The following is a 144,179-nucleotide window of genomic DNA, read 5'->3' as shown; positions in this document are numbered from 1 at the left end:
TACTATCCTTCATTTATAGACTCATGACAAGATGCAATATGAGAAATACTCCACTAAGCTTATTCTTAGCCATCAAAGCTTTTTCACCGTTCCATTTGTATGTCTGTTATCAGCCACCACATAATCCTTCAATGAACATAATCCTTCATTGATAGACTCATGACAAGTTATTCAGATGCAATATGAGAAGTACTCCACTAAGCTTATTCTTAGCCATCAAAGCTTTTTCACCGTTCCAGTTGTATGTATGTTATCAGCCAAAACAGCAAAGAACCATACTGAACTTATATTTTCCTAAGTCGACCTAAGTTTAAGCTTCGGCAATTCGAAACAATATTCCGCAAATTGCATTTAAATGTGATTATTCTTTATCTGGTCTTAAATTGTATAAAAAAATAATAAACTAAAATATTTAAAAGAAAGTTATCGATAGAAATGTGCCATAAAATTGAGAAAATCGATGTCGAATTGAATTTTGAATCTTTGAACATTGATCTTGCTGGGGAAAGTGTCAGTTGTTGTTTAAAAATTTTTCATACTAATGATTTTTATAGTGATGTAGTTCCATTGAAGTGATTAGTGCTGCAATTGGAGATTCCCAGCCGCAGTAGAATAGAAGAAAATGGAAATAACAGAAATCGAAAAATTTCGAGTAGCGTGACGCTTTTGTATAACACCATGTCACCAACTTAATATGACCTCAAAGATTTAAAATATAATGAACCTTTTTATACCATTCTTCATCAGAAGAACGGAATTAAATCAGCAATTGTAGTTTCCTTGAAACTTTCTTGCTTATTCATTAACAAAAGTTTCTTTCCCCAGCATAAAACTGTGGATAATAGGCAAGATTTTAATAGGAAGGAGTGCTCCGATTTTAATTTTCAGAGTCCGGCCAATGAGTATGTTGTGGACATTTTCATAGTTTATTGAAGTAAATTATGGAATTTGTGTATTTTTTATGTACCGATTAATCTAAATTTGAAACAGAACTACAATTAAAGCTATGAAATCACATATAAAATTTAATTTATTTTGGTCACTGCGTCTTTCAGTTATCGCGTTTATATGTCAATGACGGAGACAGACAGACAGATGTTCAACCTCTTATCGGATTTTATTTAAAATTTAACACGGTTCTGTAATTAAGGTGCTAAACTTATGCACAAACTTTATCCATATAGCCTTTTAAGTGTTTAGAGCTATCGAATTCAACTGTATACTGCTAGACTTGTTTTGAATGTATTTCTTTCAAACTTTCCTAGAAATCTTTAAATTTTGAGTAAAAGCCAAATATTATAATTCATCTGTATAGGTCAATTCACTCAATTATATTCACGGATAGTTATATTTACAGAAATGTGTTTTTCTAACACAAAACACAGACCAAAACGTGGGAATTTCTCAAAATGCCTCAGTCGGACTTTTTGGCAATTATAATTTCTTCTTTTTGTATGCTTCGTATACGAGAAAATAAAAATGCGTTTCTATTCATAACGAATTTTACAGAATTTTATTCGTTTTTGTATTCTTAACATTACGATACGACTTAATTTGAAAACACATGTAGAAAGAACAGCAAAATAAATCGACGAATAAATGAATATAAAGCAAATGTAAATCGAAGATAAAATCTATGAAGAAAGAGAGAGAGAGAGAGAGAGAGAGAGAGAGAGAGAGAAGATCGCTAAATAAGCATGAACAAAAACGCTTTGTATGAAATGAATGACTCGTGTTTGAAAGAACATTGATTCAACAACTACCCTCAAGGGGCAGATCCAGTCTCCGTCTTGCTTCGTAAATACGATTTTAAAATTCATAAGAAAATGATGAATAAATTGGAACTACCCTCTTTCATTAAGATTCTGCAATATTTATTTACGTCTGATTCGTCAGCGATATTAGTTCGCTAGCTAAGCAGAAAATCTCTTTCTCTGATCTTCAGTTTATTTTTTTTTCTTTTCGAAATAACAGCATACATCGTTTTTTTATAGCAACGAAATGATGATTCTTATTTTACAAATCTGTTTGGCAAATATTGAAACTACAGCTCCATTATTTATTGTTTATTTTTTTCGTGTTTTTTTGAAACTTGGAGAGAAAAATCTTTCAAAAATCATATGTTTATCTTACCTTAGGTCATGCAAGAGGCTAATTTAATTCTTTCTAATTTTATTCGAGTTTTTTCTTTTAATCGTCTTTCTGAAATATGTAAAAATGTTCATATGGAACAGAAAAGAATATTGCAACAGTAAAATTTTTAGCTATTTTTATTTGCAAAATAAAAATATTTATATCAAATTAGGAAACAAAATTTCCTCATTTTCTTTGATATGAGAATAGCTCAAGGAAAATTTGAAATGATTCTACTTTTGAAAAAAGGAAATATTGTTTTATATTTTATCACAAAAGATAAGTTGATAATTTTATTAGGTGATGAATCGCCTTTGGCGACTAACTTATTTGATAAGAATATTCGTTATACGGATTATGTTTATTTAAATTTTTACCTTGGATGTTTGATAAAAATGAAAAATAATGGAATTTAACCAGTTAACTATTTTAACCTGTTTTTCTGAAATCGCCTATCTAAATTGTGTCGCAAAAATTTAGCGATGACGAGTCTACTCGTCAAACACAGAGTAATATGAAAATATATTGTAATGAAATGACTTTTATTTTCTATTTCAATAATCACAGTTAGTTATTTATTTAAACTAATAAACATTTTTTGTATAAGAAGGAAAAGAAACATAAAAAGCTAATTTATTATTTTAATTTGCTGTTAGAGAATGTTATTGAGCAGAGTATGGTAAAACGCATAATAATCTTTTATTTGATTCTTTGATTTCGACTTGGCCTTAAAATATTTTAAATGTCTTGAAATTTAAGAATATGTTTGAGTGGTAATAATATGCGATTATATGGTTATCAAGGAACGAGAAAATTAATTTGAATTTCATGATAATAACAAAAATATTGTTAAAAGTTCTATATCAAATCAAATTTAAAAAATATAAAGATGTAAAAACTATGTACGAGCATGAAACTGATATTAATAAAAAGGCAACGTTTTGACTTTTACAGTAATGTAAAAAGTATTTTTTTGAAATAATATTTATATTTTCTGGAAATATAGCTGAAAAACATGATTATTTTTTAATTAACGCATTTTTCTTAACCTTCGGACTTAGCAAAGTTAACAATGATTTTCTTCTTGCCTTTAAAATACGGGATACATATGAAACAAAAACTGTAAATTTGTATAAATGATTCATTTTCATCTTCACTCTGTTTTTCATACTTTTTATGTATTCATATTCATATTTTTTCGTATTTCCTTTAGAAATACTGCGGTGAAAGACTCGTTGAACAATTCTTTCACTTTACTTTTGAGTGATAATACAGAAATCACATAAAGTTATTAAACGGAAGAAATCAGAAAATAATAATGCATATATTGGCTCTTATTAAATTTCAAAAACGGTAAAATAATTCATTAATTGAAATTTTTACAAAATTTGTTTGAAATTAGGACTTTTGACATCTTCCTGGACTTCCATTCTTCTAACAATATTTGTATGTACAATGCTGTATTACATTTACATACAGCATAAATTAGTATCATTTCAAAACCATTTCCTTATTGAAATATATCATTTTCATGAAGGTTAAAAGGTTTTTTTCCTTACAACTGTCGACCAATCAAAGTGAACACCAATATGTTCTATTACAAAATTTCTTTCAAGTTGTGATGTCTTGAGTTTAAATGATATAATACTTTACAAATATTTGCATATGACAATTTTCCTCTATTGAATAAATCTGCATTTCTAAAATAAATATTTTCATCAAAATTTGTAATAAGTATAATTCATTTATACTTTTACAATGTAGCAGCCGTGAAGGATTAATTTTTTAACATCTTAATTTCAATCTCAAGATGCTAAAGCGTTTTCATAAAATTGTCTATTTGATTTAATGAAACTATGGGATGCTAGCTTCGTTACATTGTGGTTCTGGTGTTACATTGTTTGTGGAAAATAAACACTTTATTACTTTTTTGAAATACCTTCAGCTTTAAGATGGTTTGTTTGAACATCCTTTTATGCAAATTTACTTTGTTTTTCTATCCAATCTTCATAAAACTAGGCACATGCGCTTTTTAATTTCAGAGGAAGACCATTGTTCTAAATATAATAAAAAATATCTTAATTAAAAATGAAATGAGGTGTGGGAGGGGGGTCTCGGTTAAATCTTCTAAAAGTATTATCTAAAAGAAGTTTTTTACACCAACTTAAAAACTATAAAAAAAAGGACATTTTTAGTGATATAATTTCCATGCATTTTTTTCGAATTTTGATAAATATAATTCGATGCCTGATTTGTATTAATGCTATTCTTGTTGAAATTAAGTTCCATTATTCCATCAAACCATACATTCATGTGCTTTTCCCATTGTTAAAATTAAGAAAATAATTGTTCCAATCAAATAAAAAGTTCAAATTTTAATTAAATTCCTTCTATCTTACTAATTTAACAGCCAGGAAAAAACAATAATTCAGACGAATAATTTTGTCCCCGAAGATAGCCAGTCAAGAAATAAATGAGAAAATGGAGAATTAATTATAGTTAGTCAACATTCCAGAAGCGAATTATATTAAAAAAGGAAATGCATGCCTTCTCCACTTTTTGAAGCTATCTAAGACTAAAATAGCTCATACAGATGTAGTTTGCCGCAAAGGATATTTCTCATACAGACTTTCAGGTAATGCAGAACGTTGCACAATATTCTACAGTATTCATCATTTAATACTCCGCCGTATTATAAAATATTGTGAATATTTATTAATATCATACATTATCATACAATATTATATAATACTATATGTGTGCTATTGGGGTCACAGAATAATCTTATTGTTTGCAAATGCTGTTATATCTATGTTAGTTTTTTTCCTTCGAAAATTGGTAAGTTTGTATAATTTAATTAAGGAAAGTTTCTCTTTTACTCTTCATCAGTCCCTCGGGGGTGCACCTCGAAATGAGGATGAGATGCTTCCGGCATGGTGGTTGGATCTCGCCACCCTGGAGGGTACACTAATAGGTGGGGGATCTGGCTCCTCCCATCGATGACGAGACGTACTTCCTTCGGGGAGGGTTGTACCATGGCCGGTGATGGCCCTTAGGACTCAACCACAGTTCCCGCCAATTGCTGTTGCGGCGGTCCGGTCATTCAGTTTTATGGTTTAAATCCGTGTGCCTTAGGGCGGGTCGGAGAGTTAGATGGTTGACTTTACTTTTCATCATCCCCTCTTGGGCCACTTCAAAAAGGAGAATGAGAACTTCCCGTTATGGTGTCTGGTTCCCGCCGCCTTGGTGGGTACAGAAATGGTGTTGAGTAAGCAACCTCCTATCGATTATGGGACGTGCCGTCTACTTAGAGACTTGTACCGTGGCCATTAATAGTCCTTATAACTCAGACGTATATCTTGCTAATGTTGTTGCGGTGATTCGGTCATTCAGATTTATTTTAATGCATTCGGGCAAGACGGAGTAGCCTCTTGTAGTTACATGTAGTTCATCAAATAAATATTGTTCAAATTCTATTCTTATTAATAAATCTTCAGGTGAGTGTACGGTAATAAATCTATTTTCGATACAGGTAACGGCGCTTTATTCCGCAAGAAAAAGAGGCACACACAAAATTCATGTAGCAAAGCGCAATAAAGTACATAAAGACAGTTTACTCAAAAATGAAAACAAAATATCTTTACAAAACAAAAGCTTGTTTCACAATCGAATTCCGAAGTGAGAGTTTCACAAGATTATTTCGTTGTAACCCTTATACATTTAATAAGTTTTCTGACAGGTCATACAATTTTCTTGAAGTTTCTTTATATCTCATGTTCTAATAGAGATATCCTCGAATTCTTTTATTTTCCAGAACATTAATTTTCGTCGTCAAGTAAGTCCCAAGACTAAGAATAATTTACTTGGAATTCATTCAACATCCATTAAAAATATCTGTAAGGCCATCTTCCTTATTATGAAACTAATTGTGCCAGGAAGCAATATTACAAATTCGATATATTTTGGAGTTTTCGTTAATATTAATTATTCTTTAATTTAAATATTTCTTCACAAGTGATACTGTTTTTGCTCATTCTGAATAAGTGGCCATTCATCAAACATGTTTTCACCATTTATAATGCTTATACATGTCTTTTTATCGAATAAATATTACTTATTCGTGTTTATTTACTCTTAGCCTTAAACAATAAAAAAAGTGATGGATTTTATTAGAAAACTTTTAATGAAAAAGTTGTAATAAGCGTTAAAAAAATTGATTCCTAAGTGGTCTCTATTCCCTCCGACTTTAATTTTTGTTGGTTTGCATAAAATATTCAAAAATAAAGTGATGGTATAATACTCCCTTTTTCTACTTAATATTACTTGTAAAACTAGTTGAAGATTAAAAACAAAAGAAATTCAAATCTTCTCGGTAAAACTAAATTGGAATTTTAAATTTCGAACTTCAAAAGAGAAGCGCCATTTTAAGTTGTTTTTGGTAATGCCCTTTCATTAAAGAAAGGTACGAATTATTAAAACCATTTTATAACTCAATGAAAATTTTATAGGATTACAAATAGCAACAAAAATTAATCACTAGTAAAAAAAAAGAACTTTTTTAGCACAACTTTATGCAAAAATATTTTATTTTAATATTCGTGCGATACTAATGATTATTTTATAAAAATAGCTTTTAGAAATGTTTCTTTTTATCTTAGAAGCTGAACTTTTACATGGTTCTTTATCCCCTTTTTTATGGTTATGTTTAGTTAGATTACTTCTCTATTCATACTATATTGAAGCATAATAGTTGAATATACTAACAGTGCACTTGGCCCGGCTTCACAAACTCCTAATTTTCACTCCACACAAATGTGAGAGCATATCATCTTCAATAGTAGATTTAATATTTATCAATTTTACATACACTGCTGATCTATACCGAATTAGATTTGGGACTCTAAGTTCTCTGATCTTCACTTTATGACCTTATAAAATCAAGACGACCTTCCATTTTTTTTTTTTTGAGATTTCAAAAAGAAAAAGAACAGTAATAACCCGCCTTTAATTTTGCTCTCGATTTCATTCAGTATATACAAAAATACCAATAATTTATTGTAGTTCCTTTTTATGTCCTGGAGCCAGTTTATGGGCGAGAATTATAAAGACTCTTCATTTTCGTCCCTTTTTAACAGTGTAATTACAATGTCATCCTAGAAAAATTCGCCAATTTTTAATGAAAATACATGAAATGGAACAGCATGCTCAAATGAACATTTGATTAAAGATAAAAATGTTTAATTAATTTTATACATTAACAAAATTAATTAATCGATTTTAAGTTCTCTATCAGTTGATTGTCTACAATAGGATGTAATTTTTAATGTTAAATTAATTCAAAAGAATTCAGCTTTGTGAAATTTATTGATTTCTTTTAAAGCAAATAATGCGATTGCTTTGTTGACAATTTTTTTTATTAGTTCGATGCATAATTCAAGATATTTTATCCGAATTCACATAAAGCTTTTTTGATTTCTTACATGAAAAACAGAGCAATTTATTTCTTAAATAACTCTGCATTTCTTTTTATTTGATCGATATTATTTCTTCGCTTTGTGATAAATTTTCTTCTAACGTAAACATCTATTTCATTGAAATCTCCACCTACGAAAGCAATTTCTGAGAAAGCAGTTTCTTTTGAATTATTCGTCTCTAAAATATAAAAAAGATAAAAAAATACACACATTTAAAAATAAGATCCAAATCGTTCTAAAAAATGAATTAAACTTTATTTGCGATTCTCTGCAAACTTTCTGTAAAATGTTTTTAAAAATAAAACTTCAAAAAATATCCATTAACAAAATTGCTTTGGAATTTAAGTTTTTGTTAAGCAAAAGTAAGAATTTATTCAACTATCAATTTCCCCCTTCAAATATTTAATAAATTTCCATGGATAAAAAAATCGTTGAAATAATACTTCTCTTTGTCTTATTTCTATTGCTTGTAAATTAATTAAACGTTAAAAATTGTGCCTACATGGAAAAATGAAATGGAAATTTTAATCTTTCGAGAATGAGAAATTAATTAATTGTTTTTAATGTTTCTATCATCCAATAAAATTAATTAATTTTTTAAGTCTCTTAAATTAATAAATTTAAATTTAATCCCAAGATATTAAAAGTGTATGGCGATTATAATACGAACTTACAGAGAAATTAAAGTTTTGTAAAATTAAAAAATGGCAGGGAAAATTTAATAGCAAGTTTGATAGTTCAATTTATGGATAATATGGATAAATATTTGGAAAAACTCTTAGCTTATCAGCTAAAATTTTTTAATAACATGACTGTTTCATCAGTAAGAGTTATAATTTATTGTTACAAAAAAATAAACAAAAAAAACGTCCGATTAATGTGAATCCAACAAACTTCGAAATAGATAAAAGAGTTTTATTTCAAAATAAAATATGAGGTAAGATTAGCAAATATGCAACCGAGAATTCCACAAAGATGAGCCTTTGTAGAAATTGACAACATATTGTCATTGACAAAAAAATAACAATAACGATAAAACGCGCAGAGTTCAGTTCGAGAGAGAGCTGCTCCCCAAAAAAGAGAATTTCTACTGGTATGAACATCTTAGCTTATATTGTTTCCCAGATAGAGCATTGGATTTTTTTAAAAGGGGATCTTCTGATCTAGAGACATAGCCATAATTCTTGTATTTTCTAGAACCTTCATTATTGCCGCCAATTCATAATCAAGTCTTCCTATGCTCACCAAGTTTATCTCCAAGGTCGAAAATCCTTGATCTTTTCTGTGCAGATATTTTTAATAGATCCATTCAGCATCTATTAAAAATATCTGCAAACTTCTCACTTTTACAACGAGACTAAATTCGCAGAGAAATTATGCCACATATTTTTAAGAGCTTTTTTGTTTACTGTCTAGAATTATATATATATATTCTATAAAATTACACTCTTTTTTTCAAATATAGATTTTTATTTCACAGTATATCAATATATTGTATTTGCAACTTAATTGTATTCAGATATATTATTTCTAACTATTTTAGGGTTCCAAGTAGGACTGTTTATTTCATATTATGCAGTTTTCCTATTTTCTACTATTAATGTTTTCCACCAGGGAGCATCTCAGACTTGAGGATGGAAATCTTCCGGTATGGTGGTTGGTACTCGCCACCCGGGAGAGTACAGAAATGTTGTGGGATTGGCTACCCCTTACAGATGATGAGATGCAGCTCCCACGGGAAAGGCTTTACCATGGATGGTAATGGCCCTTAAGACTCAACTTCAGTTCCAGCCAAAAATGTTGCGACGGTTCCATCATTTATTTGAACATTCTGATTGACTCAAATGCCTCAGGTTTGGAGTTATCAACTAGTGATTACTGTTAACTTGGATTCTTATTGCCTTAGGACGTAAACGTTCCAATTATATGAAATTATTAGAATAGGACTTTTGCTGACAAGAATTTTTTAACTGAGAATAAAAATGTTTGATAATTTTTTTCCATTTCGAGATGCGATTATGGTTGCAAACTTTTCGCATTTTTCTGCTTGTCTGTATTATTTGTCTGAATTGGTTGACGAACAGATGCTCAATCAACCACAGGATTGAATAATTTATTAAAGGAAAACTAATATAATAGTTTTTGTTTGAAGCAGAATGCAGGTTTGAAGACATAGAAGACGCTTTGTATTTTTTAATTCTCTTTAATATTCACCCCAGAAAGCCTAATTATTTATAAGCAGAGACGCGGACAAGGCACGTCCGCCAAAGCGCGGCACAAAAGCAGAAGGGACGAAACAAATAATCACTAGCCTTATATAACATGGGATTTCTGGCCACTCACCAATTCAATACACGTGTTGACCTTGAGAAGGGCAACGGAAGTATCACTTTCATTTGATACGTAGAAGTGATTGCGCAGTAATTTTTACGCAGCTTCAGTTGAATTGTGTCAGGAACTAAAATTACTATGGTCTAAATTAAGATAAAGCTTTGGAAATTAATTTGGTTGAAATAAACAGTTTAAAATATCATTACATATATATAAAATGTTAGATAAATGGTTGTTGCACTACCAAAAGCCATTACTCTGTCTATAGTTAAGATTAAGATTAAAGATGAAACTTAATTAGAATCTTCATGTTACCTTATCAATGATTAAATGATGAATGGTAAAAAAAAAGGCGAGGCAACTTTGCCTCTAAGAATATGAAAACATTTAGAGAATAAAAGAGCAAGTTCATGACGTATGAACGTTTCATAACGGGGATACCCCATTTTCAGAAGTGAAGTGGAAACCGAAACTAAAGAATTATTTGGGAAGCAATTTAAGAGAGTATTACAGTTATCACATTCTGAGAGGCACAGGAAATACGGTAATTAAGAAGTTAAAATGTCTTATAAGGTTAAATATAAGTTGGTAGAAAATTATTAATCTTATAAACGTGGTTAAAATGAAATTATTATATGTATATTTAATGAATTCAATTAAAAAACTCATTTTAGAATATGTAAAAAAAAATTACAGCCTTTCAACAGTTTTGAAATGGGCTTGCAAGATAATTTAATTTGCCCTTCTCCCCTTCTAAAAAGTTTTTTCAGTCAATTCTTTCAAATAATTATTTAGTTCTCTAATATTTCAATTATAAACATCAATTATCAACATAATTAAAGTAATAAGCATTTGAATAAAAATATTTTAATATATTTTTTTATAAATTCAACTAGGTCATAGTTATCAGTAGTAAATTTTTCTTTCTAATTCTTAATTATTTTAGCTTTTTAAACTAATTGCGCCAATATTTTATAAAAATTTTCAACGAATCCTAGAGCAAATATTCGAAAGAATGATAAATTTGAAACTGAATTTGTAATTGGATGTGGTTATGTGATCGAAACCTACTTTTGTAATAAATTACTTGAAATACTTAAAGTAAATAAAAGAAAAATTTTCAAAGCGTAACGTTAGAATCCTTCTTTTTGTGAAAAGAGTTATTTTTCAAAATGTTTATTTTGGAGTGGATTCCCGGTTTTATAATTGCTTCCAATTAAAAACAGAAAAATATTTATTTAGTAGGAAAACTCAGTTCTTCAATTTTTGTTTTTAATCTTTCATGAATTCAAAGCAAAATATTTAAATTTTACTTAGCTTTTGCATCTATAATTCCATTTTAACAGAAAGACAAGATTTAAGGTTTATTTAATATTTAACTATCATTTATCAATTACTAATTAATATTTATTATAAAACATACGGAAAAAAATTGAACAACGTAAATGCATCAATATTCACAATTTCTCAATATTAAGTAAACTGGTGTAGGTCCAACTTAAAAAATAAGCAAAATTTGAGTTGTAAATAAACAAGAAAAGCTGAATGCATGTCCCAAAATTTTTAGTCATCAGTAAAAAAGTCGGATGGTACCTGAAATTTAAATCGAATTTACATCAAGTATAACGCGAATAGATAGAATATGATGTTTCATGTGAGAAATAGAATAAAAAAAAGTGTATCGACTTATATTTAATAGGGAATTGAATATATGCTGAGATTCGACAATTTTCAAATACGTAATCTAAGATCAATATTTAAAAAAAATAGTAAATCAATTTAAAATCATCCAAAAAATGAAGTTATATGGGAACAAGAGCCAAATAATAATTATGAGCTTATTTTCATTTTAATAGATTTAAAATAAAAATTAAAAAAAAATATTGAATATTTTATTAGTTTTAAGTTTAAAATTATATGCAGATTAAATTTATACTTAGGTTTACTATTCTTTTTATTATAAAATAAAAAAAAATCACTTTAAAATTTTAATTTAATTAAATTAAATTTTAATTAAAATATTTCTTTATAAATATCTTTTACAGCTTGAAAACAGATAAAAATAAATTTAATAGATGCATTTAAGGCTGATTAATGTTGTATAATACATGTAGTATAAAGATTTTTGCATATACTGATAACAATATTTTTTTTTGTCGAAGTATCTCTTTTTTAATCAAAATTTTAAAAGAGTGATTTATGAAATTGTCGCATTTCAAAAATTTACTTATTATGCAGTTACAGAAATGATAAAATATTATCCATTTTATGATATCAAAATTGAAAAACAGTTTTTTTTAATGCTTAAAATGTTCAAGTTTGCTTAATGCATTTTAAATATTTTCAGTACAAATATAATTTTTTCCTTTTTCCATCACTTTTCATGAAAATATAGTCGTTCATCTGATGCTTATCGCAAAGAAAAATTTCTTTCATATTTACGCCCACGAAAACACTTTGAAAGATAAAAGTTTGAGCTCATTACTCGGTTTAGCAAAGAAACTTCCAAAAAATGAATTTCGTGTAGGCTTTTCTAGAAAGTAATGAAAGTTTTATAAAACATGCAAAAAAATATCTTAAAGGCGATTTCTTCAAGAAGAATTGCTTTGAAGTTTTTTTTTTGTTGTTAAAAATAAATAATTTAAAAAGCGGGGCAATAATGCTTATTTTTTCCATCTTAATATTGCTTTTAAAACAAATTGAGAATTTTTTATAATCTTCTCAGTAAAAGTTAATTCCTTTTATTCCAAGTAATAAATAAAAAGCCTGATTTTATTTTTATGGCATAATACTCTTTTAACAAAATAAGACTTGGGTTAATAAACCGTTTTAAGGCGTAATGAACGATTTATAAAAATAAAAATAATGGCAGCATGTAATCAATAAGATTAAAAGATTAATCTATGGAACCACCTCGCGTTTTACTTGATTACACGAAAAAAAATGTAAGAAATAATTTTATTAAAGAATATAAAAAAATTTGATAAAAAGCAAAATTTAATTATTTTTGTATCAATTTTTTTTCGAAGTGTCCGTTTCTTTAACGGACACTTCGTTATCAATCCGTAACTTCTGGATTGATAATGTAGATCTACGGTAAATATTAAATTACATCGAAAAATTATCAAACAAATATAAAACATAAATTAGAAATAACCTTTTGATAAATTAATTAAAAAAAATTAAGCTGGCGTCCAGGCATAGGAGTATCGCGTCTTCCCTGTGATCTGGGCGTCCTGGGTTCGCGTCCCGGTTCGGGCATAGTTTCTCTTCTGTGTTCTATCTTTGAGGTGTGTGAATGTGTCCCCCTGTAAAAAGGGGTTGTGCAAGCAAATGTGATGCATAAAGTAGCTAAGTTATACTCTTGGGTCTAGTTGGCGCTACTGAAAAAACAAGAGATGCTTACTCGGTTTAAATCGCTGACAGATAACTGTTAGCGGACTTGTAAAGTGTCATAAGTCACAACACACAAAAAAAAATTTATTCAAAGTAATCAAATGAAATTTTAAAAATGTATCACAATTTTAAACGGTTTAAAAGTTTTATTAGATTTTGTTATTTGTTAATTGTTTATTTTTTGCTCTTAAAAATTGCCTTTAAAACAAAAAACAAAAACAAAAAAACTTTTCAGTCTTCTCAAAAAAAAAAAAATCTAAATTAGATTCCTTTTTTTCTTTTTAGAAAATAAATAAAAAACGTAATTTTATTTTTTATTGTATAAACATTCCTTTTTACTAAAATAGCATAAGAAACCCTTTTACAGCACAATGAACAATTTAAAGAACAAAAATAGTGACAACAAAATAGTTATTATAAATATGTACCACAAATTCTAAATATGTACCATCTATTCTATATATGTACACATACCATAAATGAAATCATTTAGGATATGTGGAAATCTTAATTGCATATTTTTTACAAAACCATTTATTCAGTTTTTGCTTCTTATGTTTGTAGTACGCTTTTATTTAAATAGGCTTGTATAATGCTTTTTAAGATAGATTTTCAATCAATTTGTTATTTACTTCCGAATATTTTATGGTTCTTAAATTCTGTACAATTGTGTTTTCTCAATGAAAATACATTTGTTTTAATAATTTTTACTGACTATCAATTGTGACGAATAATTGCAAAAGCACCAATATCCTAAAAAAATTAATTTCTTAATTAAGTGGATTTTTTTCTTATTCAAACCATATTATTACGAATCTGTAATAATGTATTTTTTACTATACGAGTCGCATCGCTATACAGATGAATTTACAGATATTTTTTAATATCTGTAAACTGGCAGATTCTAAATTGATGGCAAATCATTGATCAATATTGGTGGCGAATATTGTTATCAAAATGAAATTTCAAGAAAATACAAGAAATTTGGTGATACCTCTATTACTATTCGAGGTTATATATATATATATATACAGGTCGAATTCGACCAACAAATTTAAAGGGGTGATAATAGGCATCAAGAGGATAAAGAATCGCCATACAACCCTTATTTGCAAATGCATTAAAACTTGAAGAAAAATAAAAGCTTGAAAATGTCAGGAATTTTATACTCTTCAAATTGATATAAACGTGTAGCGTGAAAACTGGGGAGTTATAAAGGTTTTCAAGAAAATCTAAGTAGGCACCAGAAAATATCGATGCAACATTTGTACTGATGCTCGGAGAGGTCGTTTTCAAATTCGAAAGATAAATTCAGAGCAAGGATGACAGGCAATAAGGAGATGAAAAATTATCAGAAAACATAGGTCGCAGGTAACATTTATTAAGTGAAAATTCGCAAAACAGAAGTCGAAGAGAATGACCCTGTGGATGCACGGATTAGGAGCAAGATAATCGAGTAGAAGCCGAAATCGACCGAATATCTCGTATGTAAATTTTCTATACATTTGAGGAAATTAAAAGCTTTGAGTAAGTATTCATTAATGAGCATTGCAGAATTGTTGGTCACTAGCATTCATTTGCAAACAACATGTCAGATTTCAAGAATGCAACTGAAATGCGCTGGTGCTCCATCATGCATTAACCGAATGTTCTGGCGTACAGTTGTCGGTGTTCCCTACAGTAAATTTGGTGGAATTGCGGCAAGAAAACAAGTGGTCAGCGGCACACAAACTTTGTGCCGCTGAGGCGTTCGGGCAGAATATACTGTCTCAACAGATGGCCCTGGAAAGATGTTAATATCAAACTTGTGTTGTACATTCGGCGAGATAGTAATGTCGGGATTTTCGAATGTATAAATATGCTCAATGTGGTTGTTGAAAACACTTTCTGTCGTAAAGCAGGCATCATCTGAGAATAAAACTCTAGCTAAAAAGTGTGCACCTTCCTGCGAGGCATCAAGCATCCAGTGTGCGAACTTCAACCGATTTGCACTGAAGAATGTTAACTGCGACCCTATGTTTTATGATTATTTTTCATCTCCTTAACACCTACTATCCCTGCTCTAGATATTTCTTTCAAATTTGACAACATCCTTCGCAAACATTGGTACCGCTGTTGCAATGATGCTTTCTGGTGCTCATTTTAGTTTTTCTTGAATATCTCTAAAACTCCCCAGTTTTCACACAACATGATTATATCAAATTATAGAATAAAAAATTCCTTACATTTTCAGACTTTTAATTTCCCTCAAGTTTTAATATTTTAGCAAATAAGGGTTCTAAACTACTTTTTCATTTTCTGTAATTTACGATCCAATAGATCATCAAATCGACACCTAAAATGAAAAAAAAATTTCTTTTAAGAATGTGCTTTTATTTAAAAAAAACTCATTGCTGAAATATCATTTGTTATTCTTTTTATTAGTTCACTTACTAAATGTCGTTTGGGACCCTATGTTGTATGGTGATTCTTTATCCTCCTGATGTCTGCTATCCCTCCTTTGAATTTGTCGGTCGAATTCGGCAACACCTTGTATATTTTAATACGAAACATTTCGGCAGATTGTTTTAGTATACAATTTATGTTCGCAAGGCATGAGATGGAATTTTAAGAAGCAGAGTCGAAGTGATAGTTTATTTCCTTATTAAATTATCAATTGGAAATTTTGCATGTTTCGAGCAATCCATGGCTCATTATTATTCGCTTCGTTTAGTCTCTTTAGTTGCACTATAGGAACATTATTGTTAGTTGTTTTATACTTGGTTTTTTTTTGACATGTACTGCCATCTACTAGATGAATATACTAATCTGTGGAATTACGTAGTTAGAATCATATTTGCCCTTTTATTTGAGTGCTCAATATCCAAGGTGTCTACTTCTATCATGGCCTAATAATTAATTTCTAAAGTACTGGAGCTAGGCATATTGCTTCAATTGGAAAAATACTTTAAATGATGTCAGAGAACATATGTTTTTTGGGTCACAAATATCACTTTCGGAAAGTTACGAACTCTAACTTTTTATACACTTCCCCGGTTCTATCAATCATATTTACTAAAATACTCTTGACACTGTAACGTTAAAAAATCCATTCGTCTGCGATCGAAATGGATCGACTCATGAAATGTTGAAAATCACTATTTTAGACAATTTTACAGATTTATTTGGGGTCTCAAGAGAGAGCGTAAGGGATTGCTATCAAATTGAATCTTCAATTTTTTATTTTCCGAATTGTTTTTTTAAATCAGATTGGTATAAGACCCTTATTTAGGTCAAGCAGACACAATTCAGTCAATTTTAATCATAAAATGATGGGAGGTTTTGTAGAATGTCAAGAATATTTTATTATAAGAAGTTAGAATTCTCAATTTTTCAGAATTGTATTTAATGATTCAAGCAATTCCAGACATAATTTTTTCTGACATTAAAATCTTATTGGATGTATTAGTAAAAAGTAAGCTATTGGGCTACGATTAGAATGTACTATCTGTGTAAGTTGATTTCAATTTTAATAACGATGGTCCCAATTTCCTTTTATCGAGCTTTTATCTTGTTGCCAGCGTTAAATATAAACTTTTCCGAATGACAAAAATTTCTTCCAGACTGTTGGTTATTATGTTAATTACAATAACGGCATTTCCCATATAAAATTGTTCATTGATCTCCATTTAATTCTCTGACTTCTTAAGGAACAATAATTTGATTATTGTTGTATTTATTACAAATCAATAATTATAAAATTTTTTAAATGAAAGTTTCCGTTTAAAATTGCGAAACAAAGTGCGATTAATCTTTAGGCTTTGGCTTTTACTAATAATAGAAAATAAATTTAGGTGCAAACGAAGCATGTTCTTATAGTCAAGATTTTTTTTCTTATAATTTCTCTTTTTTATTGCCGCGTAAAGTTACTACAAAAATAAACAAAAACGCTTCATTGTTTCTTTATAACGGTTGCAATATTTTAAGAAGATTATTAACTTTCTACAATACCGCAGGAAGAAGAATTTGTCACCCCGGGCATGTGAAACAATTGTTGTTCTTTTTCTGCGTTGTAAAAACCTAAAATTGATGAAAAGAGTGTTTTGATTCGCCCTCGAACATTTACTTCATCCAAAGTTTCTTTTTTTAGCTAGTTAATTTATTTCTTAGAAAGTTTTCATAAAAATTAAAATCTACTTGCATTAATTTTTTTTCTCTTTAGTTTTAGTAACTTACTGGAATACGTAAAGCTGATCCTTACATATTTGCTTTCCATGAAATACTGATTAGTTTTATGTTTTATACATTAACATGATGCAAAGATAACGCAATGTGATTAATGATTAACAAATCAAACTAATGTTCGAAAGTCCTCTCACCAACTTGATTCCAGGATGACTGGAACTATAGTCACAAAAGTAGTGTATGGATATATATAAATATTACAGTGGTTATGCGATGAAAATACTTACAGTGCCACCTATCTGAAAAATTTGGAATTAAGTATCATCTTTCAGTAACAGTAAGAGATACCGAAGCTAGGTAAATTGCAAAGCAGTGGAGAATCATAGATTTAGTATGAAAATATATATTGCAAAGAAATTGCATAAAATGTTAATATGATTGGTCATGTTTTACAGTGTTACATGACAGAATCTTGTATCTGTGTTTAATAGAAAGCATTTTCATGAAGTTAAATGAGTATAAGAATACGTAAGAATTCTTTTTCCTGCACTTCATGATATCACAGTTTTGGAATACACAATCAAACAAATGTGAGTTAAGGCATTCTTTTTTTTTTGGATTAAGATGCACAAAGCATCTTTTGCTCGACGCTTTATTGATTTGTGATTACATTATTTAAGTTTTTAATTATCATTAGTACATGATACTATTGTTTGTATATGTATTCGTTAATTTCACCTGCAAAATATGTTTTGCAATATCATCTGGTTGTAAATTGTGATTCTGTGGAATCTGTTAACAAATTTCTGCATTGACAATGTAAAGATTAAAATGTGTATCTTATAAACAAAATGGTATTTAAATTTAACAAACAAAGGGATAGTTCACATGATAGATAGAATTCCAGAAGCCCGATTGAAAAGAGACAAACTTTTAAAATTTGTATATGGAGTTTGTTTATAGTTTTAAAAGCTGGCAAATCTGACATGAAATATTAATTAAAAGAGTATGCTGTTAAAATTGATACGAAAAGCATGGTGGAGAATAGCTGTACTAACTGTACACTCTCAGGAAGGATTGAAATGAAGTTGCATCAATAATTAAACGTTATATGGAAGAGTAAAGAATGGTTCCTTTACAATATTGACTGATCCATGCTATGAAAGAAAATATTTTGTCCAGTAGAGGGCGTTCACGACTTGCGTTCCATATTAGCACAAAATGTACTATAATATTGGTAAACTGGTAAATCTGACATGAAATATTAATTAAAAAAGTATGCTGTTAAAATTGATACGAAAAGCATGGTGGAGAATAGCTGTACTAACTGTACACTCTCAAGAAGGATTGAAATGTAGTTGAATCAATAATTAAACGTTATATGGAAGAGTAAAGAATGGTTCCTTTACAATATTGACTGATCCATGCTATGAAAGAAAATATTTTGTCCAGTAGAGGGCGTTCACGACTTGCGTTCCATATTAGCACAAAATGTACTATAATATTGGTAAGCTGGTAAATCTGACATGAAATATTAATTAAAAAAGTATGCTGTTAAAATTGATACCAAAAGCATGGTGGAGAATAGCTGTACTAACTGTACACTCTCAGGAAGGATTGAAATGATGTTGCATCAATAATTAAACGTTATATGGAAGAGTAAAGAATGGTTCCTTTACAATATTGACTGATCCATGCTATGAAAGAAAATATTTTGTCCAGTAGAGGGCGTTCACGACTTGCGTTCCATATTAGCACAAAATGTACTATAATATTGGTAAGCTGGTAAATCTGACATGAAATATTAATTAAAAAAGTATGCTGTTAAAATTGATACCAAAAGCATGGTGGAGAATAGCTGTACTAACTGTACACTCTCAGGAAGGATTGAAATGTAGTTGAATCAATAATTAAACGTTATATGGAAGAGTAAAGAATGGTTCCTTTACAATATTGACTGATCCATGCTATGAAAGAAAATATTTTGTCCACTAGAGGGCGTTCATGACTTGCGTTCCATATTAGCACAAAATGTACTATAATATTGTTACGATATCTTCACAATATTGGCTGGCAATCAGAATATAGCGCAATATTGTGGAGATATCGTACAATTTCCTATGCTAATAGGGTTACCACGAGTTATTATTCAGTCTACTAATTAATATAATTGATTCAAAAAGAGAATTGTATTTTGGAGAAATTTACACTATCTCAGAAGCAACAATGCAACAATTCACAATATCCAAAGTGGCAAGTTTAAACATACATATAAAAATAATGATTAAAGTCATGCAAAAAAAACAAGGTTGGAATTAATTTAAATATATTAGCGCAATCTATTTACTAAAAGGATTTATTCTAGTGGAATTTACCATTTTTTTATATGGAATAGATTGAAAGATTAAAATAACATACATTTCAAAGCATTTAAAAAGTAATTCAGCAGAATTCACTGAAAGAAAGAAAAATGTAATTATACTTACTGATAATTTTTCTAACTGTTTTACTTTTAAAAATGACACTAGAATTTTTTTTAGCAGAGTTTCACTTTAAATAGGGTATATTCAGCAATAAGGGAAGCACGTTTTTTTAAAAAGTTTTAAAAAGCGGGAAACGCAGCTGGAGAGTAAATCTTTTTTATTATATCAACTTTGTGAAAATGTATTCGTTTTGATTTTTTTTTATCCTGATCTCCAGACATTCGATATCCATGTTTCCGCTCAAAATTATTGAAGTAGTTATTCGATGTTTATAAATATTCTTATAGCTAAGTTTAGTTTGTTATATTAATGTTCTGTTTTAAAACAACACTAGGGTTATATTTGGGACGGACTTCGTAATTTTGAACCACGGTCAGATGACGAGGACGAATCTGAGCTGCCACCTCCCTCTCCAAACTTCCACATGACACATGGACCCGACGGATTCCTCTAGCACGACGATTCTTAGGTGGAATAGGGTCCCTTAAGACGAGACCTTACCACCAGGCCATGGCGACCCATTCTAATCGCTAACTGAAAATAATGAGAAACGCAAGTGTGCAACCAATTATATTTGATAAAATTTTAGTTTTATTCTAAAGATTTAAAATTCATAGAATTTGTATTTTTTAAAAATTTATTATTTGATAATTAGAAAATAGACTTCTTTAAATGAATTGCTTACTGTTGTCCAGACAGCTTAATTCAGGAATCCACCTTTCAAATAAAACACATTAGTTAGAACTATCTTAGTTGTTGCCATCTCAAGAAGTAGAATCAGCCCATCAGTGTTCAAATAAAGAAGTCGCATATATACAAGGGAAACATTTAAAGATATATACTGAATGGATATCTCACCAGTAATTTGAATGTAATGCTGCTTTTTAAAGAGTTTTATGCAGCAAGCCGATTTAATGAGACAAGTTCCTTTCGAGTGTGTTGTGTTGTACACGAAATTGCGTTGGTAAAGAAAACTGTTTAATGCGTCCCACTGGGTCCTTAACAGACAGAAAGAACTAGTGTCTCTAAGTTTTACGAAAAGAACTTTTAGTGATGCTATGTATTATCAGATTTAGTATTTCAGGTTGGAAAAAAATAGGTACAAAAAATAAAAGAATCAGACGGAGAAATTTGCAATTTAAATGCATCAGTTTAATGCAGCAATTTTTCAAAGGTATATAAAACAAATTATTCATTGGTTTGAATTTACTTTTCTTTGACAGTAAATAGATAAGAAATGAACAATTATTTTTAAAATTTTCTATTTTCTTATCACTTTTTAAGAATTGAAGATAGAAAAATTATTCAAAATAGGATAATAATTACTTTATCTTAATTAATGAATCCTTTAAACCTACAAGTCATTAATTTGACACATAGATATGAAGATAGAAAAATTATTCAAAATAGGAGAATACCTATTTTATCTTAATTAATAAATCCTTAAAAGCTATGAGTCATTAAGTTGAATCATAGATATGAAGATCGCAGAACATAATTACATTTATTTCTCTTCGTTCTCTGAAAATGGAGAAAAATTCAAAATGCTCGTGATAAAGTCTCAGTAATAAGACCAAAAGTTATGGGTTTGAGGGTGATTTATTGCATATCATGTAACGGATGATTTATTACATATACGAGCCTATACAATTACGTTAAAAAAAGATAGAAAAGAATGAATTTTCGCTTTAAAAGCTTGATTCATTAATTTTCTATTATTTTAAAACTGATTTTAATGGTTCAGGCATTAAAGTAACACTCCTATAGGTATTATTTCTACGAAAACATATCAGAATAGAATATCATTCTAAGAATACCAATGAAACAAAATAAATTATTGCTTCGGCTTTTCAGATACAGAAACTTCATTTGCATCGCAAAAAAATACTTCATACGCCTGTGATATTATTTTTAAATCTGAATCAAAGCAATTTTTCAACTGATACAGATCCGGTAGAAAGTTTGTATAACTAAAACGCAATTATTTTATTTGCTATGAGATAATTTAGTTGCAAAGGTTTAGACAAAATGAAATATTTCTTTGAATATTTGTGTAAATATGTAAATGAAAATGAATGTCGCAACAGATTTCGTGCATTTAAGCAGCCTCCCTGTACGATAATGCTTTGCAATCGCATATAATTTGTCTTGAACTAAAAAATTTAATAAGAAAGGATTATAAGAATTTGGAAGCTAAAAGCTAAGGGTAAGTACATTTCAGAAATTGCAGGAATTATAAATCTTTCAAACTAATCAATTCATTGAATTTTTGTCAAGTGGGAATAAGTGCGTAGATATAATGATATCTGGGAGCCCATGTGTGATTTAAATAAGATGCTTTTCTGCTAATTCCCCTATATGATTGTCTGGTACAGCCGTATAGAAATATTATTAATAATTTAAATAAAATATTCTGAAGTTCTCCCTGCATTGCGTTGTTTTTATTTTTTTTCATTGTTTATAAAGAAGTTAAGTCTTTTGTAATCCGAGAATATATTTTGAATCTTTATTTTCATCAAATTTTATTAAAAATAGCAATTAGATGTTCACTTACCATTTCCTGATAATTGGTGATTTTTTTCGTCGTTAAGGATCAAATCTCTGTAGATAGTTTCAGCTGCATGACATGCGCCGTTGCATAGCACAGAGCATTGTATTGCTTCATATAGGCCATTAGTTAATGCTATTCTATGTCAAAAATAATTTTCATTTAACAATTTAATAGACAAATATGTTTTATTTCGGAATTATTAACCGAAAATTCTATTAAAAAACATATAGAAATCTTCATTTTGATTTCCGTCTGAAATATGGAATGATAAGCTTTTAGTGTTATAATTGATTCTCTCTTGGTGTGTAAGAGCATTAAGGCAGTGGGATCGAGTAACTTCTATTTCCATGACGGGGCATATCTGCTTCTGGAAAGGTCAAAACTTCGGCCGATTATTACCATTAAGATTCAACCTTAGTTCATGGATCCGTGTTAACGTTGCGAAGATCATTCAGCTTATTTCATATGCTACTGGAGGTCGTGGTAACCTTTCATGTGACAATAATCAGACGTCATCCCACTAAAGAACAAATAACTCATATAAGGAAATGAGTAGCTTCTTGGATGGAAGGTAGTTCTTGCTCCCTTTATGCGTACACTAATGGTGTTGGGTGAGCTATGTCCACTCCGATGCTGAATTGTATCTTTACATGAAAGATGGAGTATGGAGTCAAAAGAGGGGATGAGGCCGTAATGCTTTCACTACAATGGCGGTTTTAATTTTCGTCATGATTGAGATTATCTGGAATGCAAAAGTAGGACGGGAGTAATTCTTTATGGTTCAAAATGACGTTATACTTGGGTAATAAGATGATCTCCCCATAAAGCACGGAAATGACAGTTACCGACAAGTAATTAAATTCTTGGTCTCGCAAGCAGCCCGGTGATGAAACTGAACAACGATTGTATCTCTTTTGAAGACTCTGCATACGTGATCAGAGTAATATGGAACATTCTTCGTAGCTCACAATATTCTTATTATTTGTATCCAACCGGTCATTCAAATTTTAATATTATTGTGCAAATTAGAAAAAATTTAATTTGAATTATTGGAAAAAAAATATTTGAAATGAAATAATGATCCGAAAATCCCCTGAAATTGAGACCCTAGAGATAAATCAATTTCAGCAGATTTTCGGGTCATGAGGGGTCAATATTGTTAGACGAAAGTCAGACTCCTCCCAGAAAAAATCCCTTGCTTGAATCCTTGCCTGAGGATGACCCTTGAGAAAATCCTCAGGCCGAATTCTCAATTTCTTTTTTGATTCTATTTTTTATTCTTATTGCTTGTATTGACTTGGTATTTTTACTAATTTGGTTAAGTTCATCTATATTTTAGTAGTAGCAGCATTAGCGCTCTCTAAATACAGTGGTATCTTTTTTAGTTTGATTCAGAAATAATTTTAAGCTTTTTAGTTTGTGTCGGAAATAAAATTTATTTGAAATTTCATAATGTTTATTTTTTATTTATATATATAAATAATCAGTTAACTTTTGTATTAAATACAAAAATATCAGGTGCATCAAGTATCAGTGTTGTTCAAGTAACGTTTCATTAGGAAAGAAAATAATCGGTTAACTTTTGTATTTCATATGGAAATGTTAGATACAATCAAGTATCAGTATTGCTCAAGTATTGATATTTCATTAGGACGAAAAATAATCGATTTACGTTTGTATTAAATACAGAAATATCAGGTACAGTCAAATATTTGTATTGCTCAAGTACTGATGTTTCAATATAAGGGGAAGTAATTGGTTAATTTTTGTTTAGATTCAAAAATATCAGGTTCAGTCAAGTGTCACTATTGTTGAAGTATTAATATTTAATTACGACGGAAAAATAATTGGTTAACTTTAGTATTAGATATCAAAATATCAGGTCAGTCAAATATCATTATCAATCTGAACCTATATAGGAAAACCGGATATCAAGCCAACTCTAGTTAGTGGGATTTAGTCCTGCCAACTCTTATCAACCCTTCGCATACAACGACCTGTCTGACACGTGCATCGAAATAGAATTTTGGTTTTAAACTTGCAATTAACCGAACAGAATTAAGTATTTAAAAATGTAAAAATCACTTAGAAAACGGTTCAATATCTCAAATGCTCCTTATATTATTGTAACAATAAATGTCCAAAATAGGATGTGTCATCTAATTTGGAAGTTCAATAAATTCGGTTGTCAAGAAATCAAAATTTATGTAACTGAAATAATCTAGTTATCATAAAAAATAAGTAGAATGGGATATGCTTCTAGTTTGAATTTAGTGAATTCTATCAAATAAATGCCGTATAATTGGCCAGTTATATATTGAATGTGTATTTATCGAAGTCCTTCTGCAGTTGCAGTACAGAAATTTGGAGAGAGTTTTATCTGCTTATGTTTCCATGATTCAAAATTATGACTCGACCTTTAATTTGTAACTTAAAATCAATCATCATTTAAAAAATTAATGCCATGACTTTTCCTTCACATCTATAATGAATTGTAATTATACTTTTCTTAAAAATTTCATTAAAACAATACCAGAAAGCTTTTCAGCATTCTATATTTAAACCCACTTAATTTTAATTCATATTATAGAATATTATCACAGGGACGCGATATCTTTCAAACTGTTTTTCCATCTATGATAATGATTACAAAAATATACATGTAACAGGTTACTTACGCTCAAAACAGTTAATCAAGAAAAAAAAAACCTTGATTATATTTAATCAGCGTAAAATACTTTTGGAACTAAAATAAAAATTTTTAAAAAAAGACGAGGTTATTTCGTAACGCTATCATAAATAAAAGAAATTTTTAACTATATCAGTATCAATCTCGATCAATTATTATATAAAACTTTCAACAAACAAAAGAATCAATTAAAATTTTTCAAACAATTAAAAAAAGAACATAACAAGTCTTTTACTTTAATTAAAGTTTAAAGAGAAAAGAAGTTTCCCCTATCTACATCACTTTTACTCGGAGATACATTTTAAGAACTTTTCCCTTAAGTGTCACTTTTTTCCAACCTATAAATCATCTACGCCTACGAGCAATAGATGGCGCTGTCTTCGCCGGCCACCAGTAGCATTCGCTTCATCAACAGAAGCACGCGCAAAAGATTCTGTCACGTCTTTACGGGGGTTGCTTGCTGCCTCCTTATTTATTGCACATCCCAAAAGGAGGAGGATGGAGTCACAGGTGACCTCACGGCATCTCAACTCGGGACGATTTTAGTCACCGGAGGAGGAAAAGATGCGGTCGGATAATTCTCGATCAACCGTCGATCACGGATAATCGGAGTTTCGAGTTTTCGCTTTATAGGATTAATTATAGCCATAGGTTTATTATAGCTGTTACTTGGTAAGAGAAAATTCAGAGTCGGAATTTTTTCGATTAATAAGTTTTTGTACTATGAACAACAAAATTATGGTGACATTTTACAAAATGGCAAAAATTTAAGAAAACTAGTTTTTTTATGGTAGAAATGTAAGGCTTTAATTTAGATTAAACTTTATATGAAGGTTATACGTATATTTGTTATGTTCTTACAAAAAAGTAATAATATTAGTTTCTTTAATTATTAAGACAAACAATAAATTATATTCCTTTTTGATTTCGAATTAGACATACAATCAAGATATCAATTTAAATCTTTTGAATCAAAATAAAAACCGATTTGATTTTACTCAACCATGTGTAATTATATTTCTAAACTTCTTTCGATTTATAAATATATTTTAATACAAAGAAAAACTATGTAAAATCAAAGCGTCTAAAAAAAAAAAACAATGGAGAATATATTTTACGCTTTCACTATTCCAGTAAATTTTTATTAATTTATTCTACTAACTTTAGCTTCCTTTTGAATAAAAATTTTGAGACGCGACAGAAAAAGGTGGGATCTCAATGAATTCTTTTTTGAGAATTATGGAGAATTAATAAAAAAAAAGGTCAAGTAAGTACAGTGTTTCTCTACAAGTTTTATTGCTTTTGAATCAAAAAAGATTAAAAATTGTCTTATAAGATGCTGTTTATTCAAAAATGAAGAACTATCATGAAATGTCTAACATAAAAAAAATATTATAGCTACAGGAAAATTATTTTTTGTAATAGTGAATGACGTGTAAAATGAAACGTTTTTATTTTGAAAATTATATTTTCGGACACCAGTTATTAAAAAGAAAAAAATATTTTTATAAATATTTTGGTTTCTGCTGATGTAACCAAAAAAAAAAAAAAAAAAAAAAAAAAAAAAAAAAAAAACGAAACCAAGCATTTAAAACAGAAAGAAAATTTCTAATTCTGGTCTAAATTCGTGATTTATTTGTACAAAAAGAAATACTATTTAAAATCTTATATAATTTTGTTATAAATTGAAATTTTAAGTAAAAATTATAAGCTAAACTATCCTCTCCGAACAATAAGATTAATGATTTGTTTAATTCATACTGTCATTTAAAAAACAATATCCTACACATTTATTTGTCTTTGCTTTTAAATAATTTTTTCTTTATGCTTTTATTTTATTTAATTGCATTTTTTCAATTGAGATTTTAACAGATTACTTCTATACCTCATTCCATTTATGATACAAAGCAAACTATAAATATATATATATCATATAAAATTGGTACATTGTATATTTAATACTTTTTTTAATCTAGTATTTTTTTTATAGGGGAGGAATTGCCTATTTACTATTTTGCTGGATAAACGCTCGCCTAAGCAGCAATTACTGCTTTTGACTACATTGCTCGTCAGAATTTTTTCCACTGAAACGCATCGCTACACTTGTTACCTGATGTATATTATTGCTCAGTTATTAAGAATTAGGGATTATTTCCTCGTATAAATAGTTTAGTTGAACAAACTGATTACTTAGAAATCTGATTACCTATTATTGCTCATTAATATCTTTATGAGCTGCATCCAGAGTAATTACATTGTGTTATAACGTTGGACATTGAACTGAAAATTTACTGACTGTCTAACAATTCCAGATTATTCCATTCCTTTTGAATTCATGTAAGTCAAAGTTTTTGTGTACTTGAAGACCTCAAATATATGTTGCAATTTTTAATTCCTTTTATAATCCATTTATGACAACCTTAAATCAAAATCTAGTAAAAGATTGTCAAAATTACATCTATGGAAGAAGCTAATCCTAACAAATGAACTAGGATCGTTGTGTCAGAAGAAATGTTATTGAAAATTAAGAATTTTTTTCAAACTAAAAAATTGACACTGAGAATTATTAATTATTGACGAACGTGGAACGAATTATTTCGACTTCGACTGACTTTATTTTAAATCCCAGGAAAAAGAATTTTCTGAATATCCCAATTACAGGAGATATTTAATACTTTTAAGGAAAAACTAAACTCCAAAATCTTCGTACCATCCAATTTTTTCTCATTGATCTAAATCCTATACTAATATAAATTTAAAAAAAAATTAAAAATCTCATCATTTGAATTTGAAAGTTCATCACTGGTAACTACCATTGACGATTACATGAATTATCGATGACTTTAAAGCAAATTATTTGAAATTTACAAATTGTTCTTTGACACAAGTGACATTTCAATTCAATAAAATTTTACCTGAAAGAAATTTTCAAACCCCTGCCAACAAATTTCAGTCAATAATTATTTTTATTATGGACTACTGTGAAACGAATTATTTCGAATGTGCATAATATTATTTTGAATCAAACAAGTGAAAATATCTTTGTGATTCAAAAGATTATCCTCAAGAAAATTTAAATCAAAATTATTATCCTAGTGTGGTGTATCCAATATTGAACCATATTAACATTATATGAAGCTTTTGCGAGTATATTTTATCTGATTTGAAGCAAGATTTGATCTCCCATCATCTTTATAACGTCAGGTGAAATACATTTCTATATAATTGCAAGTGAAATTTGTAGATTTACTTGCGTGCTACGTAGGGTTTAACATTTGTCGAATTCTAGGACTTTAGAACTGTTGATTCATTTTTGATCAATACAATATGACACCGGACAAGACGTCCACGTCACGTGTCTGAGGAGATTCAACAGCTTCTGAATCTTCGCTTTGCCACTAGTTCTGTATTCTCCAAACATTCGGTTCGACAAAGCAACCTCGAACTTTCGCGCTCAACCCCACAGGAGAGTCGTGGCTCTGATCAGTGAGTACCGGCAGAAACGTTACCGGAGCGTGTGGTTTAGAGAATACGAAGAGTATGGGGCCGAGGCAGCTAACAACAACAAAGTTAAGCCTCCCAATCCCTCCTCCCTCCAGAACCACGTCGACAAAAATGGCACCCCCACCACTCCTCCATCCAACGAAGCACATTTAGCAGCCAGAGAAGCTCTACAAGAGAGAGAAAACGATTCTTGCAAGACGGCTGCTATACCGCTCGAGCTCAGCCGGATTGAGTCCGGCGAGCGTCGGCAAAGTTCCGGCTACCCTCCGGCACAGTTGTCCCGGACCAGTCTGCTGGGAAAACCTCTCAAATCCGGCAGACATCGTGGACCACGATACCGAAAGTCACAAGCCCTGGTGTACAATTTCTTGGAACGGCCGAGAGGCTATAAATCTGCCTGGTACCACATCTTACTGTGAGTACCTTTTAACAGTTCCAATAGGCTATCTGTAATAGAAAATGATTTCTAAAAATACTAGTTAACCCAAATGTCATTGCTTGCTTTTGCTTAAGCATATATTTTAAGTGTACAAAATATCTGTTAAGTAAACATTTTAAGTGTACAAAAATATACACAAGTAAGCTTTCCCAAGTCTCTATGCTTTGCTACTTCGATAGGTTAAAATTTTTTTTGATGTTATTACAACTTATTCTGAGTACTTTTTTATTGTTTTTCTGTCAGTTATCTGTCCATTAATATCTACCAATTACTATATGTTTATGCAACAAGAAATCTTTCTAAAACCTATAGATAGTCCAAATATTAGTTAATTATATGCTACCATGACTAAGAAAATTATTGAAAGCATTAAAAATATGGTATAAGAAATTTTTTCCACTCTTTTTGACATGTTGTTTAGATAGGTTAAAATTCAGCTTGATGTTACATCTTTCTGTTAATTTTTTGAAACTTTCTGTCAGTTAATAGTAATTATTTATTTGTATCTAAAATTCTTTTTTAACTGCTAGATAATCTAAATGTCTTTTAACAGTACGATGATATGGTTAAATTAATTACGTGTACTAAAAATAGGATTTGAGAAAATTTTCTCACAGCCACTATAATTTCTTGTTACAAGAAATTAAAAATCTATTTGCTACCATATATGCCATAAATGCTCTTTCTGTATTACCTATGAATTGACTAGAAATCAAATATCCGTATTAAGAAATTCTTTTTTAATGTATTATATAATTCGATTTTTATATGGTGTTATAGCTTATCGTCTGATTCCAGTGCCTTAATATACAGGTATAAATATTTTATTTTTATTGCATAAAAACATGTGTTTTTGCATATGACAGTTACAGTCCATATTTATATCCAGAAAAAATTCGGCATTCCAAAGGCAGATTTTCTAGAAGAATAGAAAACGTTTTTTAAATGAAATCGATCATATATGCATGAAAAAGTGTCGAAGGTTTTGATTATTTTATACCAATTATAACTGAAGCAATTGTAAGAATTTTACACAAGAAACTTCACGAATAAATGCTAATGAAATTATGGTGAATATGTTAATATTTTATAAGCAGTTTTATAATTAAAAATTTAGGAGGTTATACTTCAGTATTTTACTTTTAAAAGATATATAATGGAATTAAAAATTCCTTTGTTTTGCTGATTGTGATTTAATGCTATGAAAAACTTGTCGCCACTTTTAATAGTTTTTGCCAGAAAATGTATATGTATAAAGATGCAACGATATATGCAGAAGATAAATCTTCTTATATTTAAAGGCAGCACGATGAGAATCTATGGCAGCTTATTTGTACAGAATTGAAACAAACGAATTTTTATTATAATTTATTTATACGTTATTTTCAAAATAATTAAAAATATTGGGAAAATACGTCATTTTCAAAATAATTAAGAATATTGGGAAAATATATTAATTTCAAAATAATTATTAGGAAAATAAGTTAATTTAAAAATAATTAAGAATATTGAAAAAATATGTTAATTTCAAAATAATTAAGAATATTGGGAAAATATGTTAATTTCAAAATAATTAAGAATATTGGGAAAATATGTTAATTTCAAAATAATTAAGAATATTGGGATAACACGTTACTTTCAAAATAAAAATCAAATGAATACATTTATCATTATGCCTTGATGTTTCAAAACTGTACTTCCGAAAACTATCTCAAATTCCTTCAGCTTCATATTATTAAACCTTAAGTGTACAATATGCTTAAGTAATCGATAATATCAGTTAGTTTCTTACTACAATTTTTACTAAAAAATATTTAATGAAAACCGAATTATATATATAATGAAATGAATTATATAACAAAATTAAAAATTTCCTCGAAAGTGTGAAATAAATGACACTTGGTAAATGCTAATGTTTGTTGCAAATATGTTAGCATGTTGAATTCACGACACAGTTATTTTAGTTAGATGAGTTACCTTTACTTAAATGTACTTTTATATTACATTTAAGAAATGGCAAAAAAAAAAAGATTGTTCCAATCGCAGGCTTGAGTTATAAAAGCGAACCTATTAAAAAATTGCATCTAAAAGAAAGAAACTCTTTTAAAAAGATCAAATAAATACTCTCATCACTATGCCTTGTCTTATTTAAGAAATCCATGCAAATCTTCAACCGAAAATTCACCTCGAGTTCACTCTACTCGAGATTCTTAACCCAAAAGTGAAGAAAACGGTTTAAGTACCAAAAATCCCAGTCCTTTTTCTGATTTATACTCTTGTTTGTGGTGATAACGTAGGGGTTTCTGGCTGTGCCAGAAATAGAACGGGAGAGTCGAGCCGAGTCATAGTCATGGAACAAACCGTGTGGGAATTTTTAAACCTCCCCACAACGCGAGAGACAAGAGTTTTGTTTCTGATCCCTTGATGAGGCCTTAGGGTTTTCTTTTCTTCTTGTCGCCTTCTTAAGGGGAGAGATGATTTGTAACGGGAGTCAACAATGGTAAAATATAGAGTGATCTGTTTCTTTGGTGCTATAACTTAGCTTTTTCCTTTCGGTTTTTTCCGTGCAGTGAAAGGAAAAATGCTTTTGAGACCAATGTGAATTTATAATATTAAAGATAAATTTACTTTATGAACAATTTCTTATGATCCTTTATTTGTAATAAAAGTAAAATAAATTTCACAAAATAACACTCATTTTTTTAAATTTACGACTTTATGTGAGTGAATTACTTGGAAATTGTTAATATATTGTCGTACATTATTCACAAATATGTTTTGAGCTTTTTTTTTAATAAAAGGGTTAATAAATGCTCACTTTTCAGAAATATGAATGTATTGTAGCTTTTATCAGTTTTTCGTTTAAGTTGAATAATTTATTTCTTAACTTAGAATTTTTGAGGAAATGTCAGATTGCTTTGAATTATTTTGTATGTCAAGCTTCAATTGTCGTTTGCAAGTATCTGATGGCTCATAAAATTCATAATAAACACAAACTTGATATGTTTATTATCGTTTGAAAGTATATAAAATCAAAGTTAATCAAAGATTTTCAATAAACATTAAAAAAGGATTTTAAATGTAAAATAAAATAACAAATAACTACAAAGAATCGAGTTGATTTTAATTTGTAAATTACAGCAACAAATATTTTTCAAATGCATATTGAAAAATTAAATTTGATAAACCTATCAATATTTTGATACTTTTGAGATATTTAAAACTATTCCAAAATTATTGGAACTTCTAATTCATGATTAAAAAATTAAAATCTCACAAAGTTAAAATAAAAGAAAAGACATTTAAAATGGAAAAAAAAAGAAGAGAAATTATTTCCAACTCTTCGTAATTCCTAGAAGTCAGTAAGAATTCTAATTAATATGAAAAAAAAAAACTTTGAAAAATTATTAGTTAAGATATGAAAAATAACTTGAATCCCATAGTCTTAAGGCAGAAATAGAATTACCATACATAACATATGTATTTTCAGAGCTTTATATACGTCAGATTTTTTTGAAGTTTGCTCGATCGAATTAAAAAAGAAATGAAAGAAACTTGTTTTATTTTCGTTTGCTAATTTGAACTGAGTTTTAATCCATTTCTAATAACATAAACGAATAAATCAGAAAGAAATAAGAATTATTTATGCTTTGAAATTGGACTATTGAAACTGATAAATATATATTTCGGGTATTCAGTATATTTTATATATTCAATATTCAGTATATTTTATATATTCAATATTCAGTATATTTTATATATTCAATATTCAGTATATTTTCAATATTCAGTATTCAGTATATTTTATATATCCAATATTCAGCATATTTCTTACCATTTCAATATATTTGCTAATGTCTAAAAATTATTATATATCTCTATAAGGGCGTATAAAGAAAGGGATTAAAGTAATTTTCAATTATTTTTTAGTAAAATTTTCATGCTAAATTTTGTTTCAAGTTTTAAATGCAGTAAGTAATTAATTTTATTAATGGATTAGAAAATTTAAGATAAATCGATAAAATTCAAGAAGTTTAGTGCTTAAAACGTGAACCAAAAAACTGCATAAGAATATTAACTCTTAGAAGTTTGAAGAAGAAAAGTTTTTACCATAGAGATTTCACAGACAAAATTTATTTTTAATTATTCAATTTTGATTAAAAGTTAAGATTAATAAATTAAATCAACTTGTCTTCTCTTTGAATATTTATACAAAAAAAAAAAAAAAAATGAAAACAGTTACCACTTTAATGTGTATGCTTAAAAAATTAAACTCTTAAAAATAAGCTCTATTTTCTTTTGGTTCCCAATCTTTATCTGACGCCAGGGGTCAGATTGCAGTAATAAGAATAATTTAAATACCAACTATTACTACAATTTAAAATAACTAAAACAAATGTTTTTTTTTGTTCAAATGGCAAAGTTCAGTTGGAAAAATGTTTCTTTGGGCAAGGAATATAATTATGTATTGATTTAGTTCAGAGATTTATCTATTATCGTGAGCATATTTCCCAGACACATTTATTAAACTGCATAGTTTATTAAATCATGCTGTTCCAAATGGCCTGAAGTTACAAATAAATTAATATAAATATAAATCAATCAAGATAATGAATTATCTTGATTCATTGTTATTTTAATTCGCTATTATTCAATTACCAGATATTCTTGGCTTATTATACATGTTTTTAAAGAAATTATTGAATATTTTAATTTACGCTGTAATTGTATTAGATAATTCTCTTCTAATTACAATTCAAACCTCTGAGAAATTTTATATCAAATATATGACGAAATGTCTGGTGTAAATTTATTGATATTTATAAAGTATCATAATTTTATCAACGTGATATTTAGCTATGACAAACGCCTACAAATATTTTATTAACATTTGGTTTAAGAGAAATAAACTAATGTTGATAAAATATTGTTGTATAATTCAAACCAGTAAAGTTAATGCTCCAGTTGCTTATCCCGCGATTTCTATAGGTTGGAAATCTGCCCATTTTCTGTTGCATCCAGCCTTTTTAGCAGTTTATAGAGCATTAATTTTTACGATTTTACAGATTTTTATTATATCCTATTATTATCGTGTAACATTATGGTATCAGTTCACTTTGCTTTAAAAACATTAGAACTTATTTGCAAACATCGCATCCAAATAGAGATTTTAAAAAATTACACAGTCAGAGGGTTAAAGAAATTTTACAGAAATCGTTTGATAGATTTCATAAACGGAATGATGATTTTCCTTAGAATGTTTACAATTTTTTCATTTAATATACTTATGGAAACAATTTCATTGTTTTAGAAGGAATTGTATAAAACTGAAATCAGACAGTTGTCAAATTTATAAAAACCATTTTTTATTAATAATTGATTGCAATTGTTGGACTGCATCTTCGAAGAACAACTGATACTTTTATGAATTTATTCAAATGAAATATTTTTACTATTTCTTGATATTTTAATAATGTTACGAGAAATTTTTGACATTGCCTTATTAGCATATTTAATTTGTATATTTATTATTATTATTACTATTCCAATTTTGGAAAAAAATTTGTTCTCCAGGAATGCATTATTTTCAATTAAGTTTCTTATACATAACTTAAAGTTCATGATTGGTTCAAAAAATATTTTTAGGCATCAAATTGTGACGGTTATTATAGCCGCATTATTTTGAAAAGCTTATATCTGTTCCACTCACTGTTCACATAAACCCACGTAATATAGTCACGACAAGGAGTGAGTAGACTTTTCCGGGTTACGGGGTACTTCTATTTTTTTGCAATACACCTAGTGGCGTAGGTGTGGTGATCTAAAAATAGGTCTACTATATTTGTTATAATTTAATTACAAATGCGGAATATGTACTTACCTACATAGTGATACGAGTATAATAATAAAAACGAAATACAAACATAATAATAATAGCAACAAATATAATAACATCAAATGATGCATATAATATCAAACAATTACAAATACATTAAAAAATAAATCACTTTATATAAAGTTAGTTTCCGTAGTTCTAGTTGGTTGTAGACTTAGTCTACATACTGTCTGCCAGACTTGAATATCTCGGTATATAATTACTAACTGCTAATCTTGCACTGGATTCTAAGTAAACGTTCATCGTTGAAAAGGTAGATTCACACAGGTAGATAAAGCCAAAGAATAATTTTAAACGGTATGCAGCTTTTTTTAAAATCAGAATACTTTACTTCGTTTATTAATTTCAAAATTTATTCTTGGTTCTGAACTACGCGCTTTTAAAACTATGCCATTTTGTAGGAGAAAAAAATTAGGTCTTAGTAAAATAGGTCACCTTAAAATATCATGGTGCTCCACCTGTCGATAGCGATCAATTTAATGCCCACCCCTGGTCAAGACCCTTATCATAGTGTCGTAACTTTCAGGATAACATCGATTCTAAATTTTACGATATTGTAACTTCACTTTCTTACTTTTCATTTAAACTACACGTATATTTAGTAGAATATTTTTTTTCGTTAACCTACGACAATGGAAGAAAATTGAATGACTTTCAGAAATTATTTATATACAATTGAAAAGTGATTTATTTATCCTATAAAAAGATGCATAGTTCTACTATACAACTTTGATACTTAGTATTAGGGAATCCAAGGCCCAATGTTCTGAAAGCGAAAATGAATTCATGCAAATATAAGAATTCTATCACTTTCCAATCAAATTTCTCAAACAGTTGTAGTAAAAATAAATTTACGCTTATATTTAATCCGTTTAGTTGGAGTGCTTTAAGCCTTTTTACAATAGATTTAATGGTTTCCATTGATTTTGTGTTCAAAACTTGTGCACTAAGTACTGTTGCAGAAGTTTAAATAAGTTATTATCTGGTTCCAAGGACGCATTAATTCGTATTGAATTATTGGGGAAAATATCGGGGCGCCAAAATTTTTCGGAGCGATTAAGGCTCGTCATTTGAAGTTTAATTGCAAAATGAAATTCGGATTATTTTCTATTTTGAATCAGTTTTCTGTTTGTAGAAAACTGGTATTTTTTAACATTATAGAGTAGCATGCTATTTTTAAATTGCACCATGGGGGAAAAAAATCATCAAAAACACTTTCCAAAAAATCGCACAAAAATGATCGACAGTGCAGTCTGTTGGATCTACAGCTTTTAAATTCGACACAAAATTACATCTTCAATAATAACAATGAAAAAGAATTTCAAAATATTTTTTTTCTGTTATACCTTTGAACCATATTGCTCACAAAACCATTTTTGCGACATATATTAATTTCAAAAATAAGCTTTCCAAAGATACCAATTTTCTTTTCATCAAATGTTTTTCTTAATTTTAATATTTTCTTTAAAAACATTTTAAGTATATTTTGCAGCTGGGTCTTGTTTTGGTACAGGTTTTATATTTATGTGTGGGACTACAATATTATAAACATTTTTTATGCGTGTGTTATGGATGCTGTATAATTAAGAATAAAATTTAAAAATAAAATAAAAAAATCGAATAATAAAATATTATCAGTCAACAATATTTCGGAATAAAAGTCCGAATGTTTTAATTTAAAAATAATATCGTTACAAACGATTCATTCTAACAACTTTTTTCGTTTTTTCAATTAGTGGAATTTTATGACTTCAAAATACATCTACACTTTTTACTATTATTTTTACTTTAAAACCAACAGAATTCCTAGTTCTTCTTTGCAACCATTTGATACAATTATAACTTTGATAAAATGCAAATTTAATTATAAGTGTGATAAACAAATGGTTCTTGCAACAGTAAGAAAATTAACAAACCATTTACAAACATTTTTATTTGCTTCCACTTCAATCATATCTTATTCGTAAGATCTTTTTTTATATTTTTCAATTTAATTATTCTTCTGTCTTCATTAGTAGCTTGGTATTCATTCCTTCTATGTTTACGGAAACATAAATGAAAAAAATAAAATAAAAATAGGAACCGCATAAAAAGAAGAATATTGATGTTGAAAAGGTATAGGCAGGGGAATTATTTATTTATTTTATGGTATCAGAAGTTTAGGGATTCTTGTGTTACAGTTGCGAAAATTATAAGAAATCAGCGGGAGTTGTCTCTCCAAACTTTCTCGCATACGCTCTAATAAACTTGCCAGAGAACGCTTTACATGGTATTGGCATACAATTGTTACGCAATATTAATTTTTGGCTAGAATTAAGCACTTTTACTAAATCTATCGTATCCTTGGCTAATTATTTGGCGATTAATCCCTGCCAAGCGTTAACAATATCCGAAAATCGCATTTGTGTTTCAGACACGTTTTTTTTCAGCCGAATAAAAGCAAAAAAATTGACACAAAACTGCACTTGTAGTCACAAATTCTCATACCAAATTTGATATTGCGTTTTTGAACTATCGCATTTACATGTTTTTGAAAGTGCAAACCGACAGACAGTTAAAGTTAAGTTCTATTCGGCTTACGGTTTGTCAGGTGTGTATATTACAGATATTAAATCTGTGCACCGAATCTTATCTGTCTAGCTCTCTTCGTTTTGTAATAATCGTGTTAACATATATTTTGACAGCCGGACTTTTTCTGAACAGATTTTACACAAAATTTGATAGAAATATGCAAATTTAGTGTTAGTATACCGAATTTCAACCATATAGTTCAAAATGTTTTTGTATTATCATTGTCACAGACAGACGGGCATTTCCCAAAAATGTGTTTTTCGAACTCGAAATTATTGTCGCATTGTATTTCGAATTATTGTCCTTTCTCTATATTACGTGTACGAAAAAGTAAAGTCAAAATGTTGCTCAATTTTTAATCAAAATTTTGATGGAAAAAAAATCGCCAAACGGTGTCTATTTTCACCGTACAAAATAAATATGGTTACTCTTGGTTAAACGATGTTCTTATAAGAGCAATAACAGTCACAAATTAGCTTTTATTATTATTAGAGATAAAGGTCCATAGCTAAGCTATTATTTCACTACGCTTCTCAAATAGTACATTAACACAAGAAGATAGTATCCGTCTTGTCGAGTAAAGGTCTGAGCTGCAACCGAGCAACCAGGTCAAGTGACAAAACAAGCGTGACGTCATAATGCTACTACATCCATCAAAAACCGGCAGAAAAAACGGTAACCGTGTCCTCTGTACTTACTATAAAGCAAATATCAATCTAAAGAAGGAGCTAAACGAAAGCGTACAAATGACAGAAACCCAGGAGAATAGTTTGGCGCCTCGTTCTTTTCTTGTTAAGTTAGGATGTCTTTCGTGACGAATGGAGATAGACAGAATAAACACACTTTTACTTCTATTGAGGCAGGAAAAGGTTTAACGTTTTGTTACTTTAGTAACCTTAAAGGTCTAATAATAAAAGTATAGGGGCACGATCTTCCGAAATGATGAAATATATTGGACAAGAGCAGTCTGTTAAAACTTACTTTTTATTAATGTCGTCATTTTTTTAAAAGTTGTAATCATTTTCACCTTCTACTTTTAGTTTTTAACAATTTAAAAAATAAATTTTTCTAGTCATGCTATGTTAAAATATTTTTAGGACTAGGATTGGCTTAAGAAAAGTGATTTATTTAATTTATTAGATAAGTTAAGCTGATTAATTAATTTGATTAATTAATAATTAACAAATCGAGATACACCATTTTGTATCAGATAAGTAACTGAAACATGTAAGTTTCTCTCTTATCAAAAATACTGTCAAAACATATGTCTACCTACATAACTTCATATAAAGATTAAATAATTTGGTGGGAATCCCATGGCCTTAGAAAGGGTTAACTCATTATTATAAACTAGCCGCCTTTGATGACTAGCTTGCTGCTTCAGATTAGTGGCTTTTTAGGCTGTTAAACGATTAATATGAAATGCAATTTTTTAATCAACATGTTATTTGATAGGTTTGGAAACATGATTTTAATTAAAGCAATTTACAGCAAATTATTGCAAGAATGCTTGCAAATTAAAAAGTGTACATGCTATGAAATAAAAGCAGAAGTGAAAATCTTAATTTGGAGTTAATGCTGAAAGAAAACAATTTTTGTAGTCTTGATTTTAACATTAGCAAAGACACGCGATTGATTGGTATGATGGATGAGTTTTGATATTCGTTATGATATTTAAAACAATGTAACAGATTTTATATAAGATTCAATTTCGAAAGTTACTAAAATAAAGAAAAAAGATTATACTGAAATGAAAATGTTATAATTGAAAAGAATTTTTATAAAAAAAGTTTTAATGTAATGTAAAAAATATTTTTATAAGATAAGAGTTTTTGAAGATATGAGCATCGATTTCTACAGGCAAGTTATATCGATCTGGTGTCTACACAAGTATAGAATCAAAATGTAATTAAATTAATCGATTTACTGATAAATATTGGTTGAGGATCAAAATTTTTTTTGTCGAATTTATACTTAGCATTTATTATTTTCGATAAGAATTTTATTTCTACCTACGGTAGACGACTATTTATTTCTATATCGTTATAGATATGCATATAATTTCAGCTGGAAGAATGCTTAAGTGGTAGAAATAATGATATTTTATGTGTCTTTCAGTCAATAAATATATTTCTCATAAAGCAAAGAAAATCTTTTATACAGTCCTGCGGTCCTATCAATCTTTTTAGTAAAATATTCTTTACACTGTAACATTTTAAACAAAAAGAAAATTCTTTTGTGACTAAAACATATAGATTTATAAAAATCACTGTTTTAGGCGAATTTTACAGATAAATTTGAGTCCCAAGAGGAAATAAATTGAACTTGTACCATTGTTATTTTTTCAAACTGTTCGTCAAAATAAATTTGTATACGACCCCTATTGAAGAAAAACTGTTTAGACATAAAATGATGGATTTTTTTCTTATTCGTATGGATTAAGTGCCAATAATTTTTCAGTAAATAAGACTGGTCTGGCGTATAAAAAGTCAGTATTCGTAACTTATTCAGAAATGCATCTTTTGACTCAAGGTGTATGAGTCAAAAGCTCATACACCTTGAGCTCATACACCTCATACACCATCATTTTTTATGCATCTTTTGACTCAAGGTGTATTTCATCTACGCTCGAGATGAAATTTCTGAAAAACTTTCAAAATAGTTATATTTTGGAATTTTTGCATAAAAAATATTGACCCCCCCCTTTTTTTTTGCCTGTTAGGTGGCAAAATTTTGAAAATAGGAAAAGAGAGATAAAATATTTCTACATGAATAGATAACTTATTCACTAGTTCAGAAACTGTAGAACTATTGAGAAATTACTATACCGAATTTGAACAAAAAAATACACATTAATAAAATTAATTAAAATTCTTTAAAATTCATTCATTTATTCATAAAATTCCTTAAATTCATTAAAAAAATGTACATTAGATTTTAATTTGTGATATTTTTCTATGAAGAATACCAGATACCATTTTTCTTTGAAGATACTATAGAATTTTCCCGTAGAAAATTCTATGGGAGATTAAAATGTGAGAAAATAGCATCTAAAAAAATAGCATTAACACTTTCGCTGCCACGACTCATACCCAATATTCGGGTCCTCTATCTAGTTAGATGACCCCTTCTTTGCTATCTCCTGACTGTAGTAGAGAAGGGTTCATCTAATAACATAGATGGTTTGGTACAATTACATATTATCTGTAACGCACTGGCGCGTCATACGGCAGTCAATGTGTTAAAATGTATGCAAATGTTAATATAAAAACTGTGTAATTTCCCGAAAAATTGTCTTAGAAGCAAAATTTTGGAGGTTTTATAAAGAAACTTGTTCAAAAATTAAGAATATTAAATTAAAAAAAATCGTAATTTCGCAAAAAATTGAATTTTTAATATAAAATAACACAAAATACAATTTTTTGTCATCAATTATAGTATTTTTCCAATTTATAACTACGTGTCTCTTTCTAGGGATTTAGAAATTAGCCATTGAGCGAGAGCGATTTTTAGGAGGTAGATTTGCATTCTACGAATCGTGATTAATGAAAATCTCCCAAATTTTTCCCTAAATTGTGTTTTGAAAGTCATTGCAATAGGTAACATTTCTAAAACGGCAATTTAAAATGTTGTTTCCTATTGGAATACTGCTGGACAAATAAGAAGTATCGAAAATAACCTGGAAATACTATAGACTGCTAACATCCTTTTTTTCCTACACGTATCTTGCTCAATAATTACTATCTTTTGATTATATTCTTCTACAATTAACGGTTCATTCAATTCCGATTAACGGAAAAACTGTATGAGTCTCTAGGGAAAAGTCTTTTTCGTTAGTACCTGCTTTAATGACTAAACAGAAGTTTTTTACATCCACAATTGTGCCTTTTAAGCAGTGTTAGAAGCGACGGACATTATTAAGGTGTTTTCTCTTCTTAGTGTTAATTGAATTCTCACTGAATGGTTAAATATATTTCGAAAAGAATTTCGATCTTAAATGACTGTCTAATAATGGTGTTTGCAGTAAGAAGAAGTAATGATTCATTGGGATAGACGTTGATTATTCCATATAAAAGAAAGATTTTTAGGTAATAAAGTAATAAAAATAGCTCGAAAATTTTATAAAAAATACTAGAGCAAATCAAACCACTCTTCGATTTCTTATACGGATGATTAAAGGACTTTTTATACATAAATTTTTAAAAATAAGTAGGATAGAGGAAATACAGAATAGCTATAAAGAATAAGTCCATCTTGATAGATAACTCTAGAAATTTTGATATAGCCTGGATTTGGGATAGCCTGGTTGGTAGAGCGGCGGATTCGCGTCCCTTAGGTTGCGAGTTCGAACCCCGCCGGCCGAATATTCCCCGCGTGCTTGGTGGCTGACGCGCGTTAAATCTGTCGTGGTCACAAAGTCCTCCATGTCGAGAGTAATACCACTGGGGGTACTGGATCAGGGGTGATCGTTCTCTGATTCAGGTCTAAATTACGATCTGTGGTTGAGTGAATGAAATGCGTGAATAAAGTCCGCCCCGTAAAAAGGGTTGTGACGTGTGTGTAGCTAAGTCGGTCTCTTGGCCCTTGATGGCGCTACTATAGAAACAAGAGGCACTCCCCTTCAAGCTTAAATCGGCTGTCTTCGAACAGCGGGCTTGCCCATGGCAAGTGCCATAAGAAATAACAACAACAGAAATTTTGAAAACCTAGATTGCCATCGTTTAGTTTAGGAGTTAAAAATGCTTTTTCAAAATTCAAAATTCTTGTCTGAAAGCTTGATAATTATATAATTTAAAGAAATTTATACAGTCATTGAAATTGGAAGCCTAGTTATATAGTGCTCTAAGATATAAAGATTTGAAACGTCAAAATATGAGATCCATCATAATACCACAATCTAATATCACGTTTACATTCTGTATACAATTAGTGAAATTTTTCCATATGGAGTGATTTCATTCTTGAATTTTACAAAAACTAGATGAGAAACTGTTTCAAAATATGATTTTGAATTTCCCAGACTCAGGCAAAAACGACCCTTCCATTATTACGACTTTCAATGCAATGTAATCAGTATTGTAGAATTGCAGCAATTTTCTCGTTTCATTAACGTATAATTTTCTTTTTTTAATTTAAGTTCATTATAGCAAAATTTTTTCTGTATTTATACTTCAGCTTTGGAAATATAAATGAGATATTAAGTATTAACCCTTTCGCCGTCCCGTATTACCCTCTAAAATTTCTGTTTTTTTACGCATTAGAACAAACAAAAACAAAAACTCAAACAAAAATCTATAATAATAATCTTCTGAATATGAAATATGAAACAGAAAATAATCTTCTGAATATAGATGGTAATTCATAGATTTTATACGAGTTATCGATATGAAATAATTAAAATTTTGAAATGACAACTGATACTGGAAATAAATTATTTTTCAACAAAGCTGTGGTATTCCACTAGAAGAACATTTGAATAGAAATAAATCATGCTTCAACGAAGCATAAAATTCGTTACTTTTCTCCCAAGCGAAAATTGTAAATTAAACTACTTCCTAAATATGAGATCGAGTAGAGCATTTGGAAACAAATTAATTTTTGTTTGTAATATTGTACCATCGATGAACTGTTAAATTAAAATTATTCATCCTTGAGTTTGTGTTTCTTTCTATGGTTATGTGAATTGAATTTAGAAAATATTCTACAGTTCAATTCGTGTGGTACTGGGAAAAACAATTACAGTTAATCTAGGATTTGGAACGGATTTAATTTCGTAACACTGTACATCTTCATTACATTATTTATCATTCTATTTTCTTCTATACTGCCTCTTTCATTTTTAATTTACTGTTTTTTCCGTTAATATTCGAAATTGTTGTTCCATTAAATTGAAAGCATTATTATTTATCTAAAAATCCAACTCAATATTGTTTTTAACAGAAACTACAATACAATACTTTTTTTTCAGTATTAATGCGAATAAAAATATAAATTGGTTTTAAGTAAAAAGCAATTTAATTTAAAACTGAGAGAATTAGTTTTTTATAAGAATGTGTGTGAAATACCGGAGTCTATACCGGAAACACCGGAGGGGTGATAGTACACATCAAGACGAGTAATAGTAAATAGGAAAGCAAGTGTCCCAAACGTCTTCCGAAGGAGATAGGCGCCATCAAAGTTTAAGGCCCTAAATTTCAAATGATGATAAAAAACGGAAAAATGGATCGATTCATTTGCGGTTTTCGCTAAAATCATTCTTTAAATTAGCATTTTCTTAAAAAAAAGTTTGAAAGACAAAGTTTAAAAAATGCCGATAGAGGGTGCTCTAGACTTTGGAGTACCGAACAACTACTTTTTACCAGTATTTTTTTTAAAAAATTTTGTTAAATGTTTACTAAAGCGTAGACTTTAACTGAAATTTTGAGCACAACATTGAAACCATCGGGAGCGGTTAAGTGGCGCAAATTTAACCGCGTTCAGGGGGTTAAATTTTCAACGCTTGTATCTAATGAGCAAAATAATAAATGATGAAGCAAACTTTAATAGGTGATAGTAAAACACCAAAACAGACAACATTCATCAAAGAAATCATAGTCGCAATTTTAACCCGAAAGTGATAGAGGGCGCTGAAAGAGATTTTGTTTTAACAGACAAAAAAGAAAACAAAGAACATTTACGTTATAAAAAAAGTTTAATTATAAAGGATTACAATAGTTGTTCGAAACACTGACCATTAGAGGCGATGCATGCGGTACAACGGCGAAGAAGGGATTCACGAACCCTCTGAAACATGCCAGGAGTATCGCGCACCTCCCCTGCAGCGGCCGAAAGTCTGGCGACGAGTTCTTCTGCAGATTCGATAGTAGTCTCATACATATGACTCTTCAGGTGCCCCCACAAAAAGAAATCGAGGCATGAAAGATCGGGCGATCACGCTGGCCAAGGGACAGGACCACCTCGCCCAATCCATTGATTTGGAAAGGTTGAGTTTAGATAATTTCGCGCTTCTGGTGCATAATGAGCTGGAGCTCCATCCTGCTGGAACCACATTACTCGCCGGATACGAGGGGGAACATCTGTCATCATTTCTGGCAGCAACTATTGCAGAAAGGTAAGATATTTTTTTCCATCCAGGCGTTCAGGCAGAAGATAAGGTCCAAGTAGATGATCACCAATTATTCCTGCCCAAACATTTATGGAAAATCGTCGCTGATATGCATGTAGATTTACATCTGCCCATTGGTGGGTGTTAAATGTACCCTCACGTGTAAATGTACATTCATCTGTAAAAAGCACAGTTGCACCAAAATCGGGATTTAGGGTGTTATTCTGCAGATACCAGCGAGCAATATCCATTCGACGAGGAAAATCCTTTTGAGTCAGTTCCTGAACTTGTTGGACATGAAAAGGATGCATACTTTCATCCTTTAGTACTTGCTATGTCGTGGAGGGTCATACTTCAATTTGACTAGCCACTGCTCGCGTGCTTGTATTTGGATGATCAGCCACCATATCCAGAATTTTTTCTTCCACATCAACCGTTCTGTTAGACTTCACACAGCCTGCATTTGAAAGTGCACCAAAAAAGGATCCTGTCTCACACAACTGTCTGTGTAAGCGCACAAATGTTTTATCATTGGGCGACTGCCTGTTGGGAAACTTTTCTCCGTACAATTGTCGCGCCTCTGCACTATTCCCATTTGCAGTTCCGTAGATGAAGTGCATATCAGCCTTTCCTTGATTAGTGAAGGGCAACATCTTTCTTTACGTTTCTACCGTGATTTACACTTGCACACTCGGGCCAGTGGCTTTTATCTTAATAACAATTTGCATATGCGTTCTTCTTCTTCCAGAAACTTGCAGCTATAACGCTTGCATGGATAAAATTTGAAGATGTTCTAACACGTTTGCGTTTGATTTCAAATCATGCATTTTCTAATGAAAGTTGATTGTTTTGTTGTTTTACTATCACCTATTAAAGTTTGCATCATCATTTATTATTTTGCTCATTAGATACAAGCGTTTAAAATTTAACCCCCTGAACGCGGTTAAATTTGCGCCACTTAACAGCTCTCGATGATTTCAATTTGCGCTCAAAATTTAAGTTAAAGTTTAAGCTTTAGTAAAAATTTAACAAAATTAAAAAAAAATACTGGTAAAAAGTAGTTGTTCGGTACTCCAAAGTATAGAGCACCCTCTATCGGCATTTTTTAAACTTTGTCTTTAAAACTTTTTTAAGAAAATGCTAATTTAAAGAATGATTTTAGCGAAAACCGCAAATGAATCGATCCATTTTTCCGTTTTTTATCATCATTTGAAATTTAGGGCCTTAAACTTTGATGGCGCCTATCTCCTTCGGAAGACGTTTGGGACACTTGGTTTCCTATTTACTAATACTCGTCTTGATGTGTACTATCACCCCTTTAAGTTACTCCCATCATTTATGAAACACCCTGTATAATCAATTGCGAAACATAATCTTTTAATGAAATTGGAGTTTGTTTTTAGTGGTACTACTTCAATTTAAAGACTTACTATGTTTTTTTTTATTTTGCTATCCATCTTTTACTATAAATACGAAAATACCAATCTTAAAATACTACCATAAAAATTTTCGTGATTTCAAAATTTGTATGTTAAAAACGTTTCTTTACATTGAAATTTACAATGAAATCACCAAAAAATTCAATATAATTTTAAATAGCAATAATATATAGCCTTTCCATATATTTATTATAAAACAATTTCATCATTAAAAAACCAAAAAAATATTACTAAGCATCATTTTTGTTAAAAAAATTAAAACGTACGCTTGAAATGCCACGTGATGAATGATGTATACATTTTACAAAAGCGGAATATTGTATTAGATTAAGTAATCAGAGCATGAAGAATGATTTTGTGCCATGCTCTTGACTTAACCGCTATTTGTTTTAGTTGTGAAAAAAAAATGTCATTTCCTTTATGCTATTTCAGAACCTTTTGTTCAAAAGAAAACTGGAATAAAGAATTGACTGTGATCTTTTAACCTTCAAGAATTTTATGCCCAAGTATGAAGATAGAACAGTTCATGGCCTACAACTTTGGTTTCAAGACCATTGATCGAATTCCATTTATTTGGCTGTTCCGTATATAAGTTATTGTATTTAAAAATATGCGAATAGAAAGAGCGTCATTCAGTCAATTCTGCGGTGGATTTGGTACAAAAACTGATACAGATCCATAAATGTGGCAATGAAATCGTATACCTAATTACCTTTCATGTAATTTGCTTTGCTTTTCAACTATTATATTCGTGCTCATGTATAGGGAGACAGACAGACAGACGTCTCATGGGGGATTTTATCAAATGTATGATACATAACTTTAAATTTATCTTAAATTCTAAATTTAATACATCTAGGAAATTTTAATTACATTCACAGATGCAAAAATATATACATAATTCAAATGGGTTTTTTTTTCTTCCGAAATTTGAAAAATAAAACGTGTTCGACGTTTTATGTACTTCATACAATACAGTTCACACACACACGCACGCACGCACGCGCACACACAACGACATAGTGGTCGTTTCTATTTAACGGAATGATTATAGACTTTTTTTCAAAAGAAATACATATTAAATGAGATGAAACAGGAGTTTAAAAAGAACAATATATTCGCAAGAAATATTTAATGTAATAAGTGTTGCCAAAAAAAAAAGATTTCAAATGAAAATATTTTAGAGAATCGGCTAGCTTGATGTTAGAGTTAAGCAGTGGAATTTAGTTCAATTGAGAACCATTACTGACATGTATATGGTTTTTGTGGGTTTCGAAGAATCAGATATTTGCCTAATGGTTTTGTTTTCAAGGTTGATTCCCAAGAAATAAGATCAATAGTGCTTTTTTTTCTTCTCTTTCTTACATCAGTAAAAGTTCTGTGCTTTAAGAATATTTTATTGAAAATATTCAACGTTTAGTAGCAAAACAAATTCATGAAGCTTCGAAACCTTCATTGTATTTATTAAAGAGAATTGAGCAGCTATTTATTGAAGGGATTTAATTCTATGTTGAGCTCAGGAAACCTTTAGAGAGTTTCAGTATCTTTGGCTATATTGGAAATTAGATTACATTTAACAGTCCTTAATCTATTCTAAAAGACATTGAAGAAATAGTGATGAACCAAGTTTCTGCTTCAATGGCTCATCATAAAAGTATCAGAATCGCCTTTCAGTTCTTCCGGATTACCCTATTTAATGATGCAATATTTCGCCCCTTTCTATTTATTACTTTTAATTTACGTACTTTAAGTTATGCATTATTATAACTGTTTAGAATAAAATGAATTTAGCTTGATAAGTATATTTTTTTGTCAAGATTAATATTAGTATTTATTTTCTAGTTTCATGGTTGCTTCTAAAAATACAATCTTAGTGATAAGAAAGATTTGGAAGAAATCTTAGGAATGTATTTTTAACATTTTGGAATTGATCCAGTTTGATTTTCAATGCATTACGTATAAAGAAAACTAGGGAGATTTGTACCTAGAGGGTCTTTGGTCATATACTGGACGAGTTTCCATGTCAGTCTGAAAAGTCGTATAATGATGTGCAGGTGTATGTAAGTCAGGTGATAAAATTTTCTACGTTTCATTCTTTAAAGAATTAAATCTTTATTCTTAAGATGTATGTACACACTTGAAACTTCTAAAATCGTTCAAAATATCGAATATTTTTTTATTGCTTAATAATGTTCTCTGATCCTTTAGCTTTCAAACGATACCAAGATGTTGTCAATATTCGAAATATTTTTCGAGTTATAATTATTTTTCTTGAGGTGCTTTCATTAAAAACTCAAGTTACGGATTTTTTAAAACTCATTTTATGAAGAATGATATTTTTCCACTATGTTGCTTCATTCAAACAATCATAACTCAACAAGAAATGAACCAAATACAGTTATTTATATATCAAAATAATCTTTATGAAATAGCGGATGTTTTGTGCCTCAATCAAAGTTATATTTACATAAAAAAATTTTAATAGCTATTTAAAAGTTAAAATTACAGAAAAAATCTTGCTTTTTGTATTCATCGTTGATGAAAAAATCGTTAAAAAAAACTATATATTTTTATAACTTGCTTGAGGCAGACAACATGGAGACTAATATTAGGCATCATTTCAAACTAGAATTGTGTGTCTGTACAAATTAGAATTTAAGATATGTTTCAAAAAATATGCTAATTAGCTCATTAAATATTATGTAATTAATTAATAATTAGTGTAATATGGTTTTTTTTCTCAATGAAATGAGTTTAAACATATATTAATGACCTACTGTAAAAAAACTGGATTTTTAAAGTTAAAATTAAAAAAAAATCTTTTAATGTGTACGTACACCTTAAATGTATGATGAATTAAATGTTATTAGCATAAGTTAAGCTTATCCATAATAGTATGGAATATTTTAATTTTAAATAATTTACTTTTTAGATAACATGAAAAAGTTAACTATGGTGATTTAATCTTAGTCTTTGTGGAGGACCTGATTTTTTTCAAAATACTTAACAAAATAAGAACTAGGATAGGTACTTTCTTTTTTTTACTATAATTTCTATGCTTGTAATTTAATGAAGTGCATTGTAGGATTGGGATAAATTTCCCAGTGTAGAAGAGTTTAGTACCAATATGATAACTTAAAGAATAGAGATTGATGTTTTAGCTAGCAATCCTTTACCTTGATTTTTTGACGGAATTGATAATGCCAATACTTTGCAAGCTAAGTTTTATAAGCGATTATTTATTTGAAAATTGTTTTCAAAATTTATCTTTAAGAGTTTGATTTTTCAATAATAATTTAGATTGAGTTTTTCTAAGAAAGGCTTCATGTTTTTCTATATCACAAAATATAACTACATTGTGTTTCAATGATGCATCAGTTTTCACGAGTACATATCTTAGTCTTAAGTAAAGTCTTTTATAATGATAATATTCATAATATTCTAGAAATAGTAGAGAACGTTCTCGAATACAAAATTGTATTTCTACATTACTTTAAAAAAAACAATATTCGTTGGCAAAGCTTGGAGGTATAATAATTGGTCACGTGATATGGTCACTCTATTTCACTAAAATTATTTTGAAGTTTACGCAATTGCACCTTCCTGCAAGTTTTCATTTTTCCATTGACGTTTTAAGAACTGGGTAATCATAACTTGATCATTACTAGCATTTTTTTCTTAATTTTATAATGGGTTGATATTCAACTAAAAGAAAACATTGATTTTAATCAGCAGATTGAAAAATGAATTAGAAAAATAATCATAATTCATAATAATTAGGATAAACTGAAAAGTAAAAAATGGGTCAAAGCGAAAGGCAGATGTCACAGAAGAGTGATTTTGATTAATGGTTTCTCAATTTTACGTCACAATATAATTTATAATTGTACTTGCCAATAATTTCGTTTAAGTATTCACTTGCAAGTATTATAGAAAACATGGTATACAGTTATAGAAGTATATGATTACAAATGACCATATATGTTGTTTAGAACTATAGAACACAATAAAAGAATCGATTACATATTTTGGAATTATCCTCTTTGGTCGTTTGAATCTGATACTGATGTACAATGTTAGTGTCATAGTCATATTCATAAATCTATACTCTAAACTGTTGTAACGAGTTTTACACGTGAACAAATAAATGAACATCACGATGTATGTAATTTAGAATTGTATTATAATTATTTTGATATTATTTATTATGCTCCATTACGGATTTAAATTATTGTGCTCGAAAGCATATGGTCAGTTTTCGATTAGTTGCATCTAGTCTAAAATTCGACATATATAAACTCTACCATACACCAACTATTGCTCATATAGTCTGTTATGAATTTCAGTTGTCTTGTTTACAGATAATCCCATAAAATTACAAAAAGGCCATTTTTTATATTCTATAAGATCTTAAATGTAAAGGTTTTCTAATACTTCCGATGTAGAACTTTAAAGATTATTACAGTCCGATTATTATTAAAGTTTCCCTTTGGAAACTTTATTTGAGAAATACAAAATTACAAACTTGCTATCGTTCCTAAACCATAGAGTCTTTCGTGTCATGATATAAATTTATAATCCAACAATTCCAGAGCCAAAATTGTTTATCTCGCATATTATTTCGTATCCAAGGTAACAAGGAATTTTACCATATGGCTCTGACATTCCATTTTTTCGACGTTTGAGTCTTCGAAACGGGGAAATGCAAACAACTCGTCTTTTATTTTATGGATTCATTACTACAGAGCACACTCAATCGTAAACTGACTCTGGAAAACGAAGTGTATGTGCCTCTTTCATTTATTCCTCGTTTTCTCCCAAACAATTCGACACATATCATTCCGACATCCGACAATCCAATCATTCCTAATCCCCTCAAATTAGGACCTCGGGCAAAATTTGCCGGAAGGAGAGAGAGGTCGAGGCTGCAAAAATAAAAATATTTCATCCGCCCCTCCCACTATATATTCGCGAATGCAAGTTTGATATCGGAGCGATTTAAGACCCTTCTAGTTGTCATGGCGACGGTTTAGTAATGCGAAGACGAAATTTTCTACTTCTGTTCTGCCCCTTCACCCCTCCCCCCTCCGAGTGTGATAGTGATGGGAGCTTCTGCTGAGGTATTGCCCAAAACATTAGATGTCCTGGGAAAATACTTTGGGAAAGAAGTTATGTGGTTTGGGAGTGTATCGCTTCGCCAGCTTTCCACCCCTTCCCTCTCCCCTAAGCTTTCTGTCATCGAATGAATCGATTCATCGATAAAACTTTAGGATGACTTTAGCGCAGACAAATATTGCAGAATAAGATATTTTTCTTATATCAATTGTTAATTGTCTGTATTATCATTTACTTATTCGAAGCCCTTTTGGTTCGTAGGACGCAGCAATGATGCTATGTAGTGCTCACTGATACATATCAAAAGTTCTGCATTAATTTAATTTCGGAATCTGGAGGGGGGGGGAATAGCAATTGGAGGTCCCTTGTTACAATCTTCATTTGGTATTAAAGAATTTATTGGATAAAATATTTTTAGTTCATCAATCGTTAATTATTTTCTTCATTATTTCCCAATTTTAGTAATTCTGGTTTGTAAGGCATGTCACTAACACCAATTCATATTCACTGATTCAGTGACTGTTTTCAACACTTGATATGAATCTTAAGTGTTGAAAATCTGTTTAATTTTGAAATGTTCCAGGAGAAAAAAAAGGACATGATGTCCAAGTAAAATATGATACAACGATAATTTAGCATTAAGCTATTTATTTAGTATGATATTTGTAATTCCTCATTTTTTTAAGTGTTTACATTTTTAGTTTCCTTTTAAAAGCATTTCTGTTTTGTAGGAAATAGCAAATATGTCAATTACTACTCACTGATACAAGCCAAACGCTCGACATCAATTTAATTTTCGAAATTGACTGGACAAATAAAGGAAGTAACATCCTTATACGATGTGTTACAACCTTAATTTAGCGTTAAATTATATACTTAATACAGTATTTTTATTTTATCAAGTATCAACGTCAGTTCCCCATTTGTACTGTCAGTTATCCATTTAATGTATTTTTGGTTCATGGAACATAAATATTGTAAACTTATACATTTTTGCTGATTGTTACATATCGAACTTTCGTCATCAGTTTTATTTTTTGAATCTAGCCGGAAGGAGCGATAATTTTTATTGGCATTATATTATATGCATTATATTATTTTTATTTTATAACTATGAAATAACATAAAATTGACCTTCTCTCTCCTTTCATTTAATGAATATCTATTGAATAAAATATTAATAACAAATTGTTCTTTAACTATTGTGCTTGAGTGGTACAAGTCAAACACAACGCCCCAATTTAACCAAGGCAAAATGGATGATTTGAAATGACTTGACATCCCAAAATAGGATAAGACTATATGCAGTCAATATTAAATTTGACTCACAATCCTTTTTGTTTTGTGATTGTTCCGCTTCTTGAAATTACTCAGTCTTTTACCTAATAAACCTTTTTTTGAGTTAGTTTTTGATTGTTTGTATCACTTGTTAGATTTTTGAGACTTTTCTGATATTACAATGAAGATTATTATTTCTTCAATAAAACAAATGAAATAAACCAAATCAATTTAAACATGAAATATATTGCGAATCTATAAATATTCTTGGATGTTCCGATATGCGAAACTGTAAAAAAAGATGTTCAGCATAACGTAATAGATGTGCAGGTAGTATTTAATAGGATCCATAGTTATTTTTAGTTTTCTTCTACGATGTCACTTGAAGTAACTTCCTTTATATATATTGAATATATATACAGGATAATATAGTTTTATTGAAGCGTTCGTCCTTATTGGTATGGCTTTATTTCCAAAATTCTCTTGTTTCATATGAAATGTTAAATGACTTGCCTCATTGTAAAAAGTCTTATAACATTTGCTTAGGTGAGAATAATGGCCTTTTCTGACTCCATGTTTACTTTAACCAAGAAAAAAGTATGATAACACATTATTTAGTAAAATGTGTGCTGTATAATTATATTAAGTACTTGGAAGCTACGCTTTGCCCGGAAGTTAGCATGAAATCGTAAATAAAACCCTATCTTACAGCTCGTTAAAGTTATAAGTGAAATATAATTGAATTGAAAATATGGGATCGAACATGAGAAAAATGCAAGGGAATTCGAAATCCTAACCACTACTCTACGTTTAATACGCTTATACACCTTATGCATAACTACTTGTCAATATTTAGTTATAATTTTTGTGTGTGTGTAAAATAGCGTTTTTTTCTGGAAAAATACCTGTACATAGGTAAACTTAAAAACAAAAACATATTTAAGTATAAAATTTCATCGAATTTGTTACAACACTCTCCGAAATACATGATATATATATATATATATATATATATATATATATATATATATATATATATATATATATATATATATATATATATATATATATATATATATACAAGAATTGCTCGTTTAAAGTAATAAGATTCAATAGTATTGTTTCATATATAATATCTGATAATTCTAAACAATTTAAAGGAGAAAATATTAAATTATTAGGATTGCAATCATATGATGATACCAAAGGTGGATATATATGCAATCTAAATATCTTATAGAAAACGATAAAGGAAATTTTGCACTGCAAATGAAATTGTTCAAAGTAAACTTATTTCCTTACGCCATGAATTCAACAAAACTATGAAAAGGTAAGAATAAATCTTTAAAACGAAACAGAAACATTGTTTTCTGTTCTAGTTTTTCCAATTAACCGAAATTTCTATACATCGTGGACTTTAGGAGAGTCCTCAAGAGGGCGTTTAGTGTCAAAAGCAGGCTAGCAATAAATATCATGTAGCTAATCAGTAGAATGATGTATTAAATAAAAACCTTTTGTATTTTGGCTTCGTTTCCAACGAATAGAATAAATGGTATTAAATAGATCTTTTGTGAATAGACTATCATGGTAAAATGTATCAGTCTGGCTTTTGAGTTTTGAAAAACTTTTTGCAGATAATTTATGTTCTCACCGAAATTGATTCTTGTATCCAAAGATTTTTATTGGTCTCTTGATACCATGAGTTTTAGGTGGTAGAAACATGAGTATGCTTAACTTATGAGATGAAGTTGTTACAAAATTGTATTATGTAGTCTAAGGAAGGAAATAATGTTGTGTGCTTTTTCTGTTATAAAAATTTCTAATGAATAATTAGATTTTTTTGTAAAACTATCACGTTGAAGATAAAAAGAATATATCAATTTAATGAAAAATGTTTTTGGAAGTACATGTTTAGGAGTGTATTACAAAGGGAAAATATAATTCTTATTAGTCTAAAATTTGGAGTTCAAATCAAAATTGTAAAAAAAAAAGTGAAGTAAATAATGCTTTGATGTATTAAGCCGCCATGAATATCCATGAAAGGACACCTCAAAAATCAGCGGGTGTGGTCTCCTTAAAACTTTCTTACATACTCTCTAATAAACGTGTCATGCTAGAGAACGCCTTACACGACAATGGCGTACAATAGTTACGCAATATTAACTTTTTTCATGAAATAAGCATTTTTACTGAATCTATTGAGTCATCTTTGGCGAGTTATTTGGCGATTAATTCCTGATATCTGTTAATAGTATTCAAAAATAGAACTTGTGTTTTAGACACGTTTTTCTCAACCAACTGAAACAAAAATTTGTTACAAATCTGCAGTTGTAGTTACAAATTCCTACACCAAATTTTATATATTGAAATCATTGGATTTTTGAATCATTGCGTTTACTTATTTCTAGAAGTACAGGCCGGCAGTCAGTGAACCCGTAGTTGGATTTGTCTCAAAATTTAACAGATGTCTACAGTATTGCTGTTAAATATGTGTACCGATTCTTAACTATCTAACTCTCTACGTTTTGTAATTATCGAATTAATTTATATTCAAAAAGCCGGACAGACGGACTCCCTGTGAACAGATTTTATTCAAAATTTGATAGAAAGCTTGGGATTTGGTGCAAAGAACACATACTAAATTTCAAGGTGTTGTTCAAAGCCTTTATGAGTTATCGTTTCCGCATACACAGACAGGTATACTCACATTTTTTAAAAATACGTTTTTCGAACTCGGTGAGATCTAAAACGCTGTGATTCATCAAAATCTCAAATTTGAATTTTTAGACGATTTCTATACTTTTGGGGTGAAAACTTATAAGCCAGTTAACAGCTACGCTACACGAGCAATTGCTTTTGTATTGTGGTCATGTTACTGAACTGCGAACCACAAGGTCTCAGGTTCTATCCTCGCTCATACCAATCCGCTATAGAAAGTGTACGAGAAAGTAACAAAAATGAAAGACATTATGCTTTTATGATTTAATTTTTAATTTATCTATAAAAGTATGTTTGAAAGCTGTTTTTAATTTAATTAATTTACTTTTTTAATATATTGCAATATTCATGAGTATAAATATTAAGAGAATCTTATAATTAACATGCGAAACGACATCTAGCAAATTTTTCGAAATTAATTGCTAGATGATGCTTCTCATATAGAATGAAATACAGTTATATAAATAAAATAAATTTATAAAAAAAATTAATATAATAACTTTTAACATAATCCAGAAGACATCACTATACAAAATTTCATAATTCCCAAACATCATTAAGTGAATTAATATACCGATGATAAAATCACAGTTTTATAAACAAGAAAAAATATAAATGAAAGTGTTTATATAAAATGCTCTACATTAAAGATGTTTATTAATTTAAAGTAAATGAACTACTTTCCGCCATTGATTTCGAAGATTTGCTTCATAAACATTTTTCAGGGTAAATTTTATTTTGCATGGAGAGCGAAAGATAATTAAGCTGAGAGTAGCTCAAGAAGATAAGCAATGCAGAAAGGCCGTGGGAGTGTAAGAAAAATTACTAGCCTCTTTCCCCCTTCAAGATTTAATTAAAAAACTGCTTAAATGCATTGAAATATATTCAAGCGACATCTTTATTACAAAAGAAAAAGAAAGTAAACTGCAGAACAAAGGGGATATTTCGTTTTTTTTTATTTGGATTATTATTTATATGAGAGGCTCTATAAAAATACTTTTAATAGAGCCACCGGAAATGAAAATATTACAGCTTGGGATTAATTCACAATGGACATGAATTAACTACTGTGTACAAATTACGATACCAAAAATAGGATCAAATTATCGTGCTCCTGAAAATTTTTGTCAGGAAAACAAAGTTAAATCTGGAAGAAAAAGTTGAAATATGTGGGTAATTTTTTATGAAGTTAATCCTAACTATTTTTTATGGAATTATCATTAAAAAAATTAAGCCCCTGGAATCAATAAAATGTTAATTTGCAAAATGTATATTTTATCTTTCGAAGGCGAAATTTTACTTGGGGGGGGGAGGTTAGAGTTTTGGAAATAGTATATAGATATAATTAAGTAATTATGCCTTTTCATCTTTAATTAATTGTGAAGCCCATATTGAGAAATCATTATTATAGATTTTATTTCTAGGATCATGACGACAAAAATGAGAAAAAAATAACAAACGCGCTTTTATTAATACTCCGAAAACTGGAATTTAAAAAATTACTTATATTCTTTTTATTCTGTAATTTTTAATTTGATATTAAAAATAATAATAGTACTAAAAGTTGATCTTTTTAAACATTCACTACTGAGTGGAGCCACTTATATAGAATCAAAATTTATTTAGATTAATCGATTAATTTTTAATTATAACAATATGAAATATTAAATGATGCTTTGTAATAGTGTATTAAAAATAATCAGATGAAACAAATTTCAGAATATGAGTCATTAGGAAATGAAGGAAAATTGATTATGGTAATTCATTTTTACAAATATTAAATAATTATAGGAAATATAAAATGCTTTAGAAAAAGTAATGGAAAGGTGAGGAATTTAATATGAAATGATCTACTGTTTTTGTCAATAATTTAATCAGAATCTCTGTTATTCATTTGTTGATATTTTGAAAGCACAGCGTACTTTAATTATTAATGTAAAGTAATTCAATATGGCTTTTATTCCTTCATAATATCAAGGTTTTCCACAAAAACTTTTTTTTATACATAAGAATGCCTTTTTTAATCATTTATTCTCATAGGTACCATGATGTAGTTCTGACTGTGAATGGTTATTGTGAAAAAGGGTTTTTAGGGTTTATAAATTAAGTTTGTCTAAAAAGTTAAAAGTTAAGTTTAGTTTTTTATCAATATATGCTTTCTACACTTCTGTTACGAACTATCCGTCATAATAATAATTTAAAATAGAATATTTAACTACTAAAAACATCTCTAGGAATGTTAGAGTGAGTCTTATTCGAAGATACAAAATCATTTTCATATAATTAAATGTTACTTCTACCATTTTAATTCAAAGTTTGTAACATTAAAAATGTATAACTCTCTATTTTAACAGAAAAACCATTTTGAGTTTTTCTGTTTTATAATTTTATCATATGCCATTAATCCTTCACAAGTTGGCAGATGACGTGCAGTCCTATATGCAAGGTGTGTCAAATGTCCTTGGCACATTTTATGAATACAAAAACGATGAATTGTGATGTGTAAAAAGAACTTTCAAGTGTTATAAGTTTTCTTTCCTTCAATGAAAAATATTAATTTACACTGATATTACTACTTTACATAAATGGTAGAACTAAACAATAGAAACATTACATATGTTGCTATTTGCTTATAGTATGTTTTATTTAAGTATAGATTTCCAAAAGTTTTAGATTAAACATGAAATACTAAAATTAAATATGTAATTTAATTTCTTGCAAAATCATTGTATTGAAGAACAGAAAGATCGAATTGAATCGCATTTTGCCTGCATTTCGTTCTATAAATTAAAATATGGTAGTATTTTATAATAGATAAATGTTTATTAATATCAAGTGACGAAATAAATTCTCCACAACGTTCTCTCCAGTTCTTATGTTTTCTTTTCTAATACTTTTTATACAGTTGCAATACCTATGTATGAAAAAATGGGAAACTATTTTTGTTTATATTTGTTGAAACGATTTTAAAATATATGAAGAATTTAAATGCTAACCAAACATTTATCACAACGACTCTTTTCAAATTATTTTTTTAATAATTAATTTTCCGATTCACCCAACCAATTAATTACTTTTACATTTAATTTTAAAATGTGTCAAATAATTCTGAAACACATTGTGCAATTCCTATTACCAAAACAGCACTAGCCTCATAAGAATCTTCTTCTTTGAAACTTATTATCCTAGAAAAGAATTTTATATTTGATATAAGTTATTTAGTTAGTTATTGAATTACTTTAAAAAGAGTTAAGGAATATTACAACTTTTTAAAAATTTGCTTACTAAGATGAAATTTTCGGAAATATAGATTCCGTCTCAGAGATTCTATTCTCATATTGCAACGAAAGAACATATTTTTTTTTTATATAAGTGATCAAATCTTTCCGAATTTCTTCACAGCGAATTTATTTTATAACCGAAATCAAATTTTGTCAAGGGTATTAAACTCTCCTTTCCCCAGAGCGTTTCTCCAATAAGTATATATTTCTGATCAGAAGAATAAAGATACATTTTTTTCACGAAAAAAATGTACCTAAATCTTTTTTTTCCCGCTCTTTTTCTCTCCAAACGATATTTTCAAGAAGTGAACGTCCGTCTATATCGTCTGGTATATTGCAAGAATTTTTCTAGAATGTAAAAGAATTTAGAGCTTTGTAAATAAGTTGCATTTATCAGAGCATTTTGCATGTAATTGAATGAGATTTCAAATATAAAAGTTATACAAAACCTGTTGAATCATGTTCTTTTAGATATATATGATAACAGAGAAAATTCGTAAACAGATAAATAAATAATTCGAATTATTGAATAAATTTTCTTCAAATTTTGCTGACAAATATTGTTTAGCATATTAGGTTACCGTAAAGATAAGTTATATGAATAGTTATTCGGTATACTGTTAAATTGTTTTAACATGTAAAAGAATTAGAGCTTTCTAAATATATTGTATGAGTTAACAATGTCACTGAACAGAGCATTTTGCATATAGGAAAATGAGATTTCAAATATAAGAGTTATATAGGACATGCTGAATTATGCTCTTTTTGATAAATGCACATAGAAGAGAAAATTAATAATCAAATAGATAAATAAACCGAATTGTTGAATAGATTTTCTTAAAATTTTGCTGACAAATATTGTTTAGTATATTAGGCTACAGTGAAGGTAACAGTTATATGAATAGTTGTATTCTGTAAGAAATTTTCTAGAATATAAAAGACCTTAGAGTTTTGTAAATAAATTGCATCATTTTACAATGTCACTGGTAAGAGCATTTTGCACGTAGAAGAAAGAAGTTTCAAATATAAGAGTTATATACAACATGCTGAATCATGCTCTTTTTTATATATTCACATAGAAGAGAAAATTCACAAATAAATAGATAAATAATTCGAACTATTAAATAGATTTTTTTTACAAATATTCCTTAGCATATTGTTACAGTGAAGGTAACAGTTATATGAATAGTTGTATTCTGTAAGAATTTTTCTAGAATGTAAGATAAGTTAGAGCTTTGTACATATGATGCATCATTTTACAATTTCATTGATCAAAGCATTTTGCATGTAGAAAAATGAGATTTCAAAAATAAGATTTATATAAAACATGCCGAATCATGCTCTTTTAGATATATATGATAGAAGAGAAAATACAACAGATAAATAATTCGAATTATTGAATAAAGTTTCTTCAAATTTTGTTGCTAAATATTGTGTACTATATTAGGTAGGAGTAAAAGTAGCAATTATGTGAATAGTTTTTTTCTGCATTGAGAAAAAAGATTTCCATGTACAGAAAAAAGTTTATTTCATTTCTAGTAAGGAAATACTGAAAATATTAGTATCCAGGAAACCACACTTCAAGTTTTTAAAAATTTTTTTTCATTTATTTATTTTTGTAAAATCCTGTTTTTTTCGGAGAAAATATTTACATACGAATCACATACTGATTACATATGAATTCTTTTCAATCTTACCTACATATGAACTGGCCATTTAAATAAAAAAAAAATCATGAATACACTTACTTTAACATGTTATTCGAGTTGGTCAAAACAATATGTATATTGCTACTCTTGGACATGTGCCGTATTTGGATAATGTCAGAAAGCAGCGTCTCACAAAATTACTTTTAAATGTTTGTGGTACATATATAGTTGCTACAGGTTGATAATCTACTGGTATCTCAAAATCTTGTGCGACGGTGCTCTCTGACATTATCCAAATACGGCATACGGAGATACCAGTAGATTATCATCCTGTAGCAACTATATATGTACCACAAACATTTACGAGATGACATTATATGACATTATCAGCATGAGAGCAGATAGAAGAAGGCTCTAATAGTTAGTTATAAAAAGGTTTTTTTTATGTGTGTGCAAAATTGCTTTTTTTTTTCTTTGAGGAAAGGCACCTACATATATATAAACTTAAAAAGCAAACCCTTATCTAAAATTAAAATTTACGAAATCGTTAGAGCCGTTTCCGATATATATATAAAAGAATTGCTTGTTTAAAGTTATAAGATGAACATTTAATTTTTTTATCTTTTTCCAATCTGTCACTCTTAATCTATAGTTAAATATCATCTGATTATTAAAACAGTCAAATTTGTCCACGAATCGGACATTTTTGATCTTAATACCGTGGGACTATTTGGCATAGACCTTTTTCAATACAAAATTGCCCAAATAAGCCATTTTATCTGCTTTTTAATTTTGTTTAGAACAAAAGAATCATAACCATACGATTTTTTTAGATTTTATTTTACTTCTATACTTGATTTAAGTACTTATATTAATGGTTGTATTTATCCCCCCCTCTATATTTTTGATATATGTGTGGTTGCACATATATGGCCAATATGCAGTCATTTGACTTCTTGGAAAATTTAATTATGTTTTTAATCGAATTTTTTACAATTTTTATTAACATTTAACACCACACCACACCTCCGTTTCTAGAGCTCATGTGGCTGCTAAATCACAGAGTTTTGCATCAATTTTTTCGAGAGAATATTCTTTTATTTTTGCGTTCCTATTTGCTTCAATTTTTACCCGTCGCCAAGTGTACAAACATTGCGCATCGCGTGTACCGTTTCTTCTATTAATAAATAATACATCGATCACCTCACAGTTGATATAGTAAGTTGCACATAAAAAAAAGTAATTTTTATTCTTCTTTTTCAATTGGTAGAGCCAAATTTCGCCAAATTCCAAAAACTACAAAATTTAGCTGCAACATTAACAAATGGAAGGCATGCTGATCAACACAGAGTTTATCAAGAACGATTTTGTCGTAATAAAATAAACAAACAAATTATATTCGTGAAAAATGCAAAATGCATTTTCGAAGAAAATGTATTAAAAATATATATATTTATTCGCAAAAAATTTATTAATAAAAAAAAGATAAATTACTCCTTTTTGCTTTCTATGTAAATTAAATTCTCTTTATAATATTAATTAACATTACTTTTTTATTTTATTACTTTAAGCGTTAGTTATTCTTTCACAAACCAATCAGTTTATTGCTTTTGGGTAATACAGATATAGTCTTCAGTTGTTATTGTTCGTTCCGGATAGCAAGACTATTACGTTTCGACGATTGTATTTCGACAAGGGGTGGTACGCAGAAAGATTATGAGCGGTTATTACGCTTCCTAATTACTGGATAATCTGAGTTCACCTATTGTGAAATGTAAACTTCACCTCCTGTCATCTTTCCTCTCACCTCTTTTTTGAATAAATAAATATATCCTGAAGCACGCGCAAAAGCGCAGAGTGTTTTCGAATCCGAGAATGAACAGTAGTTGGTAGGAAATTGTGGAACAGAACATACTTATGCTTGCCCTTAAATAGCAGACTTGCGGTCAGGAACCCAGGGTGCTTGCAAGCGATCTGAGGGAGCACAGGGAGATTTGGGGATGAGGGGAAGAAAAGTTTTGTTCTTCTGAATTGGATGTATGTGCTGTGTGCAATAGCTGTCAAACATTCAACAATAACAGTTCAATTATCTTCGTGTACCAGAATTGAAATATTATTGATTTCTAATGTATTCTGGTTGAAGGGATCAGTAAGAAGAGATATTTTCACCAAATAAAGAAAACTATGTTAAAATCTGGAGTCTTTATTGTGGAGTAGAACACTACAATATTTATATAATAAATTTCTGTGTTTCTAGTGTTAATCCTGCAGTTCAAAATATGGCGACATATCACGTTCATTTTCCTGTAGTTTCTGATTGGTGACCTACAAACGTAAGACGATCGAACACATTTCTTTTAGATTATAGTGCTCTGAATATTTCTAAATAATGGATTCCTTCAAACAGCTAGGATGAAGAATTAGAGAATCTCGATGATGATGAAAAGAAACCTCCAGATATTTTTTGTGAGGAGGATATTTTGATATTAACACTGGGAAACCATTTTGAAAAACTAATTTATTAAGACTGCTGGCCATTTAACACATCATGTCAAAGTGAAGAATGGCTGCACATGCTATACTTCAATCAAATAGTGTTAGGCAAGTTATCAAATTTTTGTGCAGTTTTAAACTTGTCAATGGAAATTAACTTTTATTGTTATCAATCCCTGAAATCCTTTGAGTTACGGATTCCTACAAACTTTTCAATTGATGAACCTAATGATGAATCAAACATCTCCCAAATGCTAATACAGTGTAGCCATTTGAAACAATATTAAAATTGATGCAGTATGCTCTGGAAACATATCGGATCTCAGAGCTAATAATTTTAAATAAATAAATTTTAAAAAATGACATCTGGTCTCATGCTCATAAAATTAATTTCATTTTATTTGAAAATATATTGATGGAATATGTTAAAGTATAAACAGCATCTTATATTTATATTTAAATGCTATTTTTTACATTAGTATTATTTGCTTATTCACGGAAAAATGAGAATATCATATTTATGTATTACCTCGAAGTAAATTCGACTAAATCTAAAAGGTTAAGAAAAACTTTTTTTTGTACAAACTATTTTTCCTTCCTTTTTCTCCTCTTATCGTTTGTCAGAAAAAAAAATAATCGATATTTTTCTTGAAAGGAAAGAAAGTTCTTTTTCCTCTTTAGCAGAAATTCCTGAGGATTTCTCTTGCGGTGAAAGAAGCCTCCGAAAAAAAAATACGAGAAAAAAATTGTTTCGGGAATTCTGTCGTTTCATTTAACATAAGAATTGAATTAGGATTGCACCAAATGAAATATGAAAATGGATTCTTTATTCTGCATGACACTTTTTTCTGGAGTTAGTTTGAAAGTTTTTGATCTGCGGATTATTTTTTATTCACTTTAAATTAATTTCTGGCTTATGAATAACTCGGGAGTTTGGACGGATATTGTAAGAAATATTTTTCACTTATAGTTGGCAAAAGAATTTTTTTTTTCACGCTGAAATTTTTTTTGAATAAATATTCAATTACTATATATTTTTAATTAAGGATTAAAGTTCTTGAATGTATTTCCAATCAACTAATTGAATTACAGTTTTTTTTTTGTTAAAATTTCTAGATAGATTTCCGTGTTGTTTTTATAGTCTGATACTGACTAAAATAGAGCATATTTGTGTAATTTCATTATTTTTGATAAACGTAAGTGGGCATTTCAACTGATATTTAACTGCACATTGGGTTATGATGTATCTCCAACAGATACCGTTATTAAATTATTGGAGTATATTAAACTTGCATCATGAATAAATAAATTTATTCCATTTTATGCGAAATACAAACGAAAATTGCACCATGGATGTACGGTGAATGAACGCCAAGAAACTGGATAATGGAGAATGACGCTTTCTTCTGCGAATATTCTGGGAAATACAAACGCGTAACAAAACCACTCATAAGATGTGTATCCAAATCATTATTTGTAAAAACTAGCGTCACAAGCAGACGGCAAATTATAAGTTAAATCAAAGTAATAGAACTCAGCATCGACAATTTTTCAGATTTTTCAGCTTGCTTTGCAAAATCTAGTGAGTAATTAATTCGTTTGAGCGCTTCACATTTATATAACCTTTCTATAAGACTTGTTGATTTAAATCTCCGGAAAAATTTACAGATCTCGGTTCTTTAGAAGTGTAGTGTCATAATTCTTGCATTTTCGAAAGCCTTCATTTTTTCACCAAGTCTCCAAATGGCCACCATGTTTTTCATCAGGTTTAGAGGTAAGCTCAAGGCAATGGCCATGGGATCTCCTAAGAGTCTCTCTAAATCATTTTTCCCAATCATCATACAACGAGAGAGTAGTATTGTAATTTCGAAGTAATATCATCTTGGTTGAAATTTTACATTTTATACGAAAAAAAAATCTCTCATTAAATACTGAACATGAATGAATAATATATAATGAATAATGGCTGAATAGTTTTTCTTCGGTAGTTAAAGCAAAACCTAATTTTTTTCTTGGTGATTATGTCATACTTTTTATGCTCTTGTCAGCGAGTCTTTCCATTATGTACATGTAATAAAATCCATCAATCATGATACTTGCTAAAAAATGTCTTCGTGTAAGAAAACAAACTTCTTTTAAATTAGATAAAAAATGAACCAGTTGAGCTCCAATCACTGTGTCTTCTTTACTTCAAAAGAGCTTTTAAAATCCAGTATTGGCTAACATTGTACAATGGAAGTGGAACTACGCTTAAAAGAAAATTGAAATCCTCTCTAAGATGCATTATGTAAATAAAAAAAATTATTAAAATGAATCAGAAAAAAGAAATCTGATTTCGCAAAAGCAGGACTGAAGTTATTTTTTAAATAAAATTATTCTCATTGCATTCCCCGAAGAAAAGGAAGTTCTAACATAAAAAGTAAAATGTATGCAATTTTTTTTCTCATTATTTTAAAATTCTTTTTTATTACTTGCAGTTACAAATAATTTTTTGGACTTAATTTTCTAAAACGTAAATAACTTTCTTCTGAAAAATAAGAATATAAATTAAAAATAGATTAAGATAAAATCCATGTTTCAATCTTTTCAAATTTAGCATTCATTAGAAGGAATTAAGGATGTCTTCTTGGTATCTTAAATTTTCTTGTGCAACAAATAATTGCAATACCATGTCAGATTCTTTCAGGAATCATGTGCAAGTTTTTCAAATATTTTATTCTGAGTTCAGAGTTTATGGATGCAATAGATCATATATATATATATATATATATATATATAATTACTTCTTTTTCTTGATGAAGAGTTTATCTTTCAATACATGAGTTTAGAAGTTTTTGGTGCTTTTGGAGATTTTTTTCTTGGTAAGTATAATATTTCTTTTTAAAATGCTGTTATAAAAGAAATATTGTGATTATTTGGCTATTGTAATGGTCGGAATGAGAGGAAATTGGAACTTTTGAATCTGAAAATATAAGATGCTAAACTTTATTTCTCAAAAAAATCCAATAATCCAATTGTAATTGAAACGACGTATTAATTATTGCTGTATTTTGTAAAAAAAGGAAGCATTTAATGTAAAAAAAAGTATCATTTATAAAATTGTATGTATGTCTGAACTGTTTGTAAGCATATATCTAAATGATTTTCAAAACTTTTTTTAGATGAAATTTGATTTGAAATTATAGGTATTTCTGAATGTCAAAAATCTGAAGTCTGTAGTATTAAAAAGTATTTCTAAATGTCAAAAATCTGAAGTCTGTAGTATTAAAAATCATTAAAAAAATTTCGTCTTTAAAAAATATATATTTAGATAATCTTATACATTTTTGAGATATTTTAATTCTTATGAAATAATCTTTACATGCAAGAATGCAGTTTCAAAACTTACTTAAATTTCAAAAATGTATTTAAACTGAAGACCTGATTCTAACATATCTTTACAAAGAAATGCAAGCCTGTCTTTTTCTAAATTTGTTTCCTTATTATGTTCGACTTTTTTTTATTTATGTGATTTTATAATTTTTCGATACTATATGATGCCTCCTAGCATAAATAATAGTATTATTTCAAATTTTTGCTATTATAATAACCGCAGCACAAAGCTGTACTTATCCTCAACGTCTGCTTCCCTTTCCAAATATATTTAAAAATTCATTCACTCAAATTTCTTTCCCACTCCATAATTTAATCTAAGAAAACTGTTTAAGTAGGAATTTGACTATGAGATAAAGATCTGATTGCGAAATCTTACAAATACATAACTAGTATAACAATCCTGAATGACGACATGGCATCTATTCTGTCTATACTGGTGGCAAACTCTTTAAAGAATCATGAAACTGAAAATTTGGAATTCGTATCCAGCTATTTATTATAAATGTTTGTTATAGTTCAAAGAGCAGTTCGAATGCTTATTTCTTATATAATTAGGAAACCCTCCCCCCTACGATGCCCCCCCCCCCCCCCCTACAAGGCCCTCAGATATGGAGATGAGAAGCTTTCGGAATGGTGGATGGTTCTCGTAGACCTGGTGGGGACAGAAATTGTGTGGGGTTGTCTACATCCACTTATGACGGGACATGCCTCTCATCGACCTGGTGGGTATAGGAATAGTGTGGGGCTGGTTACCTCCAACTAAGGACGGGACATGCTTCCTGCCATGGCCGGTGATGATCCTTAGGATTCAACTATAATTCTCACCTATGCTGTAATGGCTTTCCATCATTTAATTGATGGTGGGTGTGGAGGAGTAGTCGCAAGTGGTTATATTATGAGTATATATATATATATATGTGTGTGTGTGTGTGTGTAATATAATTTTGGTTCAGAGGATAATGCAGGTTTGACAAGCAGTGAAGAGACTTTGTATTTTTAATTTCGTTTTATCTCTCCATGAGACAGGCATGATTTATTTACAAGAAGGCGCAGCGAGGCAGAAAAGCAGAAGTAACAAAAAGCACAAATGATCACCAGCCTTATATAACATGGGTTTTCCGGCCACGCGCCAATTGAATACTCGTGTTGACCTTTGACACCTTGGCAAGGGCAACGGAGGGATCACTTTCACTTCATATGTAGACTGATGGCGCGGTACTTTTTAGACAACTTCAGTTGAATTAATTCAACCGAAAGTGGAATTGGATCAAGAAATAAGAGAATGAAATTTCTATGGGCAAAATTAAGATGAAGCTTTGGAAATTAATTTGGTTTAAATTAAGAGTTTAAAATATCAGACTCACGCACGCACACACGAAAAGATAAGCGTTATAATATGTTAAAAGAAATTTATCTTTTGGAATATAGATAAATGTTATCTTAAATTACCCTTTTCTAGGAGGAACATGGAAATTCTGTATATTTTCCTTTTGATAACTTACAAAAATATCCCCAAGGTGATTGAAGAGCAGTTAATATAATTAAACAGAGGAATATTAAAGTTTATATTATTTTAATCCATTCCTTCTGAGTAGTGTATTATTTTTTCTTGCAGTAAAAAAAAAGTGACTAAGGGAAATTGTGGGCACTATTTTTTTCTTGATATTTTAATTTCTTCATTTGAGATCGATATTTTATTTAAACGTTTGCACTTTTATCCTTATATATAGCCTAGTATCTCCTTACACATTTTACTTTACTTATTCTTACATGAAAAGATGAGAATTTTCAATTCTTTTTGCATTTCTTTCTTGGTTTTTTTTAGGAGTATGTAAGCATATACATTTAGGAGCTCTAGATAATAATGCAGAATTATTTTAATATTTAAAAAATTAATTATCAGTTACTAAATTAATTTATGCAAGTAGTACAAAAATTTTGAAATAATGATTTCAAGATTCTACAGTAATTATAAGTTAAACCAAAAATAATGATTAATTCATCAAAACCTATTCAAAATAATATGATAAAGTGCAAAAATTCTACTTTAAAATATACTAATAAAAGTGTGTTTTTAAAACTGTATTAAATTTGTTTACTAGGTTATTTTATTTTTAAGAGTGTTAAATCCATGAAATATTTCAAATTCATTCTAAATTAATTGTATTCTCTTGTATTAACTCTTTGCACTTGGATAGTGGCTCTCATTCACCATTTAAGATATTGCATCATTTGGACGTTTTATTTATTTAATTTTGATTGTTAAAAATACCTACAGAAAGTAAAAAGATTCAAATTGATTAAATAGGAGAAATCAACTTAAAACAATTTTTTGGAGCAATAAACAAGTCATTCTATATGGTGAATAATTATGCATCGAATTACATTTCCGAGTGCGAAGGGTTAAATTTTGAAAAGAATAAGATGATTTGAAAGATAATTTGAAAATAATAAGATCTTATTCGATGATAAATCAATTAGTAGCTGTTGAGCCACCTGCCTAGAATAACGTAAGAAAAGTATTGGTTTTATAGCTTTAAAACAAGGAACTAAAGGAATTCTTCCAAATGACTTGTTAAATTTTCCTTCAAGAATTTGGTGGTTTCTTACAATAAAAATTTCAAAGACTCTAAACTATAAAAAGTCCAAAAGACTGAAATTTCCAGAAATAATATTTTCTAAACAGCCTCTATAAATGTATGATACAACTCGAAAATCTAAAGAATGAAAAAATCGGACAATTCTTCCCAAACAAACAAATAAATAAAAAAAAAAAGAAAGGTAAAACAATCCGAGTGAAAACTTTTGAAGAGATGAAAAACTTGACGTCAATTAAAAGTTCTTTGTTTTTAAACCTATGGCATTTAAAAAAAATAGTTTTATTCTCAAGAACAAACGAGAAAATAAAACTTTTTTTTAAAAATTTTAAGTGGCATCGCAAACAATGAGTATTTGATTTCACTTATGTGGAGTCAGGAAAAAATTAATGGAAAAATAATAATTGTGATTTTTTTCAGTCCTTTTTGAATGTTTTTTAATCGTTAAAAGGTCATTTTTTTCTGACCACACGTCATTGAACTAATGGACATGAACTCTTTAAAAAGTGCTAAAAAATTATTTTTAAAATGTTTCATTGCTGAAAAAAATATGATGGAACAAATGTGATGTTAAGAATTTCTTCAAAAATAATTACGAAAGATATAACAGACATAGATCATTCAAAAATTTTGAATTCACTTCTTCCTAATTATTGATTATTCTTAAGAAAATATAATTCATGCAATAAATAATATGCAAATATTTGAGAAGAAAGGACTTTCCTCGAAAACGTAGGATTTTTTCATAAAAACACACACATACACTAGATTATTAAGAATCCATTAAATATGAAAATGAACTGAAACTTCTGCATCGAGTAAGTATTGTTGTTGCATACAAATTTAAATCTAGTTAACAATTGTGTGTATTAAATTCCTTTTTAAGCCCTAAATTAGAATTTAATATATAAAAAAAATCACAAAAGGAACTTTTAATAACATTATTCTTCTATTAATTTAAATGCAATCCTTGAATTCGATTATTGTAAATTATATTTTATTAAATTTTTTTCCAATGAATTTTCAATTGCATTTCGTTAAAGAAAGTATAATGGCTCTCAATAGGTAAACTGTTTTTGGTTTTGATTTCAACCTTCAACATGAATAAATAAATTAGTTAAAAGCTCAAACTATTTTATTAGGATATTTTTTATCAAACAATTTATAACAGTATTCGGTTATTTTTATGTCGAGAAAAATTTAATTAATAAACATTGGTTATTTATAAATGACCACACTTTTAGGAAAAGGAAAAATACTTTTAAAAAAAATTATTGGTAAATTTGCGAATGAATGAAATAAAGAAATGAAGTTTTTTAAATATTTGTCTTGAAAGTAAAATTTTAAATAATTTTCATTTCCTTGTATCAACGTTTTTGTCTTTCACTGATATTCTAATCTTCATGATTATTTAATATAAACCTCATGAACGATGAGATTTATTTCAAAATGAAATTCGCATCTTTTTAATACATACAAACTAAATGATATATCTGAATTAATTTAATCGCTATTTTAATGCTATATAACAATTTTAATATGTAAAAAACTTCTTAATATAAAAATCTTTCTGAAATTTTATTTTTAATTAAAATGAATCATGTATTATTCTATAGAATTTTGTAATCTTGCAGTTCCTCAAAAAATTACGGAATGTCATAAGCAATTTTTTAATACTTTCAACGCTACCGATGGGATATCTCGTCTTGCAGATACTTCGAATTACAAGTTTCTGTGAGCTAAAATTTACTTCTTATGGCAGGTTGAATAAAAAATAAAGGTATTCTTCAGATATGTATTAGAAAGTTCAACCTATCTAAACTGGCATAAGAGACAAATTTTAGCCCACAGAAACCTGTAATTGGAAGTATCTGAAAGACGAGATATCTCGTCGGTAGCGTTGAAAGTGTTAAGCCTGTAAATAGCTAATTTTACTCATAAGTTAGTTATTAATAGTTAATTAATAATTGTTATTAATAATTTTCAAAGGATGTTATAAAGTTTAATTAAAAATGGGAGTAGAAAATTAAATACATATTTACAAATGAAACATGAAGGCCACATTATGAATAGTGTATTTACATCTTCATTGGCAGTCAAAAGCAAGTAATCAAATTTTAAACAACAGATAACCTCAAAAGAATTTCCAAGTTAAATAAATACTTTTCAATACCGAAATGACAAAGAGATCTTATTTAACTCTCTTTATTTTGCTTTGGTTATTTTAAAATCAATTTGCTAAACAAATATTTGCATCTGCTTTGTTATTTTGTGTGTAACATAGCGTAAGCAAAATGGAAATATATTTTGAATAATTAAAAAAATTACAATTTAAATTGTCACATGACTTTCATTAAATCCATCTCTAAATTTCTTATTATGAATAATCAAAATCTGAAGAAGATATATTGTAAATTTCTAAATATGATAATAATAAAAATGACATTCTAAATTTTATTTATATAAAATATTAAATAATTTATCAATTTTATTAATATTATTTTTAAACAATAACATTTAAAACTTCTTTTTTTTAGAATCTCTTAACCTTTAGTCAATCGAAATTTCATTATCATATCTTAATACTCTTTTTTTAACAAATTACCATTAGCTAAGCAGTGATTAAAGTATCATTCTCACCGATAACCGCTTCTTTACAAATAGCATGTCTAAATAAATTCAAGAAAGAAAAAAAATAATATATTCTTGTTAAGATTATTCGATGAATGGCTATTTGATTTCTATTTTGGCAGCTAGAAAATCTGTTTGAATCCCTTTCTTCAGAGCTGAGTTGTTAGCGTAGATGTAGTTTAAGCAACAGTAGCGCATTTGAAGAGCTTCCTTCGACCAAAATCTCTAATTACCTCTGCTTATGTAACAAATAAAGAAAGATAAGTCTTTTTTTCTGTCACCGAAAGCTATGCAATTCATCAGTGAGACGATTTGCAATAAACTGTGTATGTCAGTGATTATTTCACAAGAATTTCTGATACATTTAAAATAGTTTTATACATAAATTCATTTGTTCTGTTTTTTACTTTTTGGTATACGATGTTCTGTTTTTTACTTTTTGGTATACGATGTATACAAAAAGGAAAAATTTGAATTGAGGTTTTGACGAATTTCAGACCTATCTCAGTGCTAAAACGATATTTCTGGAATTATGATTTTATGTCTTTGTACTCGATAACTGTATAATACTGTGAGCTAGACTTACGAAATTTGGTATTTGGACTTAAATCCAATATTGTATATTTCTATCAAATGTTGAAAGAAATCTACTTAGAGGAAGTCTATCTATCCGAGTGCTATTGGGCACGATAACTACAATATGTAGAGTAACAATATGTAGATGTACAATATGTAGAGTACAGAGAGATAACTACAGTTAGATAAACAAAATTTGGCAACAAATTTGACAGTCTGCATTTTTACAAGCATATTTAAGCAGTAATTCCGTGTAAACGCAAAGAAAAAAAGTTGATTTGAGATCTTTTGACTACAATTGTAAATTTAAGTTAAAACTAACAGTTTTCTTTATTATGCCAAGAAGTATATGTTCTTAAGCGGGGGATTTAAAAATAAAAATTTGAGCATTCATAGCTTTTGTCCAAATGGTTTTACCTGTTTTTCAAGTTTTAGATAATATTCAATATTTTAAAATTTTTTTTGAAGAAGTGCTTAAATATTATGATTATTTTGTAATGATTTTAAACTCATTTTTTTACTTAGCTTACAGATGTATGGTTATGTATTTCAAATTATCATATCGCAAAGCTTTTTCAATTAACTCAAGAATAAAAAAAGATTTATTTTAATAAAAATTTGAATTTTTTCGAAAAATCCGAAATTTTTCCGTAACCAGTAATATATAACGAAACTTTATTCGACGGAAAAGTACAAAACACAGCTAAAGCGTATATAAAATAGTATTTGTAGAAATCAACTGTTTACAAGTAGCAAATTGTTAATAAACAATAATAATAGTATAAAGAACTCAAAGCGAATTCACTGGAAATCAAATTCCAAAGAAATGATCCATTTGACTATTTGCTTGGGCTTAATTCAATTGATTGTTAACTTTCTATCCGATTTCTTCAATCACTTAATAATACTCTAACTTTTATAGTCTCCATTACATGGCATCGAAAGTTCTAGAACAATAGTTATAATTCGACTTCGTATGGTACTATTGCAAAATTTTCGAATATTCGGGATCCTTCATTTTTCTCGCCGAACTCGCCACCTTTGTCGCCAGCTAATCATCAATTTTAACTCTAGTTAATCAAGTTGTCGTTTACTGATATCTCTAATGGATGCTCTTATTTAGCACACATTAGAGCTATCTGCAAATTCTCTTCTTGCTATGACACTAACTGAACAGGGAAGCATTATTTTTAACAACATATTTATGCAGTTTTATAATCAAAATAATGCTTCCTTTTCATATGACCTATATTTTAATTGACTTGCAATTTTTATTTAGAAGAAATTCCAATTATGTACAATATATATTCTAAAAATTCTAAAAAATTCTAATTTTTTTAGATGTTAAATTCATTATTACATCTTAGTATCATATCCATTCTATGTTGTTGATCTCTGTTGATATATATTGCAAGGTTTTTTATACTTACGGATGGAAATAAGTACTTACTTAAAAGAATTTTTTCCTTTTAACTTTCTTTTTAGCTTTCATTCCAGAAACAAATAAATTAAAGATCGTTTTTTGTTCATTTTACCCTTCATAGGTTTATCTTAGTTTTCAAAATAAATTCAAATGTCGTTGATCTTGGCTTAGTAACAACTGAATTTACAAAAGGCTCAGATATCTTGACCCCATATTTTTATAAACTGGTGAAACACAAAGAGATTTTCTGAACGTTTCATTTAATCCTCTTCAGACAAAAAATAAGTCCCAATCCAATCACAAAGACGAAAAAGGATTGTGTTTTCTTACAATTGGACCTTAAAGTTCTGGGGGCTTCGGATTTCAAGAGTCTTCGGTTTCGTAGCGAAAGGATATAAAATTCGCCTACGAATTTTTCCCTTTATATTTAATATTTTTTTCTTGCTTAGAAAATATTGCAAGAAATTTAACTAGTGGTGAATTTCTCAATAAAAAGGGATAAACAACAAATTTTATCGCTTAAATGTTGAAATAACATTAAATTTTGTTATCCCTTGTCTAAACAAATACTTGCTTTTTACTAATAATAATTTACAATATAAACCAGGTTTTATTTTTAGAATTTTAAATGCTACCATTATCTTTCTTGCCATGTTCATAAATTTAAAATAATTAGAATTTATCAATGAACCAGTCCCCCTGCTTAAACGCAGATTCGATTTTGCCAATTTTTAGTTCATGTGATTTATACAGTTGCTTGCTGCCCACTTATATTTTTGTGAGACATCTTAAAATCAACATTTCATTATATATTCTCCTGGGAAAATTTCATGATTGTACCCCAATCACATTCACTGCATCGATTTCAGCAACTATTTCTTATGATTCCTAGATAAATCAGAAATTGTCATGTGCCTACCACTACCGTTATTTAGTTTCGAGAAATGCAGTCAAACAAAACATTAATATCTAAATTTTGATAAAAAAAAACACCCCGATTTTGTAGATTAATTCCGCCATTTTGTAAGCATAATCTATCAACCGTAATGCTATGCATTTATTACGCAAGTATAATATAATTTTCTTTTTTTAATGATAAAATGTACTTAAGTGTAGTTGGTTTCATGGCTTAATATTATTAATGTGACGTGCGGACTGGCGATCTCTGAAGGCGTTTGGTTAAATAATAAACCATTAAAGTTGGTAAGGCATAATAAAACTTCATTCATACTTTCAGAATTATAACGACGCATGCAGAATTATAATGATTTAATTTATTTTAAAAAATAAATTGACGCAAAATAAATATATAATGACATAAAAAAGGTTAAAAAATGTACATGCATTTTTTTTTATTTAGAAACATATTTTTATCCTAGGACGGAACTTGCAATGTATTATCTCAATACAAAAGATCGTAAATCAAAAATATCTATTGATTTAAACTCACTGTTCATTATCTCTTCATGCGCCAGCGTATGACATGTCATCAGTATCAAAAGCAAAATGGCAGATGGCTGTTAAAATTAACTGAAGTATCTATAATAGAATAAGGAGGATAATTCTGTAACATTGGACAGAGTAAAAAAAAAAAAAAAATGCATCTTTTATGTCTGTGTCGTTATCAGATGTGCAAATAGCAATTTATGTTTTGCCATCCAGAAACTCAGACAGGAATTTTCGCAATGTTCAAATGATTTGATTATTTTTGTGCAAATAAACTCAATCAAATAAAAATTAATTTTAAGGTCATAAACTACATTTTTTATTAATTTTTTTATGCTAGATTGTAGCAAAGGTTAAAGAGCCAAGGTCTGAAATTTTATAATTTTATGTTTATACTGCTTTCTTGGAGAATATTGCTGATATTTTTTAAATAATTTTTTGTTTCGTGTTTGGCATTACATTCTTTTTCTGTTAGTAGATAATTATTTTGTTTAATCCGATTTAAATGATCAGCTTTTATTTGAGTGTTCGCGATATATATATATATATATATATATATATATATATATATATATATATATATATATATATATATATATATATTCTTAAGCACTTAAGTGCAGGAAATTTCCTATCGTTAATTAATCTAAAACAATCATATCCGAGATATTGTAAATGGATAACAGACGTTTAGTTGAAAACATCTTCTTTTAGGTAATTTAATTTTAATTGCTGAAAATTTAAACAATTTTTTTATCAGCAAACCTGAAGGCTTTATTTTCTAATTGTTTCCATAGATTGCATTTGCTCTATTTACTATAATATTTATCTTAGCTTTGCTGTAATGGCGACTGAGCATCCGCTGGCTGCAAGACGGAATAACGATTTTATTTTGGATTTTCTGTTTTCATGACAATATTTAATGAAATTGATGTAAATGGAAAACTTTCTGATAAAAATAAATTATTCCAAGCAATAAGAGGATTTCACGTGGTAATACTTGACTGTAGGAGCATTTTATGAGAAACAGAAATATCTAATATTATGAATATGCACAATGTAAAATTATTACGATTTCCTTGTCTTAGATTCGTATAAATAATGTTACAACGTGCAAGAAATTATAAAGATTTTAAAAAATCGTATCTGCATGTATTTTAATAACTATCGTAAAATGAAACAAAATTAAAAACTAGCCATTAACAATTTTTTTTTCATTTTTAGCAATATTTAACATAGTTTTATTTTGCGCAGTTTTATTAATTTGATTAATTTATGCTATTAGAAAGGGAGCTTTGTAATTGAGTTTTCATGCAATTCCTAATATGCAAGCACTGTGAAATTTTTACAGTAACGTGTTGCCGATAATATCACACAATTGCAACAGTTTTAGAACATGAAAATTTGCCAATAAATAATTCAATTAGACTTTGATTCTACAAAAGTGTCGCCATCTTGTAGGGAATTTCGAAAAAATACACTTCACATTTCTATCATATATAAAATGATAAATCAAAGCATAAAAAAAGAAGAAAATAACTCAAATAAAAAAACTGCTATGAAATATTCTGATAAAGGTATTTTTATAAACTGTTTTCCTTTGGTATTTTTGCCAAGGAGAGGCCATTATTCTTATGGTCAATGTATTTAAAAACTGGAGAGAATATTTATTGTTCATAATACAATTAAATGTTATTTTCAGTGAAAACTTTGATTGATTTTAAGAAATAAAACTCTTTGACCTGTAGTTTTCTGTCATTATGGAAATACCCATTTATTGTGATAAATAGTTAAAACTAGGTCGATGCTTGTTTGTTGATGATAGCGCATGTTCTACAAACAAAGCGCATGTTCTAAAACAAAGTTTTATTTTGATAAAATCGTTAATTATGGTATTTCACCTAAAGATGGTATGATTTTATTAATTAAATTAATATGGATAAAAACCCTAAGAAACACGGTTTTATTAATGCAATGCAAAGAAACATTAGACAATCCTGGTATACTCGGGAATCTTTATTATCTGCTTTCAATTAAAAATTTAAAAAAAATATGCTTTTTATAATTCTTCTAAAATCTTTCTTCTAATCGTTCTAGTTTTCTCCAAAAATTATGAATGTTTTCAAATATTATTCTCAAATTCTGAAGTATAAGATATGGTTCTTCCTTTGAGAGGTTGATTTAAGTTTAATTTTAAACATGGTTAAATTATAACTCTGAGCACAATAAAAAATATTCTAAAAAGATATATTAAAATCGAAGTGAAATTAAAAAATAGTAGTAAAATAGTTCAACGTATAAAAAAGAACATTTTTGTTAATTTCTAACTAATTGGATATTTAATTAATTTTTGCATTTCGAGAAGTTGATAAGTTTTTTTTCTCATGCCTTACATTATATATGTGGAAAACTTGGCGGAATTCAACCGAATTGTTTAGAAGAAAATATGGAATATGCTTACATACATAGTTACAATGCTATTTATTTATTTCTAGTAAGATTTAAATGATTTAAAGAAAATTTCTAGTAAGATTTAAATGATTTAAAGAAAATTTCTAGTAAGATTTATTTCTAGTAAGATTTAAATGATTTAAAGAAAATTTCTAGTAAGATTTATTTCTAGTAAGATTTAAATGATTTAAAAAGAAACATAATATTGTGAAGCAAAAATTTGACATTTTTCCGAAAAATCTAAAAACGTTATAATTAAAGTCTATTGGGATATTTCGAGAATAATCTTTCCATGTGGAGGACGGATTCTTATTTTTTTGTGTGACAGTACACAGACTTTAAACTTATTGCTATGAGTGCTCTCAGGCTGATACAAAAGGATCAAAATTTTTAACATTGTAAAAAAATGATGAAAAAATAATCTGGTTCCCTTGAAACAACTTTCCTAGTGACTGTTCTTTCTTCAAAATTAGCAGTTCGGCAACCATTTAGTGGACGGTTTTTGTCACTCACAAATATTCACAAAGATTATTATGTAGACATTAATTTAAGAGGGCATTGTCAGATCAATTTTATGCCTTTATGCTTCTTTCACTAATTGCTACATCATGGACTTTTCAATGACTTTTTGAGTAGTTGCCTTATCAGGATGCCCTAGACCTTCAGCATCACATGTAATAATAGGACTCCATTGAATATTTCCAAACCTCTTATAGACTATTCTAATCAAAGGTGTAGAATTCATTTGTCTGTCAAGCTTAACTTTCAGTTACTGATCCATTCTCATTTTCGTATTCCTGATTCTTCCTGGTCCATTTTATCCCTTCGCAAAATCCATTTTCACCCATCTTTGAGAAATCATGGTACTTGAACTATTCAAATAGTAATCAAACATTGGCTTAATGATTAACTGACTGTCTTCGGCAAATGGTTTGATAGTTGTCAAATAATTGTCAAACATAACTCTACTGATATACTAATAATCTCTGGTAATAGCGAGGTTGGCTCGTTGGGGATATTTATTGAATTCAATTTCATTTAAATATCTTACACATAACTTCATATTCATGATTCTTTCAATAAAAGAAGTGTTTACCTATTACAATCGAATACCAAGACATCTTAGCGCATTAAAAATACAAATGTCTGCGTAATCTACTTCAAATTGGACGCCATTTTTTTTAATAATGGAACTTTACTTTCTAATTTCTCAGATGAATCGTGCAGATAATAAGTAGAATCTGTCTTCTGTGTTTTTAATAATAGAAGAAAATCAGAGATTAAATACTTGATATCATTTTACATTGTACATACATGATATCGGTATACATTGATTGGGTTACATTGATACATTGATATCGGTTGTAATTTCATTGTAACAATTGGTGATAAACATGCAAAAGATTATTTTAAAAATTTGTCACAATTCAGGAAAAAGAGCACGGCACTTAAACCTAACATTACAAAAAAAATTATTAAAATTGATATAAAATTCAATTTTGTGCAATAAAATCTTAGAGAGTTATTGCGGCAAAGCACCGAAGTCATCCTTAAATTTAAATGTATTAAAATTCAACAACAAAAAAAAAATGGTTATCGTTTTGAGGTGCGCAGATTCGACTTCAAAAGTATATTTGTGTAAAATTTAATAGTTACAATTCAAATAGTATATCCCGTAGAACTACACAATCATACACAGAGACATGCATATTCCCCTTTTTTAGTAGTAGAAATGGAAATGGAATATATATATATATATATATATATATATAATATGGAATCTGTGTGATATTCTTCAAAAGTTTATTACAAGAAACAAAAATAATAGCCATAGATTGAAAATGCATTATCCTAGTCATAGCATGGATTTCTCATTCACCTTCGCAATTATAAATGATTCATAAATTCGTGACATGGTATTAAAATATCAAATATTGGATTTTGTATTGCAAAAAAAAAAAAAAAACCACAATATCAAAATATTGTATTTTTGTATGACAGCAAAAATACAGTATCAAAATATTGTATTATTATTATTATTATATTTCAGCTTATTTTGTTACTATATTTCCATGATGCACTGTGCTAATTTTGAGAACTCAAAATGTGAGTGAAAAACAATCACATTATTTTATCATTACACATATAAGATTTACAAACCTGGAGGATATTAAAAAAAAAAAGAGTGTAAAAGCGATGAGCTGTATATACAATATTTGTGAAGGTATATAATTGTATTTAATTTTTTCCCCTTCCTTGGTAATATCATTAGTTATATATTAGTGTATGTGTAAAGATTAAGCGAAAGAATGAATGAATTAAATAATTAAATAATAATTCCTTTGCAGATAAAAATAAACAAAGGCACCAATATACAGGCTTAAAGCAATATTCTTAACTGTCTAAATAAAATAACTATGAGGTCTCGGAGATGTAGGACCACAGTATCCAGATGCTCCGTTCAAAACATTCAGGACTGGCGCGCTTGCATTTAATCTTTTAAAACTGAAGACTCATTCAATTCGCTTGCTGTCATTAAAGGTTTTTTCTTTTGCTGTTGTTGAAATATGATATATTTTAGAGTTCTAAATTTGCAAAATTTCTGAACTCATGTAAGGAAACATTTTCAGATTAGCCACGGTTCAATAGAAATTATACTTAAAATGGAGCCTTCTATTTAAACTAGTTATGCTATTGTGCTAATAAGATAATTACGTATAGATTTGTTAATAATATTTCAGTCAGTGCTCTAATTAGATTGGCTTTTCAATTATTTTAATTATTCATAAAATGCACCAAAGCATTTTAATCCAAAACATTATATATGATTATGTTTAATTTTCATTTCATGAAGTTGTCAAAGTATGTAGTTGCTTATTGAATTCCTTAAATTCTTTTTATTGTCGCAATTTGCAAGATTTTTAAGTTCACGTAAGAAAACATTCTATAGAAAGCTTCAATTCTGTTTAATTCGAAATATAGCTTTCGAATTTTCCTAAGCTATGCTGTTGCGTCAATAGAACAATTACTTAATGGTTTTGCTAATGCTATCCTATGTCAGTGACACAACTAGAAAGGCTCTCCAATAACTCTGACCATTCTAAGTGATTGATTATGTCTTACAGTAATCTATCAAAACAACGAATTTGTTAGTTTCTTATTTTAACTCTATTTTAGCTCTAATGCTGAAGTATACTATTCACAACTGCGTATAAATTTGTTTAATTACTACTTTTTTTCAAATTATCAAACATTATTCCTCAAATAATTTGTAGCGAAATTTTTATCAAAATAATTATATTTGCAAAAAAAAAAAAAAAAAAAAATGTCTTGACTGAATTTTAAAACGCTTTTTAGCTAAATTATTCGATTTCCAAAGTAAGACGTTTCTGCTTAATTTCCTAAATATATAATTTAACAAAACGTTATAAAATTCTTTCTATAATAAAGTAATCAGAAGATAAGAGTACTTTAGTTCAACTGCTTCAGCTCAAGTCCTCTTCAATTGAAAATTAGAAATATTAGTTTTAAGACCTCAAGGGTTTTCTATAAGAACAGATTTAATTCTTCCCGTTTTTAAATCGTTTATATTTTTCTGAGAAATCGAATATAATATATACGCAAGGCTTGTATGGCAATTTAAAAATATATAACATGGCCATACATGGATAATAGAGTTTCGATTTTTATGGTATTTCAATTTAAGAGGCAAATAGTGAGAAAACGTCGCTTACCAAAAACTACCTTACATCTTAAATTCCCAGAATTTTGCAAAAGAGAAGCAAAAAATATCTGCGCAATCGTTAACAAATAACCACCCTTTTTTTATAAACACGACACTGTCCATGATGTATTGATGTCAAAAAATTTTTTCACCGCATTCGTTATTATTTGCAAAAGAAAAAAAAATACTTCTTTTATCAAATACTAAATAGTAATTTTGATAGTAATATTTGGGGAAATTAAAATTTGTGGTATTGATAATTGAGCGATAAAATGTAATTTGGAGAAAGAAAAACAAGAGCTTCAATTCTACAGTCAGATGCTTTCTTAAAGGCCTTATTCTATACGGTGGATTCCTTCTGATGTTTTTTTGACATCAATAATTTTAAATAAATGCCTTTAAAATTGTATTTAGTTGCAAAATAATTTTTCGGAAAAAAAAATCGATGGAAGTACTTACACATTTGTAATAAATTCAATTGATCAGTATTTTTAATATTAATTATTTGCTAACCGCTTGAAATTAAACTTCATTTCAACTTCTATATTCTGTAGGTTCTGACTTTTCTGAACTTTTCAAGGTTCAATTTCTGTAATTTTTATTTTCTGAAGCTTCAGCAACAAATGAAAATCAAGGGGATAGAACAAATACCTGCTTTGCTATTTTTCAGTTAAAACCTCCTTCGAAAGTATATAAACTCTGAATGCATTTTTAATTTCTGATTTTCCTGATTTATGTTTTTTAGAATTATAGATGAATCTTACTAAGTTATTTTAAGAGCTATTTAATCCTAAAGAAAATAATTAAGGGTTTATTTAAAGATAACTTATGTCTTACTCATTTACCAAAAGTTATATATTATTACGGAAAATCCGTCTTGTGGTTATATGTTGAAGAGTACAACAGGTTCGGTAAAACGTGACGATGCTTAATTCTACACAGAAACAAGAATATAATGTAATAAACACAGATAAAGAGCACACAAAACATGACTTGTCGAAATTAAGACCACATAAGCAACAAATCCCTATTAAACAATCGCAACAGTACAAATAATTCCCAGACAACTCGTTGGTGTTCAAAGGGAGACATATCTCAACTATTCTCTTCCTTCAACTCGACAAGACTTCGATTCTTATAGCTCTCGTGAAGGGGCATGTAATGTTGTAGAACAAATTTTCGAAACATGAGTCCTGATGGAGTTGTCGGCAAGATTCTTGAATATTCTGTGTCCTTCACTTTTATCTCCAAGATCAGAATGGTCGATAAGTTTATCGCCAAGGCCAGGAATTGCTGATTCAGTACCTATTAAGTATCTGTTAAGTTATTAATTATAGAAACGTATTTCCAAGTTCAAAAGATTAAAAAACGTCATAATAGATGGGTTGGCAATATAGTAGCGGCTCCTTCATAGAAAAAAATATCAATTTGTCCAGTCAAAGACAGTTAGTTGGGCAACGCTATTCAGATTTTTGATTTTGAAATATATTTTCAATTCATTTGAAGCATATCTATCTCTTTAAAAGCACCCGAACTATTTCACATGGCAAGTTGTTAGTACTTCAACTTAATAATTGATTGAGAATATTCTTAATATTTCACACAAATAAAAAAAATAAAGCTGAATAAAAACTATATTTAAAATGCACTTTTATTAATGCGAGCAGAAATTTTTTTGTTTGAGTTATCTCAATCGATAATACATTATTATAAATATCATGGAATCTTGAAATAAATTTCTCATAATTTTTTTACTTAGCGGAGCCACATTCTTGGAATCAAAATTTAATTAAGTTCATCGATTAGCTGATAAAAAGTTTTCAAAATATTAAGGTTAATGTATTTCATCCAGCAAACACAATTATACAAAATTTTACAACTCCACTGCATTAAAAAGTGAATAAAAATTCAATTTCAATGTGTATTAGATCTAGACAAATATGAAATGCATCAAGTCAAATAAAAATGCTAGATTTTGATGAAACATTACGAAATCGGAAATAAATGCATTTCCAATAGTATTGGCCATTTTTCTTTTTATGTATAAATATCCATTTGGTAAATCATTCAGATTTGAAACCAAACCGAATTTTATGTTTATCTTCTGGCAATGTTCCATTTACTATTATTCACAGTATTTTATACTTCCAAGAACAAACAAACAATGGGTAAACATGGCGCGCCTTTTGGTCAACAATGAAATGGTAAAATTTGATTTTTCTAATAGAAATGAAGACCAAATAATTTCGATTATCCACATAGGAAATGGAAGTGTATTTTATTTCTTGAGTCTGAGAAAAATGTAATTTCGAGACGAGTCTTCATTCTTTTGTTATTCCTTCGAGACACGCGACATCTAGTCTTCGTGACGAGATCATCACTTTAATCAAATAATTCACCCATATGGGCATGGAGTGAGGTCTGATCTAGGGTGTGGGTGTTTTTGTTGAAATGAAATAAAAGCTGCTTGAATGTAAACCATTAAATGAATGAAATGTTCTTCTGGTCATTTCCAGAAAAAGTCATGTCTTTCTGCTGAACGACACGCAAACCTAATACGAGTTATATTTTTACGTGTGTTCGTGAAAGATTAAATTATTATGAACTATAAGATATAGAATTGCGTTTCTATAAACTAAAATAATAAAAGTACTAATTTAAGTTTTTAAATTGCTGGAAATGTGGTGGCGTCATGCCAATCTCGACTTTGAACCTCTGCTTATTGACACGATTCTATAATCCATATTGCCGCGGTGGCCTAGTGGTAATGCCTTGTCTTCTTGAGCGGGGGTTTCAAGCTCTAGACCCGATTCAACCGAAGAATAGTCGTGTAAGTGGTCTGGTGCACGTTAAATACGTCGGGGCCACATGTCCTCCCACTGGTGTGATATGGAAGCTCGGAGAGGGGGATTCCAACTCAGTTGTCGTCGTCGTCATCATCATCTATCCACGGTTCAAAATGACGAGGTCTGTCCCAAAATAACCCTAGTGTTGCTTTAAAAACAGGGTATTAATATATCTAAACTAAATCTACCAATCCATAATATATGCGATCTTTGTGTATTTGCGCTTACTTTCCTCAATGACCCATATAATATATATATTAAACTTGTGAATTTACAATTTAGAACCAGAGAATCAATGTTTTGGAGCCCAATTACCCCAAAGAGCCAAAATACGTTCATTTTTAAAAATTCTATATATTTATAAGTATTAGACACACACACACACACACACACACACACTAGTGAAATATGAAAATAATACAAACTCACCAGATTTTATGCACACACCTCAAATGTTTCTATTTGCGTCTCTTGGTTCACAATGATATGCATTTGTAACTTTGTTTTGTAACTTCATCTTGTCTGTAGTAATCTTTGTAAGGCTGATACGTTCCCTGAGCTTTCTAACGTTTTTGGTAGAGGGAATGTATAAACAAAATTCGTAAAGTGTCCTCCAAAGGAAGAAGTCACGAGGCGTTAAATCAGGTGAAGAAGGGAGGGGCAAAGGGAAGTCATCCGCGCAAACATTCCTAATTCGACTATTAGGATACTGCAAAGAGTCAACGAACTGATATTTTCGAGGGTGGGAATGCTCCTTTCAGTTACATACAAAATTCCTGGAATTTTTCAGCCATTTGCGAAAACACTAAGACTACAACGTATCTAGGTATTCTACACCAATCACAGTCTTCTCACAGAAGAGAAACGGATCGTACATATGTTTGTCAAACTACATACAAAATGTTCACAATGGAGAAACTTTTTCAAATGTCACAATTGCATGTGGATTTTCAGTGTCTCATTATAGAGCATAAGTGGAATATAGGTTCATAGGTGAAAGAAATTCGAGAAATGAATGTTTTCTACGACTATCATCACAAGAACACATTCCATATTTCATCTATTAAATTCGTTGCCCGAAATAATCTCCGGATAAGAATCTTTCTTTAGATGCTAATATTGAGAACCAAATATTTATCTAGTAGCTGTTTTTTTCTTTGTGATTATCGTGTTCGATTGCACTCGGGTAGCCGGACAGACGACTTCCTCTGAATGCATTCCTTCCAAACTTTAAAGACATCTACTAATTTGGCGTAAAAAGCCATATACTTAATTTCACCCAACTTACTCCCAACAGTTTTTAATTATCTTGTTAACAGACAGACAGACAGATAGACATACAGAATTCTAGAAATGTGGTTTTAAATTGGAGAAGTCTAAAATGTAGAGGTACACCAAACTCTTGAGCTCGTATTTCTTGACGACAAGATTGCTTCTTTTTTAATGTTATTCATGTAAAAGAAAGTTAAAAAGAGTTCAGTCTAATATCCCGATTCGATAATCATAATAGTCATGTTTCTGTATCGTCCATGGTCTTGTAAATAATCTTTAGATTTATCAAATGAAAATAATTTTTATTCAATTTATTAAAAATAATTCTGCAAAAAACCTGATTTTTTTTCTTTGTACTTTACTTTACTTTTACTTAATTACTTTTACTTTAAAACATGTTTTGTTGAGTAATGCCCCTCTTCAAATATTAATTTTTAGTGTAATTAAATACTTAAAGCATTTTGAATAAACACAATGAGAAATTTTTAAGACAGATATCAAAATAAAATATATTTTCTTAGTAATTTAAAAAGAAACATGCAAAATTACCACACCTGTCTACTCACAAGCAGACATTTTTATGACCTGGAACCTTTTTCTTTGTACACTTCTTTTACTTTAAAACATGTTTTGTTGAATAATGCTCCTCATTAAATATTAATTTTTAGTGTAATTAAATATTTGACGCACTTTGAATAAACACAATCATACATTTTTAAGACAGACATTAAAATAATATATTTTTTCTTAGTAATTTAAAAAGGAACATGCAAAATTACCACACCTGTCTGCTCACAAGCAGACATTTTTATGACCTGGAAATATCAATTGCCAAATGCATAGAGAAAATATTTATAATATAAGTTTTCAGCAGATCCTATTTATCTTTCAACTTATCTCTAAAATCATTTTTATGCAAATATTCCAACTTGTTCCTCAAAATAAATTTTTAACACAACGATAGGCAGTCATTATCACCAAATCAGGTACTTAAGGATAGCAAAATTCTGCCTCTAAGGTGGTTTGGAAATTCCCTTAAGCTTTCTCCCTCAACGACCCCTTCTTACCTACTGAACGAAATCCTACTGATCCGATAATCACTTCCATATTGAAACCTCGGAAGACATTCTGTTCGTCCATCTGCGTCCTTCAGGTCTTAGAATCGCTTTTGCGGGCCTCATTTCCGGTGGGCGATGGCACTTTCCGGTAGCAGAAAATATTCTTCTATTAGGGCGAAGAAACAATCGAGGTGTTTACGATGATGTTAATCGTAATCGCTGCAGGCAGGATATTAGTTTGGAATCCGGAGGGACCGTTCTTGTTTTTACTGCTGTATGAAGTTTTTTTTCCGGTTGGGGAGGTTTTTAGAGGTGACGATTTAATTAAGGAAAGGGAATTCGCATTCAAATGTTTATTCAAGCAATGGCGACGATTTTATCCCTTAGAGAAATATTTCTATCTGTAAATAGTATTTTAATATGTTTTTCAAACTGTGATTGATTTTGGAAAAGAAATTCATTTAGATTATTAGATAAATTTAATTAAATTTATTTATCAATTTGTTTATTAAATAGTGAATTTAAAAGATGCGGCAATTAAGTTTGAGATATAGAATTGAATCATGCAAATGTTTTTATCAATAAACTCGTTAGGAACTAAGATAATCTTCTTTTCGGAGCTAGGTGCTGGCAAATTCCAATCACAAAATAGTAATAATAATTAACTGATGATTAATATAATTCTAAAACTACATTATATATTCAGTGAATTAATATTTTGGGATTTTTGAAGTTAAGAGAATAGCAGCAGTGAAAAAAGTAAAATATTTCATTGGTGTTTAAGAGCTGATAAATTTGGTTGTTGAAAAATTAAATAATTTGAATAATTTTGCTATAGTTACTACTAATAATAGTGTTACGAAGAGGTAAAGAACTACGCCGTTAGTTTAAACAAATAATTAGATTTATTAGAACTAAGCAACTCACAATAGTACGAGTTATGAGAGCTTTTACAATTCAGTTTTTATACGCATAAAGAATGTTAGAGAAAAACAATCCATTTTGAATATTTAAGAAAGATCTAAAACCTTCAAGATCTTAGATAAACAATATATAACAACTTAAATAAATGGATTACAGTCTTTGGATAAAACACTTTGAGCCACGGATAAACCGAACTTAAACGAGACACTCTGACAACTGAGCCCCGGCGATTGCTAGTTATTTTGCTTTATGTGGTAATATATTGCTGCTACTATATTGGTTTTCAAAATAAAAAGAATTTTAATTTTTGATTGGATAAAATTCAAAACAGCATGAAAGATTTTGTATGCATAGTGGCTCGCATAATATTAAAATAAATACCATCTAACAACCGTATTTTCATCTCATAACCCTGCATAGAAGTCATTAAATGAGGAAAATGTAAAGTATAATTGCGAAAGGATTAATAAAGGATATGATCCCCTCTTATAATTATGCACGATATTCTGAAAAACCATCTGTCCACGTTATTAATGTTATAATTTGTCATGATTTCATTTTTATGGATGGCAACGTTTGTTTGCAATAAGGTCTGATGGTTGACGAATTTCTGAAGAATGAAGCTATTCACAGTAATGCCGGATTGCCAGTTATAAGACGGCAAGTACGCAGCGCATGCGTAGAAAGAGATTGATTTATGTTTGCCACAACTTCAAAAGGTAGATTCATGCATTCCATGCTTGGCTATAAATTGCCACTTGGCGTTTCTGACATTTTCTTTTTCAGTGCATATCGTATTAAAATAACGAATATTTACGCAAAGAAACATGGTAAAATAAAATAAAAAAAATGTCAACATACCTAAATTTGGAAAATTATTGAAAAAATGCCAAATAAACTGAAAATCACACACACACACACACACACACACACACACACACACACACACACACACACACACACACACACACACACACACACACACACAGACACATGCGCACAATACAATGGCTTATAGTTGTCCCGTCGGCTGAACAGCATTTTTCAGCCTTTCTACGCAGGCTCTGCTTACTTGCCGTCTTATAACTGGCCGAGTATAAACCCGGCATATGGATTGGAAAACCAGATCGTCTGGTATTAATCCTAACGAATATATCTGGAAAGTTTTTTGATTCACTTCTCTCTCCCAAAATCATCTTACTGACTGAAATTAGATATCAATAATCGATCGCAATAGTGCGTGTGCAATTCTTCTCAATCTGAGCTTTTGTAGAACCTGAGTGGATAACATTTTGAGAAGAAGACTTTTGCGCTTTGGATTTGTTCAAGAGACCACATGATGTGGAGGTGGAAATGAAGTGCAGAATGAGGTTTATGAAAGAGGATGAGACCGCAGTTTATAGACACATAATGGTGTCTTGAGGGGCAAGAACCATCTAAGACGTGAAAATAGCCTTGATGTAAGAGTAGGAACAACTGTCTTAGAGATTCATAAACTACTTGATTTCAAAGCTGAAACCATAATCTAATTTTTCCATATCTATTTTACTCTTTTTCATGCTGATGATCCGAAAACACGATCATATGAGTTAACCATGACTTTTGTGTGATATTTATTTTTATACACAGCAATATGTAAATTTGTTCTATTACAATATGTAATTTTATTCAGATTTGTATAATACTTCTGGAGATAATCGACAAAAGTAATTATTTTCATAATTTTGAACACTGGTGTGGTTAAGATTAATGCCTTTATTGAGTATACTAGCCGCCTTTGGCGACCAGCCAGTTCGCCAATCTTAATGTTCGTTAAAATGTTAATAATTAAATATTTTATGCAATTCCTACTTTAACAGCTTCTCCTTCAAAATATTTTAAAACTTCAAATTTTGATAGTCATATAATTTACTCATAATATTATAAAGGCCTTCAGTTATAACGTAATATGTATCGCTCTAATTTTCTCTTAGCTCCCGTAGAATTTATGCCTTAAATTAAAGTGGAAAGGATTAATTTGCAATTAATATAATAATATTTTTTGCTGAAACAAAGCATTTTTTTAAAATAATGATTACTGAAAACAGAGTCACTGAGCGTTTAAACTTTATGGACACTAAAGAATATCTTTCTTAATTTATGTAATATCTCAGAAATTTGTCAATAAAATTTTCTCAGATTCATTATGAGCAGATCGATTAATTAACAATGTTTAATTTTAAATGCATCAAACACTAAGAAAATAAAACGAATCGTTTAAAATAATCGGTTGAAAACATGTTAAAAAAACTACTTAAAAAAACGATGTACTTAAAACTATAAGCACATACAAAAAATATATAACTAACATAAATACAATTTAACTACAAAAGCATACAACTAACCTAAAAACAATTTAAATCAAGTCCGCATCCGTTGATAATAATTGTCAACAATCAGAAACATAATGCGCATGCTTGAATTTCCATCGCCAGTTACGGTAACGCAAATGCGTGAATTTTTCTTCGCCTGTTGGTAACGCTATGCAGATTGGAATTTTTTAATTTATTTATTCTGTTTTATTTTAATTCAAAAGAACTTCAGAATGAATCTAAAAGATCGGTTAATTAGCAATGTTTAATTTTAAATGCATCAAACATTAAGAAAATAAACAGAATCGTTTGAAATTATCGGCCGAAAAATATTAAGCCTAGCTTTATTAGCGTGGGGAAAAAAAAACTAAAGCCTTACTCATTTGACGGTGGGGAAAATGAAAATTTTTTAGGTGGGAAAGTTAGTTTTTAATTAATAATTAAAATTCTAATTAAAAATTCAAAAAAAGGGACCCCAGGTGCGCATTCTCGATCTCCAAGGTATACATGTACCAAATTTGGTAGCTGTAGCTCAAACAGTCTGGCCTGTAGAGCACCAACACACACACACACACACACACACACACACACACACACACACACACACACACACACACACACACACACACATTGAGCTTTATATAAGTATAGACAATATAATTAATAGTTACAGTTGTTTCTTTCTATAATATGTGAGATATTTTTTGAAACATTTTTGTTTTTAGTCTATTTACAAATAATAATCTATCAACTTCGTGAATTGAAATGCAGGATTTTTGATTTTAAATTTTAAATCAAATTTTATTAGAATTTTAAATTTAGAACTTTAGCAATACATTTGGAATACACTAATACCTTATATATAGGTATGTATTTCAGGTCGTATTCATACTTTAATATGAATTGAAAAACATATAAATTTACTAAATCATCAAATTAGAAGGATCATCTATAATCATAATGGGTCATAAAATTAGAAGGCTAAATAAAACCATAGGCCAAGTAGTTTAAGCAAATCCTGTTTGATTTCCTGAAATAGGAATATTTATCTTCTAAGCGCTATCCTGGTTCGGATATTATAGTATAAGTATTTTCAAGAATGAATTATTCTTTCTAATTAAACACAATAATACATTCCATTTCTTTATTTTTCACTTTCATTTTAGTAAGAAAAAATCCTAATTTTAACACTTAAATATAACAAATAAGACTTTGAATCCAAATACTTTATACAATGTATAAAATTGGCATTATATGATAAATTTTTATCTGATTTAAAAAGCCTTCTGTAGTTCGAATTCAAAGTTATTAACCTATGATAATAATAATAATGGTATAATTATCTGATAACAATAAAGAACTCACACCTATATAAATTTATGGATAATTGTTTTTCCCTATTCAAAAATTTTCATTGCTGTTTTTCTTTTATAAAAAAAAAAAAAAACAATACATTCAACACATCGTGCAATTTTTGAATAAAATGTGAATCCCAACTTGCATCAAAGTTTTTTTAAACTGAAATAAAAATAAAGTAAATTGAGATTTCGAAAATCTCGATAAACTAAATCCAAATAAATCATCAAATGTCCTAAATTTTCAACACCGCTTTTATAATAAACGAAGTGTTATTTAATCAGTTATAACCCCATGATATTTGAAGAACATTACGCATAGCCAAGCTGAATATCATTATACTAAATGAATACATTGAAATAAGGAACTCCAAATCTATTTGGACTGTTAACAAAAGCCGACTAATTTAACTAATATGTTTCTACTAAAGCGTGAAGACTTCGTAAAATGATGTGCAGTGACATTTTACGTCCTGTTTACACAAGCATTGTCTCTTAATAATATCTTACCTAATATATGGGGAGTTCGTTAGAATTACGGAATTTCTGTTAAAGCACACAGGATGGTAGTATATGATGATTACAGTAAGCTTTTGTCCTCGAAACGTTCCTTAGGGAAGAAACTCGGACTACAATGGCTATTGTTGGACAGTACTTTGACGTTAATGCAAATCAACCAAGCAGTTCCTAATCTCCCTCATTTGAAGGAGTCGTCGGGTTTCTTGGCATAAGAGTGGCTAAAGTAAATATAGTTCACCTAAGTTAAAGACAAATCATGAGTCCCAAAAGAATTTGAACGGAATTTAGATGTGTTTATGCATCGCAGTTGAACAAAATTCAAAATTACTTTTTCTTAAACATGATGTTAGTGAATTTGAAATTAGCATGCATTCATACCGGATGTTTTGAAAACCATGTACTTCCAATTGGGAAAATACTAGAAATGAAATAATTAATTATATTATTTGTTGTTTGAATCAATAAATATTATGAAATCTAAATGTTTATATAGGGTTTCAGTTCTATTAATTATATTTAGTAGAATACTTGGGAAAAATAATGAATTTAAACCAAAACATATAGTATTGGATTCTGGAAAAAAGATAAAATAATTATATCTTTCCATTTCAAAAAAAGAATGTATTTTTTGAAGGGAAAAAATCCTGAATTTTTCTTTGATCCTTTTTTCATCGGCAGGTTAGATATGTGGCTGTCAACTCTCCAAGACAACAGATTACATAAAAGTCATCAATTTGAAAAAGAAAGATCGATTAGCTTTCATATAATATCAACACAGCAGAGAATGGAAGAGTAATAGATTCACGTTTTGAGTTTTTAAATAAGGATTATTTGATTTGCTAACTTATGAAACTCACAATTTTTCTACGGATAATATGTTTGCTATATAATCGTTCCATTTATCTTTGATGTTAATAAAAAAGAATCTGTATGTGCGTTTGTATACGTATCTGTTGACACTCCGTAGACCAGGCCATTTCATCCTGAGCTACCAAATTTTGTGCAGATAATTTGGCTTGTGGAAATGTGCGCTTCTTTAATAGTTAAAATTTTAATTAATTAACAAGCGAGATTTGGTTGTTTTTCTACAGTAACTTCAAAGTATTAATGAACAAAATTTATTTGCCAAAAATCTCTTTTTAATTATACAATTTAGTTGCAGTACAATTATTTCTTGAATACTGAATTATTCTTTCTTGAAATATTCCAATTATTTCTTGGAATATTTTTCTAGATAATTTTGGCAATATCTATCATTACTGCAATGAACTTATGGCACCGTTTTTGAAACGTTCTCAACATTTAATTGCTTGGTCTTCTGTCATTGTTGAAAGCAACGAAAGAATCATTATGTATATTATTTACTCATTTTACATTAGGAATTAGTTGCAATTTTGAAGAAATAAAGTTTGAAAATGCATATTTTGTACACAAAAAGATAAGTGCAGGTAAAAGATAGATTACCGGAAAAATTATGAATTTAACTGTACAATTCTAACATTAGACCTGTTTTAGAAATGCTCATATATGCAATAAACAGAAAACGGGAAATGCTATTAAAATAAAATGGCATTAATGAATGCCACAGTTTCAGGTCCAAAAATATTTCCTTTAAACAATTAAAATCCACATAAAGAATTTAATTGAAATTAATTGGAATCGAAATTCTCCGCAAAATCAGCTAATTGCCACATGAAGCTGGTAATAAAACAAATATTTATAGGAAACCTAATTAGAAGAGGGTTTGAATTTCATATAATAAAATGCGGAATGTTATTTCATTTTTCGATTATTTTTTAATTACTCTCTTGTTAGCCAATATTTAATTAAAGACGATAGCTAAATAAAGGTAAAATAAAATAAAATAAACTTTGCATACATTAACAGAACTTTTCAAAATTATAGTGTGTTATTGTATTTAAGATACATAATTAAACCATTTAATAAATATTTTCCAATTAATTTCTTTATTCTTTTTCATATACAGAAAATGTTTATTCATTTTTAGAAAGATTTCAGAATCATTTAATTAATGTTTAAAATGTAAAAAACTATGTTTTTAAACATTCGACCTGATAGATTTTTTTCTAAACGAAAATAAAAAAAAATCTGAATCGTGCATTTCATCATAAAAGCGCTTTTCTTTAAATTTCGGGAGGTATCGATTACTACATTCCGAAATTCACTAATCTTGGTGGGTTTGCGCTTAGAAAGATCTCTTTTTCAGTAGACCAACGCACAAAAGTCCATAGGTGAAATGACAGGGGACTTTTTAAAGAATATATTGAATATATGTATATGCATGTGTCATTATTTGTATTTTCATGGAATGCAATGATGATTTTTGAAGTATGATTTGTGCCTTTGCCTTGAAGATATTTCACTTTATTAAAGTTATTAAGATTAAGAAATGAGATTTCTTTTATGTATTGGGTTTAAAACTTTCTCCTGGCAACACATTGAATTTATTCTAACATTTCCCCAACTTCTCTTATTTTTAAATTATATTGTTGGAGACCCTTGAGACAGCCATAAATCCCTTACTGAGACTTTCGTTGCATTAACGGAACCAATTTTTTACATTTTTACTTAACTAACTAAGTTAAACTAAGTTTTACGATGCAATCGAGTCTTAACTTAATACTTCCTAATGTCATATAGAGCCATCTTACAATTTTGAGATAGGCAGTAGGTTATAAGCCTAGGCTACAATGCAGGTACCATCAAAATTTACGAGATACCGCTATAGGACATTGTCAGCATGAGAGCAGACAGAAAAAGGTTTAAATTGTTATAATTTACTTATATTAATTATAATAAATAGTTATAAAACAGATAACGAAATAAATTTATATCTATACAAGAATTGCTTATTTAAAGTTATAAAATAAAACTTTTACAAACCGCTCTGCATTAAACCATATACCTCGGCGAAAGTTGATTAATACTTGTATTATGTCTTTTAGCTGTTGGTTTGTTATTTTATTTATTTATTATATTTGATGATTTTGGTATTGATTTCTGTTTTGACGAGTTTTCTCTTAATGCCATTATTTCACTTTAGTAGCATTTAAAAAAAATAATACATACCTTTTCGGGTATTCATTTAGAGCCTTCTTTCCGTGTTAAAGGAATGATTGAAAGCTTTTCTTTTTCCAATTAACAGTGTTGCTTATTTTGCGGTTACATATTTTAATACTATGAATTTCATAACATTTTTGAATTATAGAGTATTTTTCTTCGGAAAACCAACAAAAAAAAATGTATTTTAATCCACAGTTTCTGTAGATGCAGCGTTTTGAAAGAATGATTGCTTTAAAAGTAGCAGATAACTTTCTTCTTTTCAAAAAATAAGCTGCTTCTGGAAATTTTTATATTTGGAACAGAAAATCAGAAAAAGAAAAAGATTTGAATTTTTTTAAAATTCTTTATCGAAATCGTTACAAAAATATGCAAAATCTTCCTGTATTTTATAGATTTTTAAATTTTAAAATTATAACTTTCTGTTTTAGAATTAAATTTTTAATAATTTCAACTCTAGAACTTAGTAGTGGTAATTTTGTGAAACTAAAACTCCTGTTCCTCTTTTAGTTTTCTTTCATATATATATTCGATGTCACTGATTAGTAAAACTATTTTTCTAGAAAATAAACTTTTTATTTAATGTCGGAGCAATTTTCTGTAATTAGAAAATTTCGTTTTATCTTCTTGAAAAATGTAATTATATTTTGCCTAAAGAACATTCTCTATTAATAATTTTCGAAGTAAAAATACAACTTTATTGTGCAGAGTTAAATATTTATTTCATTTTTTATAATTTAAATTTAAAATTTAGGAAGGGTTCATCTAGACTTTTAGAAATTATATTTTTTTTTTCTGCTTAAGATATCTGTTTCAAAATGAACAAAATTAATTTTTATAATTAATCCTGCATCATTATTAAGAATAATCAACCGAAATGCTGTTTTAACGTATAGCTCGACTTGTGTTTTGACTGGTAAATACTCAGACAGGTTTTGATATATGTGCTAATAAAACTAACCATGAAAAATAATTAGTTATATGATAATAAAATTCACATTTCATTTGCCTTTTTTAATGCACGATTGTAGCAAAGGTTAGTGAGATGAGGTCTGGTGGTTCAAAATATTGTCACTTCACTTTCATGTTATTACTTATATTTTGCTTCAAACTGATTTTAGTGATTAATTTTGATTCGAGTATTTTTGAGGTTCATGGATAGAGAAGATCAAACTGTAAAAAGAGCAAAATTTGCAATGTAACTATATATTCAAATCTATAGTTTATTATAAATTTTATATAATATAATATAATTACTTAAACTCTCTGTCAATGTGCTTTATATTTTATTACAAAATACAATGTCAATGTATTTTGTAATAAAACTTTTGTTAATTAATCTGTGACGATCAGACTAGAGGTAAAATTAACACAATAATAGTCCTCTAAATGAGCATCTCTTCTAGTTTTATAATAATTATAAATGTTTCCAAAAAATCATGGTTGAGATTCGTATATTTTCTAGAACCTTCCTTTTTCTTACTTTTAATTTCCTCTTTTAATCCACAGTAGCTTTCCTAGTTATTTGTCATGTTTATTGAAGCTTTTAAATTATTGGAATTTTATCGTTTGCATTTTTATTGCATTTTTTCTTTCTGTTTTTTGGATGACTTGAACGTTATAAAGAACATTCTCGAAATATAATTTCATTAATAGAAACTTTTATATCAAACTTTTTATTTGCATAAGATATCTTATAATAATAAATATTTTTTAAGATGTTATATTAAACTATAAGGGCGCAAGCATCTATTTTCAATGCTCATGTACTGAATTGTGGAATAAGAAAAGTATAATGCGTTTCTATTATAATGAAAAAATTATAAAAATAGCACCTTGAATATTTTCCCTATTAAATTCCAATTTATTGATTCTCAATAAAACGAATTGTAATGTAAACTTATGAAACTTATTGGATAGATTAAGTACTTTTTCTCTCTATAAATGTGATGTACATTATTAAACATCGATAAATATTAGCATTAAAAATAAAACATGATATTGTAAAGATAATTATGTTTAAAGAAATATGTTGAATTCTCATATTTTCCTTCAGATTATTTATTTTTTACTTTCTCATGAAAGAAATGTACAAAGATAAAATTCTGCTGAGGTCAAAATATTCGAATGCGAGATTTTGATGAATAGTTATTTGTCATGTTTCCGCGTTTATTATAGTTATAGTAATATCCGCGTTTCAGATTCCTATGAGCCCGAGAAAACTAATTTCTTTAAATATTGTCCGTCTGTCGCTATGTTTGTCTAAGAATACGATTACTCAGCAGCATTTTCAGCTAGACGGATGGAATTCAGTATATGGTCTCATATTAAATTTTTAAATTTCTGATAAATTTTAAAGAATTCCATTCTGCCTGGGTACTAGAGTACGTTTCATATCGAACACGATACGAAACGAAGCGAGACAGATGAATAAAATGTATTGCTCAGATTTAACATCTAAAGTGTACGCATGTTTCAAAATTGAATCCAAATCCGGTTAGGGGTTGACCGTCTGCCAATTTATACTTTCACCAGCATATGAATGTATAACTTAGAAAAGAAACAACTTGAATATATGAAATTTGTTATGTGCATTTTTGAGAAATTTGGAATATTGATTTGAATGAATTTTAATTATGTGTCATAATTTAATTTCAATTGGTTGAAAAAAATCATTCAAAATACCTATTCGTTTTTTTAGTATTTGAGCATTAACTGCATCTAAAAGATTAGACAGCAAAAAAAAATCGCCAAAGACTGGACGCCTACAGACTCTGTATCGTAATAAATGTTAGCTAATATTATCGTTTAGGGATATATTAGCATATTAGAGAGTACGCGAGAAAATTTCAGGGAGACTAATAACTCTAGTTGTTTTTAATTTATTACTCAAGCGATCAATTTAAGTTTGAATAGCACGGTGTTAATGGTGCTATCATGATAGGTTAATAAAAAAACTTACCTATGAATGTAACAAGCGAGAATGTTTTCCTTTCAAACGTCTCTTATTCTTAGACAATTGAGTACCTTTTTTCTGTTCTCCTTCTAACCTCCAGTATTTCATGATCTTACAGTTATGGTGTGAGAGTACACGTCTGGAACACGATAAATCTTCGTTAGTCAAGGCAACTCCTAACCATGAGTACACCCTCTTTCCCACTTCAATATATAGCATGCAATATAGCGAATTTTGTGTTATATAACATGATGAACAAAAGTAAATAGGAATTTCGAAAGCTTTATTTTACATTGGATGTGTTCTATTCCTAACACAAATAAGACATTTTAGCTAGAAAACCGCATACCAATTTTTATTTATTAATATCATTACGTTTTTGCGTTCTCGTGTTCACATATACATGCCAATAAATGCCTCTCTTCCCTTATGACAGATTTGTTTAAAATTTAATACGATCGTACACTTCTGATGGGAAACTTGTGTACCAAATTACATTCATATAGCTTTTTGAGTTATTCGTGTTCACAAGTGTATAGACAGGCGGGCAAATTTGCCTTTGTAAATTTCGTTCAAAATTTGATAGATATTTAGAAATTTAATGTAGAGACAATGTATATTGTCTCTACACTAAATTTATCCTGTATAGTAAATATCCTGTATATACCAAATAATCATATTTTTAGTTCAAAGCGTTTTGAATCTTCGTGTTCATAGACGGACGAAGTGACACACAGAAATAATTGCAAAAATGTGATTTTTAGTCAAAATTTTTCAGTTAAATTTGACGATTACAATACTTGTTCTTTGTATATTTCATTTGCGAGAAGATAAAAAATATGAAATTTCTACAGTAGCAATAGAATGCAAATTTTAACGCGTATTCACCTTCTACATCAATTAGTATATGCCGATACTCACCAACAAAAATGAACATTATTTTATAACCTCTATAAAAACCAATATTTTTTTTACCACCTTTTTGCATATATAAAGTATATTCAATTAATTCTAATTAATTTATACTAAAGAAGAATTTTTATGTATAACTATGATGTTTGAGTAAATTGACTATTTTGTTTATAGATCGAAGAACAAGAGACTTTAATATAATTTTACTTCCATTAAAGAAACATGGCCAACAAGCCGTATAACTCTAGGGGGTTTTAATCGTTAAAAACACGTTCGAAAAAGAAGTTCACAGTAGGGAGGGTGGATTAGAAAGTGCAGAGAACATGTCATTCATAGCATTTTGTTTCAAGGGATAAAAAAAAATATTGATTATCTACATTTTTACAGAATAAAGAAAATTTAACAGTTTGTTATAACTTTAAGCTAAAAGAAATATGTGGTTCAAAGATTTTTCATTCATTAAAATTTCTGGAAAATATTAACATATATTTTTGCATTTTATTATTAAAGAAATTAATACCATGTAGGCAAAGAATATTTTATATATGTTCTTTTTAATATGGATTAGAAATTTAAAGTAGATAGAGAAAATATATGATTTGTTTAATATTTGATATCAAATAAGTTTTTAATATGTGGAAAAGATTTCTGCTTATGTATTTTACAATTAAGTAAGATTTATATTACATGAAATAACTGATTTAAACATGGAATGCATTTTTTTAAATAATTCATTTTTTTAATACTTTATGTAAATTTATGTTTACACAAAACAGAATTTTGTCGATCATCTTTTCTCTGTCTTCCAGTTCCGATAGAGTTCCAAATATTTTATATATTTTATAAGATAATGAACCATTTTAAAGTTTTAGAAACTAATATTCAGTAATAATATAAACTATTAATCTAACTAATATAAACTATTAATTGATCTATTAATTATATTTTGATTTAAGAATCTGCTTATGTATTTTACAATTAAGTAAGATTTATATTACATGAAATAACTGATTTAAACATGGAATGCATTTTTTTTAAATAATTCATTTTTTTAATACTTTATGTAAATTTATGTTTACACAAAACAGAATTTTGTCGATCATCTTTTCTCTGTCTTCCAGTTCCGATAGAGTTCCAAATATTTTATATATTTTATAAGATAATGAACCATTTTAAAGTTTTAGAAACTAATATTCAGTAATAATATAAACTATTAATCTAACTAATATAAACTATTAATTGATCTATTAATTATATTTTGATTTAAGAATAAATGATGATAATAAACAATAATAAATTAAAAAATAGTTACTTTTAAAGTTGTATGGCATAAATAACAAAGAAATGAGTTAAAGATAAAAATTATAGTAAGTAACTAAAACAACTGTTTTAATGTAATTAATATTTATTTTTAAAAGTTTTCTTTTTTAATTTGATTGTTTGACAAAAGGCTTTAACCATACAGTGCATCGTGTAGTCACTTGGCTACATGCTTTTATTTACATTTATAAAGTTCACATGACTGCACCAAAGATCAACAATTAGTATTTAGAAATCATTATTAAATGCTTTTTTGATAAACATTCGTACAAAAGACCAATATATGGCTATAGCGGTGCAAGAATCATATATAAAATGGAAGCTTGGAAAAATACAAAGATGGCTATTCTATGAATATCTCAACCATTAAAAATAATATCTCAATATGTTTTTGGATGATAAAAAATATATTGGTAAAAAGGAATTTTTATTTTATTGCAGATTTGTTATAAAGTTATTTGTATCACTGGGATACGCTTCTTTCATAATGCAATCGTTTGATGCATTTTAATTTTTTTTTTAATTTCAAGAAAACATATAATTCAAAAATTCATTTAATACTTTTCTTAAATTATATGTAGCTATTCAAAACATATATTTTTTTATAACAAAATAAAAAAGTCACGCATTCCAGCGTTAACTTAGCATAGGAAAATTAATATAATAAAATTTTTATAAAAAATTTTAATAAATACACCATCTTTTGTTAAAGCATAAGATTAGTTTTTGCAATACTAAACAACATTTGAAATTCCGAAATGTAACTGAAAATTTATATAAATTAAGTGCAGATTGCGTCACCTTTATTTACTTATTTGACAAATAGGAATATTAATGAATTTTTATTCTTTTTTGTAGCTAAAGATATAAAAAAAATCAAAATTTAAATAGAATAATATAAGTATCTAAAACGAAATTAAGTTTTAAACATTTTGAAAATTCATCATTTTCTAAAAATCTATTATAATAGATAATGCATTTATTTTAATTCATACCAACATATTAAAAAACAAAATATGGATTAAAATATTTGTAATTTATAAGTGTATGAAAATATTGCTTAAAATAATTTAACTTAGTAGGTTTTTAATTTACATAATTTTTAACTATCTTAACTAATAACTATTTTCAACCAATTTCGTATAACTAGAGGACAGAATTATTGATTGAGAAATTCGTTACAGCGAAATAAATTGCATTGTTGGGAAACATTCATCTGTGAAATCATTTAATGCCTATAAAAAATTAATCCATGTGCTATTAAAATATACGTCCTGTATTTTAAAATACGCAATACTTTGAAAAGAACTTTATTCAATATTAAACGAACTGTAATCCTTGAAATTAAAGTTTTATGAATTTGTGTAAAGTATATTTCGAATCTATCTGTTGTGAGATAAAAATAACTGAATTTGAGCTCTTTTATACCCTCTCATTTGGAAATTTCAAAATCCATGCATAAATGAAATTCTCAAAAAAGCAACCTATTAAAATTAATATTGATAAAAATATGTATATGGAGACATTTAACTATTCAAGAAGTCAGGCCGTTGTTTCGAAACTTTTGGTAATTTGAAATTCTAATGAAATTTTAAATTACATTTTCTTATTTGTTAAAAAAATATACTCTTATTGAATTAGATGGAGTAGCTATTTTTCTTCTTCTTGATTTACTAATTCTCAAAGGAAAATTATTCAAATTCGTCGAGAGAAGTAGCTTTATGTAAAAATATTTCACGATATAATAATAGCGCACGATAAATAAAATATTTTAGAATTCCTGTTTTATGTTAAAAAAAACAAACATTTTTATTAATTTTTTAATATGTAAAAACGCTTTCAACATAGATGTTCCAGGATGAGAAAATTGCATTATGTTTTAAAATTTCTGAAAAATAATGAAATATACAATTCATACTTTTAAAAAAGGCTTTGATTGTTAATGTCGAAAAAATAAGCGTATGTGTGTGTTGGTGAAATGCATTTAAAATAACAAGAATTATTAATAAATAGATTTCAAATAACATCCTGGAACAACTGAAAATAAAAGAATATAGGAACCATCAAGATTTCGATGACAGAATTAAGTGTAGAAAAATAGCAAGACTAATTTAAGTCAGTTTAATATAAAAAAAATGCCAAAGGCATTGGGTAAGATTGTCATAATTTATAAACTTTTTTTTTATGTAATATTATTAGTAATTATTAAATTAAATCGATTTGGTAATTGAAAGTCTTTTTAATTCATATAAATTTGTGTAAGTTTAAAATTCTTTTTGGAACATAAAAAATTAAATATCCATAAGTTTTGCATTAATATTTTGTTGTGCACAGAAGTGTTACGGTAGTTTTGAATTACAATATAATAAACATTTCTAAGATTACACGCATTCTGTTTTAACGTTTTACTTCGAAGTTCTAATAAATTCGACTTCATTTGTTCTTTATTACCATGATGAAAGAATTCTTAGAAAATAAAATCTTGAGAAAAATGTGAAATCATCTTCTTTACATGAAAAATAAACATCTAAGTTATTAAGAAAAACCGTTTCTAGTATCAATTCAACGAATGATTTTAGAATAAAAAAATAATTCTTAACCGAATTCTGACAATAATAATAATAATAAAAACTTAGAGGAAATTAATTTATTAGAATAGTAATAATTCTATCACGAGTAATCTCAATAAATAAAAGATAAATAATAAAGGAATTTAACTTACTAAACATCAAAAACACCATCTCATCATAAATTAAAATTGGACTCCCGCGTTATGATTTTTCACTGCAGATTAGATCAAGGACCGTAGCAAAACATCACTGGCAACTGATCACAAAGTAAACATAGAAATGGGTAACATAACTCCGTCCTCTAGTTTATATTCGTGACGTAAATTAGAATGATATTTATTCGTTCGTGTCTTGAATATGCTGAAGCGTTTAAATATTTTTCACGTAGAAGAGGATACTCGATTTCTTCAGGATGGAATTTCTGAAATTTCAAATGATTATATAAATCTTCTTGGGATAAAACTTGATAAGTAGTTGATGATGGCAGCTTTTGTTGAAATTCTTGATTTCGACAAGTCGCATTTCAGTTTTTGATAAATTGTAATTCGAAATTTAATATACCAAACCGTATTTCAAGTGGAAATCTACACATAAACCACTTACTCTCACTTCTTCTCTAACACAGGTGTTATCTCCTCTCTCCCGATAAAGTTGTGATTCTTAGGAAGACAGTGAACGGTGCGAATGCTGAGATTTATATTTACATGCCAGCAAGAGAGTGCTTCGCTTCGTGGTATTTTAGAGAAAACCCTATGTGTATTTTGGATGTCTGCTTTTATATCAACTGAAATCAAAATTTGGAACCGAACCATAATTTTAACAACACAATTATACGCTAAAATTTTATTTAAGTCATTGCGTTTTTCTGTTATTGCGTTCTACAAATCTATACTTTAGATGTTAACCCATCAGCATACGCTTGAAGTCTTTCTGACCCATCCTTTCTCTTCTGTTTAGAAATTCCAGAACCTGTTACTTCCTATATCTTCATGGGGAATTTAGAAGATCAGAACAGCAATCAACAAAACAATGTATCTCATTTTTTGTAAGAGGTTAAGTGTCAAACTGAGCCCTGCATGTGCTAGTTTTTTAGATCTTTTTTAATGTCATGACTATGACAGTAGAAGAAAGTGAGTAGCAGAGCTTCAGAGATATCCTCGCAAGTGTTCCTACTGATAATTTATGACAGAATGATGACAGCTGTGATTCCTTATATACTGATGAAATTTTGGAATGTGACCTTACTACAGAATCGGAATAAAGTGTAGATTCTAAATACTCAAAAAAAAAATGATCGAATCTTTTCCTATGCATGAAAAAATGTAGCAAATCCTTATATAAAATGCATTTTCTTAAAAAATGAATAAGTTATTTTGAAATGTGTGCTAAAAATTCCTTTTATTCTGAATGAAAAATGATAAAATTATTTTTTGTGTATGTATATAAAATTGAAAGACAAAAGTTATGATTTTTTTTTTAAGTCGTGTATTTAAGCTTCTTTTTCCAAAAAAATTCAAACATCCATTATATGTAAAATACAGATTTTCATATTCTTGCAATAGTTTTATACAGAAAAAAAACAATTACATTAAAAATAAGGAATTTTAAACGAATGGAATGGTGGTAAAGGAAAAGAATATTGTAAGATTATGGAAAAAGAAGGCTAAGTTCAATTTTCGTTTTTCTAATTAGAAATCGCATTTTTATCTTAAATAAGAATATATTTAAATGAAAAAATATTCATACATTCTTATCATATTTTATTTTTTTATGCAAATAGCCAATAAGATAAGTAGTGAATGCCTAGAAATTTGGGGTCAAAATGACCATACGCGTGTTCTACTGTTCAAATAATGTGTGAATGTGCTGAAGGTTTAAAGCCTAGTATCAATTCTAATTTAATTAACTTTTTGCATTTCTAAGTTAATTTTTGTGAAATTATAGACCGTCAGATGGTCAATACTTAGTCGTATTTTGTTCAAACTTTGATAAGGCTCTATATTTAAAATACTAAATATATGTACCAAATTTTATTGATATAGCTGTTTCCATTTTATAATTAACATGTTCATTTGTATTTGGATAACCAAATACACGGGCTTTCTGTAAATGATTTTCGCTTGCAATTTGATAAAAATATACAAATTTTGAATACATTTATCTATCTATCTCCAAGAAATTTTGAGGTATATTTTTAAAATTCAGACATAATTCCAGAAATATGTTTTTTTTAATTCTGGAAAGTCGGAAACGTGGAGATTCGTCAAAATTTAAAGTTTGAATTTTTTGATAATTACAATGCTTTTTCTTCACTTACTTCGCATACGAGAAAGTCTAAAGGAAATGTTTGTGCTTGTGTACATGCAGCGAAGTACGCAGCAAAATTTATCAGCGCACAGTCATGAAATTTAGATTGTAGGTAATTATAGATGTGATTCAAAGCATCTTCATCAGAAAATTTAAAATAAAATAAAATAAATCTTTATTAAATGTTTTGGATGATTTTTCCGTCATATTTGCCTGTTATGAATCTTTTATTAATTATATAAAAAACAATAGAAATCAATTGTTGGTTTTGAATTTCTTCTTTTGCCTATTCATCTTAATTTAGTGAGTATCAAAAAATGTTTAAAAAACAGACATTCATCTCTAAAAACTTTTGGAATTTATAGTAAAATTCCCGCATTTACAAAGTAGGGTTTCGCATTATTTTATCTTTTCCAGATATTTTAAAATTACTATTCGAATATTTCTCTTTAAATGGAAACTGATATGATCAAAATTTCTTTTTTTCATTTCTTTTTAATTATTTCCCTAATGATTTCAAACTTTAGTTTTCATTCTGTAGTTTCTTGGCAGAGTTTTACTTCATTACTGATTCATAGTGCAGTTTGGGAAATGAATCATGAAAATTACATTTTTTTAATAATTTAAATTGAATAGCATATTCTCATCTCTACCTCTCTGTCACTTTTTAGAGCATCCTTTTTAAAGATAATTATTCCGACTTTTATTTTGTAGCTCACCAAACGGTATCACACCTTTTTTTAAAGATATTTATTTCGTATTTTATCGTGTGTCTTTCACCAAACGTTATTATTATCATGAAGGAAAATGCTCGCGTAAAATCTTTATTATTTTTTCTTTGTCTTCATTGCTTTATTTCATGTTGAGACTTACTACATCAAGGGCATTGTAGGTTCAATTAAAATATTCATATTATTACTAATTTGTGATATTGTTTCCCTGTGCAACTTGTTTTCGCTACACAAATTGGAATATACAGAAAATAAATACTCTGATATTTGTTCTTAATTCTTAAAATTCTTAAATAAACAAATTTAATTCTACAAAAAATTACTTTTTATGCAGGAACATAATTTCATTGCTGCATTCATAAATAGAGCAAAACAGGTTTTCACTACGAACAAATGACTTTTGCTGTTACTATTATTTACTATTAGATAGCAAACTATATCGAAATAAGAGTTAGTGATCCAAGGCATAACTGTGTCTTTTGTTGTTGAAATTAAAAATTGTTCGGAGTTTGGAAATAGAACGGAATTATTCATATGCTGTAACTGAGACACAATTATGTGCATTCACATCACTATAGTAAATATATTTCTTTTCACGTAATCTGATCTGTAACTGAAAATGAATTAAATAATTGAATAGATTTTATTTCAATTTTTAACAATTATATATAAACTACAATATTGTCATAAAAATAAATGGTTTTTCATTGAAATTTGGCCAATATTCGGTTTGAAAAGAAACAAAGAATATTAGTAATTCTTTAAAGACTAAAAATCAATCAAAGTACTATTTAATTAAAAACAATAAAACATTGTAGCATTTTAAGTAACGTATTCCAAAAAAGTGTCTTCGCAATAACAACTAAATTGTGGTATCATATATATATATATATATATATATATAATATGCATCATCCAAAAAAACAAAAAAAACCCCAAAAAACATTCGTTATTTAGATATGAGATTTAGCAATACATACATTATTTATTCTTATAAGAAGGCAAACGATTATTTATAAAAAAGCAAATGTGTTTTAGAATTTTAGTTCTGTTTAGAATGGTTTTGTTTGGGAAACTTAAGTATTTTTATCAGAAAGTAAAAAATTATTAAATATTTTTTTCCTGATTTTTAATATTTTTTTTAATCTTCCCAAAAATATTTAATTATGTGTTTTTCTGCTGAATTCACAAACTGCGAGTTCTTAGCTTAGAAGTGACTAACTACCTTTAAGATTTAACTTCAGAAATACGAAATAAAATCTTTTACATTTGGCTCTGTCTAAAGTTAGATTTCATTCTTGTAGTATAATATGGTGTATATTATATTTTCACTGTACTATGAGCTACAGATTTTATTTTATTGTTTAGTTAAAGCATTCCATCATACCGAGGGGAAAACTTTTTATGAAAACTAAATTGTGAAATATATCTAGTGCATAGAATATTATAATGCTTATATGGGTAAGTCTGTACTTAAAAAAATTATTGAATTAAAATGAGCTTCTTAGTTGTATTTATTAATTTCCTTTCCTCTTTATGTTTTTTTACCGTTTATATTTAAGAAGGTGAAGCGTCATACACAAAGAGGCTGCTCAATCTTATATTCAAAATAAATCTTTTTAATGTAAAAAAAAAATTAACCTTCTTGTTATTTATGGAATTAGACTTATTTTTTAAATTTTTTAGCACTCTGTGTTTTCCACAAAAACAGAAGCATTCTCTAAAATTTCTATTATCTTACTTCCAAAAATTTTTCTCCAAGAAATTAGACAGAAAATAAAAGAAACTGAAAAAAAAAATACTTCCGAGCTGAAGTAAATTGAGATTTAAATATAATGTTTTTTTTTTTTTTTGCCACGATCTTTTTTGCGTTCCGTTGATGGGATTACGCTTGAATGTTTCATTGTTTCATTTCAATGTATTAGTTGTTTTTGCAGTTTGTGAAAATTTACATTTAAATTTAGCTCTGGCTGTGATCTCAGTATTTGTATTTTTAATCGATCCAAATTGTTACCTTTTTTTATTAAAAAAAAGCTTAATAATTTATTGTTTGGATGTGTTTCTTTCCGATTACTGATATTTCACAAACAAATTATCATAATAGTAGCCAATTTTTTACTCACTTTGCGATCAATATTGAACAGATTTTGTATCCTGCGATATTTTCTGTAAATATTATTGTAATTTTTTTTTTGGCACAGAAAATTTAAAGAACTCTCCGAAAGTTTTATGCATATTCTCTTATCTCTCTACAAGGTGTTATCCCTAGCTAAAATTGTCGCCCTTGGGCAAGGCCGTGAACCTGAGTACTCAGATTTTTATTTTCAGAGTCTCGCATGAGCGTTTTAATTTTGTTCTTCATAATACAGTAAAAAAACAAACAAACCAAAACTGCATTTTAGACAACTTTTTTTAAACGTTTGAACAAGGTTTCAATTTTAAAAACAAAATCGCATATCAAGTTTGTTATTTTAGTAAGCCTGTTAAGTAATCGAATTTGTAAACAAGCAAAAATAGAGAAGGTAAAACTTAGAGTTGGTTTAAAGTTGAAAACAATCCACTCTTAAAATACTAAAACTATGCATCAAATTTCATTTACCTAAATTATTGCTTTTTTAAGTTAATACAGTTATATGCAAATGAAATTGCAGTCGATATTCAATATCGAGATAAATTTGGTTGGAAATTTGATATGGGTGTAGTCTTCAAATACTAAATTTGAATACCAAATTATATTATTACATTTTTATTATTACACTCTTTACGTTTTATAGTTAAGGTGTTGACTTATGAACAGACAGACAATCTGTGAATAAATTATTTCAAACTTAGATTGCTATCTACAGATGTAGGTTAAAAGTTACTTGCTAAATTTCATTTATGTAGTTATAAGCTTTTTTAAATCAGATAAACAGTAGAGAGATAAACAGAGTGAAAGAGAGCATATTTTTGAAATAATGAATATTTTGGATTCACGAATGTCTGTAATTGCAAATTAAAAACATTTTTTTTTTTAATTTTAGTAGAATTTTCAAAGTTAATATTACACACGGTTTGTAAACGCATTTTATATTGTTATAAGCAATTCAAACTTAATTTTTTTGTGTTATGACGTCATTGGATCTCCCGCTTTTAACAATGTTAAAATTGTGATGAGAAAATTTCTTTCTGTGGACAATGTTTCAATCATTAACTATACTCAGTGCCTAGATACTGAAAATAATGTGGTTATAATTTTTATACATTAAATAAAATTAGACACTTCTTCGAACATATTGAATAAAATGTTTTATCAACAACAAAGCTTTATTAAAACTAATTTCATCTCTTAAATGTTTCTTTTATTTTAAACATGAAATTTTTTAAATGTGGAAACTCTTAGAATATTTCCCAATTTAAAAGTTGTTCTTCTCATCTGCCTGCATTTCAAAATTATAAAACCTTTCTCGACCATTGAGATTAAAACAACGAATAAAGATAATAACAGTACTCCCAGAGGATTTATTATATCTTCAGTGTTTGAGTTTTATAAATATGAGAAATGATTCAAACCAGAATATGGAATAATATGTCGATATGGCTGTAAAGAATTCTTTTAATGAATACTTATATTCTGCGAGATTAAAATTGAAAAGATTCTCTCGTAGATATGCTGCAATATGAATTATTTACTTCATGTATGAAATAATGGAACGCTACATTATGCAGCATCAAAATTTTTTTTTAAATATAATTTGTAAAGTTCCTCTCGTAATATTACTATTAGCATTCGCGTTTTATAGAAGAATTTGGAAGATTAAATACATACATCTTGTAACAAAGCATGTAAATTATGAATAAGTAACAAAAGTTAATGTTCGTATCTTTATGCATGTACCATACTTGCAACATCTGTTAAATATATATCTCTTTCGAATATCTCCCTTCATTACTTTGAAATATCTTTCTATTTATAAGAGAATATGAAGCGTAATTTTTTTTATTTATTGTATTTTGATTGCAAGAAGAAATATTTAACTATCAAAAAATATTTAATTCATCACTGCATTTGAATACAGAACAAAATGCACTTTTCTTTATACTTGTTATATATATTTTATATGTACTAGTAGAAGTAATAAAAGTTTCACAAACTACATTACAATTGGACATTACGCGCTTAAATATTTCTGTTTGATTTTTATTGGCTAATGATTCTACAATTCCGCTATTAAAATGCATTTCTTTTAAAATGAAGATTGATTAATTTCTAAATTTACCCTTGATGATTTGTAGTATTTGAAATTTTCATATCGATCTCTTTTTAAAAATGTGAAAAATAAATTTTTTATTACAAAAAAGAAGCAAAAATTTACTTCCCAACTTCGACGACAGCTGCTCGTATCAAGAGTTCAACTGATTCCGTACAATGCAATAGTTATGTACACGACGCAATAAATATATATTTGTGCATATATTGTGCACATATTGTGCACACTAGCAACGTTTCTCAAAAGTGCCAGCGTTGCATACATGCGTGCGACGTACAATTTTATTTTCACAACTTGTGCCGTATTATATTGAGCGACACTGCTATGTGTTTTATATGGTTTTGGTAATGTGGTGTGTGGGTTTACACATTTCAAGCGTGATTTTCGCATACGTGTCAATACGTGTCTACCACTATGTTTATATGCGAGTGACATCAAAATAAAGTAAAAACGGATAAAATATAACAATTTTATCAAATCATACATCCTATAATATGTTAAAGTCAAATGAATACGAATTGTAAAAAATAAACAAAAAAAAAGGCATGTTATGGCGTTTGGGAAATATTACTTACTTAACCATGGCATGCAATATGTTAATAAAATTAATTTAATAATGTCAACCAGCATTGATGAAATTAAAACTTATCATACTAAATGAAAATACTATTTAAAATTATATTTGTACAGTAAATATAGCATTCGGATCAGTTAGCTATTCACTCAAATACAATTTGATGAAATCTCCCCAGTTGTTAAGGCTTGGAGCTATGTTAATATATCATTTGATTCTATCTGTAGAGAATGAAAGGTGGAGGGAGGACATGAGCAACCACTGATGTCATATAAAGATGTCATAAAATATGAAATGATATGGAAAATCGAAATCGAACCTGCGTTTGGGAATGGGAAAAACAGTTTTTCCCATACAGAATGTACAGTGAGGTATCTTGAAAATGGAGTGATAGTGTGAGACAGACCATTCCTAATGATCTATTTAGAAGTCATGGGCTTCCAATCGAAATAAATATTGGCGAAATCGGACCGCTTATTGTAGATAAGGGTTAGAGCTTTGGATTTTCTATTGATTATAAACGAGTAGATAATTGAGATAACTGTTACAGAGATATTTCTCATACCTTTCCCGCCAACCAAGGGGGCCAGATAGGAAAGTAGTTATTTTATTTTCAAGAACTTTTTGTCATACATATCAACCTGGAATGCTTCAATTTATATAGATGGTCATATTTTTCCCGTTTGTGGAGAATTTCGGACACCAGTGTTGACTCAGTACTTATACAAGATGAGGTGAAAAGTAATTAATAAAATGATAAGGAGTCTTTGTAATATTGATTCATCATCATCTGGCCACGGTTCAATATTGGGGTTTTCATTTCGTAAGTAATCTTCGTGTAATTCAAAATGGGACGTTTGTCTTTTTAAACTAAATTAATCTGGTCCAAGTTAAATTTAGTTATAGTTTCCATACATGATCAAATTCTGCACTAGAAGTGTTTTACCCGATATCTAAGAATTTGAACAAATATTATACAAGAGTTTCCTTAAACACTTTCTTTATCAAAAATATATTTTTAGAAATATTAATCATGTATTCACTCTTTATTTTATCCTATATTGACCAATATATCATCATAGTTCTCCTCGTTCAAACATAATTTCTGAGAAATATTTCTAATCCTTTAAGGAGAATATCGCTCGTTTTATGTGCTGAGAATGAAATCAATAGAATTCTTCCCACTCAAAAGTGATTTTTGAGAAGTATTAGTCAACATGTAAATATAATTCCATTCCTTCTTTTATTATGCAAAGTGGCTTACAAAAATGAGGAATACCATTTTATCGAAAGAGACCAAAGCTCTTCTCTTTGAATAATTTGAAAAAAAGAATGAAATCATATTCCATTCATTTCTGTTAAATTCCCCATCTAAAAGAAATGTTTTGAAATTTCATCTAACTGTATACTTAACGCAATTTCTGTCATAAACGTGGAATTTAGAGTTGTAGATTTTTTCATAAATAAATAACATTCAGTCATAAAATTGCTATTTAATTAATGCGGATTCCTCATTGGTTGATTTAAAAATATTTGAAAACACTTTGAAAATCTTAGAAAATGCGTTTCATGCATTTTTGCACCAGACATTCTGGCAGAACATCGAGTACGAGGATGAGAAGTTGAAGAATAAGTAAACGGTTCTATTTTTTCCTTAGAGGCTATAGCAATAGTAATGTGGTCGAGGTGGGCATAAATTGATGACGAGCCACTTTTCCATGGAAGGAGTTTTTGCATGGTCAGGAGATTATTATTTAGTACAAGTATTACTAATCGCTTGCGAATAGGTTTATTGGATAGCTTCGTGCCACAGGTTCAAATTTTCCTTGAATTATGGATGGGTTATTTTATAATCATTTATAAAAATAGGCAGAACAGAAAAAACATCCCGTCTATGTTTTAATAGCTTTTGTTTAAGAAACATATAATTTTTCTAATTTTGGAGGACATTTGAAGTCTAAGGGTTAGTCAAAGAATAAGTAATCTGTTTTTTCCTCCCGGATTGCAAAGCAATGATGCTCTGTTCAAGTTAACCAAATATATGTGGCGAAATATAACTCCCAAGGAAAGAATATGCTCATAAGCTGGTGGTAGTTACATAGTACACCTTATTATTCTTGGAGAATTACCGTTAAAATCCATTGGACAGCTTAGTGCTAAAATTGCCAATTTTTCTTGAATTGCAAATAGACCGCTTTCCTATCATTTATAAAAATAGACATGAAAGGTAAAATGTCTATCTTTTTAAAATTTAATTTAACAATCTAATTTTATAAAATGATATATTTCCTCATCCTTCCAGCATCGAATTTTAGATTGCTAATCAACATTCATTACATTCCTTTCAAAATAATGCTCTTGAAATGCAATGCATTTTTATGTAAATTCTATCACATTTTCAGAACTTGTTTTAAAGTCATTTTCAGGAAACGTTTTCAGAGGTGCAAGAAATTTTCCAACATTGTACCATTTGATTTGAAAACGATAATAAAAGTTGCAATTTTTAGAAGGGAAAACAAGGTTTTAAGAATTTCTAGCTTTTTTATGTGATTTTGGGTCTGTTTATATAAAATACTAAACAAAAATATCCTACTTATTTCCTTTGATCAATCCGTAATCTGATCAGGATGTAACTTTCTGAATACGATGCGACAACAATTTAAAAATAGTATGTTATCTCCGAATTATTCGCTGTTTATTTTAAACATAACATATTTGTAAAAAAAAAAACTGTTATTTATAAAATGTTATCCTGAATTTTTTTCAAACCTTCAGGCAATTCGGAGTGTAGATTTAGAAAAATAAATTTAAAAAACATTCTTTGCTCAAAAATGTGATTATTCGTGTAATACAGCTTGCTGCACAATATGTACAATATTATGTGAAATAATATTATTTTGTAAAATAGCCAATAATATTACAAATATTGTGTGAAATAATATTATTTCATTCAATAATCAACTATGTTACAAATATTGTACGAAATAATATTATTTAATTCAATAATAAAAAAATATATTACGTATATTGTTGCAAATAATATTATTTCATTCAATAGTCAACATTGTTAAGAATTTTGTTGATTAATTAGAGATTAAATTTAGAAAAATAAATTTAAAAAATATATATTTTTGTTCAAAAATTAGCGTTATCCATGTAATACACCCTATTGCATAATTAATATGTGCAGCATTATGTGAAATAATATTATTTTATTCAATAGTCAACAATATTACGAATATTGTGGGAAATAATATTATTTCATTCAATAATCAACTATGTTACAAATAGTGTATGAAATAATATTATTTAATTCAATAATAAAAAAATATTATATTGTGTGAAATAATATTTTCATTCAATAATCAAAACTATTATGAATATTGTGTGAAATAATATTATTTTATTCAATAGTCAACAATATTATGAATATTGTTTATTATCATACAATAGCTTACAATAATTGTGCTACTAGGATAGTATAGAACATTGGATAAATGTTTTTTTAATCTTTTTTTATGTCAATGTAAAAAGTTTGATTTCACAATATAATAATGCTTCCATTTTTGATCACAGGTTATATTGTGAAGAGATAAGTCTTGTGATTCTTCTGAGATTTCAATCAAAATATTTTTCATGCATAGTTTAGAATATGGCTGAGTGCACGTAGCAATACTGAAATCACATCTTTACAGTGGCAGACTTTACATTTCAAATCTACTTTCTAAAAGCTATTGTCACATTTTCTTACAACTCTGCAACAAAAAATATTTAAGGGAACAATAACATTTTGCCTCCAGCGGGGATATGTTCCCTAATGAACCTGTCAGATGTAGGCGAGGCCAAATAATTGCGAAAAAGGTGGCGATATGTTGTTGCTTATAGTTTGTTTCATACAGTGTGCCATAAGAAAATAGAGTAGAATTTATTGAGTGGTATATATGAATCCTGGAGGAAAAGTTTTTCAGAAATAACATGCTGAGAACGAAATCGACCGTAGATGAAGTAATTTGAGCTTTGGAAACTCTCTCTGCGCAATATTTTTCTTATCCAATATAACTTCAATTTCTCTGGATCCCGCAGAGAATAAAAGTTTCAGAGAATTGATATTGTAAAGTTAGTTGTGTTGTTTTAAAGTACTGAAACAGAAAAATGCCAATAATTTTATAGACAGAAAGAGCAGTATGTATTGAACCAATTCTTTCGGGAATAAAATAAATAATTGCTTAAAAACGCGTTAAAATAAATCAAGACACAATTTTCACTTTTGTGTATATATAGTATATGAAGAGAAAATTCTGTTTTCGTAAAAATAAAAGAAAAGAAAATTCGATCAACATAGTTTGAGGAATCTTCACATTATATATATCAAAAACCGTTTTTCGACTTATATCTGTTAATAAATGAATGAGGCATTAAAAAAAAAGCTATTGATTGTTTTTCAAAAAGAGAGGAACCGATCGAATATTTGCTATTAAGGAAAAACAATATATTGAGGGAAAGATCAAAGTTTTATTTTTTACTTCTCTTTTATTTGCGGCAAATATAGAATCGTAAGTTCGTTTCTTGCCACAGAAGAAGAACTGTCCTTTGATAAATTTTGATCTTAAATTTGTAATTAACGTTGCGGATTACTGACTCGTCATTCATTCAGCAGTTATTAATATATTTGTAAATTTAAAAGGATACTTACTATACAGGGAAGCAATACGACTAATTCTAACAGTAGTTTAGCTAAGGCAGAATGCTGACAGTAAATGCCGGGTATACGACATGCGAAAGTCATTGTTTAAGATCTGACCTAAGCAATAGGAATTATATGAATGTATACCTAATCATAGACTCCAAAGGTGATTTAAATGGTTTCATTGTAATTGAAGAAATAATTCGAATATTATAAATTCTGTAATTTGAACCAGCATTTTATGTTCGGGGTAAAATTTCTTCATAATAAAGTATGAAACCATTTTAAATCTTGTGAATATTATGCAGCAATTCAGATTAAAAAGACATCTAAAACGATGTAAATTATGTATATTGATTTTATTTAAATTTGTTACATTATGAATTCTGATGGTATGAACCAACAGACAACAACATAAGTATAATGTATTTTATTGGATTAGTTATATCTTTTCTTTAAGATATGTAACTTCAGAATGTAGTTATTTCATTTTGAAGATATTTTATCAAAAATTGGGCATTTTCGGACATATATTGCGCAATGAATACGTGATTTTTAAATTATTTGTCTGGTGTGGCGGAGAATTTGGAGAGAAAGAGGTACCATCTCACTGATTTTTAAAATCTATTATGTTTCATAATTCAGCATTTTTCAAGATCACTAACATAAATAGAAGCATTTATAAAAGCAATAAAAAATGATTTTTTTTCCTGTTTTTTAGGAGTTAAACTGTCGCATCTTATCCTAGTTGTCATAACCAAATTACAATATAAAATTTACATATTTTTTCACAAATATTAGCATTATTTTAAACTCTATTATCATTATTATAATATTACACTATTATTATAATATAATAATAAACCCTATTATTATATTATTATTATACCTCCCTTATTTATTTTAATTTGCATAACGTTCGGAAGGTTTGGTTTTATTAACGTCCCGTTTGAAGCAACATTAGGGCTATTTTGGGACTGACCTCTTCATTTTGAACCGCGGTCAGATGACGAGGACGACACCTGAGCTGGCACGCCCCTCTCCACACCACACCTCACCAGGGGGGAGGACGTTTGGTCATGACGGATTTAACGTGCAACAGACCCCCTTACACTACGGTTCTTCGCTGGTATCGGGTCATGAACCTGAAACCCTCCGGTTCCAAAGCCGAGACCTTACCACCAGGCCACTGCGGCCCCATTATGTTCGGAAATAAACCTGTATAAGAATGAGTAATGATTAATAACTGTAAAAGGTAAAATAAAATCAATTTCTCCAGAAACTGTAACGCGAATTTTGCAAACAGAAAAATAAATAAATAAATAAACATCCTTGACAAAATTGTTACGTGTTAAAGATGGAAAATTTTAATATTATCTGTGTTAAAATGTTTGTTGCTCTCGTATAATTGAAATAAATATTGAATTTATGTTTCTGAATCATATAAAACACATCTCATTTGCAGCATTAAAAAAAGATTTTCCTTTACTAATACATTTCTAGATTATTAATAAATAGAAATAATATTAATATTAGAAATGATGAAACTTGATAAATTTACGTTTTAAAATGGCTTGCTTCCAAAACAGTATTTTTAGAATATTTAAAATAGCAATAATTATCTTTATGAAAGGCATTTAAAAGCCATGTCTATCATTAAATATTTAAGAATAACTAGATTCCTCATTACGTTTAATGGACTAAGAAAATTAGTATCATATTATTTTAATAATGTAACAAGTAAAGTAGGATTTCTTATTAGTTTAGTAATTACCTAAATATGAAGATGTAATAAATTGAAATAAATACATAAAATATTCCTGAATAATGTTTGGTTTAAATTAAATATTTTTTCATGTTAAATTAAAAGCAAATTTCAATTTGAAGCTAATTGCTAAAAGTTAAGGGATATATAATATTCAAAGTAATGAGACTGGTATTTATACATTATTAAAGTTGAAGGAAATTATTAATTTTTATGTTGTATTTATTTGCATGTTGTGAGCGCACAGATTAATTTCGCTTAATTTTGATTTCAAGCTTAATTAAGATATCGTTGAACATTTTGTTGTACTCCTATATAATTTGAAAATTAAAAAAAAAAAATGGAAATTTTATCTGAAAGAGCAATTTAATATACTTTAATAATGGTAATTTCAAATACCTGAATACTTGCCTTATCTTTTTCATTATTTGTAATTTCAATATGAAAACTTTTACATTTTATACTAATTAAAACACAAAGTATTGAAGAATTTTATTTCATAGAAACTTAATTGGAACATTAATGTGAAAATAATATTATTCTTTTCTGAAAGGAAAGTCTATATAACAAAATTATTTTAAATAAAAAATAAATTTTTATTCTAGTAGTTCAAGGATTTGAAATATTTCAGTTGATTACTCTAAATTTTTATTTCGTTTTTAATATTTACAAATAATTTTTTTGCCGTTTCTTCTTAAATGATAAAGTGTGAATTCTAAAAGACATTTCTATTATTAGATTGTATTAAGATAGTTTATTTAAAACCTGAGTACAATTTAAAGTTCTATAGTGTTTTATTTTAAAATTATTCAGAAATACAAACGAGCGAAGGAACGAAGAAGGAATAATGACGAGAAAATTAAAATAAAATATACATTACAAACATCAAAGGATAGGATTTCGAATGTCAAATTTGCATGCATTAACAAAATATTTATTTATTGCTTCATACATCATGATGTATGCATGAATTAAATACTGGATCTTTGTTCATTAATAAATATAACAAATTTGTATGATTCTGAAAGAAAACAAAACTAAGTACAGAATACCTAGTTTATTGGAAACCAAAAATAAAAGTTGGAAATTTGAATTTCAGGCACTTATATTATTACAAGTGTTCGACGAGAATCCCACCAGAATTACTTTTAGTTTCAGTAGCTTAAAACAAATACATCTGAAATCCAAATTCGATTTTTGGTACTACAAACCGCATACCAGGTTTTAATTGCCAAACAATCACCAAGAGTCACATTATAATTTAGTAAAACTTTTGATTTGCAATGCTAAAGATCTATATTTTGTAATTATTGTTCATCAGTGCTATTCTAGAGATTCACGGTTTTACTCATAGACCATAATTTTATGTAATATTGGGAAAGGTGCTAACACCTTTATTAGAGAGTATGCAGGAGTATTTTGCAAACTTCTGCCGATAATTTATCTAATTTATATAATGTATAATCATAAAATAATGAAGAAGAATTTTTTTAAATGAAAGTATTGTATATTTATGTATATTTTCAGAGTATACAAAAGTATGCATTCCAACACTTATAAAATATACCTATCGAATATTAAATTGATTCTTTAAGGTTTTGAAAGCTGTGGCAGTTAAAGTGACATGAGTTTTATGAACTTCTAGAAATACACTGTCAGCAATGTACACAAAACTTCCTACAGGATATCCAAAATTCGATTATATCCTGATGTCACAGATTTCTTTGTTCGATATATTCTATACCATTGCTCTCGTATAAGGAATGACAAAATTCCAGACGGCGATTACTTTTGTGGCCATTAGTGTCTCGACTCTTCGAGATGCATTGACTTGTTGGAATTGGCAAAATGAATGCAAGACATAGATGGGGCAATCTTATCCAAAAATAAACTTGCACCATTAGCTAGTCACATCCAGGAGTCTTAACGATTAAACTAATTATATATGTTAAGCAGTTCGTATAGTTTAGGTTACTGTTTAGGCATTTACGGCTTTATGAAGTTTGAGCAGAACATGGCTCAACTGAAGGTTGAAAATATGATCAGTGACACAACGCGATTTGTATTTAACCATACAGTGAGTAGTGTGGTTGTCACATGATAGATATATAGTCCAACTAGGATATATATATAGCGTAGTTGGTAATTAGTTTTTAAAGCTATAACCTACAGTGTATTTTGCATAGACGAAATTTTGTTTCTTCTTGAGGATTCACCATTAAATTCTAATATTTCCATGGAGAATTCTGTACAACAGTCATTTGGAAAGATTTTTGATATTTGACTATGGTCATTTTCTTGCTACCCTTTTTTTATGACATACAGGTATGATAAGGTGAATATTTTGCAGTTTATTGCCAAATGTTATAACCTATATATAAAACACCGACTATAAAACCATACTTGAAATTACTTAAATCGTAATTACTTGTTATTTTCATAAAAAAATAAGAATTATAATTGCTAACAAAAACGCTCATCTTTTTCCAGAGGATGCAAAGGAATATGCGAATAGATGTAACTATTATGCAGTGAGCGTTAAATTCCATTTTGCAAGTTTTTATGACAGTTGAATATATGATAATCATCATTTTATCATAAAACTAGGAACTCATTTCATGCAATTTTGGTTTTCTACTAATATAGTCATTAATATCATCAGTGCCAGAATTTATTATCTTCACAGTAAAAGCTTATTTTATAGAACGTAAAAAGACTTCCTAAATAATTTATTTCCGGCAGAAATTAATAAAATAAAGCGTATTCCGGTTGAATGTTTCTTTCCAGTTGATTATCGAAGCCAAAAGTGTTGTGCTCGCCATTACTTACATTGTTAAAAACTCATCCGATTTTTTTTCCTTAAAATGTCACAGTTCAATTTCCGATCTTTTTGTGGGCTTCCGCTCTTTCATTTCCTAGCCTTCTTTATTTCCTGACATTTTGATTGGCAGGTGATTGTCATTTAATACGTGAAAAAAACTTTTGTTATTCCTTTTGTCGTTGGTATTGTGTTTTATCGATTTATCCTTCTTCCGTATAAATGCGTGGGACTATCGAATCGAAATCATCGAAATCGAAGGTATGGTTTCTGATTCTTCGAGAATCTTTTATTATTCTGAAGGAAAGGGCAGCAAAGGATTCGTAAAAATAAAGTTAAAACTTTCCAAAAAATTTCACAGACACTAAACACACTTGGCCTCTTTTCTTTTAAAAAAGAATATTTTTTTAAAAGTATTTTCGTTATTTTTAGAATAAAGTTAGAAAGTGGTGTTATATTGAAAATATTAGAGAACTAAAATGTCATTGACTGGAAAGATGGGTCATATTTCTAAAGGCCAGTAAAATTTCTTTTTATCATTTTGGATAGAAGGAATTCAATTTAATAAAAACTCTGTATCATGACAAGCACGAGCAGCATATTTCTGCTATGGAATATGTGTTTCAAATCGCTTTGAAATATGAAATGCATATTATATGTATCCAGTTTCAAGTATTTTATCTCATATTTCACTTTGAAAGAATAATATAAGATGAAGAACTTAGTTCTAAATATTGGAGTGAAAGCTATTGAGATTAGCTCTATAGAAATGATTCATAGAATATGATATTTAAATTTCGCTTTTTATCCTAAATGGAATGGGTAGTGGAATTAATTCATGGGTTATGGACAAATACATCATCACAAGAATGATCACCATATTTGTGCCAATAAAATTCGCCTTTCAAAAGTGAGCTGAAATGTAAATTCCATCATAAGAAATATAGATTATATGGCACGAGATTAAAATATTTTAATTAAATTTCAATTTGGAGGTATAATAGGAAAAATATTAATTTATAATAATTCATTAAAAACCAGTCAGATTAGATACACAGTGGAGCCTCGCTTAACGATTATAATTCATTCCCGGACCTTACTCGTAATGCGATGCCTTTGTTAAGCGAAATTATCTTTCCCATAGATATCGACCCACGGGGTGCACCTCGTAATTGGGGATGAGAAACTTCCGGTATGGTGGTTGGTTCTTGCCAGCCTTGTGGTACACAAAAGGAGGTGGGGTCTGATTCCTCCCATTGATGGCAGGACGTACTTTCTTAGGAATGGTTGTACCGTGGCCAGTGATGGCCCTAGGACTCAACCACAGTTTCCGCCAATTTTGCTGTTGTGGCGGTCGGGCCATTCAAGTTTTTCCGTGTGCCTTCGGACTGGTCGGAGTAGTCAGTTTGTGATTTCCATAGGAATACATGTAAGAAGGGACAGATGCATCATCATCATCATCATATTTGACTAGACAGCCCAGGATGGGCCGGTGCCTTCCTCTGAATTCTGTTTCATCCACATTCTATTTTTGAAGGTTGTGCGCCAGTTTCTTTCTTGGATAGGCAGGAAGTCTGTCTCCAATGACTCCATCCATCTCATTTTGGATCTACCCCTTTTCCTACTTGTTAGAGGTTGATGTAAAAGAATTTTTCTTAATATGGAATCATCATGCATTCTAAATATATGAGATGCCCAGTTCATCCGATTTATTTTTATGAACTTTATAATATATGGCTCTCTAATGATTTTACATAGCTCAAAGTTATATCTTCTGACCTTTTCCAAACATTGTTGCTTTCTATCTCATCAAGAATGGCTAGCAGTATTTTTCTTTCGGAAATGGCTATTTTATTTTCTCCAGCTTTGATGAGGCTTCAGGTATCTGAGCCATAGGTAAGAATTGGTCTAATTAATGTTTTACATAGTAAAAAGTTTGTATTTCTTGTAGTAATAATTATTAAAAAAATCGTTTTAGTCCTTAAAAGGCTTTATTTGCATTCATTAGACGGCATTGAATATCATTGACTATGCTACTGTCATCAGTAACTATAGAACCAAGATAAGAATAACTTTGAAAAACCTGAAATTTGTGAGAACCAATTTCTAGATGGGATTTATGGGAGGTTCTATTGCTGAGTGCAAGCATATATATATTTTTTTTTGCTGTTTATGATAAGTCCCATGCTATTAGCAGCATGCTTTAAAGAAAGAAAAGCATCTTGTAATGCGGAAACATTTCTTGAAATGATGTCAATATTGTCCACATAGGCCAAAATTTGTGTTGATTTTGAGAATATATTGCCTCCGATGTTAATTCCTTAATCTGTTATGACTTTCTCTAAAGCAACGTTAAAAAAATTCAATTTTGAAAAAAAATACCCAATCAAATTTATAATAATGCAATTTCTTTTTATAGTGCATATTTTTTTAATAAAAAAGTTGCCTAAAGATATCTGTATATGTATAAGCTTCAAATTTGGCGTAAATAAGACACCAGATTATCATTAAATGCATTTATCACGAGCATTGTTACTGTTTTATTTGGGTGATGCTTCTCAATCTATGATTCACTTTCTATCCTTTTATCTTCATCTTTACAAGTTCTGTTGACTCTATTAATTTCCTCCTTTCCTGAATAAATCTCCTCCGTAGCTTTCGGTTGTGACACAAAATGCAGCTCCATAAGTTCCTTTGTAGTTCTGGTTATGATCATTCACCAAGTCATCGAACTCGTTGTTATCCACCTCTAAAGACATAATCTCACGAGGGTTTGATGTCACTTAGGTACAAATATTCGTTTATTGTCAGCACCATGAAGTGGAAAGTGTACTTCATCCGTTCAGAGCCAATGAGAGTATTCCATTTGTGCCAATGTCCATGTAGCAGAGATTAGACATTCATCTGTATTTGTTGGTAATAATTGGAGAAGTGTTTGCATCATTTACAGATACAGATTGTAGCAGATTGGGTTCGCAGCCCAGTAACATGACCACAATACAAAAGCAATTGCTCGGGTAGCGTAGCAGTTAACTGTCTTATAAGCTTTCACAACAAGATCAAAGATTCCGAACAGATTATAGAATTTATAGTTCTGTAATCCTTATCATTCTCTCAGCTTCATGATCATTACTACCAATTCTTCCATGACGGTTTTTACTGTATGAAAGTAGTATAGGACAAAGAATGGTCTGCCGCTTTGTATCTATTTTTTATTAATTTTAAACTGTGAGTTTGGTGTCACGGGGGTTTTATGGAAAGGTTTCGTCAGATGGAGATTTAGATATTAGAAACCCAATTCCATCAAAAAACCTCCGTGGAATTGGTTATGGTTCATATTAAGTAATTCGGGGCTAAATGTCCGCCAGCTAGTGTTGCGCAGAATTTTCGAGAGGGTTCACAACACATTTTGTTCATTGTGGCAGGAGTTCAAAATTATGTTATCACTCTCCTCACCCCCCAATAAAATGAGTATCATTTCAAAATATGACCTTAATATAAACAAATGTTACTAAGCTGCAAAAGTGTCGTTCTGCGCCAAGTTTTGTGTCTATGTGGTCAACAGAATTTTTTTTGTCCATTGCTCCACTATCCTACGAGTTTGAATAACAAACGCTTTATATAGAGCTTTATTTCTTCCTTTAGCATTGATTTATTGAAATAAAATAAAAGATAGAAAAATAATTTCACTGACAGAGTAATTTTGTGCAAAATATTACGTAATGTGATTGTTTTTCCTTTAAATATCATACATCGGTGGCATACAGAACTTATTTTCAAAGTCTTATAAGCACGAAATGTATTAATATTTTTTAAAAATAAGTTCTTTAGGTTGAACACATTCAATTTTTTTTTTCTGATATTTAGCTTACTGAAAATGGTTTATAGTTGTCTGTCTTAAAATGTGGAATTGTTTTTAATAGCATCTGAAAGAAGCATTTTATAATCAAATTACCAGAAGAAAAATAGCAAAGAATCAATTTCCAGACACTTTAAAACAAAAATAAATAAAATACTGATAGTAGAGTTTATTTACAAAAGCCCATTTTTTTCATTCTATTATTCATAAACTGATTCTATTTTTATTCCCAAAGAAATAATACAGAAAATTTCGCAACAGTAAACACGATGATGGTATGAAAAAAAATATTTTTTATGAGGCTCATAAATTTTTAATACAAAACAAGAAACAACTAGGCAATGCGCCGTAAACAAGATATGAATCTGAAACTGCACATGAAGTAAAAAAACCAAAACCTTCCCACAGCTTAAAATGGATCCAATTTATTTTTCGGAACAAATCCGATATGGTTCCACCCTTATTTGAGTTATGCTTCATTTTGTTGGGTGTTCTCCTGCGTTTGATTAAAGGAAAACACGTAATGAAATTTCAAGCAATATTTTTTCTTTTCTAGTGGAACTCTTCAACAAGAGAAAAATTGTTTCCTCGAAGTATATACTGTTTGAGAAACTACGCCCAATGAACTGAAATAAATCAATTGGATGCATTACAGTCTGTTGTCGAAGAAATATCATTTTACTCTACATTAGTTGCTATTTACTAGATAATATTTTTTTTCCCAAAACGTATAAAATGGGAATATAATTGGGATATTTATGTGCATTATAAAGATATTACTGAGTTTTATTACAAAATTATGATTGTATTATGAAATGATTTGTATTATGAAAAAAATTGACAAATTAACCTTTCAGTACAATTTGTATATAATATTATTATTAATAACTACTACTAATATAAAGGAATGTCTTCTTGTCAGTGTACAAGATAAAAGTATGTTAGCTTGACAGTTTGACTTAAAGCTACCAAATTTGACAAATATATACTTTAGATTTTGGGAATATACACTTCATTTTTAAAAATTTTAATTATGATTTTATTTAAAAGAATTAAATATCAAGCGAAATTAATTTAAATCACTAAGTTACTTTAAAACTACCACAAAAAATATATTCAGGCCTCTAAATAAATGCCCATTTTACCTATTTAATCATATGGTTCTACATGCAGTTGCTTAAGAACAAATATTGTTGTAACATGCAATGTAAAATTAACTGATTTCATGGAATTGTTATACACTTGAAACAAAAAACGAAAACTTGCTATTTGAAAGCAAAAGAAAAAAAAAATCAGAAATAAAATTTTACATCCTGCATTGTTTATAATAATCAGTTTTTTTTAAAACTTAGCACTAGCTGCATTAGTAAAATATGTTTATTTTGCTTTGCAGAAGATATTATCGCATTCGTTTTCATTATTTATTTTCAGAAAATTATTAGATACAAAAATTCATCAGATAATTTTTGTATTTCAATAAAAAAAATTTAAAGTTAAAGATTCAAATTAAAATGTTTAATTATTAACTCACCTATTCCGTTTGCAATGGTTATAAACTGGAGTTTAAAACCTATTTAAATTTGTGGATGGCACTAAAGACAAGATAGAACTAATTCAAAACAATATTTTTTGTCAGTCAATTTTTGATGGATTTAAATGCATAAAATAGCTGTCAACCGATTCAAAATTTGGTGAAAACAATTTTCTAATCTAAATATAGACAAGCTTCATGTATATTTCTTCACTGTAAATAATGGAGAAAAGCACTTTTTACGGACGCTTTCAAAATATGCAAGGCAAATTTTTCTTTGAACTTTCCGCCTTGAATCTTCGAGTGAGCTTGGGAAAGGCTTCTAACATTTTGTTAGATTGGTTTATTTACCATGGGACTAAAATACTTCTTTCAGCTCATATAAATACTAGTGTGTTTCCAGAAATGTGTTGTTTTCAAATATGGGGGTTTCTAATTCTATTAGATACGACTTTTAAGAATTACTATTATGTTATAAATGTTTTGGAAAGGTCTCAACAATTTTTATTGGAAGTAGAAAAACATTTGAAATATATTTTTGATTGGAATTAGTTAATTATTTACGAATAAAATATATTCAAAATTTTTTATAAAAAAGTATGTGATGTTTTTCAAATTTTGTGAAGTATTTTTAATTAAAAAAAATAAAGCATTACTGATGATTAAGGTGAAAATCTTGAAAATTTTTTCAATAGTACCATGTCAGATTATTTATAATAGAGAATATTAGTATTAAGAATTAAAATTGGAGACTTAAAGTTGAGAAATATAAAGTTTTACTAAAGCGAATTAAGGAAAAAATGATATAAAACAGCAAAAAGGCATTTAATATGCAGAAACATTTATCTCATATGTTGATAAATTTATATTCCTTTAGAATTTAACTGCATCGAAGGGATGTATGTAATGATTGTCGAAAAATGAAAGCGTTTTCCAAATATTGCGATCCAAAGATCTGGGTTCATTATTTTCTAAACTTATATTATAGGCTGTTTAATTTATATTCGATAAGAAATGGAAAAAAACTTTTGTTCCAAAGATCCAAGTAGATTTCAGGCATGGTAGAGTGTGTATTGATGATGAATGTAAAAATCAATCGTTTGCACTGATCAAAATATCAAGGAAGGGATTCCCTATATCTAAATTTATTAAGAATCCGCCGGCTCTGGTCATTAAACGTTTGCAAACACTGACCACTTTCGATGTCCTGGCAGTCTGACATGAAGGCTTTATTAGAACCAGTGAAATGGATGACCTTAATTTATGGAAAAGTCAGTAGACTTTTCCACAGAAGATTACGGCGCCTATGGTTCAGCGTTGCCGCAAATTGGGAGACACCTAAAAAAGGCTACAGAAGGAGCAATTAGTCACGCAGGAATGAATCGAAGGGATGATGGCGTGGGAACATTGGAATCGGAACAGAAACCTCCCTCAGCAGAACCAAGAAACTTAAGACCTGTAAAACTTACGACCCTTAAAAAGATCATTCCAATATTTTGATAGTTTTTGATCCCATCTTTTGACGAGCATTAATCACATGAAAGTTTATTCAATTTTCTTGCTAATTCAATAGGTTCTATAAATTTTTTATGAAAATTTAAATAATTTTTATGGATATTTTCAAATCCTCTACATTGCATCGATTTTTCTGTTTCGAATTAAAACGAATAAATAATACGAATGATGTGTGGTCTGTTTTTTCTGCTGACCTTGCATACTTACAGAATTGAATTACTTCTAAAGCATTTTGAATGCACTGATCATTGAGATTTCACAAGTAGCTTCTACTATATAAACTGTAATATGTAACTTAAGAATTAATTTTCTTTCGCTAGATGACTAAAGTTTCGACATGAAGATTGCTTACTAAATTCCTTAACGAACATATTCTATTATTAGAAGCTTCAAACTGAAGTAAAGTTGCAACGAAAATGAATGTAGGAAAGGATACAAGATTTAAACAAAGGATTCATAATAGTCAAATTATTGATGTAATTATAAGCATAACAACTGTCAATAAGTTCCGAAAGCATAAGTAATAAAAGCCATTGTATTCGATCAAAATTTAGCTTAACTTCATGAATATTTCTCTGACATAATAACAGCCCCAAAAAGCATCCTTTATGAACGTTGTCGAAATATCTTGAGCAAATATCCCCTAAAAATTTTCGTTACATTATTATTGCTTAGGTCTTCGCTGAGGCCTTGAGGCAACTTTCGCAATGCTTTTATCTTATCGTCTGAGTGGTTGATTTACCCAAGGCATTAATGTGGTGCTTACTGTTCATATTTGCACCTATCTGGAAATGTTGTGGTAACTCTCTAGGAGGTTTGCAAATGTGACATGACTGCGGATTTCTGAATATGATGAATATTTCCAAGAACAACCTCTAGATTGTAAATGCCATACAAGATTTAGAAATATGAAGTCTCATTTGAATACGTTATAAAATGCATTTAGTTGAAATTGTTGAAATATTAAGAAATCTCTTTTGTATTCAATGACTAAAAATTAACTATTGACATTTTTATTTTAGTTATAGATTATGTAATTTAAGTAACATCTATTCAACTTTAACTTTCACTCTCTAAAAAAGAATAAAAGAGTGAAGTTAATTCTTTTAAAAAAGATAATAATTTCATGCAAAATTATCCATGGTATATAATGGTCTTGTTTCTTGTATAGTATCTTTATTTCTTTCATATTGCTTCGTCCTGTTTCCAGTAAAATGATTTTTCACAACTTTGTGTTTTTGAGGTTTTAAAGGAAGCTTCAACATTTAGAGTGTTGAAAGTTTTTGGTCTTGACAAACTTTTTTTCTTACATAGTATTGGATTATTTTGCAGCATGTCTTGTCTATATCTCCTTGTTTAGTTTCGTGTGTTTTGATAATTTAACGACATTTATCTCGGATTTGTGATCCATGGTACCAAGAGATGTTTGTGTTCCATGATGCGTGAGATGACGTGTCATCTCTGAAGGATGTATGTATGGATTTTGAGAGTTAAAAGAATTTTCTACGGTCTTATAAGAAATCATTGATTTGTGTCTAAAAAATGTGTCCTCCAGTGTCATTCTTGTTGCATGTGCTTGGTTCAAAATTAAGACATTCATTTCAAAATAGTTTTCGTGTTGTCTCTAAACGTAAGATTAATCTATCTGTACTAAACTGTAAGTCAATATTAACATCTGAGTCAAGCTAAAAAAATCGTTGAATGTTACTCCATACAGAATTAAGGCTATGGATGTTCTGCAAGGTTTATTATAACCAAAATTTGCGTGTCCATCGGGATTACGATTTTGCTGGACATTTAAGGAAGGTTTTTATTATCTCTATAAGTCTCTTTCATTGAAAAGCCCCGGAATATGTTCTTTTTTCACGATCTTGTTTATGACTCCCGCCCTGAAAGTCACCACGAAACCAATTTGGAGGATGACGCGTGACATGCACATTTATGCGGAAATTATTGGAAGTGTTCGCTGAACTTTATGATGGGCTTCTAAAATTATGTCCACGGACATCACATAATATGGTCTCTTTTCGTTTAAAGACCAAAGCGGTTATTACAACTCCATTATTTAGGGATTTGGTTATTGAACATGGTTTTATCATTTTTGCATTTCCGTCCCTTATTTCTAATGAATGTTTCAACCAAATCTTCTCATTTCATAATATTTTATAGTTATCCATAATTGGTTAATTATTTAGGTTGATTTGGAATACACGATTAAATATTTTTATACAACTGTAAAAAAACCATTCTGTATTTTAAGACTCAGGAATTCATTTTTTATTGCACTTTTTCTGTTAATAATTTAGATATTTTTCTAAAGATTTACTCAATATATTTTGTTATCAATATACTTTATTCAATCAATATATATTATTATTCTAATGCCTTAATCCAAAATAGTATATTTTTTAAAAATATTTATTTGGTATTGTCATTTATTTACTCTAAGTAATTAATAATCTAATTTTGTTGATGATGAGAATTTTATTCAATAATTTTGAACACATTTACAATTTTTTCATTAAAAAATAATGAATGTATTCAAAGTAAAGCTCAAAAGTTCATTTTTTACTGCGTCTTTTTCTGTGAATGATTTAGGTATTCGTGTTTTATATATTTTTCTAAAGATTAGCTAATTAGTTTATCTTATTAATAGTAACGTTTAACAAAACAAAATATATTTTTTTAGTACTTATCCTATATTACAATTTATCAACTTTAAGTAATTGTTAATCTAATTTTATTTATGATGGGACTTTCATTTAATAATTTTAAACACAGATACAATTTTTTAAATCTTAATTTACACTTTGACAAGCAGCATAATGAACGAAGAAAACTTTGCATTTTCAGTATTCTGATGTATATTGACATTTTGACCAAACGTTTATTAGTTACGATTTAAACCAATAAATCTTAAGTAAGTGTAGAATCTTGCTTACACCAAGGCGGCAAGTCATATCACTGACTCTCCAACCAGCCCGAAGGCCCACGGATAAAAATACTGAATGACCAAACCTCCGCAACAGCAACACTAGTGGGAACTGCGGTTGAGTCCTAAGAGCCATCACCTGCCAAGGTACAACCCTTCCCGTCATCGATGGGAGGAGCCAAATCTCCCACCTTTTTGTGTACCTTCCAGGGTGGCGAGATCCAACTACCATACCGGAAGTATCTCATCCTCATTTCGAGGTGCCCCCCCCCAAGGGTTGATCACCAAGGCAAAAAATATTTTACATTTTATAAAAATAAATTAAATTGCTTTTTATATATCAAATATCTAAGACGGAATATAAATGCGAATTGACCACAATAAATGTATATAGAATTTAATTAACCATTATTTAATCAATTATTTAATTTGAGTAACTATTACTTAATCAATCACTAAGTTTTATACAGTTAATAAGAATGTAGAATATTTTCCAATTATTGGAAAAATTTTAATTTTTGATAGCCATCTTTAAGATGTTGGTGATAAAATCTATTGAAGTAATTGCAAATGGATGTATATCATATTTAATTAAGTCTTTTTCATTTTTCTATTGATGCTTTTAATGTTTGGTAGTTTTGAATTTTAGATATTTTATTATTATAGCTCGATGAGATCCTATGAGTATGCAGAGAGTTCTACGTCCTAATCATTTAACAAGAATTTCAGAAACATAAATACCCATCACCCTCGATTCAAACATAAATTCCCCAAGATGTTTCATACTGCTGGAAATATCATTTTCTACACTCAAACTCATTTGGATATCAGTCATCTCTGTCGTCAGTTAATTTAAATATAATCTGTCATGGTGGTTAAAGAGTTACGATTAATTTAATTCATATGCTAACAAATGACACTCAGTTAATATTTGACAAGTTCCCATTTGTTCAGCTATCAATCAAAGTCACATTTACAATACAAAATAAAGTGACCATAATTAATAAGTCTGTGAATCTGATTGCAAAGATTAATCGAGTCATTAATTTAGGAAAAGTGCTGCATTAATTTAAGAAAAGTGCTGCATTCATGTATGTTGTAAATTCACATAAATAACCCCAGTTGTGGTGTGCTAAATGAAAGCTGATTTAATTCACTTTTTTTTCTATAAGTTAGCAGAGAAAATCAGTTATCTAATCGTTACGATTACAATGATTCATTTTCATTTATGTATGAAAATAATATCACTTTTATAGTACATAAGTATAATATAGGTATAATTATTATATTAATTTTATCAAAAAGTCATTATATTTATAAGATTTCATAGTTATACCAATTAGAATCATGCTACTTTAAAGAATTTTAGTAATCAACCACAAAAAATGCATTGCAAAAAGATGTATTAAAATAAAAGAATTAACAAACAAAAGAACAGCTGTTTAATGTTAGAAAAATAAAATTTGATTAATTCTAATTTAGCGAATATGTAATTTTTGTACTTCGGAAAGTTGAGAATTACCTTTCTGTTATCTTCGTTATCTGTACTACTAATAAAAATGAAAGTTGGAAATGTATGTTGGAGGTTTACAGGATCGACCATTCGAACCACAGCGACCAAATTTGGCACATAAATATATTAGAGGGGGAAATGTGCCCCTTGGAACAATTTTTTTTTTGAAATTCTAATTAAAAATTAAGCTAAAATTTAGCGTTTTTCCATCGTAATTGCCGAAATCCTTGCAGAATAGAAATAATTTTTTATGTTATTCTATAATTTATAAAATGGCCTTTTTATTGATGCTAATTTAATAGCCGTGCAAATGTTTGTTGTATTTTGCCTATTTGTTGTAAATATGTTTTAATGTAATTTCCAACAATATATTACATTGTTGTCCCGAAATTCAAAATGTTTTCACTGTTTTATGCGACATTAATGTGATCGCATGATTTTACACCATTGTTGAAAGTTAAAGAAGAAGGATTCTGCTTAATATTTCTGTAGGTTTTAAGACAAATAAAAAAGAGAAGTTTAATATATTGTAAAATGTAGAAGATAGGTGAACCGAATATTTAAGTTTATAATACTGTTATGATGTTATGGAGACAATATCCATTAGAAAGGTTCATGTATACAATACATAAAGTAAGTAATGCAGTTAAAATAACACGAATTTAATGTCAAAGAATTCAGAGAAATTATGAAGTTACATTTAAATGATTTATCTGAAAACAATGTAACCAATATTCCTGGCGAACCCTCTTCAGGTGACTAGTATATAATAAGTATGCAAAATCTGGTTTAAATTCGCTTAATTATGTAGAAGATAATGTGAATACATAATACATGACTTTTATGATGAATATATGAATACTGACTTTTATTCATATTAAATTGTAACAGGAGGCATAAATTTCCTCAGGTGGTAGAGACATGGAGTCAAAATGACTCCATTGATTTTTTTTTGTCTTTTGTATACAAAATAGGAATTTATCTTGGAAATACAATACATTCTGAAAATCATGTAGTTACCAAAAATATTAAAAATGTTAAATTTTATGATATTGCATGTTCGAAAGATGTTATATGAAAAAACCTAAACATTTGTTGATGGGTATTTACTTCGTTTAGATATTACGGAATTACATTAATGTTAAGAACTGTTAGAATTTAACAAACAAAAATGAAGAATACAGTATTTTAAAATATTATTTTAAAAATACTTCTTTACTCTTTTTGGATAATTCAAATTAAAAGCAGTTTCAGGGACATGGATTCAATGACTCCATAAATAACAACAAACATTTTGAAAAAGAATAACTCGGTTATAGGCCCGTGTTCATACTTAGACTTTTGCCAACATACTGCTGAAATAATAACCTGAAGGTACTGAGGAGATGATTGCATTCAAGGATAAAATACCATGTGATAATCAGAGCTAACGAACAACGCGGAGTCATTTTGACATACCGTCTCTAGTTACGGGGAAGCTAGTCTAAGATTAAGAAATTCTAACCTACCATTTATATTTGAAATAAGATCAGATTTCAAAGTTATATCTAAACGAGTCCCTTATATTTCAACAAAGGTATATATTACCAAATCTTTAGACTCCGATAACGATCCATTGCAATTTCTGAAACAGCAAAGATCTGTTATACACCCCCATTTAAAATATATCCACAGTATAAAATATCCTTATATTTTAGGAAAAGTAGTCGCTCAGTAAATCAGTTTTCCATTATCTTTATTGGAACAAAGTTCCTCCCTTGCGGTTTTTAACCTTTTGAGGAACGAAGGAAGCGAACCGTGTTGACTTTTAAATATCATTTTGGCTCTCATAAGAATTCTTTACTTTAGCGAAAACTTAAAGAAATACTTGATAAATTTTTCTATCAAGTATCGCTCCTATCTTACTTTTGGGAATACTTGATGTGCACTAATAATGCGCGGAGATAATTTTTAGAAAAAAGTTTTCTTATGTAAAGAAGTATGTTTAACTCGCCTTTTTTCAAAAAAAATTTAGTGATGCAGGTATAAAATAATACTGGGAAAATTTATTCAAAAATATTTCTTGAGAAAGATAATTAAATTTACGTACATGCATATTAAACACCTTAACACAAATTTTTTCTTCTATCTCAAAAAGTACTAATAAATAAAAGTAAGACTAAAATCAATCATTATTTTTAGACGTACTTTTTGAAAGGGTCTGTTTAATAAGTAATTGAATTTTTATAAGGGTTTTCAATGGATAACGTTGTTATACATGAAATATTTGAATTCATACACATGAAATATTTCTCTTCTGAAGACAAAAATGTGAATATGTATATAAATTTATTCAAAATATGCACTGGTTTCAAGCTGGCGTCCTGGTATAGGGGTAGGGCGACTTCCCCGGGATCTGAGCGTCCTGGGTTCGAGTCCCGGTTCGGGCATAGTTGTTCTTCTATCTGTGAGATGTGTGAATGTGCCCCCCTGTAAAAAAGGGCTGTGCAAGCGAATGTGATGCGTGAGTAGCTAAGATGCGAAATGAGTAGCGTGAGTAGCTCTTGTCCCTAGTTGGCGCTATTAAAAAACAAGAGACGCGCCCTCGGCTTAAAATCGCTGACTTCGTCAACGAGCTTGTCCATGGCAAGTGCCATTATAAATAACAACAACTAATTTCAAGGGCACAGGTTTTCAAGTTCTTGTTCCAATTCCATTTATAATCATTTTTACGAGTCTAGTGTAACGCTTAGAAATTATATTTTTAAAGAAGGAAAAATTTAGTATGAGACTGCAATTTCGATTATTCTACGCTACAATTTTTTAGTTATTCTTCAGTTTTTTTTATATTAAATATTTATCGACACAATATATAATATTCTATATACATTTTTAAGATTATTGTTTAATGTATTAAATGTCATTCGGTTTTTTTATTATGTCGTACATGAAATATTCAAAGAAAAACTTTGTAATCGCCAAACAATTCTATCTGGAATTTTTGAGGACTCTATACATTTTACACCGACCTTTATCTGGTGAAAACAATTTCGAAATATATCTATCGGTTTGTTTGTATAATAATTAAAAATACAACTGAACAGGGTGTTTCTAAATTCCACGTATAAACGTTCAGGAGATGTAGTAAACATCAATAGGAATCAGAACCATATAGGAAAGCAGAGTCTGATATGAATAGTGACTGAGAGAGGAGATCATGGATCGTTTCACTAAAGCAGAGTTAACAGGTATTCATTTTTTGAAAATCTTCACCAATCCATGCAGTAGTAGTATTAATCGTGCAGTAGTCCATGCAGTCCACGTAGGTATTCATCGTGCATGAATGCCGATGACTGGAATTTCGAATATTTCTTTTGATCTTCTAACTGTTGTGTTTTCTAACTATTGAATGTTTTTTGTGTGTAATAAAGCTGTTAAACTGTTTTCTCTATGGAATCCGTTTTTTGTTTTTGTGCTTCTTTTTCATTTGGAGGCTGCATTTAGAACCAGGCTTTCCTATGATATTCTGATTCATATTGATGTTTTCTATCTTCCCACCAAGTTTGTGCATTGAGTTAAGAATCCCATTGTATAGATAAATTAATATTTTTTTAAAGTTCTACAACACAATAAAAATTCTATCAAATTTTGGACAATATCTGTGAATGAAGATTTTTTGTCTATATAGCCATCCATGTGATATGAAAATGAACACAGTTGAAAAGACGTAGTTATCTAGATAGGTTAAATGTTACAATATGAATTATTAATAGATTTGTAGGTATGTATATCATTTTGGACGTTTCCATCATAGGTTACAGTTTCTGTCGAATTTGTCTATTCTGCATATATAATGGCGAGAAATTTAACAATTATGTAAATGAAAATTTTCATGCAAAAACTGCTTTTTGTCAAAATTTGGTCAAATTAATGTCAAAATTTTGTTAAAAAGAAGAGTTCCAAATAGCGTACTCGTTTTTTATTACTATATTCCAATGATGAGCACGCACAAAGTACAACATATTTCGTTGTATTTTGTGTATAGTCATCAGAAAAGAAATCCGAGAGCCGAGCTCTCATTTACTCGTATTGAAAGATTTCATATAAAATTTATACGCGATTGTTGTATAAATAGTATGAAACAGTCTTGTATATGCATGCTATTGCATTGTAACATTGACGGGGAAATTTTAAAGAGATATCATTAATTCATACGAAACGAAATTGAATTTGCTTTCCTAAAACATAAAAGCAATGATAATTTTTTAATATTTTAAAAAGTGACAAAAGGATAATACATTTTATAGCTAAAATAATAGATATTTTTTGAATTTCAAATTCATTTAATTCATTTTAGGATATTTTCTTAGACTAGTGAACTTTTCTAGTGTAATATATGTTTCCAGGATTCTTTTTCCTTATAAATATATACAGGAAGGCCTTTTCATATTTATTTTTATGGCATTTATTTCTTAAAAATCTTCTAGGAATTATTGATAAAAATTTCATAGCTTTTGTTTAGAACAGACTGAAAGAATAATATTGAAACAAATCTTTTCTCTGTCATTAAAAAAAGATGAAAAAATGTGTGGGAAAGCAAAACCAGTAATCCTTATTTGTCTTCATCTCTTGAATAAAATATCTTCGAAATTTCATTTTTTTAAAGGTTTGGTTGGAGGGCTTTAGATACTTAAAAAATATGCTTAGTTGCACTTTATAAATCCCTTGTGCTTTCGGTAAAGCTTAAATATTATTCGTTGTATTGAAGTTTCTCTTCCAGAAAAATCTGCACTATGCCAAACTCATACTATTATTATAGAGAGGTTGGAATACGAATCCCCGGGGAAAGAGACGGAACTCTTTATAAATAAGATGATGATCATGTATTTGATGTAATTTCTTTTTATATTCTAGAAGGGACGATCAAATACGAATCACTGTCAACAATCACAAGGATACGTATCCATATCTAAAAAGAATGTTGTTTATTCAGAATTGCAATGGAGATGAAAATCGACAGCGCAGCTTGCCCTCCAAATACCTTCTAAAAGTTCAATTCAATTTTGATGAGGAATATGAGGGGCTACATGATCATGGTCAGTTAAACATCGTTTTAGACAGTTCCAGAAGTATGAATTTTAATATTATCGTATTGGTAACAGAGAGTATTCATTTGGGAACACATTTTACACCATTTAATGATGATGATCGGCTACGATACTTAAATTATATTTTCCTGTTATCCGCCTCATAGAGGACAAGGAATGAAGAAAAATAACGGAGTAACAGTTTTATAATATCCATGTGTTCCCACCTTGATTAACAATAGGAAGTAGTCAATTTGTATGACACTCTTTTGCTAGCCTTCTACACATGTAAACTCGTCTTTTAATAACTCGTCATAGAATAAAGTGAAAGTCGAGATGTCTGACACGCTTTTGCCAGCCTACTAGAAATGTAAACTCGTCTTTTAATAACTCGTCATAGAATAAACTGAAAGTCGAGATGTCTGACACGCTTTTGCCAGCCTACTAGAAATGTAAACTCGTCTTTTAATAACTCGTCATAGAATAAACTGAAAGTCTAGATGTCTGACACGCTTTTGCCAGCCTACTAGAAATGTAAACTCGTCTTTTAATAACTCGTCATAGAATAAACTGAAAGTCGAGTTGTCTGACGACATAATTTTCTTCTATTGTTTAAGTGTCCAAAACTATATTGTCGTGCCCTCATTTTTGTTATTTTAAAACATTGAATGCTGTAACAAGTAATAACCTCGTGAGAATGATAGCAAAGATGGTTGTCTCAATTTATGATGCATAGTTCCTTGCTCATGCAGCCTTCCAGTAGATATGTGTTCATCTCAGACTTCATATAGGAACTACTATATAGGAACTCAGATTTCATATAGCATTCTGCTGTCATATGCTCTTTGGCTATAATCCACTTCAAAATACTTCTGTCTCAATTAGTTAGTTTCAAGTTTCGGACACCGTTGAGCTCGACAAATGACAATTTTTCTAGCAACATCAATCTTGCAATATCTTTCGCATCCTACTGTTTACATTATACTGTACTAATCACTGCATGTGACAGATTGATGCGCTTACATTCTCTTCCGTTAGGTGGCGTTATTTATTGGAACAGAGATAAAATATATATATGAGTGGTTTCCATTAAATGCTGTAATTACACAGGTCTTCATGTTATTCAACTCCAATATGCTTTACTCCAATACACTTTTACTTCAATATACTTTACTCCAATACACTTTTACTCCAATACACTTTATAATAACAATGTAACGATAATATTTGTTCTGAAAGAAAAGTATAATCAACCTGTATGACGTGCTCCGATGGGAAAATTTAGGGTTAATCACTACCTTTTAACATATTACTAATAATTTGTGTGTATAAGGCAGGGATAGTAAATTTTTATGGCTTTTATTTTTTGGATGACATTTCTAAAAAGGGGTATTCAGAAATAAGGATCTATCTGCAACCTTCAATATATCAGAAACATGTGCGAAATAGACGCTATCTATTAATGAGTGCAAATAAAATCTTTGAAATTCAGATTTGCTTCCCTGTTTAATAATGAAGTTAAAATAAGAGTCGGACGTTCTGAACTTCGTGTATTTATCTTTTCTATAAATATCTCAAAAGCATTGCGAAATCTTTTGGAACAAAGCAACACACATTTCGATTAGAGATATAGAATCGCCTAGAGGAAGTGACGCTTTTACATGAAAAGTTTCGAAGACCTTTCAAGAGTTTTTGAAGTAAATAATTCATGTTTGGTTTACAAAGTTTCTAGCTGCATGACCCAAGGGCTATTCAGGGTTTTATTTCTAAGAACAGCGGTTGAAATAGCCAGTAAAATCCTGAAAACGCATTGCTGTAAGCTTTATAAAGATTTTCTAAAGTCATCATATTTTATCCTAGTAATTTTATGTGCAGAAATTCTTTGTGATTTCTAAAAACTAAAATCAGAGTACAAAATAAATAATAGATATTTGTATTAATTACCCAGTGAAGATAAATCATATAAACATAATAAAACATTTCCAGATTTAAAACTATAGGAAAATAATAGAAAAATATAGATTTAAAGAAAAATATAATAATGAAGAAACAATGGATATATATATTAAAATATAGTTTAGTTATATCAGGGTCCTGTTTTTTAAGGAACTTTAAGGCTGTTTTAGGACGGACATTGTAATTTTTAAACCTGGGTCAGATGAAGAGCACGGCATCTGAGCTGGCACCCTCTCCCCAAGCTTCCCCACCACACGAGTGAGAGGACGTTGACCCCGACAGATTTAACTTGCACTAGATCCGCTTGCGAAGAACGCAAACAGTTCTTCGGTGGAATCGGATCTCGAACCTGAGACCCTCAAGTTTCGAAACCGAGACCTTGCCAGCAGGCCACAGTGGACCATTAAAAATTTAGATAGACATTTTCAATAAAAATAGAAAACGCAGAATTATAGAAAAAATATAGAGACATTTAAATTTATTTTAAAAATTTTAAATTTAATTTGAATTAAATATGAACATACTGTAATTATTCTTCATAACATTAATGATATTTATTTTGTGGATTGAAATATCTTTTTTTTGTTTCAATCTTCTATAATTAGTCTTTTTTGAGTTTTTTCCTTAATTCTTTAATATCTTTTAATGCATTTGATAATGCTCTTCAATTGTTTTCAAATCATTCGGTTTTCTTAATATTATTAAATCACACATACTTTAAATTATATATATATATATATTTTCAAATTAGAAAGAAAAATATTATTGTCTAAAAATGCTCCAAATCTAAAATAATACAGTAGGCTTGAAAAACTGCTTTTCAAATTCTTATACTCCTCTCATCAATAGCTAAAAATTGTTAGGCTAAAATATAGAAAAAGTAAAATTCAATTAAAATAAATTTATGAATACTTTTTAAGAAAATATTGTGCTAATATTACAAAGAATTACATAATTTTTATTTTATATTGCTCTGTATCTCCTTATTAATAAACATAAATAGAATATATTTAGAAAAAATAATTTAATGAGTATTTAAATAAATGAGTAAGCCTTATTAGCTCTAAAATCCTATATACAATTTACTTTTATTGACAGAATCGGAGTATTAATTCTAATACTAAAATATTTTAAATTTGTGTAGAAAATTTTGTGTAAGTTATAAGCGGCATTTATTAGCCTTCTTATTACGCCTCCAACGATTTTTATTACTTCTATAAAAGATCTGTTCATTATAAATGCATTCTTAATACTTCATCTGCACTTGAGACAGTCTTATGTATTTCTCGAACGTGACCATTCCATCACTCGGGAAGATATAGGAGCAGACGGCTTTCGTCATAAAATTCTTCGATATATAGTACTTAAGGAACAATGAAGGGAAGGTTGTTCAAGTGTTTGAGGGGTCAGTGTTTGCGAAAATTGGAATTTAAGAATTTTTTAGTAAATGAACAAAGAAAAGTTGGAGGAGTATTGAAATATAGGTTCTGAAGATATTCCGCTTTAATTTGTATTGGTATTTAATTTGTATTTGTATTTGTATATTTAATCAATACTGGGTTTTGATTTTAGTTTCTTTCAAAATTTGACTCTTAGCAATAAAATTTAACTAGAAATGTATTTATGTAGACAATCCTTTAAGACAGTGATTATATAACAGTGAGATGCTATAATGAACTTGAGGCAGTCAGTTTTTAGGTTATTCTATTGTAAAAATTGAAACATATAAGAGTCTGTGAAGTTTTGAAACTATTGAGAATTAAACATCTTTTTAAATTGGAAAACGGGTGACATATCAGGTACCATTCTTGCTATTTAACCACTATGTAAGGTTACTAATTCCTCCTCCATATTGTTCTCTAATATTTCCTTACAGATCCTTAATATAGCTGAAATAGATTATATACCTGTAAGGCGACTCCTCTTACTGTGCAAAGAAGATAATAAAAAAAAGAGATGAATTAGACAAAACTCTTAAGAATTGAAATTAAAATGCAAGATACATTCTGAAATAAGAATAACACGAATGAAAATATTCAAAATTAGGGAAGCAAAATCCAAAAGAATGAAAGCCACTGTCGTAGAGGAAGCCATTTAATACCCATTTTTATCTATTCTATGGCAGATATTACATAATGAAAACATTTTTATATGTTTAATATATCCATTATAAATTCATTTAAGTGGTCTCTTAAGCTAAATAATTATATTTAAGACAACTTACTTATCAAATATTATACGATAAGCGAGTACATGTATAAGCGAGTACATGAATTCTAATTCCTCAAATATTTACCGATTATGTCTAGAAAACTTCGTTCACTGTCGAAGGCAGCATTTAATATCCTGTTTACCCCAACTCCAACCATTTCAATTACTTTCTCCAGAGGCTTTCCATTAAAAAGGCGCTCTTAACACCCCATCCACACTTGAGACGGTCGCCTCTACTGCATCTCTTATGTTACTCTGGAGCGTGACCGTTCCATCAGTTGGAGGGATCGTTAGGGAATCCTTGCAGACAGCCTTCTCCATAAAACTCTTTGATCACTACCTAATGAAGGGTGGAGGGAAGGCTGTCTAAGTGGTTTGTGGATCCGTGTTTGCTGAGATTGGAATTTAAGGTTTCTCTCTTGTCTGGACGATAGTGAGAGATTTTTAGGGATTAGGGAATGGTTGGTATGAGATCAGGGTAGTTATCATTTTTGCTTGGGGTTTATTTTAAGAAATGAAGAAAAAAATTCCCTTAACAATGTTAAAAGCCGTTTCTTGTGGGTAAGGAATTGCATTTATATGAATGATTGCATAGAAAGAAATATTTTAACCCAGCGAAACTTTTTTTTGAAATTTTTGACCGGATTAGTAATATATACATACGCATAAAAAGTTGCGTGACAATATACTTATATTGAAATTATGCTTTGTTTTGAAAATATCCGATATTTTTGACAAGAATATCGTTATAAGATGATCAATAAAATCATTTCAATAAAAATAAAAGACTAAATAAGTAACATATCATTACCCCTAAATTACATATTTATGTGAGGTAAATCATTATAATATAAAACTTAACCCAAATATATAGTAGTTCTAATATGAGAATTCTATTTCGTTCGACTTATAGACGAATTCCAGATGTGTTCTCTTGTTTTAAAGAAACGAAGCACAGAATACGTACTTTCCGCTACACGCTATATTGACTGATATATTTAAAAGGAAACTAAAATACCAGGCGTATCATATTTTTTATACCGAGGGATATACGTAAAATTCCAAATCCTCAAACGGGGATCATGGCAGATAATGGATTAAGTTGCACAAGGGTTTTACAAAAAATTGCAACGAAATCTAATAGAACTATTTATTATCAAATAAACATTAAAAAAACTTATTGAAAAGTTTGCTTTATGAATTGTTATTAATTTTTTATTAAACTGTTACATAAGTATTACTTTTCATCTCTAACCATGCAGATAATATAATATTTTACAAATAATGGTGAAGAAATAAGGATTGTTCTCAAGGTATTTTGGCGGTATGTGATGCGCGAGGATAGAACCTGGGATCTTGTGGTTCGTAGTCCAGTAACATAACCAGGATACAAAAGCGCATGCTCGTGTAGCGTAGTTGTTAACTGGCTTATATGCTATTCACCAGAAACTCTCCCTCCAGTGAGTCGGAGGTGAGACGAACGATATGGCTGTTGAGTAGTGATGTGTTAGCTGTTGTCTAATGGGCCTGTACCCAGTTGAGTAGCGCCAAGCAAAATGTCGAGCGTGTGAGTAAGTGGTTGCTGCGTCAAGTGAGTCTGTCTGACGACTTTGATTGCGGGTAGATGGCGCCACAACAGCTGTATGAAGGTTGAAGGTTCATTGTCCGAGGTCACCAATGTAGCAATATGTGATGCGCGAGGATAGAACCTGGGACCTTGTGGTTCGCAGTCCAGTAACATAACCAAGATACAATCATATGCTCGTGTAGCGTAGTTGTTAACTGGCTTATATGCTATTCACCACAGCATTTTTCAAAGACGCAACAAATATATTTGAACAATTTCAAAGGAAAAAACTTTAATAAGAAATATTACTATTTTTTTCTGTTTTATAATAAATTAAATAATCTTTATCAAAGTAAAAATAGCTTAGTATTAGAAGGCAGAAGCGTTGAGCTTATAGTACTCTATTTATTGGCTGATATACTATATATAAATTGCTGATTGTATAATGTGAAAATTGTTCAAAAAGTTTACAAGGTAGGCTGTAAGACTTAGAATTATCAAATAAGGACTATAGTTAATATGTGAGTATCAAATTTTCACTAAAATAATTTTTTAATTTCTTTAGAATTTTAATTATTTAAAAATTAATAAAATCAAATGTGCATTTTCCTTACTAAGCTAAGCGTATGAAATTTAAATTTAGATGATCTCATCATGTTGCTTTTTTAACAACAACAAATATCTTCGGTAAGAAAGTACGCTTATTTTCAAGCTATTTATCATAGAAATATTAAAAGTTTGCTACCATTCGTCTTAAGAAAATTTTAATTTATTATTCCACAATTTGTATTTCCAATAGTTGCTATTTTTGATCGATCCAGTAATAGATTTTTAGTAAATTTTGTTCTCTGGGATTAAATCTGTATGTGTTCATGCATTCAGAATTTCTCAAAACGCCTTCTAAATTAGTTAATTTTGTTTTCAGTTAATCTAATTTGCTATATTTTTCTTCATATTCATGATATAATTATTTATAATCAATTAAATCGTCTGCACAAATTTGCGGCTTTTAAGGAATTGTATACAATTATAGAATTTGTATCCAGTACCCGTTTTGAAATACTGCTGTTTTTGCAAAGAGTTGTGAAAATTTAAAGGGGGTTCAATTTGCTAGTTCAAAACATCATAGCATAATTACATTTACAGATTTGATCTATATATTTCTTTTTTAAAATTTGTTCTGAATTATGTAGCATCTATAATGTACATACAAAAATGTATTTAGTATCGTTCTTAAAGCATTTGGCTATATATCCAACAATTAAAATAATGAAAAACATTGTAAAATATATTTAAAGTATTTTGAAAAATTTAGATAAGATATTGAGAGATAAAAGGATATTGAGAATAAACATCAAAATATTAATTATTTTTTAATTAAATATGCAATTAAAATTTTGTGAAATTCTTTCTTAGTCAGTATTTATTACTTAGGAATATCATATTTACAGAATTTCAGATAATATGTCAATAGATAAACATTTTCATGATTAAATTCGCTCTACCATTCCTTCGATGCAAAAATTCTTTTTCAATTTAAGTGTATTTGAAATTTATAAATTGATATTTGGCTCCTTATTCCATAAATACGTCCAGTTAATTATCAAAATGAATACACACTATCTGTAGGATAAATAAAAATAAATAATTTTATATTTCAAGGCATTGAGTTTTCACTTTCAAATCTTCCCCAAACAGTTTTGAATGCTTTCATCCTTAATAAAACGCATTTTAATGAGTTATTTGCATCTGAAAACCTCGCGACGTTTCTAAAAACGGTTTTCTAAACACCACGGTTTACTTTGCTAGTACTTTGGAATAGAAAAGATGAGAAGAGAAAAGGAAAACTCGAAATAAAAATGTAGTCACTGAGTAAACCCTTATTCTTCCTAGAGATAGTGTGCTTTCCTTATTTTTACGGAAAATCTCTTTCAAGTTTTGCTATTCAGATGATAGGGGCAAAGTACAATCGAAGCCGCAAACAATTTTTACGACCCGGAAAACTGCTTTCATTATACTAAGTAATCTTGAGAAACGAGAAAGAAGACAGGTCTCTGCTTTGAGTCGCCTTAATTGATAATTCATTATAAATTGCTTTGGGGATTATACGGTAAACGACCAGAGGGTTTTAAAAATAAATAATTGATAATGACAAAAAAATTTGTGTTTGAAAAATATTTTGTTTTAACGAGAAAAAATTTTTTTAGGGAAATTATTAAATGAATTCATTAGTTAAAAAGACATGGGTTAATTTTAGGATTAAGAAAATGAATTGATTCATTAGATATAAAACACATATCATCACAAATTAGTTTCGCTTTATTTTAACAGTTTATATCTAAATAATATATGAATCGATGTTGAAATATATTGTTAATATTATGAAACTTTGTCCTTATAATAAATATTGTAATCACAACATAATGTTAACATTTTTATTACCATGAGTATTTTTAAATTCACCAATCTCTTCAAAATGAATGAAAGCTCGATATATTTCTCATATATTATAATAAGAAAATATTCGGAGCTTATATAGTTTCAGAAAATAATTAGTAAATTTAGCATTTTGATTCCGTAGGAAAAAGAACATCCTTTACAAATTAAAGTTCAGAGTTACAGTAATGCAGAGCTCGAGTGGTAAAGAAATTAATTTTAGGTGTAATTTAATTATAAATTTTTATATATATTATGCGGAATTTTATGCCAGTACTCAAGTCTGTTATATCTGAATCAACCGAGCTGGAGAGTTTCGGATTCTAGACCCGATTCCACCAAAGAACAGTTGTGTAAGCGGGTCTGGT

General features: G+C 28.8%; 1 protein-coding gene across 1 annotated transcript; it reads left to right on the top strand.

The window, feature by feature from the left end:
* Positions 1-25,589: 25,589 nt before the first annotated feature.
* On the top strand, positions 25,590-103,153 carry LOC129968292 (uncharacterized). Its single transcript, XM_056082148.1, has 3 exons — positions 25,590-25,731; positions 28,624-29,140; positions 103,054-103,153. The coding sequence occupies exons 1-3, from the start codon at positions 25,590-25,592 to the stop codon at positions 103,151-103,153; spliced, it is 759 nt and encodes a 252-aa protein (XP_055938123.1).
* The last annotated feature ends 41,026 nt before the right edge of the window (positions 103,154-144,179 follow it).

This window comes from Argiope bruennichi, chromosome 5 (assembly GCF_947563725.1).
Source record: "Argiope bruennichi chromosome 5, qqArgBrue1.1, whole genome shotgun sequence".
Lineage (NCBI taxonomy): Eukaryota > Metazoa > Arthropoda > Arachnida > Araneae > Araneidae > Argiope > Argiope bruennichi.
Note: the sequence above shows the minus strand (reverse complement) of the source record. Positions and strands in the feature narration are given on the sequence as shown.

Coding starts and splice junctions, on each gene's coding strand:
- LOC129968292 (XM_056082148.1), top strand. CDS start 25,590: ATGGCGCTGTCTTCGCCGGCCACCAGTAGCATTCGCTTCATCAACAGA. Junction 25,732..28,623: donor GGAGGAGGATGGAGTCACAG/GTGACCTCACGG, acceptor CTTTGCCACTAG/TTCTGTATTCTCCAAACATT. Junction 29,141..103,053: donor GCCTGGTACCACATCTTACT/GTGAGTACCTTT, acceptor TCTTCTGTTTAG/AAATTCCAGAACCTGTTACT.